This window comes from Eublepharis macularius, unplaced genomic scaffold (genome assembly GCF_028583425.1).
Source record: "Eublepharis macularius isolate TG4126 unplaced genomic scaffold, MPM_Emac_v1.0 Eublepharis_32, whole genome shotgun sequence".
NCBI lineage: Eukaryota > Metazoa > Chordata > Lepidosauria > Squamata > Eublepharidae > Eublepharis > Eublepharis macularius.
In genome coordinates, this window is record NW_026559734.1 from 1 (window position 1) to 125,000 (window position 125,000).

General features: G+C 43.2%; 2 protein-coding genes across 3 annotated transcripts; one reads left to right on the forward strand and one right to left on the reverse strand.

Annotated features, from left to right (window-relative positions):
• Positions 1 to 8,764: 8,764 nt before the first annotated feature.
• Positions 8,765 to 17,232, forward strand: LOC129346926 (ATP-dependent RNA helicase DDX39A-like). Its single transcript, XM_055004001.1, has 11 exons — positions 8,765 to 8,914; positions 10,850 to 11,063; positions 11,718 to 11,845; positions 12,573 to 12,665; positions 13,180 to 13,363; positions 13,639 to 13,757; positions 15,072 to 15,203; positions 15,331 to 15,440; positions 15,686 to 15,830; positions 15,954 to 16,101; positions 16,940 to 17,232. The coding sequence occupies exons 2-11, from the start codon at positions 10,856 to 10,858 to the stop codon at positions 16,954 to 16,956; spliced, it is 1,284 nt and encodes a 427-aa protein (XP_054859976.1). The 5' UTR covers positions 8,765 to 8,914; positions 10,850 to 10,855; the 3' UTR covers positions 16,957 to 17,232.
• An 849-nt stretch (positions 17,233 to 18,081) lies between these two features.
• LOC129346927 (adhesion G protein-coupled receptor E5-like) lies at positions 18,082 to 87,805 on the reverse strand. 2 transcript variants are annotated; one of them, XM_055004002.1, is made up of 20 exons: positions 87,716 to 87,805; positions 61,640 to 61,696; positions 55,459 to 55,545; positions 52,417 to 52,572; positions 48,006 to 48,140; positions 45,719 to 45,853; positions 41,788 to 41,931; positions 36,896 to 36,942; positions 35,027 to 35,119; positions 31,565 to 31,739; positions 31,164 to 31,277; positions 29,510 to 29,709; positions 28,989 to 29,180; positions 27,020 to 27,211; positions 25,690 to 25,910; positions 25,185 to 25,251; positions 24,332 to 24,423; positions 23,271 to 23,439; positions 22,854 to 22,961; positions 18,082 to 21,780 (listed from the first exon to the last, which is right to left on the reverse strand). In XM_055004002.1, exons 1-20 carry the CDS (start codon positions 87,747 to 87,749, stop codon positions 21,748 to 21,750), a joined length of 2,451 nt encoding a protein of 816 aa, XP_054859977.1. In that variant the 5' UTR covers positions 87,750 to 87,805; the 3' UTR covers positions 18,082 to 21,747. The 2 variants fall into 2 exon arrangements, with proteins under 2 accessions (XP_054859977.1, XP_054859978.1); XM_055004003.1 differs by lacking the exons at positions 45,719 to 45,853; positions 48,006 to 48,140.
• Between the last annotated feature and the right edge of the window lie 37,195 nt (positions 87,806 to 125,000).

Here is a 125,000-nt window from a genome sequence, read left to right on the forward strand (position 1 = left end):
TCTTATGCACTCTTCCAATGTCTGGGATGGTGCAAATATAAACAACATAAAAACCATCTGGATGAGCCTTTAAAATCAATAGTTAAACAGTTAAAAGCTGTAACTCATGCCTCATTGAACATACAGCACAAATCAAAGGCATCAAGTTCTATCTCCAAATGCCTGGTAAAATACATGTGCCTTAACAATATCTCCAGAAAGCCAATAAAGATGGGCATTTACATTGGAGGGTGCTCTAAAGCCTTGAAGTGACCATGGAAACAATCATATCACGCCTTGCTACTACTCCCTGCATCAATGGGGTCTTTAGTAGTAGATTTTAATGGGCTAAGTGTATGTTTCATAGGAGAAGTGGTGCAGGCAGCTTTATTTATTTTTAAAAAATATTTCCAAATTTCATCTCGGAGTTCTCAGATAGCTAAGAGCAAATAATAAAATACAAAACACCCATCAACATAAATAAACAATAGAAAAAGTCATCATCAGACTTCAAGGGACAATTTCAGAATGTTAATTTGGATCTGGAAACCCCCAGCTTTAATAACTGAAGTTTGTCCCACAAAAGTTTTCGAACTTCATGCAGGAAACACCAGAATGCCTAACAGCATACAAAATCATTGTAGCTAATACAACAGCATGAGGAACAACAGGTAGTGTATGTAACAGCCTTTCAAAGCTGCTAGATAGAGGGATGACCAAGCTATATGCATTATATGTATTGCAACCACTAATATCCAGTTTTGACATCCCCCATGTAAAAATAGCATCAAAAATTAGGGAGAGCTGTAAGAATCATAAATGCACATACAGGTAAACAGAAACAGAGAAGCCATTTTATTTAATGGGGTGTATCTTAGATTCAAATTTAACATTGTTTACCCAAGAACTTGGGTTGTCAATAGAGATGGGCACGATCCGCATTACGAATGAAAAACCCCCACGATAATTGCGATCACGCGATCGTGACCCGGCGGATCATGATCGTCCACGGCCAACAATCCAGTGGTCGGGAGAGGCCTGGATCGGGGCGATCGGGCTTGGTTTGGGGATCCAGACACTCAGGCGCCAGAAATCTATTCCCCTGGCAACGGAGCCAGGGGAATGCCTGAGCTCTGTTTGCCCTCCTTCTGTCGCCCTGGAAACCCGAATGGAAGCCCAGCTTTCCTTGATCAGCAGGGCTTCCTTCCAACCACAGAGGAGCAAAGCAGTCACAAGTTGGGAGAGGACATCCAGGGGAGGGAGGGGGAAGGGGGTGTTCTGTAGCCATGGGCACTCCAATCTCATTCCTGCAAACCCTGATAGGCAGCTCTGCCGGCCGCCGCCACCACCCACCTTCCCACATAGCTGGGAATACCAGCGTGCCCTGCTTTGGCCTCCATGATCCACAGCTCGGGAACGGGAGATGCTCGGTGCGGGTCGTTAATTCGGGATCGTCGCTGGCGCCGATCCACGATCAGCTGGATCGTTAATTTTTTTTGGATCGTGCCCATCTCTAGGCATGACCCTGATTATGAACCAAAAAACCCCCACAAACCAGCCTGGTTCGTGGCTTGTGAACCAGTGGTTCGTGGAAGCTCAGTTCCACAAACTGGTCTATTGGTTTGTTTGGTTCATTTTAAAGGGCAATGCCCCTTTCTGTGCCGCTGCAAAGCAGCAGGGAAAGGGGCAGTTTAAATGGCCATTTAAACTTTTCCTGCCGCTTGCAAGCAGCAGGTCCCTTTAAACGGCCCAAAGGCCAAAACCCCCAGCCCCCCTTACCTTGGCTCTGCTGCTGGGATGGCGGAGGCTGAGGCCCAGCAGCAGCGGTTCTAGCCTTCTCCGCTGCCCTGTGGGCCCGTGACCTCCTCCCCCTACTACAGCGAGGGGTGAGGGCATTTTTGGCCTCCTTCGCTGCTGCACAGGCCCGCAAGGTGGTGGAGGTGCCTGAAAACACCCTTCCCACCCCTCGCTAGAGGATGGGGAGGAGGCCACAGGCCCGCAGGACAGCGGAGAAGGCTGGAGCTGCTGGGCCGCAGCCTCCACCACCCTAGCAGCAGAGCCAAGGTAAGTGGGGGGCTGGGGCTTGTGGGCTTTGGGCAGTTGAAAGGGCACTGCCACTTGCATGCAGCAGGAAAGGGCCATTTAAACTATCAAATGCCCCTTTCCCTGCTGCTGCTAAGCAGCTGGAAAGGGGCATTTAAACCCCATGAACCATGAACTGGTTCATGAACTTGCTCCAGTTTGTGGGGGTCTGTGGTTCCCAGTTCATGAAAATGCCACGAACCATTAACCTCATGGTTCGTTTTTTTTGTAGTTCATGCCCATGTCTAGTTGTCAACCAGCCAGGAAAAAACATCACAGCCATTTAATAGAAGCATAAAAGGATGCTATTTACCTCCATGCTATGAAATACTTCAGCTGCCTAATTTCCATACATTAAACCTCTACTGAAGGGACAGGATTTTTTTCTCCAGGCCTGTTGGAAAACCTTCCAGTAATTAAGAAGATAATAATGACATACTTTGTAAACTGCTCTGAGTGTTAAGTTGTTCTGAAGGGTGGTATATAAATCGAATGTTATTATTGTTACTGTTATGTACCAATAAGGTACAAGCAAATGTAAATGAATGTGAAAATAAGAGGCCTTGAGTATATATTTAGAAATGATACACATACCAATCACGGCAAAGATATGTAATACTGAAAATGCTAGAACTCTAAACCTGTGGAATTGCTACAACCTACAATGTAAGCAACAGATCAAGGTGGAATTGAGTGGTTAAACACTGAATTCAGACTGGGGAGACAATCAACCAAGACTTCACTATGAAGCAAACTGGGAGATTATAAGCCAGTCATTCCCCTCAATCCAACCTGCCTCACTGGCTGTTGCAAGGAGGGAAAACAGGATTATCCTACTCAAGTATACGACCCTGAACTCCTTGGAGAAAAGGAAGAATAATAAATGTGGTCTGAATCTCTATTGCTTTGTCTCTTTCAAGCATTAACAGCAAGGTCAAAGCTTGCTCTTGGCAATGTGCACTAACACAGTAGAAAGTCCTCTAGCAAGTGAAGAGATTTGCTGTTCTGAAAATATACAGCTATTAAAAAATTAAAATCCCAGGCTCCTGAAACCACTGAGGATCCAGTTCAAAAATCACTATAATCTGTATAATCAAATGCAGGTTTCTGTTGTTGTTTTGCTGTAGGGTCTCAGAAGGCAGACTCACATGAGCCTGGTATAATTAAATGTAGGTTAACATAGTGAGCGGCAAGGTAGTTCTATCATGTCACCTTGCAACCTATTTTACCATTTACCCACATCTCAACTGCTATTGGAATGTTCCTAGCAAATTTTTCCAAAAGCTCATCTGCAGTGACATATAGTAAGATGAAGATATAGCTAAGCAAGTACATGGCTTTACCAACGGAGACCTACATTCAGTTATGAACTGTCAAGACTTCAATACATTTTCAGGGTCCATATGAATTGACTCCAAGATAGCAAATGATTCTGAAATGTGAATTTAGTAAAACTAAAGATTTGCAAATATAATCAGCTATGTTAAGTAAGAATATAAAAGGCTGAACAGGAAAAAAACCCAAACCTATATGAATGATGACTACAATGATTCCACTATAATTTCACTTGCATTTTCAGTGTGTCCTCATCTAGCACTATATAGATAGCTCATGGGACCTAGTCTTCTTATGGGAACCTTAGAGAAGGATACACAGGAAAAGGTCACATGGATTCCACTTTCAAACGTGTTTGCTTAGCACTGGAACCTGAGTTTGGTATTCCACATTCCCACCCAAACAATGTGTTAGTAAACAGAGAAAATACATTTATCTAACCTCTTAAATCAGAAAGCATCATCCTAAAGGCCCATATTGGACTTCCAACACCATTTTACAAAATGATCAAAGTGATTTAACTCCTCTGAGAGAGAACACACCATATTATAAGCCATAAAGCTGTCTAAATCTGAGCTTAGCAGAAGCCATGCCTGAGAGCCAATCAGGAATCATATAAGGCACAACAGCTGGATTCTGAGGAAAGGTTACGTAGTACCTTGAAGTACCTGAAAGAAGTCTCTTACAAATCATATGCCAATGCCTGCTGGAATAGAAGACCATAGCTCCTCTATACAACATCAGAGGATCACCTGGAGGGCAGTACAGAACAGTGTGGACTTCAGTGCTTTCAGGTAGGAAGGTAGAGAATCATACCATGCACTATTCAGCCTCGAACAAACTTGCGACAAAGTGCGGATTTATTGTGCTATATGAGAACTACATTATCTGAAATCTATTTTTTGTAGGACCTTTGCCTTTTCACATTAAACACAGTTTCATATAATCCAGCTAGCACAGTGCAGTGCTTATTGGACTAGGACCTGGGAGACCCAGGTTTGAACCCCCACTCTGCCATGGAAGCTTGCTGAGTGACCTTGCCCAGGCACAAACTCTCAGCATAAATTACCTTAAGCAGGTTGATGTGAGGATAAAATGGAGGAAACAAGAACAAAATAACCTGCTTTGTATCCCCGCTGGGGAGAAAAGTGGTATATAAATGAAGTAATAAATGATCATTTTCATTCTTTGTAAAATTGTTATTAATTGGTTAAGGAAAGGAGATAAACAGGAGCCCTACAACACCATTTAGTAGCTTACAATTTAAGAAATATTAGGTTGAGGCACTGTATCAAATTTTTGACCCGTGACTTAACTGCAGTGATCCAGGCAACAGTCACCTCTAGATTGGATTACTGTAACTCGCTCTATGCAGGGCTTCCCTTGAGTCGGGTATGGAGGTTACAGCTTGTTCAAAATGCGCATGTTATTGCAGAAGCACCAAGTGGGGCATACACAACACCTATATTGCGCCAGCTGCATTGGTTGCCAGTGGAGTATTGGATCAGGTTCAAAGTTTTGGTATTAAACTATAAAGCCCTAAGCAAACTGGGACCAGCGTATCTGGGGGACTGCCTCTCCCTATATATACCTCAGAGGATGCGTTGATCAGCAGAAAGAGTTATTTGTGGCCCCTAGCCCCAGGGAGGCCTGCCTGGCCTCAACCAAAGCCAGGTCCTTTTCAGTCCTGGCTCCAACCTGGTGGAACTCTCTATCCATTGAAACTAGGGCCTGGCAGGATTTGCTATCTTTCTGCCGGATCTGAAAGACAGAGATGTTCCGCTGGGCATATAGTTGAGGCTAGGCCAAGGCCAGGCCTCTGCTAGCCTTGTAGGAGGAGGTGAATGATTTAAACCTCTCCATCAGATCTGCCCTTTAATTGGCTAAGCAGTGATTGCCACCATCTGGGAAACTAATTATTATATTTTTTGTATTATAATTGACTGTGATTTTATGTTTTTAATAATTTTTATGTTTTTAATGATTTTATGTAATAATGTTACTGTGTTTTTAAATGATGAGATCTGCCCTGAGCCCTCTTGCGGGAAGAGCAGAATAGAAATCCAGGAAAATAAATACATAAAAATAGAACCTAGACTCTTTTGTTCTAGTTAATTTCCCTTTGAAGGGAGAGAACAAGGGGTGATCTCATAGCAAGGGAAACTCTTATTCACTGATTTTAGCATATGCAAGAAATATGAATCTTATAGTTATTTTCAATTCAGCTTCCTTGAGAATGACCGATAACATTAGTGGATAGTAAAGTATGGATGGATTTGAAAGCAAGAGTTGGTTCCAGTAGCACCTTAGAGACCATTAAGATCTAAGATATCCAGTAGAATTTTGACTCTTGAAAACTTATATCTTGGAAATGTAGTTGGTCTCTAGGGTGCTACTGGACCAGAATACTGCTGTTCTACTATAGACTAACAAGTCTACCCCACCTGGAACTGAATTTGAAAAGGCACGCCTCAAAATAGTAAACAAAAGGTTCGAGTTGGCTGCCTATATGTACAATGCATTCTGCTGACTCATTAAAGGATATTTTGCTTGCACTGGAAAGTAAGGACCCCACAAAGTGGCTTTCAAAGAAAGTATTTTCAGTTTAAGACAATCTGCTCTTACAAGGTGGGAAATTAATTCTAATTAAAAAATACAAACAAAGCACACCACCATCCTCAACTCAAAGCAAGCTGCTTCTAGAAAGCAAACAATAATTTCCAGTTTGTGACAAATTAATTCTGTTGCAAGGAAAGGGATTGTTGAAATGGATACAGTCTCAGATCCTGGAGCTGACTGAAAAAGCATTGGGTACTTACTATCTCTTACATTCATCATAGAAATGAAAGCTGAAAAATGGATGGATTACAGCTGGACATATTCCAATGAAAAATATGACACAGATTTATCAGTAAAATGGATTGGCCACTGGGAGGATGAAAGCTTTTAATGAAATAGTACATAAGTTACTTGATGTTTGCAAGCCAACACTAAAGACCTTAATATAACATGTATTACAAAGCACAGCAAGTATCCACCTCCCATTGACTGAGAGGAGCAGAGCACAGAAAAGGGTAACCAAGCTGATTTACCAGTTGAAGCACCTTTCATTAAGGAAAGGCTGAAGAGTCTGGGACTTTTCACTTTAGAAAACAGACAACTAAATGGGGACATAATAGAAGTTGATAAATGTATGCATGGAGCAGACAGCAATAACTTTTTCTCCATCTCCCGAAATACTAGAACTCAAGAGCATCCAATAAAGCTGATGAGCAGTGAAGCAGTGGACACAAAAGGAAATTGTTACACAAGTAATTAAGATGTGGAATTCACAGCCATTGGATGTAGTAATGGTCACAGGCACAGATGACTTAAAAGGGAAATTAGATTCATGGAGGATAGATTCAGCAGTTACTAGCCATGGTCACTAAAGGCAACCCCACATTCAGATGCAGTAAACTGCTGAATACTAGTCCCAGGAGGCAACATCAGGGGAAGACACTGGCCTCTATGCCCTGCTGTTGACCCTCCAGAGTAGCTGGTTGGTCAGGATGCTGGACCAGATGGACCTCTGGTCTGATCCAGCAGGGCTCTTATATTCACAACTCCACATTGTGATGTCTGACAGCGGCTACCTCCGTTTCTCTGAGATACCTTTCTACCTGAAACTCTCACTATATCCTGGAGATACTAGTGCAGGAGCCTAGGACCTCCAACTACATGCAAAACATATGCTTCGTGCAGGAGGATGGTGAAAAGAGGAAACCGCATAAATCTGAAGAAACACAAAAGAAAACGTATTTGAGGGCCTAACTTCACATTAAACCATACTACACTGAAGTTGAGCAGACGTGCTGTGAGTTCCCAGCTGAAATTTAGATTCTCAACACATGGCACCTGATTTGGACAAGAACCATGTGGTGTGCAAGGACTGTAGGCTTAAGCGTTACAGGAGAACTTCAGGCACGCTATTATGTTCCCTGTAGTAATCTTTACTTTTTCTAACAAGCCAGGTGATATGAAATTTAAATGAAGCGTTTTTTCGCTAGCACATGCCAGCAGGGTCCTCCGTTCCAGTATGAACCAAAGAAGAGATAGAGACACGACTACTGGTCTTGTAGTAATGGTCACAGGCACAGATGACTTAAAAGGGAAATTAGATTCATGGAGGATAGATTCAGCAGTTACTAGCCATGGTCACTAAAGGCAACCCCACATTCAGATGCAGTAAACTGCTGAATACTAGTCCCAGGAGGCAACATCAGGGGAAGACACTGGCCTCTATGCCCTGCTGTTGACCCTCCAGAGTAGCTGGTTGGTCAGGATGCTGGACCAGATGGACCTCTGGTCTGATCCAGCAGGGCTCTTATATTCACAACTCCACATTGTGATGTCTGACAGCGGCTACCTCCGTTTCTCTGAGATACCTTTCTACCTGAAACTCTCACTATATCCTGGAGATACTAGTGCAGGAGCCTAGGACCCTCCAACTACATGCAAAACATATGCTTCGTGCAGGAGGATGGTGAAAAGAGGAAACCGCATAAATCTGAAGAAACACAAAAGAAAACGTATTTGAGGGCCTAACTTCACATTAAACCATACTACACTGAAGTTGAGCAGACGTGCTGTGAGTTCCCAGCTGAAATTTAGATTCTCAACACATGGCACCTGATTTGGACAAGAACCATGTGGTGTGCAAGGACTGTAGGCTTAAGCGTTACAGGAGAACTTCAGGCACGCTATTATGTTCCCTGTAGTAATCTTTACTTTTTCTAACAAGCCAGGTGATATGAAATTTAAATGAAGCGTTTTTTTCGCTAGCACATGCCAGCAGGGTCCTCCGTTCCAGTATGAACCAAAGAAGAGATAGAGACACGACTACTGGTCTTGTAAGGCAGAAAGAGTAAGAAAGCCTTCAACGAATTCAAAGAGGCGCCCTTTCCATCTAATTTGCCACTTGAAGAACCTTCTTCGGTCAGCGCAGTCCCAAACGCGTCTCTTTAGAAGCGTTCCAGCCAGTTCCACTCGACCTACCTCACGAACAAGCATACTGAATGCTACAACCTTCGTTATTTTTAACCAAGTCAGCACTCGCGACAATACCGCTTTGCACGCTGTTCCTCTCACTGGTCCCACTACTGTGGGGGGGAGGGGCTGGTATACATCCCCTTTCTGGCACCCAAAATGGCGATTAGTCCCTCCCACCATTTCGTTGCCGCCCTTTTTGAAACCACCAAAGGGGAAAAATCACGCCCAGACGGCCATTTTGCTCTCCGTGTAAGATCTTAATCGCGAGACGGAAGAGCGTGACTCTGAATCCAATCACCAACCGGGTCGTTTTGATTGACGGCTCTTTCCCTGCCCCTTCTTCGTAGAGAGGCGGAACTGGGCCAAACAGCGGCCGATGCGAAGGGAAAGCGCTTCCTCTATGCCGCCACGCTGTTCCCTTCGGCGTGCGGGTGGAACTTTGTGAGCGTGGAAGCAGCGGGAGCGCTTGAAGGCCGGGTCCGATCAGGTAACTGCGTGGGTCCCAGGGGCGAAGGCAGGGGCAAGGCGCGGAGGAGCGCCAGGGAGGCCTCGGAGCGTGGATTCCTTGGAGTGAAGGGCGGCCGCGAGGCTTTCCTTGGGCGCCGCTCCGTCGCTTCCAGTGGAGCCCTCCCCTTTGTGGAGGGTCCCGTCAAACCAGATTGGCGACCATTTTAGTTCCCGCGTCCGGAGGCGGCCTCCGGCAAATTGCTCCTGCGGGTTAGGCACGATGGCCAGGCGGTGCTTGGATGCTCTGCGTCGCTCCCCATATCTCTGTAAAGGGAGCCGGTGGGGTAGTAGAAGGCTCTCGGGTCCAACAACCTGACGGGCCTGCCTGGGATTGTGGACGCCGAAGACTTCCGCGCATTGTGCTTTATCCAGAGCCCAGACGCGGGAGGGGAGCGGGGGAACGGGCCGCAGGGACCCCAGTCGCACGGGACGGCCTCTGTTTTTTCAGCAGCAGAGCAAGATGCGTGAGCTTGGAGGGCAGTCACTGAATGAGACAGCGCCAACCTCCTGATTCGGCTTCTGCGCTCCGGCTGGCCCCGGGACTTTGGCCTTTGCTGCGCTTCTGGCGCTCCCCTTGCAGCCGATGTATGAAAGAAAAGGGCCTGTATCCCTTTCTGTCTCAGCCTTCTCTCCCCGCTATTGTTTATGAGCCCCCTCTTTACTTTTCAGATATCTGATCAGTAGACGGTGGTTTAAAAATAAATAACTTTTTAAAAGCAGTTATTGGAATCTCTGCCTTAAAAGTACTCTGCCTTTTTTGAAGTCTTACTGTAATTGGATGTATATTATGGATGATAACCATAAGCCGTTTCAAAAGTCTTTCAATCAAAATTGACTGTCGTTTCTGAGGCTTTGAAAGCTTTCCTACGGGGCAGTTACCATGTTAGAATACCTGCTTGGCAAGCAAAAATGATGGTAGTTTAGATAAAGCTAGATTGCTAACAAGCCTTCTAAGTTAAGGACGGGAGTCACCAAGGCTAAGGAGAAATAAGCACAAGTTTGCAGTATCTTCGTTTTGTATTCAGGTAGATCTTAAGTGAGAGCAAGTAATGGTGATACTAGGTGAGGTAAGGCCTTACATATTTTTGTTTAAAAGTGAAAAGGAGGTGTAGCAGGGGTGTATGGGATTTACTGGAGGAATTAACCCTTTCCATTTATGAGCTGCTGTCCTGATTTCAATCTTCCTCCACCTGAGGTTGCCCTGTTGGGTAAAGCATGGATAAATGCCCCACAGCATTCTTTCAAGATCCATGAGCAAAAGTCGGGGGGGGGGGTACCTTCAGACTTTCACCTCTTGGCAAGATCAAAAGAAATTTATTAAATTGGTATCATTTTGGAATCCAAGGCAGCGTACATACAATTCTCCGGAGGCATTCCATCTAGACCTGTACCTGTTTAGCTTCAGCAAGTTGGCTGCATCATGTACCTCCCAACCATGTCCTGGGGCCACAGATCATTCTGGACTTGCCTTTGTCACACATTACTTCTGGCATTTTAAGGTGAAGATTAGTATTGGTAGAAAAGGCCATGTCTGTGCGGTAACACGTGCCTTGCCTGCATGCATTTCTACAATAGCAATTGTACAATAGCACAATTTCTACAATAGCAATTAGGCTTGAAAAGTGTGAAAAAAGCCTAAGCAGTGCGCTTCATACTTTTAAGAACATAGCTTTAGAGCCCTTAGAAAACAGTATTGCCTTCTTTAGCCATTAGCAGGAGTTTCTTATTGGGGTTGCTAATTGGAAGATGACAGATACGGAGAATTTCAAGCTGCTGTTCCTGAATTGCTGGCAGTAGTTACAGCTGCATTTCTACCTCACCCACATTTCAGTTCCCCCAGTTCTCTTATTTACCAGACTTTCTATAACACTCTTTAAATGTCCTTTAATCCTGCCCTGGGCTTTCTGTCTTCCAGTGAGATATGGCTGAGCAGGATGTGGAGAATGAGTTGCTGGACTATGAGGAAGACGAAGAGCCTCAAGCAGTGACTGACGTAGCCCCCATTCCTGCCAAAAAGGATGTGAAGGGCTCCTATGTTTCCATCCACAGTTCTGGTTTCCGAGATTTCCTACTGAAGCCAGAGCTACTTCGTGCCATTGTGGACTGCGGCTTTGAGCATCCATCAGAAGGTAGGAGCTGAGCCAAGGCCCTTGGCCCCCTCATCAGCCAGCCCAGCCCACCCACCGGAGAGCAACTGCCAGTGGTGCCACGCGGTGCAGGGTGAGAGCTGGGGGCTGCAGGGAGCAGGGGTGGGAGGATGTCATTGCTCTGGGAAGGTGTTCTTTGTTGTCACTGTTGAGGTTATTGTCTTTTGGGGAACACTACCTGATGGTGTTAAGATTCCATATTGGAGATGTCAGGCTAACTTTTATCAGCTGAGTTCTTTTTAGGCTCAGAAATCTTATTTATTTATTTATTTGAGCAGGGAAGACTCATTAGCCACATGACTTTACATTATGCAATATTTGAGGAGAATTCAAGCTTGCTTCTTCTGTAGGTTAACAATCCTCCATATCCTGCTCACTTTAACTTGTAAATCAGAGTGATAAACCTAGAAAGCTCCAGTACATTTGCTGGAAGTGAGGCTGTTTGTAGTAAGTGTACAGTGAGGTTGATCTCATGGAAGGGAGTGATATGGAATCTCAAGACTCGAAATGGTGGAAGGTGGCTGGGATACAGGCCTCCTGGGTTTCGTGCTATTTATTTATTCTGGGTTCTCCCACATTTTGGGGCTGCTTCCCCCCCCCCCCTTTGTATGACAACTTCTTCTCTTGCCCTCTCAGTGCAGCATGAATGCATTCCACAGGCTATCCTGGGCATGGATGTGTTATGCCAAGCCAAATCAGGCATGGGCAAAACTGCTGTCTTCGTATTGGCCACTCTGCAGCAGATTGAACCGTCAGATGGCCAGGTATGTAACAAGGAATATGGTTCTGCCATAGTCATGACTATCAGGCTCCAGTTCAGAAGACATAGAGCTAATAGAAAACTGGATGTCCTAAGGCATCAGATAAAGTGCTGTCCAAACTGAGGACAAGAAGAAAGAGTGGGAATTTGATAAACCCTACTGTGGAAACTCTCTGGGAATAATGTTGGGCATGCTTTCCAGATAAATCTATTCTGGAATAGATATTAAGAGGGCATTTTTGGTGCTCAGTTTGTCACTGGAGAGAACCTTGTGATAGCTTGCTGCCTTATGCTGCTGAAGTAATGGATGAGAGATCTGGATTAGTTTCTAGACTTGAACGACTGTTGCTAGGTTTGGGGATCTCATATTCCAATGAGGCAAGCACTGAACTGTCTGAAAAGTTGTAGTTCTAAACGTCTCCAAATATGCTACTAAGCCCAAGCTGTAGAAAATCCAGCCAGAAAAGTACTAGTAGCTGTTTATTTTTCTAAGCTGGAGCACATTACCTCATCTCTAGCTTCCCCAGAATTCCCCGTGATGGTGATGTAGCTTGCTGCTGGCCGGTGATGCATAGTTGTGCGTAGAGAAGAACTATGCAGTGTGATGGAGTTCTGAATGACGCTACATATTATACTGGAAACTGATTCTCAAGGTTAAGAAGATTAATGTTTCAGATGGTGGGGAGACACCCTTTATGCTGCCCTTGAAATCACATCTTTCTTTCTGGCAGGTGTCAGTGTTGGTGATGTGTCATACCCGGGAGCTGGCCTTTCAGATAAGCAAGGAATATGAGCGCTTTTCCAAGTATATGTCTTCTGTCAAGGTGAGAAGCAATCTGCTGCAGTTAGGCCCAAGATATATAAAATCCCAGGAGGACTTATGATGGAAAGGGGGTGTTAATTAGGGAATAATACATTATTTGAGAAGGAATATGTAGTGAAAATGGTGCCCTTACTGATTTTAGAAATGCCCATCTCACTTAACAAGCTTGTAGCACTTCAGCATGAACATCAGTGAATGGAATGGAATGGAAGGTCCTGTTGGATTGTGGATTGTGTAGTCTAATGCTAATATTACTAAATCTGGCCCATCTCACATTGTGTGACATCTTTGCACCACCAAAAGGGCCTTGAATGTTGGTTCTGGATAAGAGTGGGTCTCGTGGGCTGGGGAAAGTTAGTTGAGACAGGCAGGTGCTGTTCACAACTTATTGCAGTCCTTTCTTTCTCTATGTACTTCATCATTGTGGAAGCGTTCTTAAAATATGTGAAAAGTCCTATCGGTTAAGTCACTGGGTTTCTCAATGTGGACGACAGTAATTCCTATTGGTTCTGCAGGTATCTGTTTTCTTTGGGGGCCTTTCCATCAAGAAGGATGAAGAGGTGTTGAAGAAAAACTGCCCACATATTGTGGTGGGGACCCCAGGCCGTATTCTAGCTCTGGTACGCAACAAGACCCTCAACCTGCGCAATGTCAAGCATTTTGTATTGGATGAGTGTGACAAGATGCTGGAGCAGCTGGGTAAGAGGAAGGAAGGGGTGGGGTGGGGTGTCCTAGGCTGTGAGTTTTCTTGGTTGGAGAATATTGATCCATTTTGGTGTGAGCACCAAGGTTCTAAATCAAACGAACATCGGGCTAGTGGGAAAGGCAATGCTATTGAAAACATTTTGAGGAAATTTAGCTGTCCTCTGAATTGCAGGAGGGGACTTGGATTGGTATAGCTGTCAGTTCAGAATGTAGTATTGGTTGAAGTATTGGGAAACCTCAACTCCTCCACCCTCTTTTTTTTTTTGTAGACATGCGTCGTGATGTGCAGGAGATCTTTCGACTGACTCCCCACGAGAAGCAATGCATGATGTTCAGTGCCACCTTGAGCAAGGAGATCCGACCAGTCTGCCGGAAATTCATGCAGGATGTATGTGTGATAGATTCAGGAAAATGCCTTTCATTGCTTGACATAGAGACTAAAGGAATCTCTTTGAGGCAGTTTGCCTTTTCCAGCTTCACTTCAAAGAAAGGGCTTCTTGACAACTAAGTTACTCCAGCCTGTGTAAAGCACTGGCTTGTTCAAACCTCCGACTTTGCAGCTTGTTTACAGGTGGAGTTTGGATAAAAGGTAGTGATTGACACCCTGAACGTGTGTATTTCTTGCATGTTAACAAGGTCACCAGAAAATGGGATTGTTAGTCCCTAGGGTTGCCAATCTCCATGTCGGGCCTGGAGAGCTCCCAGAACTGCATCTCCAGAATACAGAGATCAGTTCCTCTGGAGGAGGTGGTTGCTTTGGAAGGGTGACTGTAAGACATTATACCCCGCTGAGATCTCCCCCCCTCCCCAAGAAAGTCTTGCCATGCCCTCCCTAGGGTCCACCTCCGAAATCTTCAGGCTGGCAACCCCATGCGAAGTCATGACTGAATGAACAACAGTCGTAGGGGAAAGACATGCTCAGCCAGTCAAGTTAAATTTCTGATACAGAGTTGAATGTACAGAGTGGCTATTCTTAAATGGCAGTGACTTTCCAGGATATTCGATCTTTTAAATTGTAGGTGCCAGGGTCTGATCTTGGGGCCTTTTGCATGCAAAGTATGCTCTGCCACTGACCTACATCCTTGTTTGGGTGAGAAGGATTAGCATATTCTGTGTCCCACAGCTTTGACCAGTGTGCTGCAGCATCCAGAGGGAAAATTACTTGGGGTACCACTAACACTTCTATAACTTCAAACAAAACAGTGCTGCTTCTGAGAGCTGTTATTGCATGTTCTGCTTTATAGAGGAGAGTAGTCTAGATATCCCAAGAGGCTGGACCATCTCACCTATTTCTGAGTCTTTCCATTGTTGCCACAGTGGATCAGTGACTGTTTAACTCAGAGCTTTGATGAAATGTACAACAAACATGTATCAACTTAGTTCTCTCTTCTGCCAGGCACTTAAACAAATGTGGATAATTAATAGTTGTGGGAATTCTCTCTGCAGTCTTAAGCGTGTGGGGTGGGGGTTGGACACACCCAAGATTCCATCTACAATTCTGCAGATGAAACAGTTCTTTTTCCGGCCCCAGCCTCCTACACAGACACTACTGTGATCAAAGTAATGCTGGTTGCTATGGGAGTTTGATATTTCTACATTTCTCAACTAAAGTTTGGGGTTTAAGACACCATAGATAACATTTGGAGGAGTTTGCCAGCATTATCTGCCAAAGGTTACTTGTGTTTTTTGTTCTTTCTTGCAGCCCATGGAGGTGTTTGTGGATGATGAGACCAAGCTGACTCTGCATGGCTTGCAGCAGTATTATGTGAAGCTGAAGGACACGGAGAAAAACCGCAAACTCTTTGACCTGTTGGATGTGCTGGAGTTCAACCAGGTTGTGTGCCGGAGGGCTAGCTAGCAACCAACACCCCTAAATGCTATTCCCAGCTCTAGGCATGAACAAAGTCGCCAAGCCCTCTGGGACTTCCTGGTTAATCCTCTTCTCTTCCCACCTCTTGCAGGTTGTGATATTTGTGAAGTCAGTGCAACGCTGCATGGCATTAGCTCAGCTCCTGGTTGAGCAGAACTTCCCTGCAATTGCTATTCACAGGGGCATGTCTCAGGAAGAGAGGTGAGTGCAGGGAGACAGATGGATCAGGGGAGGGTATGAACGCGAGTAGAGTGCTAGCCTCTTCAGATGTGATGTAGCTGGTCATTAAATCAGTTCTGCGTATGTAGCAGGGAGGAAATCTAGAAAGTTTTATGCCCTTTGCTTGTGTGTACAGTGGGAACAATGAGCTATACATTGCATTTTGTGAGGGGAAAGGGTGTGCAGTGGTTCAGTGAGGGTCTGTCACTGCTTTTGTTTTCCCCCAGGCTCTCTCGGTACCAGCAATTCAAGGACTTCCAGCGTCGGATCCTGGTGGCCACTAATCTTTTTGGCCGTGGGATGGACATTGAGCGGGTCAACATTGTCTTCAATTATGACATGCCTGAGGATTCTGACACCTACCTGCACAGAGTAAGCTCTTAACTAATGTGATATTTGTGACCTGGTGGTTGACATGCCCCCCAGGTTACCTCCTGGCATAGCAGATTCAGGATGCCCAGAGGAATGTCCCCAAATGTAACCTTTTCTCTTCAGGTGGCCCGAGCTGGGCGCTTTGGCACAAAAGGCTTGGCTGTTACCTTTGTATCTGATGAAGGTGATGCCAAAATCCTCAATGAAGTGCAGGATCGCTTTGAGGTAAATGTGGCTGAGCTCCCTGAAGAGATAGACATCTCCTCATATAGTAAGTATGGGTACCTTTTAGTAGGCTTGTCTTCCTGCTCATGTATTTTCTGTACGTTTTTCAAAATTAGGGTTGGTTATTACAGAGTGAACATTGTCTTATCTGCTCATCTGTCTGGGAAGCCAGTAGAAAAGGAAGGCTGCCAGTGCAGTTGTGTTTCTTGAGTGACAGACCAAATCCCCGCTCTTGCAACCTAACCTACCTAGAGTGGTGGTCACAAGGTTAAAATGGAGGTTACAATGGAAGAAGGTAGAATGCTGCTGTTAAGCCACTTGGGTTTCCACTAGGGAGAGAAGTGGGGGTGTAAATACCTAAAGTAAGTAAAAATCTCACGTTTAGTGAATTCTGGTCTGCATGTGAATTGCTAGTATGAGTTTGCTGGGCTGTAAATTTTTTTGTGTTTGGAAGCTTGAGAGTCCTAATTGGAAATCCCTAAACCGATAAGAGGTCAGATTAAAGAGTTGAAGAGCAAATAAAAATCTTTTATTCTGGGGTATGGGTTTGGCAGAAGTAATGCAGAAGTAGCAATTGCTGTACCAATAAGGAAGGGGCTGCCTAGGGTGGGATGATGGCAGGCGAGGCTCACAGTTAAAGGTGCAGCTGTGGCTCATTCAGGAGGAAGATAATGCAGAGCAGCAACTTTCCCAGTGCCTGCTCTGCTGTTGTGGTGGGCTGTCCTTGACCTCCCATTAGGCTAGCTGTAGCCTAATAGAACTGGAAAGGGGGTGTAATGTAAGGCATGGCTAAGGCCATTCCATGACAGGCACAACTACAAGCGATTTGCTTTAACTTTTGGCCTTGCTGCAGTGGTATTGACCTGCTGTCTTCTCTTTTGCAGTTGAGCAAAGCCGGTAGCGTCTCAAGGATCCTCCTTGTCTCATGCACCATGGAAGCTGAGCCCAGCACCTCCACAATTCTAGCTCTTTGTTGGAGCAAGACAGAATGTTTTTTTTTAAAAAGATATATATATATATGCTTTTGAACCTTTAGGGGTTGTGGTCTTAAATGAACGTCTTACAAATTGTGCTGGTGATATTTTGACTCATCTCAAGTCTGGGGGCTTTTTAATTAGATGTTTCTATTTTCTGTACATTAAGTCCCAGTGGCTGCGTTACCTAATAAATGATTTTTAAAAAATATCATTTTCATGGCTGCTGTTGATATTATGGATACTGAAGTTCTATCAAAGATTGAAGTTTCCCAGCTGTATTACTTGGTACTCTCCATCCTTGCTTGTATCTCTCTATTTCCTGTTTTATCCTCCCCCTTTGCCTGTTTTTAGCATTTGTGCTGCTTAAAGTAGCTGTAACATATAATAATAATATTTGATTTATATACCACCCTTCAGGATGACTTAACACCCACTCAGCGGTTTACAAAGTATGTCATTATCATCCCCACAACAAAACACCCTGTGAGGTGGGTGGGGCTGAGAGAGCTCCTAGAAGCTGTGACTGACCCAAGGTCACCCAGCTAGCTTCCAAGTGGAGGAGTGAGGAATCAAACCCAGTTCTCCAGATTCGAGCCCTGCGCTCTTAACCACTACACCAAACTGGTTCTGTCCTTGCGCCATTAAGTGATGATCTTTGGATGTCTTTTTTAATCGTGTGATTCTTCAGGAGACCAGCCTCTTTACCTTTGGCCTGGCTTCTGACTAAACTTTGTTCTTTTCTGTTCGGCATGCATCTATTGCGTTCCATTTCACATAAGGGAGATGCTAGGTCCTTTCTGTAAGAAGCTTCAGTTTTGTCTGAGAATGGTACAGGAGAAAACATGTTGGCAATTTATTGCTATGCCTGATCCACTGTATTTTGAGAAAGCACTTTTTTCTTTTAAAGGAGTATCAGTAGAATATAAATTGGAAACCAAAGACTGTGAAGTTCTGAACATTATACCAGACATTGCAGGTTCAATGTTTCTTTAACACATCTGTCCAAACAACTTCCTACATAATCCTGAATCCCAAAATGTTTTATTATGCATGCTATAACAAAGTGGTTGACACAAATGCTTTGAATAAGGGGTGGATATCTACAGGGGAGTGAAGACACTTTGACAAACTACATTTGCTCGCCTAAAGGCACTGAAAGTGAACTCAGCAGTACTGAACATGGTATTAGAAATCTGACACTCTGTATTTTGAATTCATAAGATTACTTTTCTGGTATGCAATTCATCTATCCCAAAACTACAACAACTATCAGGTGCAAGGCTAGATTTGAGGGTCAAATTCTTCTACCCAGTTTAAAGCTGGATTTGATTTTCATACAAAAGATTCATATTTGCTGGATAAGCTGCCAAATCAACATTTATAAAGGCAATTTTGACTTAAGATTTTTTCTAACTCTTAGTGTTTCTGGCTTCCTATGTGGGTTAACTAGTGCTAGTTCTTTAGGAGTAAAGTGCACCTGCCTCTGCTGTATGCACAGCCAAGTTCCACGGCAAGGAACTAAAAAATGGGAAATTGCCCCAAATAAATTGGTCAAAATAGGAAGGTTTGTAATCGCCAGCATTTCATGTGAACCACCACTGTCTGTCTGTCTCCATTAGCTTCAATGGCAACCTTGAGTGCTGCTTCCCATTCCTTCTGCTACTTTACACAAGCTGCTGCTGTTCTGTCCTTGCGCCAAAGCCTCTCTCCTGTGTGGTTGATTGGTTTTGCTGTTTAAGATTACATCACTTGCTGTGTTTTCTATCTCTCTCTTTGTCTCCCCATTCTGCTGCTGCTGCGTGGAACTCCTGGGGAACAGGAGGTAAAGAAAAGTGCACAGCTGTGAATGTGCAGCTTTTAAGAGGAAATGAAGCATCAGGAGTTCGTTTCTGGATCAGGTGAAGTAAAAAACAGGTTCCTTGGTGACTATTCTGTATGAGTTAAGAAAAAGTACATTGGTGCTGAGCCAAAAAGTAAAATCCAAAACCCAAGAACACTCCACATAGTCCCTTTAATTAGGACCAACCAAAGACATGTCACATTATGGCATGTACCTGATTTATTGCCTCTTGGTGAGCAAAAGTCTAGTTGGAACTTGAAATCAACACCATCTTAATCTGCTCTTCAGTACAAAGTGCAGGATTTAACATGTCCAAAGATGCAGTCCCTTCACCACCAAAAAAACCCCTTACACTTTTTAAATTTTTGTAACATTAGCCTGATTAAACCACCTGGAGAATTTAGGCTTTCACACAGTAGGCTGGATCCAGAGTACATTTTCTACTGCAAGGCGAAAAACAGATTGGTCTTGCCTCCCCTATACTTTGCAGCCCACTGATCTCCCCAAAATTGTAGACTGGATCCTGCAGAACAGCGTAAAAGGAAAATTGGGTCTGTGGAGGGGCCCCAAGCTGTAAGGGAATTGGTGGAAAATTTACTCCAGATCACCATTACATGGCATTTGATTGGTCCTAATAAAAAGTATTGTGTGGACTGTTGGTGTTAGGGAAACTGGTGTTTACCTCTCGTAGCCTTACAATGAGAATGCTAAGATGTTTATAGGTACAGTTCAAGGGCAGAATATGCAACATGTAGACAACCACATTACCAGCATATGACTGCTGTCTGCAACAGTTGCTGCTGCATGTCAGAGGGCAAGTGAAGAGTTACCTGTACCCCACTTGACGCCATTTAATTTGGGCCTGGGTATGTGGCACAAAACACAGGATGCATTTGTGTATTGTATCTGTTTTAACTAATTTCACATGACTAGCATTCATATAAACACCATTCAGAATGCTGACACTCATCTGTTTCCTGTCTCTGTATTAAGTGATAGCAGTTTGCTTCCAACGTACAGCAACCATATTAATGACCTCCAAAACATCCTATCATTAACAGCTTTGCTCAGGTCTTGCAGACTGACACCTATTTCATCCTTGAACCCAAATAAGACATGTTGGCTGTGAAACAGCTTGGAGTTTCTCTTACGTTGTGCATCATCACCTTCCTAAATTTAATCTGGAGACATGCAAATCGAATTAAAGCTTAAATTGTTAGTTAACTGAAGCTGTTCAGTCTTGTCTTGCTGTATTTTCTGAAAGGCCTAGTTCTGGCTGTGGTGGTAAGCATAGGGCAGGGTGGTACTACAGACAGTATCTAGAGCACTGGGACTGTACCGGGAAAGCCACATGTGGCTCTGCTGACCACTCTCCACTGTTTCAATAAAGCAAGCAGGGCTTTTGGTTGGCGCATGGCTCCCACCTTGAAACAGCCACCACCTAAGAAATGGGTGAGCTTGAAAGCCTCATGCCAGGGAAAGTAAATGAGGCTCTTTAGGTTGATAGTAACTGCAAATGTGTGTACCACTGATTTAGAGGCTTATGATTCAGATAGATGGTTCAATGTCACAGAACACTTCTCCCAAACATCTTGTTTTCTACTGGCTTTTCAATTAATAGCTCTTCATACAATCATAGTTCCTGCTCTGAAATAATACAGCCCAGACATGGATTTTCTACTTTGGGTTGTGAATGTATAGGGAGAAAGTATTAAATGCTATGTGCGTTTAACATAACTAACATAACATAACAAAACTAGATGTTTGCCAGAAGTATTCAGCGCAGAAGATAATTGCTGAATTATGTAACACAGCTCCCAGAGTGGTTTTCCACCTCCATGAAGCCTCCGTTTTGGCTGACCTTTAGCCAGTGAGGGAATCATACTAAAAAAAAAGTTGGTCAATTAGGTTCAGGGCTACTAGCAACAATCCAGTGAAGCTGTGTGCCAAAGCTGTGATATGGTAGGGGCACACCTCCCATTTCTGGTCAATGTTTGTCCTTCCACACAGGGACGTGCTGTATGTAGAATATATTTCTCCTTAACTAGACTGCTTGGTGCTGCACTGAACAATTGTGGATTCATGCTTAAGAGCAAATGCGTGAGATTTAGAATGTAGAGAAGCTGACAGAAGTATCGCATCACAAGCTTTGGGGAATTAGTGCCTAGTACATCAGCAGTATGAAGTGTGTTTTGCACCTAACGTTACATATATGCACACGGGCATAAGGAGTAAAAGCCAAAAGTATACCAGAGGTACAGATTTTCAAGTACTGAAAGTTTCCTTGCTGCAACTGGATAATTACCACTCTAGAAACTCAGTTGGAAAAGAATTTATAGTAGTTGGTTATGGTACAGAAGCCTGTGGAGCAGTCTCTGAAGAGCATGGAGTGACTAGGGAGATAAACTCTACTTGCTCTACAATTCCAGTGGCTGTGTGTGCCATCTATGCAAAATTCAAATTTCTGATCAGCCAATACCAGCATGTGATGCACAGGGTCCGTGTACCCAACTGGCACCAAATGCTCTCTCTTGAAAGGGTCTCTGAAAGTGTCATGTGCACAAGTACCCTTGTTTTTATAGACTTGCTTCAGCTGGGAGACGAGTCTCTTTGTACCAGCACAGAGAAGAAAGAAGTTTTCTGCAGAGGCAGCATCTGTCCGGTAGCAACATCAGCTTAATACTATTGGTCCAGTTCTTGAACCCGCCTTTGTAGGATCCTACACAGGCTCTTGGCAGCCTCCATGCAGTTTTATCGTCCTTGCTGCAGCGGGCCTGTAGCAGTGTAGCTCCACCAGCAAAAAGGCTACTGGAATGATGGGATGTATTTCTCATGTGCAAAGCTGCAATTTTGGAACATGTTTCAGGAGCAATTGCTATATTCCAGATTCTTGAGAAGACTTCTGTGGCTGCAGGGAACAAAGAGTATGGAATAATCCAATATCTTATTATATTACTGTGCCATCAATGTATTTTTTATTCTCCATCTCCTGTCTCTCCACCCCAAATCTTGATCTCCCAGGGATTCTCCCTCACAAAGGAACCTCAAAAATATCTATATTGGGGACTGTGAAATCCCTTTCTTTTTAGGGAAACCACCCAGCACTGAAGGATCACCTCTCTTCGTACAGACTTGTGTGCAGGCTTAAGAGTAGCCCGTCAGTCTCTTTGTGGGAGGGGGTAGCTGAGGCTTGAAATCTGCCCCTCTCTGTGGCTATATCCCTTTTTACGGAATAGTCCCAGGGAGGCTATCTGCGAGACCCTGTTCCTTTCAGCCTTCAGAAAAGCCAGTAAAACCTGGCTGTTTCAGAGGGCCTTTCGCAGATGCTTATTGGACGAATGTTTCTGGACACTCAGCTGCGGTTAATTATCACACCTGATAAAATTGTAATTATGGAAGTCGTGTGTGTGGGGGGATGTTTCTAGTTTTATTATGGAGTTTCAGTTTATTCGTTTTTTTTAAAAAATCGTAGATATAGAGCAGAACCACAAGTGACAAAAGGCACAGATTGGACACTTGTCAGCTTCCCTCAAGTTTTGATGGGAAATGTAGGCGTCCTGGTCTTGCAGCTTGGCTCTCCGACTGCTGTCCAATGGACTTTTCAACTGTCACTTGTCCAACATTCCGCCAAGCTGCCTACATTTCCCATCAAAACTTGAGGGAAGCTGACAAGTGTCCAATCTGTGCCTTTTGTCACTTGTGGCTGTGCTCTCAGTTTAATAAGTGATACTGTTGGAAGGATGGGATATACACGACTTTAAAATTTTCTATAAATAAAATGAATAGTTAAAAACGGCCTGAGTAATTTTTAGGAGAGGGCAGTGCTACCAAATAAAAAGCCCTGGCCAGGCTGAAAAACATGTTGGGAGAGTTCCAGAATTGCAGGATTCTCCGGCAAGGGCCAGTGAGGATCTGTGGAGACTCCCCAAGGTTCAGTGAGTGAGTGAGGCGGGAAGGAAGCTGTTCACCGTTTTCTCTTACCCGCAATGTGTTGAAAGTTGCTGTAGAATTGAACTCTGAATACTTGTCACTACTCTGGGGCTTGCCACTTCCGCGCTGGCAAAACAGTCGGCAGTAGTCATCACGCACCTGGACACAGAATAAAATTCAGACTGACGTGCTTGTGCCATCGTAATTACCTTCAGGGTTTCTGGGTGTCTGAATAAAAGCTCTCTAGAGCCAGACAACTGCATCCCTCAAGAACTCCCAAATGCTTTCGTAAATAATTAAATCTTACAGCCTTGCCTGAAAAGAAGTTGGAAAAGAATTTATAGTAGTTGGTTAGGGTACAGAAGCCTGTGGAGCAGTTTCTGAAGAGCATGGAGTGACTAGGGAGCCTTGTCCCCAAATGACGAACTCTGCAGTCTTGCCTTGCCCCCTTCCCCATGCTGCAGTTACCTGTTTCTTGAGCAGGCAATGCAGGACGAAGATGAAGAGTCCCTGTAAGCTGTTGAGGATGGTGTAGATGTAGGACATGACAAGACTGTGATCACTGAACTGAAACATGCCGAAGATCCAGGTGGTGCCCAAAATACAGAGCTGAGCAATGGCTGTGATCACAAGCACCCTGAAGGCAGAAAGGAACGGAGCACCAATTACACTGATGGCCAGAATCCCTGCCTTTGCAGGGGGCAGTCAGGTGACCACATCAGCTAATTCTTAGCCTATTTCTCTACAAGATATAACCAGGGTGGGGGGTTTAAATTAGGTGGTGATGTCATATGAGCAGAAACTACTTCAGTCCCATCATTACGTGAACAGGTCACTACAACCTGCAAAATGATGCCTAGTCCCACAAACTCTCATGGTGGTACGTTTATTTATTAATACAAAAAAAGGAATCAAAAAAAGATTTGTTATAGTCATAGCAAAAAAAATGGAGAACATACAGCAATTATTCTAGGGTTTGGCTATCTGGTTGAGCGCTTAGGCAGATTTCAGACTTGAAAGGAGATAGGAGAGAATAAAATGATGGGGACTGAAAAATACACTTTGCAAGGGAGGAGATTGTGTAAGCACGAATTTTAATTACCCATTAAACATAAGTCTTAAATCTGCCAGAAATTTAGCAGGTAAGATTCTTTGACAGAAGAGTATAGTTCTTTAAGATTTCGTCAGATCTGTAAAAAAAATAGTAGACGCATTTCCCACTGAAACCAACAGGAAATACTGTGATTACCCAAGACTGTGCAGTTTTTCCCTGCAACTGCACAGTCAAGAAAAAGAGGGTATACTGTTAAATTCACAAAAAAATTACAGGTACGGACAATTTTAAAAAGGTGTTTTCTATAACGTGCGGGCAGAAGGGTTGTCTTACATTCAGAGTCATCTTCCTTTCAGGGAAATAAAGGTAAAAATAAATGAGCAGCGGCTTATTAAACAAAAAGAAAGCAATGAAACATTAAACGAAAGGGGAAAATACACAACATGAGAGGACCACCTTCTCTGTGGATGCTTACTTTTGCTTTTTCAGTTGATTCATGTCAGGATTGATGTCAGCAAATTTCTTAGTAAGCTTCCAGATAGTAACCACAAAGACAATGGAATTGATCTGTTTAGAAAAGAGAGAAAGGTGGTGTTAGGAAAAGATAAGGCTTGGGCTTAGTACCGCTTCATACATCACGTTTTTCAGCTTTCCCCCAAAGATTTCAGCTTTTCCCATATTGGTTTGCATATTTTTTTCCTACGTGCATATACACTAGTAGGAATAAAGTCATGTGTGAAACTGCAGCTAACCTGGATGGTTAGCTGCATCGATGGGCTTGTTTGCCAAAAACATGCTGCATATAACAGGACACAATGTTCCTAGCCCATTTGGAAATTCTTTTGCATTGGACAGTATGTTTTCTTGTCCCAGACTGACGGAATGTGCCTTGGAAGCCAGTGGGAAACAGTCAGGGCAGTTTTACTTGCATGAAATAACTTCCAGATGCATAGAGACCCAGTGCTGCTTCACTGCTTGAAGAAAGTTCCTTTAGATCCATAGTGCGGGAGGTATTTGTGTGGCACTGGGCAAAATACAGAAGGTGATGCCTCCATTGGAAAAGGGTGAAATAGGAAATCTCAAGCAAAGTGCAAGTAGACAGCTAGGGAATTGCTAAAGGGACTCAGAAATAGCTGACTCAGATCACTGCACCCAAAGATGAATTACAGTGAAATTTTAGGATTTCATTGTAAGTCACCAGGGAGTTGAAGACTGCACAAGGTTTGGATTGTACATTAAGAAATGAAAACAGTGGACATGTTGGGATGGAGGGACGAGCGGCATCCAGGTGGGAGAGAGGGTGTCTTTGGGAATTCACTGGGCTTTACCAGGATGATGAGACAGACAGGTGCCAAGAAGCTCCATAGAAAACCATGTTCCATTGAGAGCCAGCAGCTGCAGAGGAAAAGCAGAAAGTGAGGCTTTGGGGATGCACTAGTATTTATAGCAGTTTTCTACCCATTGGGAAATCTTTACTTAAAATTATATGTCTATGTTTTCGCTCAAAAGGGACTCAGGTGGTTTAAAACAACCTTGCGCTGTCCTTCCTATGTGAGTTCACAAATGGTAACTTCACTGTCAATGGTGCAGGAATAGCAGCTACACCTAACAGTAGACTGCTTAGCGCTTGATGGGTGCTGCTACTTTGCTCGCTTCTTATCCAAGAGCAAATCCAGCCTTGGCCTTTCTCTCAACAACACTATCCCACCCTTTAAATGACGCAAGCACCAACATACTATGTAGAGGTTACACAGGTGTGGACACTGGTTCTGGTGGTCAAATTTCAGATGCACATGCACCCATATGGGTACATGCTGTAACCCCGGGACTCACTGTTTTTCTGTGCCGTAGCCCTGGTGGTTGATGGCCGCTGCGATGCCCACCATGACCGCTGGGACACCATATCCCACGAGCATATGGTGCCAGTGCTTGAGACTGGGGGTTCTGAAGACCTGAACAACCATCAGGTACAGCTCCACACCTTCCAGTAACATCCAGCAGAAGGCAGACAGGAAAAAGTAGTGCAGCAGCCCAGCCACTATTGCACATGCTGTCTGGAAGAGGAGACAAGACCAAAGGAAGACTGTGAAAAGGCTACTCAGTGAGGACTTTTGCACAAAGATCTAGGTCTGTAGTGGCCAAAGCCTTCACTAGAAATTGAAATGTTCTAATTGGAGATCAGCTATCTAACCAAGTAATCCTTCACTCTTCTCTCTAGTGAAACGGGGACTGCAGGATGCCTCGGCAAAACGCTCTGCCTTCCTAGAAAAAGCTGCTGATTCTGAGAGGCTTCAACATCTGGCCTGCTGCTGTGAGCAGGTCTGGACGTGGTAAAAGTTGCAAAAGGAAGCAAGAGTTTCCATTATGGAAGATGCAAAAGATCTATTTCGATAAAGCGGGACCCCTGGAGGCAACTGTGCTACCTGGCCCCTTAGCATCACTGCAGTGCCCTCTGTGCCTTCCTCAGACATAATGCTGCACTCCTGCCTCATGCAATCTGCAGAAGGTGCCAGTTCTTATCTGTTTTACTACATACTGCTCCTCTTTGAAGGAGCAGGCACAAGTCCTTGTAATGCTTGTTGGGATTTTAGCAAGTGCCTTATACTCAGTCATGAAAGAGTTAAACTGTTGTTTTGTTTGTTTAGTCAGATATTTAGCATAGCATCACTTAGCTGACAGCCACAGAAAGGGGAGTCTTTAGTCTTAATGAAGGAGTCTAGGATTATCTATAGGATGAACCAGTTTATTGGGCAGGGGGTGGGGGGAATTAGCTAGCAACATATACTAAGATTTTATTGCTCTTTGTCTCCTCTCTCTGACCATCAAGATGTAGCCAGATAGTTGGCTATTCTTTATTTTCTAACCAATGTACCCTTTTCCTGATATGTAGCAAAAGTATTTTTCTAGAGCTAAACCAGAGAAGTCTGTCTATTTCCAATGCGCTAACTCTTTAAATCTCCAACAGCTACACAGAATGGATACTCGTTAATCGGCGCAAGAATCCCATGCTCCCAAGGAGAAACTGGGAGCCTCCCACATTCAGAGGAATCCCACAGAAGGGCCCTCTGCTCTCACCCTCCCTCCCTCCCAGCCATTTCCCTTGAATGCCTCTCATCAGATACCTGCACAGAGTGCATCTTAATTGCCGGGCCTGGTCAGTTACCTTATTGACAGTGTTCCCAGCACCCACCAGGAAGATGACATGGGCAGCAAAGAGTGTCAGGCAGAGGTGGAGGTGGATGGTGGTGCGGATGCCTCGGATGGAGCGACAAAACAGGAAGGTGAGGATGGACAGGAACAAGCAGATCAGGGAGAAAATCAGCCCAATCTTGGTGATGACCTCCAGTCCCGGGTCCTGCCATGAAGACAAATGGTTAAGGTAGAGCAGTGCAAGCCAGCAGAAAAGGAGCCATAATCTACAATTGGGCCAATCTGCGCAGAACAGAACCCCCTCCTGGTGGACTCAAGTAAACCAGAGCTGACGAAGAGAACAGTAATTCCAGTTTGTGCCATCTAGGAGAGAACACTTTGATATTATGACAGAGGACAGCATGGATAGCTGGTTTCTGGCTCCTGGAAATGCTGCCAGAAAGAGGGTTTGAAAATGGGAGTAAAGCTTTTGAAAGCTAACCCACTCCCACTGTGTAATCTGAAGATGGAGAAGTCACTCCTCTTTGGGCAGCCTGCTTCAGCCAAGCTATGTTCCTTGAGCCAGGCTGCCCATTAAAACTGCAAGTCAGTAAACATTTTTAGCAAACACACTACTCGCTGCCTCCATGCTTTCTCCAGGAAGGTACCATTCAAAAGCAGCCGGTCTCTATGCTGTTGTGGGCTTTGGGGCACCAGAGTACCCATGGGACCCTTTCTCCTCATTCATCTGGTACCCATGTTGGAAATTCACTCCCTTGTCTCTCCTGTAGGCAGGGGGCTTGGCTACAGCCTCATGCTATGCTAGGCAGTGAAGTAAACTCAACCACAGCCAGGCGCTAAAGAGCCTCCCCCTCTGCTCTGCCCCCAGCTGCTGTCTCTGCCCCCTCCTTTCCCAGTGCTGTCCTGCTCCGGGGCTTCTGCCCCTCTGCTCTGCTTACTTGATGGGCCCTGAGGGAGTGAGGGGGCTGGAGGCCAAGCTGGCAGCAACGAGGAGGGGGCTGCTGTGGAAGCTGGGCTGGCTGAAGGAAGCAGCATATGCTAATCACACTAAAAAGCCATCACACCACTTCCTCTTTGCTCCTTGTCGGTTGCCATCTGGAGTTCACGTCAGAGCTAAACCAAGATGGTGGTGTCATTGCCAGTCCTTGAGCTCCATGGCCATGCCAGTTGTTGACTGCTGTGAAGTCAGCTCTGGTCTGTACATCCACTGTTAGGAGGTTACACCAGGCATACAAAGAAGAAATTCACACAGGCTCCGCCCCCTCCCTCCAGTGAACTCCTTCAGGTGCTTTCAAATGTTCCCCCGCTTCAGTGAAAGCACAACAGACTCATGCATCGTTTTCATGCTTGTGGCATTACATTCTAGAAGAGCCACGTGGAGGGATGCGTGGCTAGCAGATGTGTGTAGAGTGCATTACTCCCACTACAGTGGAAGACGTGCAAGTTTCCTCTTTAGGTGTTACACTGGGAGCACAACTAGCAGGTGTCATCCTCCTCATAACCATATAACCTTCCCCATGTCTGAAGCTCTTTCCCATCTCCTTCTCTCTCCCAAGCTCACTTCAAGCCCTGCAATCATTGGCATGGATCCTAACATTCCACCGAGCAGTTTGAAATCTACCGTCTGCTTCCTCCAAATCAGTACACAAGAAGAAAAACTGCTAATATCAAGGGAAGCATTGTTTTTTATTCTGTAATCTGCCTTGAATCTCTGCAAGAAAGATGGGCTATAAATCAAGTAAACCGAAAAGAATCAAGACTTCTATTCACATGGAATTGCCATATACTGAGTCAGACCATTGCTCTATCAAGGTCTGTATCGTCTTCTCTGAGTAACTGGGTCTCAAGGGTCTCAAGCAGAGAGAGCTCTTTCACATCACTGACACACAGGATCCTTTTTAACTACAGAGGCTGGGGAACTGAACCTAGAATAGTCTGCACACAAAGTACAGGCTCTACCTCTGAGCCATGCCCCCACTCACCTCCACCTCATAGAAGGCCATAAGCACAGCAAAGCTGGTCAGATGGTCGCACTTGCAGCGGGTGCTGTTGCCATTTGTTTCCATGAGTTCACAGCCTTCTGTAGACCAGCTCTGATTGACAGGCTCCCAGAAGGCACAAATCAACCTCTGTTCAAGTTTTCTGCTGGAGGAGGAACTGAAGTTGGCAGGTACCTTATAAGCAAGAGGAATGAGATTCATGCTCAGTGGCTTGAGGACATACATTCTAAGGATCTGTATGTGAATGCTGAATGTCAGAAAGCACTGACAGGCTGGAATTTATTTCACCGCATGTGGAGGGAGAAGATGTAAACAGGAAGATTTGGGAGTGAGCCAACCAGAAGAGCACCTAGGACAAATTCCTTCTCCTCTGGCATGTAAAGGGGAATTTCCCTGTGTAAAAGGGAAATGGCAGTTATTGCGCAAAGCCAGGAAAGGAAACATGATCATCTATTGTGAACAGGCAGGAAGGGTAAAGAGGAAGGGGAGAATGAACTACTCACAGCTTCTGTATGGTTGAAAGTAAAATTCACGGAGATGTTCAAGGACATGGTGTTTTCATGGCCTATAAAAGCTGCTGCCACCTTGGACAGTATTATTTCATAGCTGGGTTGGCGTGCCTCCCGTTCGCTCCCCTCAATACGAGCTCCAGTCAGAAGAGGCCCGAGGCTCTGATATGTGAGCAGGCCTATCAGACTGAAGGCTGAAAGCACAGAGGTGGCGATTCAGATAGAAAGCACTGGCTCCCACAGAACAGAGGGCTCAGCAGCTGCTGCCTGTGATGCCACATTAAGAGAAAGTCACACCTGACAAACCCCCTCTGATGTCCCTCAAGAGCATGTCCTTCTCGATCAGACCAAGGGTCCACCTAGTCCAGTGTTTTGTTGCCAATAGAGGCAGGCAGATCTCTCATGGAAGCCCAGAAGGAGTACCTGAAGGCAACATGTCTCCCTACTGTTTACTCTCAACATTATGGCTAATAGCCACTGATGAACATATTTATCCAATCCATCTTGAAGTCACCTGAGCAATCAACCATCACAAATCTTGTGATAATGAGTTCCATAACTCAATTATATACTGTCTAAAGTATTTGTTGTTTTTGTCCTGAAGCTACTGCCAATGAATTTCACTAGGAATCCTCTAGTATTATAAGGGAGGGCGAAAATATCCCCTTTTCCTATACCACCTCCAATGTCATAAACAACTATCAGATTGTGCAACAGTTGCCTTTTTCTAAACTCAAGTAGGGAAGGTACTTCAACTTCTTAATAATTTTGGATCTCATTTTCTGCACCCTTTCCTATTCTACATTACCCTTTTGAGATGGGGTGACCAGAATTGTACACGATGCTCTGAATGTAACTACACCACAGATTTATATAAGGGCACTAAAATATGTGTAGCTATATATTGAATGCCTTTTGTAATAATCCCTACAATGGAATTTACCTTTTTCACAGCAGCAGCACACAGAACATACATTTTCATTAAGCTGGCCATCATAACCCCACAATCTTTTTCCGAGTCAGTCACTGCTAACTCAGAGCTAAGCTACAAGAGACAAATTACACGAGGAGGGGCATGTGAAGGGAGTCACAATGTTAGCCAGAAGCTCTGTTTTAAAAGAGATTGGAAGGCTTTGTCAATTTCCCCTCTCTACAGAGCCAGGGAGATGGCTGCTCAGGTTTGTTTATTCCTCTTTGCCTCCTAGAAGGGGAGGTGAAACTGACAGAGCCTTAGGCAAAGAGGAAATTAACAAACCCTCTGAGCAGGGATCTCCCCTGGCTCTGTAGAGAGGGGAAATTGACAAAGCCTTCCAATCTCTTTTAAAACTCAGCTTCCTCAGCTAACATTGGGACTCCCTTCACCTGCTCCTCCTTGTGTAATTCATCTCTTGTAGCTTAGCTCTCAGAGTCAGACCCCATCAGGGTAATGCCGGGCACTGCAACTGTGCCACAAGGTGAGTTGCTCCTCTTCTCCATTTAAGTTCTCCAGCTTTTTTTAGTAATAGAAGGCACTGTACTGCGGCTACAGCTGTATCGGTACTCCATGCAACTGTAGCCACAGTGCAGTGACTTCTGTTACTACAAAAAGCTGGAGAACTTAAATGGAGAAGAGGCCCAGTTGTTCTTGAGGCACGGGGAAGCTACCTACCTTTGTCTTCTCTGTTTGAAACATTCCAGCTTAACTCCATTTGTGTTTCGTTCTGCAGCAGTGACACGGAGCTTTGTCTGAGGTTTCCAGCTGTTCTGATCTCCATGTCCAGCTCTGGAATGACAAGAACCAAGTCAAGGTGAACACTTAGTAGAAAAGGACAGGGGTAGCAATCATTGAACAAAACAGCACTTTCTTCCAGATATCCCAGTTGCTCTAACAGAGGTTAGATCTTGTATTAAGCTGAGTGGAACTGAAAAGGAACGACACTTCTATTGTCATCCTCTACCCCCTTAACACACATACCTGGAAGTACTACAGAGTATAGAAAGGAAAGAGGGGGATCCTGGTCTCTGTCATTAGGGAAGCCGAAGACTACCCAAAACATCCTGCACACGAACCTGTGCCTTTGCTGGACTCAATGCTTATGGACGTGTTGGCCAGGGTGGCTGAAAAATGCCGGAGCCAGGACTCTACCTCTCTCATCAGTTCAGTGACTTTGTGGTGTCTTTCCTCCTTGCTTTCACTCTTCAGTGCAGATGAGCTCACTTGTTCATCCAGCAGATGCAGCATATCCTAAAATTGGAGATATTTACATCACTGGCTCTCAAGGGCAAGGCTGGTCTCATACCCTTCAAGCTCTCACACTCACTGGGAGCATGATCAATATCAATACAGGTTAATTCAGCCATTTTTAGTACTTTTTAAGTATGAAGACTTGCAATAAATTTCAGTGGTATGTTGGTTCTTAAACACATAGCAGGAACTAGGAAGGTAATTATATGAATTTACTTGCAGATTCTGAAACACTGATTGCCTTGAATCACAAGCCAATGCACCTAAGTGTAGTAGATCTTGCTGTAATTAGGACTGGGAGTGTGTCCGGTGCCAAGATTCAATTTGGGGAGAGAAACAGAAAAGTTTCTCTGCATAAAGACTGCAGAGGGCATTTCATTCCCCCCTCACTATTTCTTCTTTTCCTTTCCTGAAAGCTCCCATACCCTCTCACCTTTTCCCGCTTCCTTCCCACTCAACAGCTGACCTACTTTTATCTCGCCCCGTGTCTTCAGTTTTCTCCTATACCCCTGGCAGTCTCTCCCTGGCCGAATTGCATAGTGACAGCCATTGGGCAAGGCCCAGTTACATGGCAGGAAGCCAAAAGGACTTGTGAGGGGCAAGTTCCCCCAAATCCCTTTCCCCACACGATTGCCTTTCCCCCTCCTCCTAGCAACCCCCATATTATCACCTTTCTCTGCTTGCTTCTGATTTCCAGCCACCAATCAACCTACATTTTATTTGCCACCCATATTCAGCTATATTTATATTTATTTAGTACATTTATACACCACCTTTCTCCACAATGTGGGCCTAAAGGAGCTTACACCATTCCCTTCACAACTTTATAAGGTAAGTTAGGCTGAGGGAGCATGACTGGCCCACGATCACCTAGCAAGATTCCATGACAGAGTAGGGATTTTAACTTGGATCTCGCAGATCCTAGTCTGCAACTCTATCCACTACGCTCCACTGGCTTTCATGGAGTGGCTTCTGTTGAACAGCAGCGGGCAGCTGGACCTGGATGAGTCATGGATGTTGCATGGTATCAAGTTGCCATGGTTGCTTCCAAGCCTCCCTCAAAGGCCAAAACAGTGTAGACAAGGGCTCTGTCCCCTCCTCCTGCCTTTTACTGACAGAAACCAAGGCTGACAATACTGTTGTAGCTGCCCAGCAATGGCCACAGAGAACATTTGTTTCTTAAAGCTACAGGCACTTCTTCTATTATTTGTGTGCAGGGGGTAACCTCTCCCCCTGAGTGTATCTTTTTTCACATTTCACTTTTTTCTGCAAACCTGGGGCTTTTCTCAGGTTTGAAAAAGATCTGTCTTGTCTGTTCATGGCTCCAGTCTTGGGATTTATGTATCCACAGATTTGGCAACAATGAGAATTAGGTATATTGATGATTAGAAGGCATTAAAGCCTCCATTTCTTTTCCTAAATACTCTGCTTGTCTAGCCCCTTCAGATAGCCTATTAACATTATACTAGATCCATTGGAATAACACTGCCCATAACTAGATTTATACAGTCTAAGGTCCTTTGCCAAAATAATAATCTTCAAATACATCCTATATGTAAAAAGTGCCTTTTTTACATATATCTGCACATATAATCTTTAACATTCAAAGCAGGAAATGTCTGCTTCAAGTTCCAGGCCTATTATACCACAGAAAGACCACTTTGTCTCAGCTATTGTGATAAATTGGCAACAAAATGGGGAGCTGGTATTGCTGTTATGATGCTTAAGTATAACTGAGAAGACTTGAGTTCTAATTCCCGTTCAGCCACCGAGCTCAATGAACCAGCCACCTTCTGTCAGAGTAACCTACCTTTCACAGGACTGTTGGGAGGGTAACCATGTGCACTGCTCTGAGCAACTTAGAGGTAGGCAGGGATCTTGAATGAATGATTGATCATTCATTCATTTAGTTTTAACAGAGAATCCAGATAAGGCTTTTGGCAAGCTACTGCTTTCCAGAGTTTTCCCTACTGCCCTATCTTTTTTCAGACCTGATTTGTGACCACTTTAAAAAAATGAAATGCAATTACAGATCTACCTTGTCCAGTGCGGATGGTCTGTTAGTGAGGTTTCTCAAGGCTACTGTCCCTTTACAGTTTTGTTTTTTTCTAGCTTAATTATTTTTAGTTCTCTCCAGCTGACTCACCACAGCATTTATTAATCAATTATCAATTTGGGGGTTGAGGAGATAAATTAAGTACTACTTTTCACTTTACAAGCAAAGTAACTCATTTTTACTACAGTTTTATAATAGTTATATTGCTATTACAAAATTACAATCATAAAAAATTTAAAGTGTATAATGGATTTGAAAATGAAACACTGTACTTAAGCCCCCTTTCCCACCCCTGCTCTGTTAATTAATCGGTGATTCAGGAATGCTGCAGCCACAGGAAATAACTAGTTATGGTTTAAACAAAGCAATAAAAAGGAAAGCTGCCAGGGAGAAGAGGAACTTTGCTGAATACGTTTGCTTCTAAATAAACACACAGTAGGATCTTGCCCATGCTAAATTTTTAATGGGGAATACCGTGCTATATTAAGTGCAATTCACTTGCAGCTGAGTGTGCAAACGGAATAACTGAGCAGCCCAAAAAAGTGTCCTGTAGTGCAATCCTAGCTGTTAGGTAAGTCTGTATAGGATTACACTGCTAGTGCACAAGCAACCCTTGTTTCATTTTGTTATCATGAGGTCATCTAAACAGGATAATGTTCCTTTTCCTTTCTTATGCTCCAAATTGTTTCTCAGACCTGTCATGAAATGCTTCCATTTAGGAAAATTAAATTCTTCATTTGAAAACACTGAAAAGGTTGCGGTCAGTAATCCAGTTGAAATAATTATGTAAATATTGGCTACATTTCACTTTTAAAAGACATTCATATGGCATTTTATTATGTACCCAATTGGGACTTTCCTCTCTTCTTTCAGATGTTCCTTGGCCAACATAAATTAATGCAGTTGTCTTGTTTAATTCAGCTCTGAAATGGATCTGCTGTTCTCGGTTCTCTGCCACTATTGGAGAGAGGTGATGAGGGTTCCATAGGGGAGGGACACATGTTCTCACAATGTAATTTAGGAACTATGAATATGTAATATGTGAGTACCACTTATTTAAAGGGTGTATATACATAAACAGGGGAAATTGGCTGGACAGCACTACTTGCTAGCCTCTGCCCCCAAAATCCAGTTTACTAACTAATATATTTAATAAATACAAAAAAATTTAAAAATTTAAAAATATTGGAAAGGAGAGGTGGCAGAGCAGAAGGAAATTCAAAAAACATACCTTCAGGAGTATCTCTTTATCTCTATGGTTCTGTGCACTCCATGATGAATTGCAGATGCTATCCAATTGTCCTGTAAAGTTGCAGATGAATGTCTGCAAAACAATCCCCCCCAAACTCCAGCGTACGGAGATGGAAGGGAACTAGGGTGAGAAGAGGAGGCTGAACCACAGTTTAAGGCAAAGCATGAATGGTTATGGCTATGGGTTATGCTGCTGAGTTACAGGTGGAACAAGAAAGAGGTCATGGGAACCATCAGGAGCGGGATTTGGGGAAAAAATATAAATGGCTGGAATTCACTACATTTACATATATACAAGATGTACTTAAAGGACAAGCCCACAGCAAGTATTATATTCTGATGCATTTAATAGTGAACTTCAGGGCTTTTTTTCTGCTGGAACGCTCCAGAACAGCATTCTGGCAGTTCTCTAAACTGCCCCCCCCTGCTCCTAGCTGTTTCAGGCCCCAAATGGGCCCAAAACAGCCAGAAAAACTACCCCGCCTGGCAGCAGCCTGCTCCTGGCCGTTTCGGGCCCAAATTAGGCCCAAGATGGATGAAATGGGCCAGAAATGGCCAGGACTGGGCCCAAAATAGCCAGGATCAGGCCTCTGCCAGGCAGGGGAACACTCCCCTGCCCGGCAGCAGCCCAATCCTGGCCATTTCGGGCCCAAATTGGGTCAAAACGGGCCCCAAAAGGCCAAAATGGGCCTGAAATAGCAAGCATCGGTCCCAAAACAGCCAGAATCAGGCCACTGCCAGGCAAGGGACACTCCCTCATCTGGCAGTGGCCCAATCCTGGCTGCTTCAGGCCCAAAGCAGCCGAAACGCGCCCAAAATGGCCAGGATCGGGCCCGAATTGGCCTGGGGTAGGAAGGCGAGCAGACTTGAATTGCAGGAGCACTCCTGGGGGTGGCCACACTCTGCACGAATACATCATTTCCCAGAAATGATGTCATCGCGCAGTTCTGAAAGCGCACACACGCATATGGTACCATGAGTTCCACCACCTCTTTTCTCAGGAAAAAAGCCCTGCTGAACTTCAAAACAGATGGTTCCAATAACAAAAACATTCCCATTTTCAGTAAATGGAGGTTTTGAAATCTCTGTTTCCACAGAGGTATACTTTATAGATACTTTGATTTTGTTGCTTCAAAACTGCAGGGATTCACAGAAACGCTTTAGAGAAGACAGGAAGTATGTAGCTGATAGGTGGTGTACAATACATAAAGGGAAGAAAATTGTCCACCAGTGGGAACTTTCAGGGGGAAACTTTTGCAACTTTGAGTCTTTAAAGCATATAACTATTTAATTCCCACTCCCCGTCCCTGATGAACGACTCTCTCAAAGGACAAAATAACCAAGACTATACGCTCCAAAACTGCATAGCACAAATGAAGATATTCTACTCGACTCAAAATTTAGCATCTAGAATATCTCAGTTTAGGTTTATTGTCTTTTAGGCAATAGTGTGAGGACATGCTCAAGTACCTTTACATAATGGTCAGAGAGACTCTTAGGAGACAGTGCAGAAGATCAGCATAATCTCCATGTTTTAGGAGGTGGGGCTTCAGTGCCATGCACAGCTGTTTGCTTGCTTCCATGGGTAGTGTAAACTATCCAAAATAAGCAACTACTTGCAAACATGCAAACTAAGTATAACTTATACCAGCTGTGTCAGATTTCCTTCTTCTAGCAGAATTTTAATTCTGTGTTGCCTTTGTGCAGAATTCTGATTTTTTATTTTAAGACTCAGACATGCACAGCACTAGATGTTATGCCCATTGCCTAAATCAGTAAAAAAAAATAAATAGCCTGCACAATGAGTCAGTTTCGTCCTGACTTTCACAATTCTACATTTGGGGCTCACCTGTCCATCTGAACAATTATTGCTTGAAGATGCAGAACAGGAGAATGCTGGGGACAGAACAGACAAAATATTGCGACATATGGCTTTTTCTTAAAGTCCTTCAAGTTCTGTTCGCCTTTTGAGAGCTACACTATATTACATTAATTTTTATATTAAGTGGCCCACAATAGCATTAACAGTGTCAGTTCAATATAGCTTGGTTTTGAGGACATATATTAAAAGGTAGTAAAAAAACTCTGGACACCAATTAATAATTAATACCCCCTTCCAAGATAGCCTTAATATTCTCATTCTACACTTACTCCTAGATGTTAACTTACCTAGACACTTCTAGGGATGTCACAGACTGCACAGCAAACAAGGTTGACAAGTGAACATATGGTTTCAACAGCTGGAATCACTTGTGAGCTGAACCTCTGATCTCCTTGCCTCACCACTGTCTAACTCACATCTCAGCTGCTCTGTAGCTTTAGTGGTGGTGTGACATTTTCTTCTGGCTTGTGGGCACTTTTCAATATTCTCAATAGGTGAATCTGAATCTCCTCCAGGGTCATGGGCAGTTGGATCAAGTAATTAAATGATTCTGGGCAGTGGGAACTATGACTCCCATAAAACTGTGCAAAAATGTACATTTGCAAAATAACCTCAACGACACAAACTTATATAAGCATCAAACAGTAAGACTTTAAGAAAAAACATGATACAGTGTTTATAATCATAGACACACTGATATATTTATTTAAATGGTTGTCCAGCGGAGTGCAGTGACAACAGGTTGGGGAGAAATTAGGACTCCCATTGCATTGCGTGAAAAAGCACATGCAAGAAATACTGTCAATTACAATGTACTGTACTGTCTCAGTACATGGGAAGTAACTTGCCTAACAGGCTAGAGCTGTTCAAAAACAGCTGAACTGCTCAACCAAAAAAATCAGCTCTCTGCTTGCAAACAGAATATGACCTGAACTTGCAGGTGTTTGAGCACCCTTACAGCACAATCCTGAGGCCCACTGACAAATCACTGCATCATAAAGATGTGAGGAGAATGCAGGGTGGGACCCCAAGAGCCATGCTCCTGTCCCAGAATGATGTTCCCCAGAGTGGAATGATGGCCTGTGGAACCAGAGAAACTGCTCCAGGGGCTGTCATCTCATCTCTTGCACCAGATTCCTGAAGTCCATCCCTGCCTCTGCAAACAACAAAAGGGAGGGTGGTCTGGCCTCACAGGGGAGGAGCCCAGAGATCCCAGGATGTTGCTCCAGATTCCCATCCTGGCATCAACCTCACTCCCTGCATGCAATGGTCTTCTGCCTGCCTTCTTAAATGCCGGCAGCGCTGTCAGAGAATGAGAGTCCTCTGTGGCGCCCACCCCCCAGACACACATGGGCAACACTCAGTCTTGTCCTTCTGCAGTGAATCAGAGGGGGGATAGGGGGCGGGAAGCTGGCTGCGACTGGAACCTCCAAGGTGCTCCACAGAAAGGCATGGAGCCACCTGGAGCCTCTTCAGGGCCACCTCATCTGTCCCAGCCCAGAGCCAGAGACCATTTGCTAGGAACTGTGAAAGGGCAGCCCTATGGGGAAGTGTGGGGAGGGGGGAGCTGCTGTCAGGCTCAGGCATGTAAACAGGCAGACAGGGAGTTGTTTTTCGACACAGACTTCATTGAACTGCCAAAAATGAAGAGGATATCTGGATATGTGTTGGCAACTTCCCTCAGTTGGGTAGGGAGCTGTCCCTCTTTGTGAAACAGAGCTAGGAGAGGCATTCCTCATGTTACTTTCTCAGGAGCAGGGCTGACTCGCTGGCTGCCCAGGGAACCACTCCTGTGGCTGGCTCAGATGGCAGTCAAGGGGGATTACTGGGGACTGCAACATCTGTACTTCTTGGTCTCCTTGACAGGTCATGACCAGCCTGAAAGGAAAACACACACACATGTGGCGAGGGTCCTGGTCTCATGCAGGCCACGGCTGAGTCTGCCATGTCCTGGGAGGGTGTCTGTGGCCAGGGGCAGCAATGGCAGCTACATCATCACAGATGCTGCAAGCAACCAAACAAGGGATGCCTATTGGGCAAGAAAGTGCTCCTTGTCCATATCTGGCTGTTCCATTCCTGTGAGAGGCTGTCCTGATCCTGTGAGGGAGACAGTCACCCACCATCATGGGGGAGTTAGGAAAGCAAGCACCCAGTCACCCTGACCTGCAGCTGCACTCTCTCCTCTGCCTGGGGGGAGTCTGGCCAAGGGAGTCTGAATGGAGCTCTGATGTGGGCTGCTGGAAGCCCCCCCCCACAGCTGTGTTGAGCATAGCTCCCTGGGTGCCCACCTCTGTGGCAGACATGGGCCGTGCTGGGGTCATGGGCAGGGGCCACACCCTCCCAGCGAGCCTCAAACACAGAGGCTGGTGTTTGTGGGGCATGGGCAAGGGGAAAGGGGAGGCTGATGTGACTGAGCAAGCTGGGGCAGCCACCTCCTAGCTCCTTCTTTCTTGTCAGTGCACCCTCGGCCCTCCCCAAGCCAGGACTCATGAGTCGGGTAAACCTGCAAGGGAACTTTGGATGTAGTTGTTAGTCAGACATTCTGGACTTAGCTCTCTTCCCTTGTGTGAATGCAAAGTACTTCCCAAATGCTAAGTTCTCCCAACACACTCTTGCCCCACCACTACAAGCACCTTCTCCCGCCTCATGTTCTAAGCCCCCACAACAGGGGACTCTCAGGCAGAGTCTCCGGCCACCTCCCTACTTACCTGGGGTAATGGCTGCACCAGCCAGAGGTTATGTAGGGTGCCCAAAGAGCAGATTGGCTGCATGGGAGGGGGATCAGCCACCGCACAGGCACAAGCAGATTGGTTCCCATGGTAGTCAGCATCCTATGCTCTGCCAGGCCATTTGGGCAGGGCTGGGTATGAGGGGAATGAGTTTTCCTGTACAATGGCTGCCTACGGGCTATGCTGCCATTTTTCACAGGATAATTTTTTGCCACTGCTGGGGGTGTGGCCATGCCTGAAATGGCTTAGGGAGCCAACTTACATCCTGCCTGCCTGGGCGCCAGTGCAGGGACTTACACCCCACTTACACCTGTGCTCAGCCACTGCAGTTGGGCATTGGTGAAGGGCTGGTGTGGAGGGGTAGGGCAGAGCAGCGCTGCAACCAGGCACCATTTGGGGGGGGGGAGTTACGCTGGTGTAAGTTGTAGTCGGCTCCTTGAGCGCTTTTGGCACCCCCCCCCCCCACTCAGGATTGAGTTGCTTATCATCTAAGGTTTGTGAAGTCCTTCTGTTGCAATACATAATTTAGAGATCTGCCTCAAATATCCAAAGGTGCCCAAAGGTGAGGACAAATCTTGTTAAATGTGTGGAGCACAGCCTATTCATTATTATATATCATTGTTCTACCTGTAAACTGCAGCCATGCTATATGCCAAAACAGGCCAAGAGACTGGGCTGGAAGGGGTACCTGCAAACAATAAGTAAGGCCTGTGCATGGCAGGTAGAAAGCGGTACCCTTTACTGGGGATGGGGAGAGGGGGACAGAGCAAGAGAGGCAAGGCCATGACCGTGACACAATATATGTATGTCATTTCAGAAACAAAGTAGACATTTTTATTTCCTGACTCGTAAGATTGCATGTTTAGGATTGGATAGTCAGCATGTTGGAGCCTGAATTACAAGTTGATATCAAGTGCAGAGAAACCATGTTTGGATGCTAGCAAGAGGAGACCCAAGGTTTTCCGTAAAAATCTGTTTTGTTTGTTTTAAAAAGAACTGTGCCTCTTCCTCCAACAACACAAGAGTTTGCAATATATGCTTTTCTTCACGATGCCAGCAAAAGTTAGCAGCAGAGAACAGAATACAGGTACAAGCCCACAGCTGACAGCAGCTGGCAGATGCACTTTACAGAAGTCCGTAGCTTGTCATGGTCTCAAAGGGGAGCAAAGAAGGAAGGGCCTTCTTTCTCCTTGGTTGCTGTTTGCCAGTGCAGCCTCTTCCTACCCATCATACCCCCTCCCCATCAGTCTCTGAAAACTGGTCTCCAAGCCTACTTCCATCCTCAATAAGATCCTTTAAACTGTGAGTTCCAGGTACTTGGGGTTCAGTAAGACGCACATCAAATGCATATCTAAGTTCAAATACAATCTATCTGTAATGCATTGCTATGAAATTTTGGATGAACATCAAAAATGCTAATTCCCAAATACATCAGGTTTTGTATTCGGCTAGATGCAACTTCAAGTGTGCATTCTATTGAAAGCATACAGCTTACAACTGGAATACACAAAGTATCATGTCAAAAAGCATCTTTCCCCCGTAACACACAGTGAATGTAAGAAGCCAGCCTGCACAGCTCATACTAGTTCCTCACTAACCCAATAGAAGCCAGTGCAGGCTGGAAAGTGTTTGGACTCCAGGTAATGGTAATGCCAAAACATTATTGCTGATCCCAAAACAGTCTAAAACGAGCCCTGAGAACGGAGGGTGGCTGACTGTTGTCAATCACCCAGGCTAGAAGAGGAAGTTGCCAACTCAGCATCCCAGGGGATTGTAAACTAGTTACCCCGGTGGAGATGAGCAATTTGTGAAGGTTATAAAAAAATAATGCGCCTGGGTAGCCTAGTTAGATGTTGTCTGAGCAGAAAATGATTGCTGTCAACACATCTGGAATCAAGCTGTCTTTGCATGCGGAGAGTCACAGAAACAAGCTAAGCAAGGAATGTCAGCTTTGTTTGCTAAAGTAGTCAATGAACCTTTTCTGGGTTTTCATTTCTCACATGAAGATTTTTGAACAAAATACCACTAATGTATATTTTTTTAAAGACTTCTAGGCTCCAGATCAATTTATATTATGCAACATGGCCCTGGCCTCATCTCCTTCCCCCAGCTCCATACATCAGAACTCACGCTTGCAACTGCTCTTTGGTTTACTCCCAGGGATAGCTTCAGTGTAGCTGATATATCCAGGCAGACATTGACACCAGAATCCCCCTGGATAGTTCTTGCAACTGGCACCTTCACTGCAAGGCTTAGTGGCACACTCATCAATATCTGCAAAAGAAAAAAAGAACAAAAACTATCATAAGAGCAGGAAATTTGAAAAGAGCAAGGGACAACAAAACATCTCTGAGGATACAAAGTTTTGCTTTGAAGAATGGATGACTGTGAGGATGAGGTAAGAAGATATAAATAAAGCCGCGTGGATGAATTATATCCGATTTTCTTCAAGACATTTTGTATAATGTGACATTTTGATGCTGCTGCCATTAATTGATGTCATGTACTCAACATGGATTGCAACCAGACAAACTGCTTATACTAAATCACCCTTCACATGTGTGTGTGTGAGAGAGTATGAGAGACAGAGAGATGTTTCTCCAACAGGGAGGGCTTAAAATGATAGAGTCAGCATTATGTGGTATGTTATCAGTAACTTAGACAAAATAATGAAATATATAGTAGTATATGACACACAGGTGATGATGCAAGTGACAAGTCAGAGTTTTCCAGTCTCATCTAGCAGGGGAAATGTCACATGCATGCACAAGGATTTCTTACTGCATGCACGTAAGATAACAGTTTGTATCCTAAGTTGCCATTCTGCAGCACAGCAGTAGGTCCTCTAACGGAAGGGCTTTTCCTTCCACTGAGGAGGACAGAGATTTTTTGCCAATTCCCACCTCCTGCTGCAGACTCCCAGTTTACCCCCGTACACTATTTCTTCAGGTCCACTAATGCACCACGGGAGGCTGGGCAGAAGGCTGCAGTGAGAAGGGAAGAGGCAGGGAAATTCTCCTTGCATAACTCTGCTGGTGCTGCTTAGAATCCAGACCACAAGTGTTTGCAAAGCCCTGTATGTGCAAGCTTTCATACACACAGCAGAGCCTCCCTATGCCCAGAAGAGCCACTGGATGGGGCCCTTGACTTTGGACTGGAATTTAACAGAGTAGGAGCCATAAGGAGCACCATTAGGATTTAATTTGAACCTAAATTGCACATCTAAGCCTTTACCGGAACTCAGATTAATTTCAGAGACGACTTTTAAATATTATACAATTAACTTGTAAAGATAACGACAACTTAATAATGCTTAACAGATTATGAATTAATAACTGCAATAAATCCTATATTTAATCATACAGTAATCTGGAACAACATGGGGTTGAAAGGCAACATCCACACAGAGATCTGCAATTTCTTCTCTTTCTCGCTGGCCCACTTCCCAGAATTTTAGCATGCTGCGAAAGGAAGGCTCAAGGGTGTGGCTAAGCAAGCTCTTTGCCTTCTGAAAGGAACGCACAAGTAGGAAGCTTCAACAGGCTGTGACACTGACCCCAAGATGTCCTGCTGTCATATGACTAGCTGGAGAAGCTGACTGAAAGGCAGTTTGCTTCATCACTTCGGCAACTTCCTGAAATTGGTTGCTAATCTGTACATTTGGCAAATGACAAAATTCACTCTGTGATTTCCTCAGATGCCTTTCCTTTTCCTCGCATGTAAAGAACAACCTGTCCTGCAATGTCAGTTCACCCAGAGCCAGCTCTTTACCAAAACAGTCACAGAATGCCTCTGCCAGCCAAGCTACAGATGGCTGCTTTCAGGTGCTCCGTGAAGGTCTGCTTTCTGAGCAAATGACTTACTCTTTCAGCACACCATGAGTGGACAACAAAGATGTGTATCTAAAGTCTTCCGCTGCCGTTTCCTCTAAAGAGTGTCTTTAGAAATGGAAATGCTCATAGGTTCATGGCTATATTAACCTCTAAAAGTTATTTAAATCTGAATTTAAACTACTAGCAAAATCTCTTGGCTCCTCAAAAAGCAAGTTCTTTGCCTCTACAACTTCCATCTACAACAAACAGCAACTCACATGCACACTTCTGTTCTAACAGCAGCATTGTCATCTCCACGGCCAGTCTACTAGCAACCTCACTTTTGCCAGCCAGTATATGCATGGGGATCTGTTCAATTCATCATAGCATGGCTCTCTTCCATTACAAATTCCAAAGCAATGCCATCCACAATACAGCTAGGGGGACCCATCAAGCGATTGCTTCCAGCATTGTATCTAGTCCCTGATGAATCTTTGCCCAAATATTTCGATGAAGAATCAACTAATTACTGTGTTACTAGAGTAGGTTGATACCGGTGAACGTAAACGGGAAAGAACTCTGGTATTCTTGTCACTCAAAAGAAAATAGAGCTTGGATCTAAGAAGTAAGGTGGATGACTGTAAAGATGGAGCAGGAGGCTGGGACATTCAGAAGCAATACTGTATGTAATCATGCAGCCGCATGCAAGCCTGCACAGTCTGTGACTCTTCAGTTCAGGCACAACTCACCAGCCCTCCTCTTGGGACTAATGAGGGTGCTGAAGTCCAGTTTTGTTTCAGTGACAGACTAGTGGACATTTTTTGTTGCCTTCCAGGGGCTGTAAACATGATCAATTGCCTAGTAGGCCAGTATCCCTGGCCTTCATTTGGTTGAGTTGATCACAAGCTGTGCAGGCCTACTTTATGTGAACCCAGAAATAATCAAAAGCTATCAGATGATCACTTATCTGCATCTGCCTGAAGAATGATAATTGCACAGTCACATGTGGATGCCAGGATGAAAGACAGATCCAGAGGAGTTAGCCATGTTAGTCTGTAGCAGCAAAACAGAAAAGAGTCCAGTGGCACCTTTAAGACTAACCAACTTTACTGTAGCATACGGTAGCAGTTCTCTTTGTCAGAAGAGAACTGTGATTCTGGAAAGCTTATGCTGCAGTAAAGTTGGTTAGTCTTAAAGGTGCCACTGGACTCTTTTCTAGGATGAAAGACAGAAATGGTTGGACAAAGAGGGGAAGATGGTGCAGGAGAGGACAGCCCCTAAGAGAAATATGGGCCCTGGAAAACCAGGGCCCATTAAGGTTTACATAAAGACCATGTTCTTTGCAAGAAGTGAATGCAACTGGATTATTCTGTCATGTGCGAACCTTTTACCTCCACAAAATATGCAACGGTGTATATAAATATATACAAACAATTGATATGAAAACAAGTTGATGATTACACGTGTGTGTGTGTGTTATGTGCTGTCAAGTCACCTCTGACCTATGGCGACCTCCAAAATGTCCTATCATTAACAGACTTGCTCAGATCCTGCAAAGTGGAGGACGTGGCTTCCTTTATTGAGTCAAGCCGTCTCGTTTTAGGTCTTCCTCCTTCCCTGCTGCCTTCCACTTTTCCTAGCATTATTGACTTTTCCAGAGAATCTTGTTTCTCATGATGTGACCAAGGTACGATAGCCTTAGTCTTGCCATTTCCACTTCTAGGGAGAATTCAGGCTTGATTTGATCTAGTACCCACGTATTTGTCTTTTTGGCTGTCCATGGTATCCTCAAAACTCTCCTCCAGCACCACATATAAAATCAAAATAAATAGGGTTCTTGTATCTCATAGATTCATGCACAAATTCATTACAGTTATATGTGACCTAGGCTTTAACTCAAATACACTGATCCTCTATGTAAAATCATGTTTAGAATCAGTATTATATTCCATATGAGTACTGATTAAGTTGATTCACTGAATTTATAAATACTTACCTTGCCCTTTGTTCAGAAATCTCAGATAAGCTTTATAGGGGAATCCAGGAAATCTTATGATTAGGTACTGACTATATGTATTGCTTGAAAAATATACTCTCATCATGTGCTCTCAAATCATTTGCTGGTCACAAAAAAATAAGTTCCCTTTGCAACACTAGAAAACTGCAGTACTGACATAATTGAAGAGATTTCATTATCCATGCACTGTTTTGACTGATTAAGAAAGAAACGTGTTCCCATTGGGCTGTACCTTTGCATATCTTTCTATCGTCCTTTGAGCTCTTCCCAAATCCCGGCTTGCATTTACACAGGTAATCCCCTATTGTGTTGATGCAACTTCCATTGGGTTCACAGATGGAGGCATTTTGCTGGCACTCGTCAATGTCTGTAATGATAAAGTTGCTTCCAGCCCCCAGATGACACAAGAGAACCTACTCCAACCTAGGGCATCCCTTATTACAACAAAGAAAAAATGTGCTAGCAGCCGTGAGAAGATAAGCCATTCCAATTCCAAGAATGAAAAAAATCTACAATTGAGTCATGCAAAGAAGCGTGCTGTGAAGCATTCCCACGAGGTGGCTAGAGGCGACAAGAAGACAATCCATCCAGTTAAAAGGCTAGAATGAACAGCACATGCTGAAAACAACAGATTTTGCTGGTGGTTCCCATTTGGAACAAGTGGAGGACTCCGCAACTTAGAAGTAAAAACAGGCAAGAGAAAAAGCACCAAGTCTTAGTTTTTCAGTGAACTGTTCAGCTTCAGCCAGAGCAGCTACAAGTACATGAACTGAAGGCAAAGCTGGAGCAGTTCACCACCACTGGATGGTTGCAAGCTAACCATGAGAGGGCTCTGACAGAGAAATTGCCCAGCGATAGTGACATGTCCGCCCTCTCTGAATGATAATTGCTGCTTTTGGTACCGCCTTGTGCAAAAGCAGAAAGAACGGATGGCAACAAACTCCAGGGCATCGGAAGGAACCCTTAGAGGGCAACATGGGTGTCGTGACTGCAGTGACTGACCAGGGCATCTTGCTCTCGTGTATGCAAGCTTACCTCTGCAACACAGAGAGCCAGAATGTTACTGTTCTTTAATGAAAGATGTAATCGCAGTTAATCCAAAGGAGGCTTCATCGCGGGCTATTTTCCTTACTATCCATTATTTTAATTCTTTGGATTCTACCGTGCAGAGTAATACTTCATCCCCTTTTTGAATCTCATTACTGGCTTGGAGAATTTCATAAGAGCAGCACGGAGTTTTCAAAGGCCTACAATAACTATTTATACCCCACTTCTCCTCCCCATTGGGGACCCAAAGCAGCTCAAAGCATTTTCCTCTCCTCCATCTCATGCTTTCAGCTTTTCATCCAGGGAGTTACACGTTAGGCTCAGGATATGGGACTGGCCCAGAGTCACCCTGCAAGCTTCGATGGCGGCAGGGTGGCACAGTCCCAGCGACTGAGAGGTGCCTGGACGGAAGTGCAAACAGACATAAAGAACGGGCAGCAGATGGGATACTGCTGATCTTCTGTATCGTTTTTAAAAAGGTGAAATGGCTTTGCTTATGGGGGAAAGGTTGGGGGGAAATCCAGAAAGGTTAAGTAAAACAGTGTTTTACAGATTTTTATTTTCAAAAACAAGGACCTAGGAATGCTCCAATGCTTACACTGTACACAGCAATTTTTTAAAATAAAATAAAATTTCAAAATAGAATTCACAGTATCCAGTACTTGATTCTGAAAGTATGATAGAAATATGTGTTTTTAAAAAAATGTGAACTCTGCACAACAAATCAGAATCAAATACACGTCTGTTGTGCTAACAATGGATCAGGCCTATACAACAAAGGAATCTGGAGGAAGTTTTCACCACCAAAAATATTCCACTGCTCTGAAATGTGAACCCAGGAAACACACAGCAAACCCTGACACTATAAACAAAAAGTGAAGAAAACAATGCAGAAAGGAAACAGTGAGACTGATCCCAGGGGATGCAGTCAGAGGATTTTTGTTTCAGTGTTCGAAATGTAAAAGAACAATTCTGATTTCATCTACTGACTGCTCTAGCTTGTTAGTGAAGACTCGCTTTACACTCTGTTTCACAGCAATTTATATGACGGGTGGTGGAGACAGCTTCGTATTTTCAATATTGTTTCACACAATAGCACTACAAACTGAAGGCAGTCTGTGGAATTAAAATGCAATGGTTTACAAATTATTTTCATCCTAATATTGTCCTGTGTAACTTCTTTGCCACTGGTAGCAGAGATGGTCAATAGCTTACATTCCACTTCATGCAGCTGTTTTGGAAACTGAAGATTCACCACCTAGTTTGTGAGATGACCAAGCCTCCGTGTAGAAAGTTACCTTCCTCCACTTGCAATCCATCCTGCCTGAAAAGAGTTGGGAAATCCCCGTCTGTGCTATAGTAAGTATTGCCAGACTGGAGAGAACTGTAGCAGAGGCACAAGTATTCATGCAGTGCCATGCCTGGAGTGAGCATGCAATGCCTCAAGCAAAACAAGGACCCAGAATTCTTACCATTGCATATGACCACACTGGCATTCTTGAAGTCTTTCTGGAATCCTGCTTTGCAATGGCAGGTGTAGCTCCCAGGGGTGTTCACACACTCAGTGTTATTTCCACATTTGTTACGCTCTTGGCACTCATCAATATCTGCAATATACGATAATCCACTTTGCAATCTGGCTGTTAATGCCTCTTGCATAACTGAACAATGGAATCTCAGGAACTAAGGATCTGAGAAAGAGCTCATGAAAATTCTGATTCTGCATCTCCACTGGGACAATGAACTCTCTGAACGGACTTCTCAAACACAGAGGGGTTTCTAGTGTGGCATATGGCACACCTCTTATTGCATGGCATACAAAGTATTGAGACATATCCACAGTTTGGAAAGAGATGCCCGTGGGGGGTGGGTGGGAATCACCTTTAGCCTCCCCTCCTCCTCAGCAAACTCCCAGTATAACAACGACGACGACAACATTCGATTTATATACCGCCCTTCAGGACAACTTAATGCCCACTCAGAGTGGTTTACAAAGCATGTCATTATTATCCCCACAACAAACACCCTGTGAGGTGAGTAGGGCTGAGAGAGCTCCAAAGAGCTGTGACTAGCCCAAGGTCACCCAGCTGGCTTCAAGTGGAGGAGGGGGGAATAAAACCCGGCTCTCCAGCTTAGAGTCTCGCGCTCTTAACCTCTACACCAAACTGATTCAAAAGTAGTTTCCAGCACCCAAGAGTGCAGTTGTAACTTTTCTTGGTGTTAGACTGCAGGCCTCCGTGTGAGAAACAGGGAGGATCTTCTTTGCATGCAGAAGGCCCCAGGTTCAATTCCTGACATTTCCAGCTACAAAGATTAGGAAGTTGGTGATGTGAAAGTGTTCTGCCTGAGACCGTGAGGAGCAGCTGCCAGTCAGAAACGAAAATACTTACACTGACAGATCAAGGGTCTGACGTAGTACAAGATACCTGTATGTACAGCCTCCTGCCATGTGTTACAATTCCTTCTGCCGTTAGACTAACGGTCTCTTGATGTTTTGCGTCTAACTTCCTTTGCTGCTATATTGGTCTTTCCCCAGTAGGGAGTTCCCAGGTTCCTCTTCCCATTGGGCTGTTTTGTTCCTCTCTATAAGGAATTCATAGCTTGTTGCCTTGTGTTTGCAGCCTTCCTTGCATGCTTGTTTTTCGAAGGTTTTTTATTGGTCACTATTGTTTCTTCTTCTGTAAAATAGCCTATCTTTGTTTGCATAGCAGATGAATTGATTTTTCAGAAGTTTGAAACAAATATTGCAAATCAAAATGACTGCCTACTAGATGGTCTTCAAAGCATTTTCTCCAAGTTGTGGTCCGCAGCAGGTGCTCTATGCTCAATTCACTCTTCTGGTTTATCGCCATTTCCCACCTCTCCTTCTCTTACTGTTCTTAAGCTTTTGAAGCTGTGGAATTACTTAGAGCACAAGTAGACAAGGTGAAGATCATGAGTCTTAGCCTAACTATAAGACGCAAATTAAGTGCTCAAGTAGTCTCATTTTGCCTGTAGTCTATGCAAACAAAGCAAAGAGGGTTTCTTCCTTTAGCCTCTATCAGTTTTGCTATTTGAGACTACTTCTTTGTTCTACATTTTAAAAGGAACATGTTTTTTAAAAATGCAAAGAGCAGAGTGAGACAGCCAGATCTGATTGTGAAAAACGAGTGGACTTCAAGGGTTAAATCCCCCCTTCTCCGCACAGCCCTGAGGCAGAACAAGGCTGCATATACCTGCAGTTTGCATTCTATAAATGGATCAAGGTACATGTTCTTAAGTGTCATATGTTCAAGCCTCAAACTGTTACACATAATATAGGCCCAATGTCTGCTTCTTTTGAGAACTTTAGATAAATCCTTGACAATGGACTAATTTTTAAACTTCTGGATATAGAAGGTATGTATGTCCTGTTGGGAGCAATCCTAAACTGGTGTGCTTGGGAGTGACTCCTTTTTTTCCTTTTTCTTTTTTTACAAGGGAGCTTATTCCCAGGAGTCTATTCTTATGGTTGTTGCTGTTGTTATCTATCAGCCCAGCAGGAAAGGTAACTATTGGAACAGTAATAACTTGACTCTTTTTTCAGGGTTTTGAATAAATGTGCTGCTGTATTTGTAATATTATTAGAAGTGAAATGGATGTAGTATGCTAATACGCATATCTGGGAAAAGTATAAACAGCTACCCTACAAAACATATGAGCATTAACACAGAAGCTTTGCAGCTGGTTGACACCTGAAGATATTTCAGTCCAGTGGTAAATCATTGAATAGAAAGTACCAGGGCTTTTTTTCAGCAGGAACGTGGTGGAACAGAGTTCCGGAACCTCTTGAAAATGGTCACATGGCCGGTGGCCCCACCCCCTGATCTCCAGACAGAGGGCAGTTTAGATTGCCCTCTGCGCCGCCGAGCAGCGCGGAGTGCAATCTAAACTGCTCTCTGTCTGGAGATCAGGGGGCGGGGCCACTGGCCATGTGACCATTTTCTCCGAGGTCAACCCACTGAGTTACACCACCTCTTTTCCCAGAAAAAAAGCCCTGGAAAGTACCATTTGACATGTACTCCAGAACTGATTGGAATCACAGCTAATAGTCAGATAAACCAGCAATACAGGTAGATTACAGCCCCATACAAGTTGAACTTTTTAAAAGAACAAAATGTAACTTTGGACAATTGAGATTAAACTATTTCATGTTGCTAAATTATACCATTATGAAACTTGTAGGTCTCATTGAAGGTTCATAACAAATGTAATAAAAATGATATTCCAGAATCAGGGAAGGTGCTTGACTCCTGGTGGGATGCAAAAATAGTTGTGATTCCCAAGAAGGGAAATTCCTATCTCTATAGGCCTGTTTTGCCTCTGAATAAACAAGCCCTTTACCATTATTCTGGATGACAGATTTAAAAAGCTTTTGCATAAGCATACACATCATGATCAAATAAGATTTTTGAACAATAGGTAAAGGATATTTTTCAGAATTGCATTTTATAAAAAACAAAGCTTCTGGCTCAAAAAAAGTTATTATTATTCTTAGACAGTAAAAAAAAGCAATTGACAATGTAAGGTTAGAATTTTTCTGGAGGTCTTAATGATATTTAATGGGGTGGGGGATCAGTTTGTCCACTAATGACATATTGCTGACTGTAGCAGAACCTGTAAAATCTCTGAAAAGAGGTCATTGAGACTACATGCATATTTAGCTGGATATAAAGTAAATTAGGAAAAAACAGAGATTCTGGGCTTTTCTGCATGCTCAGCTTATTCCTAGTTTTCTTAGCAGTCGATTCACAAGCATTGAAATCAGTTTGGGCCTGGTTCTACATGTCTGCCCTCTTTCTGCATTTTTACAGTTCTGGAGTTGGTTTATTTTCTTCCTCACGTGGTTTTAAAAAATTAAGATTTTCAACTGAGGGTGCTGTTGTCACTGGGAGTGTTCACAGCACTCCCTTTTTTGTTATGTTGCACATGCAAATTATTGCTATAAGGGCTGGATTTTAAAAAACAAAAGCATAAATGAACACACTGCCTGTATTTGCATGGGGAAGCCTAAAAGAGAGCAGCACCACTGCCCATTTCTAATCCCCCTTTGGTCCAAACTGGAGTGCCCTACACAAGCTGGCCAACCAAGAGCAAGGAGGCAGAGGCTGGTACCAGTGAGGAAAACAGACTTCTGTGGGGACAAAGCACGGAGCAGTAGCGGCTATGGGCCTTTTAAACGCCACTGCTTTTTGTGGCATTGAAAGAGCCCCTTCCCTGCATGTTTTAAATATTGGCACTACGTGATCACTACCATTTTAATTAGTATTTATAGCAGGTTCTCTGAATTTCCAGCTTTCATTTTTTAAAAAGAGTATCTAGTTTTTTAAAAGACTGAAAATGAAACTGGGGGTGGGGGAGGAAGGTGGGGCTGGAGTGGTTTGTTAATGACAAATGTTCACTCATCAAAAAGTGGGCTGGAGGTGAGTGGATGTGGGAAGGACAAACAAAATCAAAAGTGGATTTTGCACAAGGAATAAAGGTGATTCAGAATTGCTTTCAAAAAAAGATTGGGTAAAGTGGTTGCAAAAGAACCAGAAAAAAATCTTGGATTCTCTGATCTGTCTTAGCTGGATCAGAGAAATACTTAGGGATTGACAATCAACTGCTAAGAAAATCAGGAACAAATCGAGCGTGTGGAAAAGCCCTGAAGAGTCACCGTATAGTTTGTGCGATGTTCACCCTTCCATTTAGAACATTATCTTGCCCCATCTGCAACCTTTCAATCCATTTTCTGTATGCGCAAAGGTAAGTATGCCGTTCTGATGCCCCTTCTGCAGGCTTTGAATATGCATGCAGTGCAGTGCCAAGACTGGAACAGGCATACAATGCCTCAAGGAAGAGAAGACCCTAGAAAGCCCTTACCACTGCATGTGGCCTCAGTGGCATTCATGAAGAATTTCTTCCCCGTGCTGGAGTAGAATCCGTCTATGCAGCTGCAGTAGTAATTCCCATTAGTGTTAGTGCACGTGGTATGTCTTCCACATTCCACTTTGTTAGGCCCACTGCACTCATTGATATCTGCAATATACAATAACACACTTTACAATCTAGCTGTTATTTGTCTCTTACACACACTGAACAATGAAATCTTGGGAACTGAGGATCTGAGAAGTAGCTCATAAAGATGTCTCCGCTAAGAAAGTTTCAAGTGGGTAGCTGTGTTGGTCTGCAGTCAAAGAGCAAGATCTGGGTCAATAAGATCTTAAAGATCAACTAGATTTCCAAGGTATGAGCTTTTGAGGGAGCTTTAATTCTCTCAAATGCAAAGCCTGGGAGCTTTCACTTTTGGGGTCTCCAGTATGGTCTATAAGCACCTCTCTGATTGCACAACAAACAAATTATTAAGATATATTCATGGCTTCAAAGCTGGTGCTCTAACTAGGACAACAGGAATATTTGGGCTGAATTTTTTTGGACTTGAAGGGAGAGAAAAAAGATAGGCATTTCCCAGGCAGGAGACTTTGATGGAAACATGTAGGAATGAGGTTCATAATGCCAAGTTTTCATATTGAACTGTATTGATCAAACTGACATGCTCGAAATGTTTAAGATCAGGAAAATCAGAAAATTTCTGATTTTTCAAAATATCCAATAAAGGGGAAATTGATGTTTTTGTTTCACGTTCAGGTGGGATCGGCAGCCTTCAGTGGACAGATTTTAAAAGTAGGCCCTGTGGGCATTTGCTGTGTGGGACATCCAACCCATATGAGTCTGGCACACTTTCTTTATTGCACTGCCTACTGACTAGCAAAAAAAATGGCCTGACCTTGTGGGGGAGGGGCAGATGCCAGTAGAGCAGGTAACAAAGTCAATGAATGTTTAACTGACTAGTTTTTTTATTTGAAATTTGAAATGTTTTAAATATTTATTCAGATACTTGCATAAATGTAGGGAGGGGGTCTCAGATGCTTTGCTAATGAGTTAGAGACCATAGACTTCACCACTATGTTGCTTTGCATATTATCTGTTGCTCTGAATATGTACTGCTATATACTACCTGTGCTTCATGTTGTCTAATGTCAGTCCTAGAATTGATTATGTTCTGTTCCAGCAATTCTTCAACTCTGTATTGGACCCTTGCTAATGCTATGTCTTTGTAAAATCCTGACATTGTTTATGGAAATGTCCTTGACACTGTATGGAAATGTCCTTGATACTAATTGTACTAATCTCACACTATGTAATCCGCCTTGAGTCTCAGTGATAAAGGTGGACTATAAATGACATAAATAAATAAATGTTCTGTGCAGTTGAAGCGTAACTGAACAAATCACATGCTGTTGACTTTCCCAGCTTACGCAGTGATGGAATAATGTAGCATTCAGGTAAGGTTGCCAACTGGCCTGGAGAAAAATGACCTGGCCCTTTAATAGAGGTTTAATGTATAGAAATGGGCAACTGAAGCTTTTTGTGGCATGGAGGTAAATAACATCACTTTGTATTTGCTGTAGATCAAACTGAAATTAAACGGATAGCTAGAGGGACTAGTTTAAAAGCTGGCAATACTACTTTCAGGCAGATTTATTTTTGAGTTCTCTTCTCTAAAGACCTTCCTCCAAACTTCCCACTGCAAGTATTCAATTTGCCGTACATTGGAAACTCGTGGGTATGGATCTGCTCTAGCATAAGCACAGTAGCGCTCACAGAAGTGAACCTCCTTATCTCCGCCTCTCCCTACAGATGCCTTCCATAATAATGTCCCTGGGAGGATCACTGGACACCCAGAACAGCATGGGGCAAATTGGAGGATCAGTGGTGGAAGAAGAGGATTTGTTAAATTCACCACCACCTCCTTCCAGAAGATTCCTCTGCCAAGAGAAAGCATGGTTTGAATCCACTTGCAGCTGGCCATCCCATGCTTTGCTTGCAATGTGTGGGTCTGCCCTCAGTGTACACTGTGTATTCTGTTTCAGGAGAAGCACTTTTTGAACAGTGCAGGAAGGTGATTAATTTAATAATAAATAATAATAACAACATTCAATTTATATACCGCCCTTCAGGACATCTTAATACCCACTCAGAGTGGTTTACAAAGTATGTTATTATTATCCCCACAATAATCACCCTGGGAGGTGGGTGGGGCTGAGAGAGCCCCAGAGAGCTGTGACTAGCCCAAGGTCACCCAGCTGGCTTTTAAGTGGAGGAGTCAAGGATCAAACCCGGCTCTCCAGATTAGAGTCCCGTGCTCTTAACCACAACACCAAACTGGCTCTCAGAATTTCCAGGGTGCAACTTAGCAATATTCCCCCTGCCAGTGGCACCTTAAAAACTAAACACATACTTTTGTTTTATTTTTCTACAGTAGATCAACACAGCTACCACTCTGCAATTTTCTATGGTCAATCTGGAATATTTAATAATTAACCTGTGAATAGCAGTTTTTGTTTTATGAGATCATGTCCTTTTTAAATAAACATTTTAATTTTTTTTTTTACTATTTGGTTTGTTTGGAATCATGCTGCATCCTACTGATAAATGCAGCAAATTAATGATTTTGGCTTTTAAGATGCATCATTATTGTTATTATCTTGCATATGAAGAACTCTGGTAGAGAGTTCTTAACAGAGAGTAACCATCCACTTATCCAGGAGAACTGTTGTTAGTGCCATCTCACCCCGTAATTAACAACTGTGTCCAGGCTGGCTGTAGGAATGACTGTGAAATTTTCTATTGTCCACAGAGGAATGATCCTCAAGCCTGGGAGTTAAGAAAAAGTGTTCCTCTGGGCAACCTGCTAGGCTCTTCACCTCGAAGTGAGGAAATTTCAGGAGATACCACTGGGAGGTAGTGGTGCAGCTAGTTCAGCCTGTGATGCTGGCATCAAGCCAACATACCCCCAGACTCAACATCAGCTCACTGCCCTCAGGCACCAAAATTACACAGAAAGCCAGACAGCAATATTACCACAGCATTTCTTATCATCCTCGTCATAGCTATCGCAGTAGTGAAGTCCTTGTAGACAAGAGAAGGATTCATTATGGTTGATGGGCTCTGGTTAAAGAGAAAGAAACATTAGCAACAGGTTAGAATCTGGTGATGCTACAAACCAAGATCACATTCTTCTCATCACACTCCCCCACTAAGGGGAAACAGTACTTTGGCCTAGTTCCCCTAAATCTTACCCAACACACCAAATTCATTCACATTCTCAAAAGAAGTCTCAAGACATCCCATTTTCCAAGTACAGCATGGGAATCAAAATTCCCCCTTCACTGCAGAAACTCTTTTTCTTACATCTACTTTATTCTAATATCTTGTATCTTTCTTAATCAACATTTGTTGTTTTTACATAACTAGGTTTTTTTTGGAACATTTCTATGGCACTTCTCCAGGGAAATCTGCTTGATGCGGGCTGAAGTTGTTCCCTTCACTGAGATACAAAAATTGAAGTGAATAATTTATTTTTACTTCCTGGGAGCCAATGAATCCTAACACTTCTCAAAAGTCTGTGGGGAGGACTACAGGTTACATTTAGTTTTGTGAATGTTTTCCCCCAAATGTTTTCCCCCAAATGCTGCAGGTGGGGTGGCTTTTTCAAGGGGGAGAATAGTGCAAGGGGGGAGTGGTTCTTTTTCTCTCCATCTAGTTTCCCATTGAAAACAACACCCATAAGCCACTTTGACCTCCACTGGGGAAAACCTATGGGCAGGGCTTTTTTTCTGGGAAAAGAGGTAGTGGAACTCAAGACTGCACAATGACGTCACTTTGGGTCAGCTGGAACAAGGGGGGAGTTTTTTAAAGTTTAAATTGCCCTCGGTGACAATGGTCACATGGTGGCCCCGCCCCCTGATCTCCAGACAGAGGGGAGTTTAGACTGCCCTCTGTGCCACTTGGCAGCACGGAGGGCAATCTAAACTCCCCTCTATCTGGAGATCAGGGGGCGGGGCCACCGGCCATGTGACCATTTTTAAGAGGTGCCAGAACTCTGTTCCACCACGTTCCTGCTGAAAAAAAGCCCTGCCTATGGGTATCTTTATGGTAAAACTTATGGGGACAAGTGTTTCACAGATAACATTTTTCAGGAAGAAAACAAGATGGGAGAGAAGGGTTAAAGAGCCTTTCTCTGCCCATACCCTTTAAAAGAAGTCTTGGCAGCTGCATTTAGAATTTTTGAAAAAATGTTCAGAGTTAAACGCAACATGTAGTTTCATCTTGCAGCTAACAGTATGCATCTGGGGAAAGTGCCACCAGCTTGCGATGTCTAAAAATACATAGTAGTTAAAATGTGGGCATTCTAATCCAGATTGGTCTATGACCACTGAAGTCTAAGGCACAGAAAATCACTGCATAACTGTTTCAAAAGGCATTATTTCTAGACCTCATAAATCCAAAGGCATATTCAAACTCTTGACAACAAATTTCCAGCAAGTCTTCATTGCATTAAGTTTGAAATAACTTTCATGTAACCTTATTAAAACATGTGTACTAATGCTTCTATCAATCTACATTGACTTATGACACCACCTGTACCTTTAGACTCTATCTTACAGAGTTTCAAGCTATGGGTCTATGCCCTTTTTGCAAGGAAACTGGTCTATGAGATGTGGAATATGATCAGGATGGCAAGGATTTCTCTCTGGAGTCACACTGTGTACAAACAGGAAAACTTCAGAGCTCCTTCCATGTGGAAGCAATTCTTCTTGTAGCTCTCACTGCTACTGTGAATGCAGAGGCATCAGTAGTGGCAATGGAGTATTCACACTGAAGTTTTTTCTGATCTTTCCTGCCTCCCTCATGGCTGCTATTTTTCCTTTGCCACTGGAGGGCTTTTTTTAAAAAAAGGGTAATAGATCAGAGTAGCATTATCATTTTATAGAGATGGGTTGCCATGATCTAATAGTTCCCAGCTTTCATTTTTTAAAAAAAGTCTCTAGCTGTTTTTGCTGTGGAGCTTTAAGAGGAAATGAGCAGCCTACACCTATTCCCTTATCACAGCAACCAAAAGGGCTAGAGACTTGCTTTAAAATACAGACACTGGGAATGAGTACATTTGTTATAGCATTATAACCATCTAGTGCAACAATCTAGCTATTATCAAGCTCAGTGTTTCCCAACTTTTTTTACCGTGGAGGAACCCCTAAGTTAATTTTTCGAATTCCAAGAAATCCCTATCTATGAAAATGTTTGCAGGCCAGAAAAAGTTGATGGTGGGGAGTGCAATTCAATTACTGTCAAGACTATATGTAAAGAGCTACTCTCTGTGTGTGAGCTTACATTGTAAGAAAAAAGTAGAGCATTTTATTGTCTTTTTTTGTATTATCTAATCTTTTTTCCAAAGGTTAAAATATTAGATCAAAATAAAAATTTACTTAAACATCAAAATAAAGTTCACATCCTAAGTAAATACATGGTTTACTTTCAGTATAATATTTGGGCTTGTATATTTTGTTGTTTTTAATGGTACTTCATCATTTTTGTTTATTCATTCCACAATTTCTCGCTGAACTCCTGACCATGTCCTGTAGAAACCCAGTGTTCTGTTTTACTCTTGGCTGAGAAACACTGATCTAGCCAGCACCAATTTTTTTAAAAATGCCCTCTAGTGGTGGTATGGAGAATGGCAGCCATGCAGATAGAAGTAAAGAAAATGGCACTGATGTTGGAGATGCAAAAATGTGCATCTCCCCTTCCAAAGGCATTAACATTCTCAAAAGATCGTACAAAACCAGGTGAGGGAAAGACTGAAGTACCTATATTGAAACAGCATAAGACATCTGTAATCTGCCTAAAGGATCTCAGCAGAGTTCATTAATGCCTATAAATCAGACTCCATTCATTTTTAATTTTAGATTTCCCTTCATTGAAGATTTGGTGTCTCCATGCAAGATGTGGCTGCAGTTTGGCTAGACAGTAAGGGACTTCTGCCAAGGGGCTACTGTTCTGTGCTCAGCTCTACTAGCTTCATCTAAGCCAGCATTCCATTCTTGAGCAGGGGGGCTGCAACAGAACTTCAAGCAGTCTTGGAGAACTCAGATTATCTATAGCCATCTCAGTCTGGATGCAGGCCTGGGCTTGGGACAGCAATGGCCTTGATCACCTTGACTGGTGATCTTTGGCAGAAGAGTGACAAGGGGGGTGTATCCCTGTTGATTCTTCTGGATCTGATACCTTTTGATATTATCAACAACGCTATCCTTCTGAAGATGCTGGCTGAACTGAGAGTGGGGGAGGCATCATGGTTCAGTGGTTCCATTCTTATCTGGTCAGCTGGGTCTGGAAGGTGATGTCGGTGACTGCTGCTTGGCCCTGTGGCATTTGTGCTATGTGGTCCCACGGGAATCCATTTGTCTACCATGCTATTTAGCATGAAATCACTGGGAGAGATCATCTGGAAATGTGGACAAAGCGTCACCAATATGCAGGTGACACCCAGCTCTACATTTTCCTAATAGCTGAGCCAGGTCCTGAATAATTGCTCGGAGAAGGTAATGGGATGGATCAAGGCCAGTAAACTGAAGCTCATTCCAGACAAGATGGTGCTGTTGGTCACTGACAAAGATGCTTGATGACTGAAGAGCCAGCCTGTTCTGGATAGGGTTGTACTCCCCATTAAGGAGCAGGTTCCTAATGTGGGACTGCTGCGAGATCGTGGCCTGCTGTGAGATCTTTGCCTGATGCTGGAATCTCAGGTCCCCCCTGGGGCACACAGTGTGATATATCTACTTCAGTTGAGAGGCCAGCTGTAGCTGTTCCTTGAAAAATGTGGTTTGGCTACAGTGATCTATACTCTGATCACATGCAGATTCCTGAAGTGTGCTCTAAGCAGAACTGGGTTTGAAAGCTGTCTGGAACATTCAAGGGAAAAAGGAGGAGCTGGGTAACCACTGGCCTGTCAGCTTGACATCTATACCTGGAAAAGTTTTAGAACAAATCATCAGTCAGTCCTTGAGCATTTAGAAAGGATGGCTGTGCTTACTAAGAGCCAGCATGGGTTTCTCAAGAACAAGTCATGTCAGACTAATGTTGGCCGTTTACACACTGCTTACCGGCCATGGAACATCGCGCCAAGTTCCTGGAATGTTGGCGTCTTCCTGGTGCGAATCGCACCAGGCACTGTCGTTCCGGGAGCTTGGTGTGATGTTCCGTGGCCGGTAAGCAGTGTGAAAATGACCCTTATCTCTTTTTTTGAGAAAGTTACTACCTTGCTAGATCAGAGGAATGCTGTAGACATTGTTTATCTCAATTTCAGTAAGGCTTTTGGTAAGGTTCCACATAATATCCTTGTTGACAAGTTGGTAAAATGTGGATTGGATCCTCTTACTGTTAGGTGGATCTGTAACTGTTGACAGATCGCACTGAAAGAGTGCTTGTTAATGGTCCCTCATCCTCTTGGAGAAGAGCGACAAGTGAAGTTCCTCAGGGATTGGTCCTGGGACCTGTTCTGTTCAACATTTTTATAAATGATTTGGTTGAAGGAATAGAGGGAATGCTTATTAAATTTGCAGATCATACTAAATTGGGAGGGGTAGCAAATACGGTCGAAGACAGAGACAGGATACAGGATGATCTTGACAGGCTGGAAAACTGGACTAAAACAAAATGAATTTCAACAGAGAAATGCAAAGTTCTGCATTTAGGCAGGAAAAATGAAACGTATAATTATAGGACGGGGGAGACTTGTCTTAGCGGTAGTGTGTGTGAAAAGGATCTAGGAGTCTTAGTAGACCATACACTGAACATGAGTCAGCAGTGTGATGTGGCAGCTAAAAAGGCAAATGTGATTTTGGACTGTATCAACAGAAGCATAGTATCCAGATCTTTTGAAGTGATGGTATCGCTTTACTCTGCTCTAGATAGACCTCACCTAGAGTACTGTGTTCAGTTTTGGGCACCACAATTTAAGAAGGATATAGACAAGCTGGAACATGTTCAGAGGAGGGCGATGAAGATGATGAGGGGTCTGGAGACCAAGGCCTATGAGGAAAGGTTGAAGGAGTTCGGTATGTTTAGCCTGGAAAGGAGACAACTGAGAGGTGATATGATAAACATCTTCAAGTGCTTGAAGGGTTGTCATATAGAGGATGGCACAGAGTTGTTTCCTGCTGCCCCAGAAGGTTGGAACAGAACCATCAGGTTGAAATTAAATCAAAAGAGTTTTTGGCTAAACATTAGCAAGAATTTCCTGAGCAGTCCCTCTGTGGAACAGGCTTCCTCAGGAGGTGGTGGGCGCTCCTTCTTTGGAGTTTTAAAGCAAAGGCTAGATGGCCATCTGACAGCAATGCTGATTCTCTGAACTTAGGCAGATCATGAGAGGGAGGGCAGGAAGGGTTACATCAGTGCTTAGTTCTTGTGGCCCTTCTTACATGCCTAGGGTAATGCCAATCACCACCTTGGGGTCAGGTAGCAACTTTCCCCAGGCCTGTTTGGCTAGGGATCCCGACGGTGTTTTGCCATCTTCTGGACATGGAGCAAGGGTCACTGGGTGTGTGTGTGGGGACAGGAGGGAGGTATTTGTGAATTTCTCGCAAGTGCTGGTGTACTAAGCCCTGAACATTTTGAGATGGGGTACTTGAAGGACCACCCCATCCTCTATGGATTAACCTGCCAGCTAAGATCTTCCTCTGAATCTGTGTTCCTACCTGCAGAGCTTTCTCAGTAGCAGTGCCTCATATTTGTAATTCCCACCCAAAGGCTCACCTGGCAGCTACTCTACTGTGTCGGGCCAAAACATTTCTACCCAGGCTTTTATTTCAATGTTTATCATCCTTTTTTTAGCTGATTGCTTTATGGTGTGCATATTGCTTTTTATCATTGTAACAATTTTGTTACAACTGCTTTTAATTTCTGTTTATGCAGCCAATGACCCTTCCTGGAGTTTTTAAAATCATTGTATGGCTGTTTTTCATTCATGATTTTTAGAATTTTATGCTATATGTTTTTAGTTGCTTTTACTTTGTTAGCTGGGATGCTCTCTCTACTCTCTGTGACATCTCCCTCTTGGAAAGAAAAGAGATTCTTTCATAGCTGTACCTAGCTATGTATTTAACACTACAGCTCTTTCTACTAGTTTTCTCAAAACAAGCAAAATCAATAAGTGGTCCTTCTAAAGCAGCTTTAAAATCTTAATGTCTTGGGAGAAACTTACCCGAGGCTATGCTGTTCAAGACAGCAGCGCTAGACAGATCAAGGATAATGTAGAATCCTGAAAGATAAACAGAAATCAGATTTATCCACATATATCACTTGTATAATACAATACAAGTAGCCAGCATGGGCCAGTGTAGAGAAGTGGACAGAAGACTGAACTAGGCTCTGGGAGTTAATGGACCCAAATCCAAACTCTGCAGTGAAGATTGCTGGATAACCTCGGACCATTCACTCTTTACCGCATAGGCCAACTTCCCCCACAGGGCTGCTGTGAGGATAAAATGAGAAAGGAAGGAGCATGTACGCTATTCTGAGCTCCTTAGAGGCAGGGTGGGATAACAGTGTACCGAACCGACAGTCTTTCCCAGAATTCATACACAGAGGCTTCCCTCCCAGGACCAAGCCATTCTATCTTGTTAGAAAGAGAAGCTGTGTATTGCACAGGGGACTCCTGAATACTTTTGTAGGCATTTCAAACATTGCCCCTTCACACATAGCCTTACTTGTTGCTCAGAGATAGCCCTGAGCTGATTTGAATGGCCGGATTTCTTCCCAGACACTCAGCACTGACAGCATGGAAAAAACCACAGGCACTGTCTTATGGAACTTTTATTTTAACATTTTAGTTCAATGGAAAAAGAAATGTATTCTCAGAGAAACCAAGGGCTTCTCCTGAGCCCTAGGGAAGCTGAAAATGATAACCAAGACCTGTAACATTTTTCAGACAGCATATTACTAGAAGATAAAAATGGGGAAATAATGGCCATAGATAATGTGGCAGAACAGCCTCAGTGACCTGTGAGCCCTGCCCCTTCTTGCCCTTGGCAGTGTCTGGGGATTAACCGGTGGCAGTCCAAGTCTCCTCCTGGCACTTGCCACCCACCCACTTCCTTCAAACCCTCAGAGGGGCTTTTACTTTTTCTCCCTAGTACTGGCTGCCACTACTTGGCCTTTGTAGGAATTGCTGTAGGAGGACCAGGACTCCCTGCTCCCCTATGTAGGCTTGCTGCTCTGAGGCCTTGCCTCACACCTGGTTTCCTGCTATCCCAGCACGTAGTTCCCACAGAGACTGCTTTCTGCACTTGGGCACCACTGGAGGATCAGCAATTTGCTAACCTCCTTCCTGTGGCACCCATCTGGACCCTGTGGTACAGAGTTCATCTACTAGCATTTATTTTTAAAAAGAAAAAATGTTCATTTGCATACTCTTAAGCACAGCAGCAAATCTGAGTAAGAGATCCCAAAAGAAATATGTAAAAACACAATTCCTCTGTCCCTCACCCTGTACAAGCACCAGTTAGATCTTCTGCTAAGGCAGGCTCACTAAATTACAAAGTTGCAGCTTATGGAGAAGTTCCCGTACCTTGCAGTCCTGGTTCAGTCCTCCAGCCTCCGCATAGCCAATAGCCACCTGCAAGAGCCAGATGTCTGAGCTCCTTCAGCCTCCCTATGTAATCTGCCAAAGAGTGACCCTCCTCCCTGTACTGCCCTGTGACTGGGCCGGTCAAAGGAGCATGTTAGAGAGGCTTTTCCTGAAGCCTCTAGGAAGTTATCCTCTCTAGCGTTTTAGTTCCCCAAATCTCTGTCCCCACCTCAGAAGGATCAGCTTTTAGCAGAGAGTCTGGAGAGCCTGATCTCGTCAGATCTCAGTAGTTAAGCAGGGTCAGCCTTGGTTAGTAATTGGATGGGAGACCTCCAACAAAGACCAGGGTTGCAAAGGCAGGCAATGGCAAACCTCCTTGGTTAGTCTCTTGCCATGAAAACCCCACCAGGGGTTGCTATGAGTCAACTCTGACTTGAGGGCTGGATTTCATTTCATTTTCTTAACCGGCCAACCCTTTGCTGGGGCATCTGCATGACTGAAGTTCCAGGCTGGGTGCAGCTTGGAAAACATTTGGCTTCCCCCCTCCCCACATCTGTTTTTAGCAAAGAGACGCTTTTTAAACAAGGGGTGAAGATTTTGACACAGTCCAGACCTACAAATAAAAAGTATTTCTCACAGACAGCACAGGATTTTTTTTTAAGTGCCAGGGTTAAGGATGTAGTTCCTCATATTATTCTTTAAGAATGCAGTCCATGAATTGAGATGCCATATTTTGTGGCTGACTTTGAATGAAGAGGGAGGTGATTTCCTTCCCCAGCTATTTAGCCCTTCCTTCCTTTGCCAATTTGCACATCAGCCATAGCTTCTCAGGCACTAAAGGCAAGGCAGCCCTGTGTCACGAGAATCAAGTGATGATTTACACATCTGCTAACATGGGAATGGCTTCCACCTTGGCAGCTAACATACAACAGCTGAGCCAGAGGCCCTCCAGACTGAAAGGCACAAGTCATATTAGCTTCAAGCAAAGGAACCCGGAAGCATGACTTTCATGTTAATGAAACACAATTATTCTGATCATGTCACTGAATATTTCTAACATAACTTTTGCCTTTTATAAAATCTTGAGCAAAAACTGTAAAAAATGACCATGTATTAATAAAGGAATAAGCAAACAAGCAGATTGGAACCTGGCAACACTGCAAAGGCCACTCCAGTTAATACCAATGTTTTCTGTCCAATGAGACCTGCAAGTAGAGTGGAGGCTGCAGAAAAGCACTTTCCCACCTTCCCTTCTTACTGTAGCTTCTAAGCTCCCCCTGAAATGCTCTCTCCCAGGAACAGCACTGTACGCTATGTGAGGAGTTTGCTGTGAAAGGAAGAGAGGAACTGATTGGCATCCTCCGTCCCAAAAGAAACATTGTTCTACCAGAGGAAAATATCCATGAAATATAAGCCACTGTCTTCATTTAATACTTTTTACTTCACATGGGGTTTAGGGCATTTCCTCTCATCAGCATATTTAAGATCATAGGCTGGGATCCAAAGAACTACTTTAGACACACTCAAGGATATGAGCATTCTCTACGGGATTATTAACTTTTTCCTTTTGAGTGACAGGCTGCAAAGCAGTATCTCCTCCATTTTAACAGTAGGTTGTTTTGTGTCATAGGGAGCTGATGTTTAACCAGCACAACCTATGACTGCCTTGGGCAGGTGGAAATGGCACACAGTCTGTACCACATTATGAAGCCAACAGTTACATGAAGGATGGCAGCTCAAATTCCAAAGAAGAAATTTCCACTGTGGGATTTTGTTGATGTGGGAGTGTGTTAATGTTTAAGGACATATTTCTTTACATTAATACAGAGTAAGGAAAGATGTTAACAGATGGTTGTGATTTTAGTTTTTTTGGGCAGATGCCTGTTGCATTTTGTGACTTGCCATATTACACTTCCTAACATTTGCAAACATTGTGCTAAAAAGATGTTTTTCTCTACCTCAGTGTGCCATATTTTGTTTGTTGCATTACAGTTCAATAAATGAGACATCTGTATACACAACAGCTCATTAATCTGTGCACATTAAACTTTTTCTCAGCTAGAGCCACTATGTAGTTTTGACAGCCTGCTGCACATGCAGTTGTGGCTATCAGATAAACCAATATGAGCAGTGGTTAATTTCTGAGAAATTATTTCCGAGCTCAGCATAGTTGAAAGTCATGAACTTTGGTTCAGAAGTCGTCCTCTTAATGCAAGATATGCATAAATGGGCTGTATATGAAATGCAGCCAGCAAATGCTCACTGGGGCTTCCTTTACTTTCTTCATGTGTCCTGGCTCACATTAAGCCCTAAACAGGCATCTATAAAATGTTAAGCATTGTGCAGACATTTGCTTAGGAGAGCTTCAGAGTCCAGAGCTTAATGGCAGAAACCCCTTCACACCAACGTAAAAAGCCTAGTGCGCTTACTGCAGCCGAAAGGAGGCATGTTGGCTGCTTAGTCCCTGCAAGCCTGACCTTGGCAACTCGATAAGATCTACAGCAAAGGGCTTAACATTTGCCATCTTCTCTCTAACTCCCTCCTGCTAAAGAAGTATCTAGGACAGTACAGAGAAAAATGGCAAGAGACCATCATATCACATTCCCAAGGAGTCCAAGAAATGCTTTGCTTCCACAACTGTTTTTAAACCATCTCTCTCTTATTAAAAACAATATTGATTCTAAATGGTAACTCTGAATAATCAAACCATTTCTTTCCCAATAAGAAAAAAATTGTACATACTGGCAAATATTTCCTCTTGTATTATTTCCTGCCTAGAACAGCAGAGCATCACAAACTCTAGCACTCCCGTTTACTACTGCCAGACATATGGGCAGTGCTAGGTGGAGCCCCCCTGGCCGGTTGATGAGGGATTGGGCCCTCCCCACCACCAATACCTCCATTTTAAAATAACACTCTTGAATGCAGAGATGCTCTGAAGTTGTTTTAAATTTGATCAGTGGAGTTCTGTGCCGCTATGTTGATATATATAATTGTATTTTAACTGTGTAAATTGGATATTTTTAGAATTGTTAATTATAACAACTGTTTTATATATTTTAACATTTATGTATTTTGTAATCCACCCCGAACCTGCTGGAAATGTGGGGAGGGCGGAATAAAAATCAAAAATAAATAAATAAATTATCCTGAGGTTTAGTAAAGGGGTTTGTTGTTGTTTTCAAATAATCTATCCTGAATTTGTCTGTAACCATTAATAATTTTGCATATTCCATTTTACTTTCATTCATTCTGATTTATAATAATTTTCTTTTTTTTCAAATCTCTTACAGTCTGGACACAGACTGTAAGAGATTTCAATTTATTGATTTCAATTTATTTCAGACATGAAACGTCTGAAATAAGGCTCCTACACTGACAATAATGGGACCGTAACATGCTTGAACATTGGCTGTGCCCATATTTTGTGGCTTAAATGCCGGGCCAATCACATTAGTTTGGATGCAATAGATCATTTCTGTTGCAGCAGGAGGGGGAAAGAAAGGAAATAACACTTTGTTGGAGCCAGGCCACTATTTACATAGATTTGGATGATATCTTTTCATACTTACCGCCCTTTCCCCTCCTCATCTTTTAAATTACATTTCAAAAACTTTTTATCGTGGTATATTGTTTAACCACAGGGAACTATCTTATTTATTTTTCTACATCAGGGTAAGTAATCTTTTGACCCCAGGGACCAAAAAATGGTTTTGTGTGTGTGTGTGTGTGTGTGTGTGTGTGTGTGTGTGTGTGTGTGTGTGTGTGTGTGTGTGTGTGTGTGTGTGTTAAAAGTAGTGCAAGCACCAAATCATTACTGACCCATGGGGGGACGGCGCATCACGATGTTTTCTTGGTGGACTTTTTATGGGATGGTTTGCTATTGCCTTCCCCAGTCATCTACACTTTACCCGCAGAAAACTGGATACTCATTTTACCAACCTCGGAAGAATGGAAGGCTGATCCAACCTTGAGCCAGCTACCTGAACCTGGCTTCCGGCAGGATCGAACTCAGGTTTCTTTGTTCACTTGTTTCATTCTTTTGCAGATTGTTTTCTAAATAGTGATGTTTATCATCAATCTATGGCTATTCTTCTGTAACTGAAGCCCTGTTCAAGTAACGATCGCAGCACAATGAACATGTGTAAGTGGGGATTACACCAGCAGGTCCTGCCCCCAATGCTCAAACATGCACTGGGAGGTGTAAACACAGTAAGACACACAGAACTAAACATGTGCAGAATATACTCAAAGAAGAGCCCATGCACATACAATTGCTGATATGTACAGCATGTGCAGAATATACACTAAACATGTGCAGAATATACTCAAAGAAGAGCCCATGCACATACAATTGCTGATATGTACAGCATGTGCAGAATATACACTAAACGTGCAGAATATACTCAAAGAAGAGCCCATGCACATACAATTGCTGATATGTACAGTTCAGCTAAACATCTGGATACCAAGGGTTGGGATGTGAACTCTAATAAACACAAGCTAAAAATAAAACCAGAAATTAGCTGTTTTGGGTCAACTCAGGGATTTCTGAAATGACCCTAAACTCTCCCCAATTCTAGAAGAAACAAATATTTATCTCCCAGAATTTCAGGGTGTTTCAGGGTGTTGAGGACCTGGAGTCAAGAGGGGGAGAGAGGAAGCTGGTCTGCCAACCAACTGTTTGACATTGTCTCTCTTCCTTCAGATTTTAAAAGGCTGTTATTTTCAGTTGGGGTATACTTGGCTGGCCTCCAATTTAAAGGGAGGGGGATGTTGCCAAACAGTTGTTTGGCAAGACCAGCTTCCTGTCTTTCTCCCCCAGCTCCTGCTGCTTCTGGGGGGCAGGGGCATGGGAGGCAATTGCTAAAATAGCCCCAAATGTTCAGGACCTGAGAAAAATCCCCAAAAGCTCTAAAATTTGGGATAATGAAAACCATGCCCACCAGATCTGAAATTAATCTGAAAATTTTTGATATGCACAGCCCTAGTCAAAGGCTGGATCTGTATTCACAATCCCATTCCCTTTCCCCACTGAATGGGGAATCAACACGAGAGGTGGATAGAAAGAGCCTCCCCTTCTACTTGAAGGCATCACCTTCTATCCTGCCGGAGGAATCAGCCTCTGTGGTTCATTCAGAGTTTGTAGGCTAAAGGTGGCAATTGTGCCAATGTTTTCAGAGATATCAGATCCAGCTTGTGAGGCAGCAGTTTTGCTATACCAGCTAGCGAAAGGGAGGGCACCATGCTCTGAATAAAATCTAGGCAGGCAAATAGATTTCATAAGATCCATCCTCCTTTTCTTCCCATCTGGAATATCCTTGGCCATCTTCAAGGACAAGCTATAAATTCCTTGTAGGAGCTGCATATGTCAAATAACCAAACAGGCGTGTACAATCATCATATCACAAATTCTACTTCATCATACATTTAAAGCCCTCCAATGTCGTCTGTCCCAACTACAGAACACACTATTCCGGGGTCCATACCCAGGTCTGCTCTATCTCCTGTCAAGCAGGCATGCAATGCAAGCTCCTTGTTGACACACAGGACTCTCAGGCTCATGGGGGACCAATTCAGATTGGGACTGTGGCACTTGCAGAGAGATGGTTTAAGACCTTTTCTTTGCTCTGTTTTCCTAACCTGAAAAAGCTCTGGCGAACTACTATTTGCCCTGTTGCAAAAACTTTTGTGTAGCCCACAGCTGCTTTGAATAAATTTTTTAAAAAACTTGTGGAAAACATTCATGCAGTGGAATGTCACATGTAGTTTGACTTTTATACACTATGGAATAGTTTGGACACTCTAAAACCATCCAAACTGAGTGTCCCCATGAACACGGGCTCACAAAGGAAGCAGAATCTGAAATGTCATGAGTGTGCTGACAGAAGCCTGTTTCGGGCAGTGGTTCATACGAGAATAACCGTCAATCTTTCTCATCCTACACTTGAGTGGATCAATGTCAGAAAGCTGCCATTCATGGATTATGGACTTTCTGAACTAACAATGACAGGCTGATAGGTCATACATCCGCACTGTCTCTGTAGCTCCAAAACCACAACATTCTTTCTCCAAAAATAGCTTCCTTGTTCTCCATGGTACTTCCTGCATCAAATGAAGCAGGGGAGAGCAATTCACACCACAAGCACCCCAACTCTATTACCTATGGTGTGGGCATAAACTGATAAAAGAGAGACAGTGGCTAGCAAGGAGATGGCAGCAGCACCCATGCCTGGAATACTCACTAAATGAGGAAGAGGCAACAGATGTGAGAAGAGGGATCCAGATACATTAGCTGCCACCACCTTGTCATCTGTTTGTGAGAACAAGAAGGGGAAATGACTGCTGTGCTCACATCTGGATCACAGTCTTTGTAAGAAAAAGGAAGCTGCTATAGCCTCTTCCTCCAACAGTGAACACAATACCTTGTGGACTCCTCATCACTACTTACTGGGGAGGTGGGAGGTCTCTTACTGCTGCCCTTGCACACCCTTTGCAATGAGGAAGTGGCAGTCACAAGGAGTGCAGAGAGCCCACTAGCACCTCTTTGCCTCTGTAGCTGCTGCCTCAGCACCTTCTTGCTTAGTTTCCACAACTGGCTAGGTGAGATTACAAAGCTGGGTCAGAAATGACATCGGCCTTTTCCCAGAGCAATTGTAACTTCCTATTTTGCCCCTGCTACAGTAAACTGTGCTTAGTGACTGCAATATTCCCTCCCAACACAGAGGATGCCACCCAGAATCTCTGCTCCCAAGACCAGCAGAAATACATGTTCTGCTTTGCCTTTGTAAGAAAGAAGGAGACCGTTACGGGGCTACTACACCTCTCTTTTAAGTTTCCTAGGGCAAGGAGCTAGGAAACTTGTTTATTCAGGCTGTGCTACTTTTTTCGTGTTATCTGTTTTTGCATTCTCCCATGTGTATATCAGAAACAGAAAAAGACCAGCATCACAATAAATTCAGGTTCCTCAGACCTTACTAATTTAAAAATGTAACATATAATTTGGCCCTTGAACAATTAGCATTCCTAGGGCTGAGCTACCAACCACACTGTTTTCTGGCTAATGTTTGGAGGTGATCTAGGTGCTAGTGTAGCTGATGCTTGCAGTTGCCCATGAGCTACCACACTTCAGAAGAAGTGGAAGCTGATTCTGTCTCCTTCCTTGAGGCAGGAAGTCCTTAACTCCATTCCTAGAAAACAGAGAGGGCCCCCATCTTCCTGTTAGCTGGAGGGATACAAGAAGGGATTACTTACTGTACTTACAAAGCCCTCGTGTACCCTTATGGACTCCAGTTTGAAGGACACTGCTATATTACAAAGATTAGGAGCCTCTTTACCAAGGGGGACAAGAGACCATTTTATTATTTATTTATGTCATCTATAGTCCACCTTTCTCACTGAGACTCAAGGCAGATTACACAGTGTAAAACCAGTACAGTCAATTTCAAGGATATTTCCATAAACAGTGCCATAGGGTAAATAAACACAAGTTTACAAATACATAGCATTAATAAGAATCCAATACAGAGTTGAAGAAATGCTGAAACAGAACATGAGCGATTCTAGGGTTGACATTAGACCACATGAAGCACAGGTAGCTCATAGTAGTACGTATTTAAGACACCAGATAGTATGTAAGGCAACATAGTGGTGAAGTCTATGGTCCTTAACTCATTAGTGACACATCTGAGAGCCTCTCCCTACAATACAAAAGTATTTTTTAATAATTCAGTTTTGCATCGTTTCCAGAAAGCTAGGAGAGTGGGGGTGCTCCTAACCTCCTCAGACAGGCCATTCCACAGGGTAGGGGCCACCACAGAGAAAGCCCATGTTCGGGCTGCTGTTGATCTCGCCCATGTGCAGGGTGGCACCTTGAGTAATGAAAAGTGGCAGACTCTCAACAGCTGGTTAACACTATGCACCGTGTGTGTGTGTGTGTGTGTGTGTGTGTGTGTGTGTGTGTGTGTGTGTGTGTGTGTGTGTGTGTGTGTGTGTGTGTGTGTGGAAATCTCGTGGCCCAGTAGCGCCAGATGCAAAGTGGTCAATGTGTGAAACATCAGTATCACTGACAGAAGTCTCAGAAGACATGCTTGGACTGAATTAGTCATACAGTTTGTAACCAAGAACCTACACAGTCAAGCCACATTAGATAAGGCTCTGTGGTCCTTGATATCTATTTGGAGAGAAACTTGTATATAGTAGCTAAGGAATTATCAACATCTCTTTGTACCAAGAACCTTTTATCTCCCCTGAAATTCTCTGAAATACTAGACTCAAGCAGTATTAGTGTTGAAAACAAAATCCTTTGTTGGCTGAAGTTGCAGAAAGGTGTCCGGAGGGCAAAATTAGGCAAAGAGTTTTTGCAGCACCTCCTACAATTACTGGGTACTAGCAAGTGAATAAGCAAAACCGAGAGGTCAATATCAGCCGAAATAGGGACTGCTGCTATTACTACTCCTTTTCCATGTGCATGTTTCAGGTTTACCCTTTTGTAAGGGCTATAGAATTTATTTTCTTCCTTTATTTATACCATATTTTCTCTCTAATAGGGGCCTAAAGCAGCTTACATCATTCCTATGTCTTCCATTTTATCCTAACAACCCACCTGGTAAGGTAGATTAGGCTGCAAGTGTGGCTGGCCCAAGGTCACCCAGCAACCTTCAGTGGTAGAGGTTTGAACCCAAGTCTCCCAGATACTAATTCAACATTCTAATCACTATACCACACTGGCTGCAGTTGCTAGGCAGCTAAACTTCTCTCCCCACCCATTTCAGTTCTAACAAAATGAGAGGTGAGAAACAATGTATGTGAGGCATGTAAAGGAACAACAGGGATGTGTACCTCAATGGGCAGTAGGAAATTCTGAGCAACAGGATAAAACAAAAACAGGTCTCAAGAGTTCGCCAGTGTCCAGAGTCAGCTCAGCAAGGAACTTCAACACCAGTGCCTCATGTGCAGTGCCAAGGCTGAATTATAATTAATGATTCTGGCCCTAACAAATCCTCCCCGTTGGAGGCTACTTACAACCATGGGTGAGACCAGTGCTCATTTCGAGGGGGAATGCACAGGAACGCAGTTCCGGCAGTTCCCCAAAGAGGTCACATATCAGGTGGCCCCGTCCACCTGACTCTTGGCCATTTTGGGCCCGTTTCAGCCTGGATTGGGGCCAAAACGGCCCAAATTGGGCCTCTGACAGGTGGTGGATCACTCTCCAACTCAGCAGCAGCCCGATCCTGACCATTTTGGGCCCAATTTTGGCCCTGAATGGCCAGGATTGGGTCCAAAACAGCCAGGATAGGTGATGTCAGGGGGTGTGGCATATGCAAATCAGTCATGCTAATGACACACTTCTGATGATGTCAAGGGGCATGGCATATGCTAATGAGTTATGCTAAAGAGTTGTGCTAATGAGTTCCTCCAGCTCTTTTTCTATGAAATGACCCCTGGGTGAGAATAACTGAAAACATTCACATGCTAAGGAAAAATTCAAATTATGTTGAAGGACACATGGCACTAATTCCATACACAGCCCTATAAGCTCTAGGTCTGTGCACACCAGAAATGAACACTGGAATGTAAACCAGAATAATCCCGCTGGTTTCAGCTGCCAAACTGAGTTTGGTTCCACATTCGCCTTTTAATCTAGAATGCCATGATTGGTTCTTTGTTTTTATGGCTTATCCAAATGACATATGTTCTGTGTCTTTTTCCAGACTCTATTTGTAGCACATGTTAAAAACTTAATGCAAACTATTTTATTTACTTCATTTATAACTTGATTGTTCATATCATTCATGATGTGACTCAAAGTAGATTACAAAGGACTAAAACTGGAGGAACAACGCAAACAAAACAAGCAAAACTTGTCTACTTCACAACATACCATAATGCAGAAAGTAGGTTATAAAGACAGAAAACAATGCAGTAAAAGCAGGGTGATACATACATTTAAACATTGCAATACGCTCATAAAAGTAACCTCCTGAGCTGTTCCATTATACTACAATTCAACGTCCCTTATAAAAAATGCCCTCTTGAACATTACAGTTTTGTATATTGTGCAGAATGACAGAAGCCTTCCTGACCTCCTGATGAGTTCTTTCCGCAAGGTGGGTGCCACCACAAAGAATATATGAGAATGGGCAATTGTCAATCTTCCCCATTTGCAGGGTGGCATCTGTTTTGCTCAGAGAACTCCTGTTTCATCTGACAGTGCTACCAACACTTCCCAGGCCTACTGCCCCTTTAAAATTTAATCTCTTTCTTTTTCAGAACCTCTTCAGAACCCTTGAAATGGTGCACTGAGGGGGGAGTTAAGCACCTGAAATTCAGAAGAAAACCCAGAAAGGCATGAGGTCAAAAGCAGCAAAAATCACCCACGTAAAAAAGGCCTTCAGTACCTATCAGGCCACTACTGATTCGGTTGAAAACAATCAGCTCTTGTTGGAAGGGGCTTAAATAGATTTTTGTATTTTGTAATCAGCTAAAGCCACTGCTCGTTTTTAAAACAATTGTTTTATTAGCAACATTTTAAGAAGTGAGCACTGAATTTGGCCAGCTACAAAGTAAACAGAAATACATAAACACCTTTCCCCTGCCTCCCCAAGATAAAGGAAACTTGTAGTTAACCAATGGTTCTTCAGTCCCCTGAGAAAACCAGCTACTTCGGAGAGAACAGAAGTAATTAATTATGCTAAAGACAAACAAAGGAAAGCTGCAGGAAGAAATGGGACCTTTGCTGGAGGGCACTTACTCTGAGAAGACATATTGTAAGAATTTTCCCTCTGAGATGGATTTCTAAAGGGAATACAGTACTGTACGGAGTCCCCATCTCAATTCTGGTTGCGGCTGAATACAGAAAGGGATCATGCAGCAACACAAAGAGATTGTAGTATGGAACCACCTTGTGTTCATTGTGCCTCTCTAGGCATATCTACATTATTCCTTCTTCCTGTGGGAGTCTGAAAACTAGAATTCTGTGAAGGGACAGTTAGATACTATGTAGAACTAGCAGAATATTCTCAGTATCATCACCAAATAATGCTTGCCAGTATTTTTAGGGAACACCATCAGTTACCAGTATAAAACTTGCTGATTTTGCAAACTGTAGGGAGAAAAGCTGCTGGGGGTTAATTTAGAATGGAGAATTAGGACTAGGTTAAGGGTTAAGCACTAGAGATGGGCACGAACCAGAAACGTGCGGTTTGTGGTTTGTCACATTTCACGATCCACAAACTTTCATGAACCTGCTCCAGTTCACAAACTGGTTGATTTAATTCTTGAAAACGTCATATCCAGGTCAGCAAATCGTCACTTCTGGGCTAGCAGAAGGCCACTTCTGGTCAGTAAAAGATCTGCAGGAAGTCCATCCCCTGTGGCCTAGGAAACTGATTGATCGGCACCAGGGTGTCTGCAGTGACGAACCAAAAAACTAACCAAACGAATGAGCCTAACGTTCGTAGTGGTTTGTCAGAAATGGGCTCTGACGAACCACCAGTTTGTGAACCACAAACCAGCCCGGTTCATGCTGAACTTTGGTTCGTATTTCAGTTCATGCCCATCTCTATTAAGCACTCCCTCTCCCACTATTTCTCTAGTCCCAATCACCCCCTCCCAAAGCAGCTCCTCCTATAAGGTGTACCAACACATGTTTTTCTAAAACATGTTTTTAGGCCTAAAATCTGTAATATAAAAAGCCCTCCAGGCAGCTTCTGTGGCTGGAGCCTGTTGCTGAGCCCTTATCTCTGCTAGCCAAACTTCGTACTGGAACTGCTCAGGCCAGGTCCAGCTCTACATATTTTGCTGCCCCAAGAAGCAAGAGTGTCATGAGAGCAGCACAAGCGAAGGGGCTTCTCTCATTGTTCCCACCAGCTCCAGACAGTAAAAACGGGGAGGGGGAAGCAAGTCTCCCCCTTCCCCACTCATGTTACCCAACTCCTACCAGCTGCTGATGCAGCACATCAGAACCTGTTGATAGTGACATGACAGAGAAGGGAGTATAGGCTCCCTTCCAACACATGCCACCCAGCTCCTCTCTGCAGCTGGTTGGAGCCGGGCAGCAGCAGCACAAACAGGCAGGGAGCACATTCCTGGTGCATCAGGAAAGGTCTTTAAGTGAATTAGAAACTATGAAATCACAGCTGTAGCTATTTAATAAATACAAGCTTATTTTGTCATTACACAAGCTAAGTACCAAAGGTGTATTTAGTACTGGACAATATATATGCTGCTTTGATAAATGGCATGGTCTCGCCATCTTGCTTGCATATGCCAGCTTATGAATACTGCAGACTTTGAAAACATTTGTACATTACACCAGATAATCTACAGACTTGAGACATCTAAACATAAAAATGCATTATCTATATATAGATACAGAACACAGTTTTCCCCTGTTAAACACTGCACTAGATAATGTACCTGTGAAAAGTACCCACAGCAGCCACAAAGACTAAGCCGAAGCATGACACCACCACTGTTTATTGCTAAAACTGGATTCGTTTAGCTGCTCTAGCACAATGAGTCTCAATTGGCTGAGCTTTCCTAATGCTACAGACTGCAACTGTTGCCACAGGGATACTCGTATTGTAATGAGGTAAGAGATTTTTAAAAAAACCTGAACTAGCAGGGCTATATAATGGCAAAGCAATGTTGCCAAACTGAATAGAACCCATCAAAGTGGATTAATGTTAAACCTGTATTGAGAGTACTCCACCAACTCAACAGGAGCCTTAAACAAAACAGTTTATGAAGTTACAACTTTCTGATCAGCTTGGCTTAGGGATGCCAGCTTTTTTCCCCCTGGTAGGACCCAATACTTGTGTGAAAATCAGAAATCGAACAGATGAATCTTTCCATGTCACCCTCTAAAGAAGCATTGAGAGTCTCTTGTCCAGACTCCAGAGACCCACAACAAATCTGGACCAGATTCAGGTTTGCCATTCTGTGACCATTTGCTGTTATGTTTTTTAAATTAGTTCCTTGTCTGAGAGGCTCACTAAACCCAGTGCTGGACCCCAGTCTACCCCCTCCACCACTCACTCAATAGTGGATGCAACACAAACAGCATGATCTTTTTCACATTCAGCATTAGCTTGGCTCACTCTCATTCTTTTGTATTGTTATAAAGTGTGATCGGGACATACATCCATTGATTGCTTGAATATGGCTTTAAATTGTTCTGAACAATTTACTTATGGCTGCATAAGTCAAGACAACAGTCACTTAGAATGAAAATGCATGTCATTCAGTATTCTATATAGATATTCAGTAATTTGCAGAGACTCGGTACACCTTTAAATAGGCTGGGGGTGGCAACCCAGGAAAGACCCTTCTCAGTCATGGCACCAAAACTTTGAAACTCACTCCCCAGGGGGATTCGCCTGTCCCCCTCTATCTTTGTCTTCCACCCATAAGTGAAAACATTTTGATTTTGTTTGGCATATCCCCAGTAAATTCTTATTGGCCTTCCTCCCTGATTGTGTGTGCGTGTTTGCTTATATGTCTATATGTTTATTGTATTTATATATACATTTAAAATGTTATTTTAATATTTTAAATGTTTTAAAATATTAGTAAAATGTTTTAATATCTGTTGTTCATTGCCTTGGGGTCCTTTTTAAAAAAATAAATGAAATAAATAAAAGTGAAAACAATTATTTGTGCTTTTCCTGCAATTAACAAAACTTTACCTTTCAGCACTTTCTATCACTGTGAACCTACCTAAATCAAAAGGGAATGTGTTGAGCCAGGTGAATCCAGAGGAAGCGCTATCAGGAAGGCAAATGCCTGACAATCAGGAATCCTGCATTTCACTAATACTGTGGTTAAGGACAGTCAGGGCTCATTTTGAGGGGGAACGCGCAGGAACGCAGTTCTGGCAGTTCCCCAAAGAGGTCACATGTCAGGTGGCCCTGCTCACCTCTCGGCCATTTTGGGCCCGTTTCAGCCTGGATTGCGGCCGAAATGGCCCGGATCAGGCCTCTGATGGGTGGTGGATCACTCTCCCACTCAGCAGCGGCCCGATCCTGAACATTTTGGGCCCCTTTTTGGCCATTTTCAGCCCCTTTTTGCCATTTTGGGCCCAATTTTGGCCCTGAATGGCCAGGATTGGGTCCAAAACAGCCAGGATAGGTGATGTCAGGGGGTGTGGCATATGCAAATCAGTTATGCTAATGACACACTTCTGGTGATGGCAAGGGGCGTGGCATATGCTAATGGGTTATGCTAATGAGTTCCTTCAACTTTTTTTCTATGAAATGACCCCTGAGGAGAGTGTTGACGTTATTCATATTTTTGTATTATGTGAAAAACATCAACTAATTTTAGCTAGCAAATAGAAAATCTTCATGCACTCTTCTGATTCCCAACCATCCCATGTTTATTCAGTCCAAAAGTTACAGTTTCACTGTTATTTTTTCTTATGTAAAAATGGCTCTCCATTTAAAAAATGCTGTGTAGGAATAAGCTCCAAGTGATGGGCTGTTTAAAAACAAATCTGCATTCCAGGGCATTAAGGGGACGTTCCATGTCTAGTCTGGGTCACATATTTGTCTGCACCGCCAGGCAGACATTAAGAACCACCCTTCTGGAACAGACTAGCAGACTAGCAAAGAAGTCCCCTGACCAGCAGTTCCAGAATATCCCGTTTTCATATATTGCATCCATGCACACATCCTAAAAATGAGGTACAGCAGGGCAAACATTTTCCAAAATAGATGTCATATATATAATATATACACATTTGTACATACATATGTTTATTCATGTGATGTCCAAAAATTTTAAAAAAGAGTCCAGAATCCTGTCCCATACAATGGCCAACCTGTTGCTCTGGAGGGCCAACAAGCACAGCACAGAGGCCAAGGCCTTTCATAAGGTTGCCTCCTAGTGCTGGTGTTCAGAAGTTTACTGCCTCTGAATATGAAGGTTCCCTTTAATCATTATAGCTAATACCCATGGATGTGGTAATAGGAATCCTCCATGAATCCATCTAACTCCCTTTTAAAGCCATCCATGCCAATCTCTACATCCACCAGCAATGAACTCCACACTTTAATTATTTGCAGAATAAAAAAGTACTTACCTTTGCCCTGAATCTATTGTCCATCAGCTTTATTGGATGTCTTATACTATGGGATAGGTATTACTATTACAACCATAAAAGTACCCCCCCCCCCTCAAAAAACGGCCTAATTTTTTTCCTGGCTAGGATGTACCCTTAACACCTACACAACAGATACCTGGTAAAACTTTTCTCATCACTGAATATCCACTATAGGAAAACCAAAACCCTGCTCATTGCTACCTGAAGGTTTGGTACCTTTTAAACTGGTTCTTCTTTTGGGCCTTTAACAGCAGCATAATAGTTAATAGTATGGGAAAATACACAAATGAGTGGGAAACAGGAGGAATGAAAGGGACCGTGCCACTTCCTCACCTACTGCTTCTCTGTCAAAATTGTCCCCATCTAAAAAGTTTTATTAAAAATGGCTATTAGAGCATAGTTATATGTATTTTCAAGTAACATAGGTTAGGGATCTCTTGTCATCCGGCAAGCTCTGTTATCTTATGGCACTTGTGTCCCAAGACTTTGGAATAAGCGCCATTAATTTCAGTGGGACTTAAATATGAGTAAACATACCTAAGTTATTGTACATGTATATGTTAAAAGAGGCAGAAATCTTAAGAGTATTTAAGGGCTAGTTTATAGTATCATATAGTACTATCACTTTCAAATCTTCATCTATATAGTCATTGGTTTAAAGCAGAGTGATGATGACGCAAGAAAGGGCTCAGTATACAGCAAATCCCTGCTGGGAAAATTTAAGGCTGGTTGAGTGTCTTAAATGGGAAATTCTTTGCCTAATGCCTTGCTTGAACATGAGCCTAGATGCACTGTGTGGTTTATTTTAAACAGGCAGCAGTAGCAGAAGGAAGGGCAGAGTGTTAGGGCAGCTACGGAGCCTGTGGGTAACCAGATTAGCAAAGCTGATTCATTTCCTGATGTGAAAAACCAAAAAGAATTTCATGGCCAGAACAGTTTCCTGCAGTGGCCTGTTTTTAGCAGAGGGTTAGAGCCTACGTAACCTCTGAGCAAGAGCAATAACTATCGTATCAACAAAGCCCAGGAGGGAGACCTACTTCTGCATACTGGGACTGCACAATTGTGACGCACATTATAGGGCTATACAGACAAAGGCTGAGTCCAGCTATGCTGAGAGGCAGAGCAGGGTTAGGAAGAGGTCATCCCCTATAAAAGATCCTTCCCTCCAGGAAGAACATCTGACTTAAAACAGAAGTCACTAGACTGGGAATTGGACCAATTGAACAAGTACAAATTATACAAAAGCCACCTCCAGAACTGTTGTATCTACTGTTGGGCTAAGCAATTACTGAAGTTCATAAAACTCTGGGACACATACCTGACTCCTGGTGGAAAGACTCATCTAGAAAGTGTGACAGAGACAGCCTGAACTTTTCACAATAGCATGATTCAGACATCGTGAGAAGCCACTGCTTATTGTAACTGATTAATTTCTGAAACTAGAATCCAGTTTACAGACAAGTACATAATCCTAAACTGCCTTAACAAATCCAAATGTTAAAGCTTTGTCACTCATTCACTCCTTTCCTTAAAAATTATACAGCTGCTATCCCAGTCTGCATTGAGGCACCAGACTTCTCCACAAAGTACTTTCTATTGTTGGGTGTTACTACAGGACCACATAGAATCATAGAGCTGGAAGGGGTCTTACCAACCATCTAGTCCAACCCCCTGCCCAATGCAGGAGCAGCCTAAAAGCATCCCTGCCAAGTATTCATCCAGCTGCTACTTGAAGACTGCCAGTAAGGGGGAACCTGCCATATCCTTAGGCAGCCAATTCCACTGCTGAACTAACATGACATTTTTCCTAATATCCAGACAGTGCCTTCTCTCCTGTAGTTTAAAACCATTGTTTCGAGTCCTATACTCTGCTGCCAACAGAAACAGCCTCCTTCCCGCCTCTAAGTGAAAGCCTTTTAAAAACTTAAAGAGAGCAATCATGTCTTCCCTCAACCTCCTCTTCTTCAAACTGAACATTCCCAGGTCCCTTCAGGGCCAAGCTACAAGTGATGAATGACACTTGAACGGCAAGTGAACAGACTCACATGTATTCCTCCCTGTTCACTTGCATTCCACTTGATCCTCATAGGGCTTGACCTCCAGGCCCCTGATCTATAGATCCACACTCACTTTCCCAATCAAGTTGTCTGGGACTGACATAAACACTTTCTTCACACCAAATCAGAAGGCATACTGATTTAAGCTGAACATTGTGCGACCAAACTTCTGATGGTCCAACAGAACACATTCTCTCCCTCCCACCATCCCAAGTTTCATTCTTTCTTATTTCACATATTCTGCCACTGGACATTGCCTGGCACGTTGGTAGCAGCAAGGCAGGTCTAGTAGGCAACACACTTTCTGGACTTTGTCAATAGTACCTGGGGGGGCAACGTCACCCTTTCTAGACCTATGCCACTCCAGTTGAATCGGAGACTAACAGCCTTGGACTCTGCTACTGAAAGAACACGTAACAGACGCGCACCTCCCAGCCCTACTGTGCTATAGGCTAGGATAGCAATCCTTGCTATCTGGTGGGGAAGTAACCCACCTCCCAGAACTGCTCTATTACCACCCTGTTGGGATGGGAAACAAGCTCCCTTTAATGACACAAGAAAAGGAGAGTCCTTGCACCTTTAAGAGGGGAAAGATGAATGTGGGCAGAGAGATTGACAGCAAGAGTCGCAGAAAACCTAGAACAGTTTCCATTTTTAACAGCTCTTGCCAGGCATCTCTGTAGCCCAGGGAGTATAAAATGCAGCAAGCCAGGATCCCCCATTCATACATCATATGAAACCAAGAGTAACTGTGGTTGCATTTACACGGATGCATGAATACATGTCCTCCCTACAGTGGCAACAGCAAGCACAGCAGGAAAGAGAAGGGGGTCCCCACACTTGTTCTCATTCTGCTTCCTGCTGCTGCATCACCCTACCCCACCCTGCCTGTCCCCATTTCCCCCCATCATGCCTGTGCAGAAACACAGCACAATGAACATCATGCTGGGCCCTCTAACAGTACAAAAACACCCCTCTCTCTCCACTTTTCCTTTCCCAGCCCAGCCACATTGTAAGAGTACCATGTGGAGGGTCTGGGAAAGGGAACGTGCCCTCTAAAGCAGTAAGAGGGGGGCAGTGCATGACAACAAGCAGCCACATGTGTCATTTTGAAAGCAGAGCTTAGCTTCATCTCCTTCCCTGTAGTGACTGCTGAAGGAGCATCCACACAGACCCTGTAGTTTTCTCTTTGAAATGGTTCAAAGAAGGGGTTTAAAAAATCTGGTTTATTAAAGCAGAAAGCCCTGAGAAGTCCACAAATCCTCCAAAAAATTAGCAAACTACTGTGCAGATGGTCTTTTTAAATGTGAGGGCTTCCTGCTCTCAGTGCAGAGAAAGACCTCTATGTGGAAGCAACTTGGCATTAATAAACCAACTTCAGAATCTAGTCTAAAGAAGCTAAGTTAACTATAGTTAGTGAGAGGGCCAAGTTCTGACAACTGACAACTCACTAACGATAGGGCCAAGCTAGAAGTGACGAATCACACTTGAATGGCAAGTGAACACTCACATGTATTCCTCCCTGTTCACTTGCGCTCCACTTGCACTCCAGTGCCAGTGAAGCGCAAGTGAACAGGGAGGAATACATGTGAGTCTGTTCACTTGCCATTCAAGTGTGATTCGTCACTTCTAGCTTGGCCCATAGTTTCACTGAACAAGGCTTTGCATGACATCTGAAGTGAACCACAATGCACTGAAAACACCCACCAGCTCCCTCCTCCCCTTGCTGTGTGGGCAGCTAGCACTCTTTCCCAGCTTGTGCATTCCATGTGAGCAGGTGTAGCAGGCAGCTAAGAGACTGGAATTAGCATTCTGGTCCCCTCACATCAGACCCCTGGTGGGAACTCCCTACTCCTATAAATAGTAGGAAACATTCTGGATTCTTTCAGTTTCAGAACTACATTTGAATCCTAGGTTTACTAGTAACTAGGGTTACCATAAACTGGATTCCAACTCAAGTTGCTATACTCATTAGATCTCACACTAGTGTTGCCAGTTTTTCAACTGGCCATGGTAGCTGTGCCTTTCACAGCAGCTTCATCTGTGCCTATCTCCATGCCATGAAATGCTCCACCTGATTTCTGTGTATCAAACTGTTTTTAAAGGAGGGACATGCTGGGTTTTTCCTCCCTGGTTATTTGGCAACCTTACTCATATCCTGGGAAGGATAAGCAATGAGGACTAATCTTAATTTGCTTCCAATGACAGCAACAAAATTCAGTTCTGTCTCTCTCTTCCACTTCGTTAATAACCAAAGACAGTGGGGATTCCCTGGATTCCACTGTTCTCATCTATCTTTTTAACTCCTGCAAAATGGATCAAAATTCTGTACTCCTCATTTGGCATTAACACAAATACAAAAGTTCAGGAAGCTATGGCAAGAAGAAATTACAGTGTTTAGGGTGAGATAGTACATTATTTTTCTGAGAATAATGCTGCCAGTGAGATCTTATAACTAGGGATGCCAACTGCATGGAGAAAATTGTCCTGTCCCATTAAGAGAAGCTTATCTTGATGGTTTTTTTAACCAGGTGATGTTATTTACCTCCATGCCCTGAAAAGCTTCAACTTCTCATTTCCACACAGTAAGTTTCTACTGAAGTGACAGGACATTTTTCTCCAGGCCTGTTGGCAATCCTATTTTAACAGTCTGACATGGTGAGTTATGCATGGGAGACAAGTAGGATCAGACTGCCACACCCACACCCTATTTCACTCATTTTTTAAAAAAAAAAACACCTGTTTTCTAAAACCAAGACTCTTAAGATAGAAAGCATAAGGTCTACTCAGAATGAAATGCTAATGAGTTCAAAAGGATTTACCCCCAGGTAAGTGCGCATAGGATTGAAGACTAATATATTACTTTGCGGATATCACAATTTTTTACTGTATGTTTTAGAGAGGATCCAAGAGACAGAGATACACAGAGACTGAGAATCTATGGTAGAATTGGTCCTCAGATATAGTAAGGACCACACAGTACAGCATCTGGTCTGGGTCCAGCCAGTGCCTGGATGGGAAACTTCACTGTAATCTTATATAAGCAACCTTGAGCACCACAACAGCAAAAATGTGGGGTGTACACACAGTAAATAATGGGCTACTATGGCTCAGATTGAGGGCACCTAATGTTTGCATGATTCCATCCTTGTGTTGAGTTTGGAACTGCAGAAAGTTTAAAGGACACTGTTGTCCATCTGTTGTGATTTTTAAAAAATTGTAAACACAACTGCAACATTAGCTTGTGCTATGTGAACAGCTGAAACAATACTGAGGCTTCCCTGAACTATTACTCTATCAGTGTTCCTCTTTTCTTTCTCCTTCCTGCTTAATTAACAACTTCCTTTTCCTCTCACTGTCAATGTTCTTCTCCTACTATTTATTCATATATTGTAGATTATCAGTGTGGCGGAGCAGAGAGATCACTATTTTTCAGCTTTGCAGCTAACCAAAAAACCTGCTCATTTGTACTGTTATATCCTAACTGTACTTAATTGATGAACAATGAGCTTGGCTAGCTAGCAAGTAAAAAACAAAACAGTACTTAATCATTCTCACCAAATGATGATTCAATTCATTCATGAATGCTAAAAAAGCAACGAACCTGTCACAAAATAGTAAGTAATGAATTAGAATAAAAACCAAAAGGAAAAGCAAGAAGAAGATGAATCTGACTAAAGAGGATTTATTTCTGAGGAGAACTGTGGAATCTTGCCCACGGTGACATATTTTTGTGAGAATTATACTGCTATATTAAGCGGCACTAATTATGGATTCCGCCTTAGCTAGTTCTTTGTTCTTAACAAAAATAAACCTGGCTTTAGATGGTTCTGTTCTCAACAAAAACAACCACATCATTCAGAGCAGAATATGGAAGGAAGTTTCAACAAAAGCATAATCATAGCATTCAGGTCCATTTGATATACTTTGCTGTCAACACACGTGGCTTCTCCTATGGAAACGGACAGCAACCTGATGCATGTTTACTCAGAAGGAAGTCACATTAAATTTGCTGCGGCTTACTCTCAAGTAACTATGCATAAGACTGCATCCTGAGTCATTTGTTTGGGAGCAAGGACTAAATTTCAGACCCTAAGATGAGGCACTCAGGTTTGGAATTTTGGGCTCATGTCTTCTGTGAAGAAACACAATAATTTCTAGAACAAGGGTGATGTCACCCATACCACTCACCACCCCCTTGATGTCACATACATGGCAGAACCAACTAAGGCCAAAGAATGTGAAATTCCAGTAATGCCTCAATATGAGAAACAGTAAAAAATACTCTTTAAAGTGGAAAATAAATTTTTCTAGCCTGCGTCACTTGCCACCTCAACTGACCGGGCTGAATCCGAGACTATATACTTTTGGATGGAAGGATGGGTATTCTTTTCCAGGGCCTGAGGATCTGGTATAGGTAGAGGGAGATTCTGGGCTGCAAATCCATGATATGGTCTATTTATGTTCTTTATGAGACAGACATCTTTATTTAATTTCTTAAAAATTATGAGGAAGGAGGGGGAAGGGAAAATGCAACAAATCTATATAGATCCCAAAGAGATGACGTTCCAGTCCTAAAGCCAAGCCTTGACAGGGAACACTAGAGAGGAAGCTAGTGTGAGAAGCCAGGATTCTTGGCTTCCCTCTGTCTCTGGGAAGATACTGGTGTCTGGCTGAAGGGCAATTACAGATACAGCAGCCAACATTTTTCCTTACAGAGATCCTATATCTTGAAACAGCCATGACAAGAAACAAATGAATCTCTGAAGCTTTTCCCTGAATGAAAACACAATGCTAGGAAAATGTTTGCCTATAAATATTTTATTTACATCACAAAATTTAATACCCAGCCTTTCTGGTGTCATAATTGCCACTAAGGAGGCTAACAAATGTTTAAAAACCCACACATAATAAAACCACATCTTTAAAATAATTAAAGCCAACAAAGGTACATAATTAAAACAATTAAAACCAGAACTAAAATGCATACAAAACCAACAATTAAATCCTTGGACAGGGAGAGGGGATCCCTGGGGGAACGCCAAACAAAACAAAAAAGTCTTCACCTGCTGGTGGCAGATGGGGACAGAAGGGGACAGGCAAGTCTTCCTGGGGAGAGAGTTCCAGAGTTTTGGTGCCAATAGTGTTACTTGTTACAATGAATGTGCTGCAGTTTTTGACATGCAACATGGCACCCAGTCACATTAAAATTATAACATTAACAAAGGCATCTGCACATCTAGAAACACAAATTTAGAACGTGAGAAACAAGTAGCACTAACACAGCTGAGATAAAATTCTACACAGATAAAAATTAAAAAGCTGACTCCCTTAATAAGCCAGCATATTTTGAGCCTAGGTGCACCTCAGGAGACACAGTGTTCCTCAGCCTGGAGGCCACTATGGAGCAATTGTAGCCCCAACCATAAAGGCTGGGCCCCACAGCACCTCCACTGCATGCAGACCTGAGGGGCTGGGAAATTTCTACAAAAGAAAGAAGAGAAAGCAATGGAAAGCAAAAAATACTGAGAGAAGAGGGATGATTCATTCTTGGCATAAAATGACTAGCATAGTTACAAGAAAGCAAGCATGTGTGTTTTATTTTTCTGTTTCATTGCTGAATTCTCTTTCACATCTACCATATAATACCATTAGTTTGTGTCCCATGTTTTATATATGTTTCATGTAAAGATAACTTAGATAATTAATTCTGAAGATTTTTTTCCCTCATAAGATCTTTTATTTTTATTCATGATTTTATCTTTCAGTTAAGATACGTGAAAGGCCAAGTTGCCAAGAACAGTCTTAGTCTAGTCAGCATTGTTACAACCTGTTGTGCAATCTGATGTTTTCCATTATCATTTCTATCATGCTGTTTATGATTCCAGTTTTAAAAATTGTGTATAATTGATACAAGTATTGAATTATTCAAGATATATTTATTACACAGTACAGTTTTAACCAAGTCAAATGGTATTTCATCATAAATAACGAGAAGACTCATGAGGAAGGGAAAATCCCCCCCACCCACCTCCCATCAGTCTGAATGTCACCCCTTGGTCTAGTTTCACTTGCTCTCCCTTAGCCACCTACCAGTTTTTTTCATATCTGCTTTTTTCTCCCTCCCACCAGGCTGGTTCTATTTCGTGTCCCCCCCCCCATGCCCCCTCCTTCACAGAATCTTTCTTGCCCCTCACCTTCTACCTACTCTTGCTCCCCTCACTCATCTCTTCTTGTGTTATCCCCAGTTGTCAGTTGGCAACTGAAGTCTTGCCCAGACATCACTTATATTTTTGAAGGGCTTGACCCCCAAATTATTTGGGAGGAGGGTACATTTTTTAAAATTTCTGCAAACCTGGTGGGGTTTTTTGCATCATCACAGGATGGGGAATCCATAGTTATTAGATATACATTTTACTTGACATTAGGCATGTCTGATTGGTTCTATTGTTTTATACTTAATATTCAGGTTAAAATATGTCAATATTTTACAGTCATCCCGAGGAAGATTTTTCATTGAAAGAGGCTGTGTTTTTATAATTCTTCAGGAAGATGTTCTTTAAACAGCACCATTTTCAGACTCACCTTTCTCACTGTATTTTATATTATTAATATCACTTTTTGTGATATTAAACACCACACGTGAGTTGGACAGGCTGGTTTAAACACCAGCTGAAGAACTGTCTTAGGCTGGTGTAACACAGCGGCTAGGAAAAACAGCTGTCAACCTGAAGCTTAAATGTCACCTGAGCTATAAACTTACCAGGTGACCTTGGGCAAGCCACTCTGCTTCACCCCTGCAACATGGGAATAGTAATAATTGCCTATCTTAAAGGGTTATTCTAAGAATTACTGGTAATAGCATATGTGACGTGCTTTGAACACTGATGTGCTGTACAAATTCTATGTACTATTATTTGGTACATTTTAATTTCTCAGCCTCAGCCCTTTAGCTACTGAAATATTGGTCTACATCCTAGGGTTGTTGTTCAAAAACAGTAAGAAGATGCATGACTGATCGTTTCAGAAAAATCACTGTATTGAGTTTAAGCTTATTACAAAAATTTAATGTGACAAAAAGGAGCATGCCTAACCATGTCTGTTCAGAAGTCAGTCCCATTTATTCAATGGAGCTTAGGCTCAGGAAAATGTTTTTAGGATTGCAGCCCAACATCCGTCTGGTTTCTGTTACTATTACTTAGCATACAGTTATACGATTTTTATAATAAACTGCCAAGTATGAACAAAGCATCAACTGTATTTATGCACCAGGGCCATCATTAACAGTCATTATGCAAAAGTACTTGCGAAGTCTCTGCTGAGAAGTCTCACGGGAACGGAAGAAATCATACCCAGCGCACACCAGAACCGACTCTACAGCTTGGAAGGTGGCATCGTAGCGGATAAATCCGGGGGGATTCCCGGCTGGTTAAAAAGCCTCCCTGAATGCGGACCAGCCGTTCGCTCCGTTAGGCTCAAGCCTTCAAGCCCTTCGCGGAGTTTAAAACAGTCGGGACAGTTTAGAGCAAATCATCGCCGGGGACTTACCCAGGCTCAGTAGCGGTGCGGGACTGGACGCCATGCTCCTCGCCCAAAGGCCAGCGACGCCAACTTCAGAGCCGCACGAGGGCCGGAGAAAATGTGCGAGTGAGAGGGGAGGAGCAGGGCGTCGGCGACCACTACAGCTGGCACCCGCCCCGCCCCGGAAAGCAAGGGCTGGGCAGAAGAGAGCGGGTACCGCCACAGGCGCGCTTCAGCCCAAGGCACGCCCCCTCGCTGAGGCGCCTTTGGCTGGCTCGGATTTGAGCCCGAGCCGAGTGGCGCGCAGTTCGGGTTCACGAAATGACCATCGAAAAGAGCTCCGGGGCAGCTGGCGGGCACGCGCCATTCCTCATAGCCGGTCTCTGCACTTCGCACAGTGGAAAGGTCCTGGGAGTTTCTCTGGAGGAGATACGCTTGAGGAAATCCTGCAGCTTGTTTTCAAAAATGAAAGTTGAGGAGCAGGTGGCTAAAGAGTTACGGCCATGAAAGTAGGGGGCGAGCCTATTCAAGATAGCTGTGAGAAGTCGAAGGATGTAGGACTACGTTGGAAGTGGATAGGGGTGGGTTGGCATGTTTGGTATGTTGTTCTGTTGAGGGTTGCCAACTCCAGATCGGGAAATTCCTGGTGCTTGAGGAAAGCGGGGTTTGGGGAGGGCAAGGATCTCAGTGGGGTGTAATATCATAAAGTCCACCCTCCAAAGTAGCCCTTTTCTCCAGGGGAACAGATCTCTGTAAATCAGTTGTAATGTTGGGACTGGCATCACCAGGAGGTTGGCAACCGTATGTTCTGGAGTGCTATCAAAAGAAATCCTACCCCAAACCTTGGTTTGTTTCTCCTACTTTGCATGGGGCTATACCTCTCTGCCTTTACAGCATACAACATAGAATGCCGGAGTAGGGATTTTGGTGATGGGAGCTCTGGAGAAACAGCACTTTGCACAAACAACCAAGGTTGATCTGAAAATCAAACAATGGGCAGAAGAGCATATTGCTAACACTTATTTCCTCAGAGTTGGTGTCCTTACAGGCAATCCACATCAGGACATGGAACATTCAACAGAATCTCTCCTCTAGCTGGGAACACAAGGGCAATGTGCTCAATCCAAGCATGCAAGAAAAGGAGACTCCCAAGGTTTGACCGCTGCAATTGTATCTTGTGTACCCTCCAATATGTAGTTAAAAAACCTTCCGCCTCCAATGGTTGCTGTCTCCCATGTAGGGTAAGTATGCACAATGCAGAAAAGTCCCATCCCCAGGATATGCAAGAGGAGTATAATTAGGGAGCATCTACCTATTCTGCTTTGGGATTGCCAACTCTCTTGTTCTTGCAAGGCTCCTGTACCACTGTAAACCGATTAACATACAAACGTTTGGTCAGCAAAACCATACCCATTATGATCATGCAGAGATAGGAACAGCTCTATGTGGTGTTCTACTATCTATTACATAAGTTTTCAAAGTCACAGGAGTCTTGCTAGGCCAGGAAAGTTAGCAATTCCATATCATCTGAGAGCTAAACTACAAAGAGACGAATTACACAAGGATGCTCGAGGGAGTCTCAATGTTAGCTGAGAAGCCGAGTTTTAAAAGAGATCAGAAGGCTCTGTCAATTTCCCCTCTCTACAGAGCCTGCAAATATCCCTGCTCAGGAGGTTTGTTTATTTCCTCTTTGCCTCCTAGAAGGGGAGGTGAAACTGATAGAGCCTTTGAGAAGTTAAGAGGAAGTTAACAAACCCTCTGATGAGCAATCTTTACTGACTCTGCAGAGAGGGGAAATTGACAAAGCCTTCCTATCTTTTAAAACCCAGCTTCCTGGCTAACATTGTGACTCCCTTCATGTGCACAGCCTTGAGTAATTTGTCTGTTGTAGCTTAGCTCTGACTTGCATTCAGAACTCCATTCTTAATGCTGTCCTGTGAATGTTTGAATTGTTTCACAGTTGTGTTTCTGTGTTAATGGGGTAGGGCAGATGATGTGTCCCCATCACTTTGTTCTGAACCTCAGCAGTTTTGAAAACGGGACTCTGGGAGAGGTCCACTGTTGATCTGTCTGGATAGTTGTACTCAAGCAATGGAGAGAAGAGGTCAGCTTCTCAGGGCTCACGCTGCTACTAGCATGATAAATAGTGCCAGCAACAAACAGTTAAGCTAGAGTTCAGAAGAAGGAGGCAGGCACACTCCAATGCATAATTTTACAAACTTCTATCATGTCTCCTCTTAGCTGTCTTTTCTCTGTTCTGAAAAGTCCCAGGCTTGGCAGCCTTTCCTCACAGGAAAGATACTCCTACTCCTTAATTATCTTTGTTTCCCTCCTTTGTATTTTATTGAGCTCTACAATATCCTTTCTGAGATACAGTTAACAGAACTGCGCACAGTATTTTAAATGAGGCTGCACCATAGATCAATACAAGAGCATTACGATATCGACCATTTTCTTTTCAATCCTTTTACGTATAATTCCTAGCATGGAATTTGTGTTTTTCTCCACTATCACACACAGGGTTGATGTTTTCATTGAGCTTTCCACAATAAGCATATTAGATTTGTTTCAATATGCATCACCTTATACTTACCCACAATGAATTTCATTTGCCATGCTGTTGACATGTTTAAAGTTACCTAATCTGCATAGATTATTCATAGTATGCCATTTTTTATGCTACAGAAGATGGATTTTTATTTTTAAATTTTGGTGCAAAATTGTTACTTTGCCTCTTCATCAGTACACCATTACTAGCTCTTACAAGACAAAATCCAGATATAGAGCAAGATCTAGGGACAGAGGCCAGTGAGATAAGGAGGCATGGCCTTAGATGCTCTTTGTAAAGGTGCAGAGTCAAACAGTAAAGACTCTGTTCATCTAAGATATACAGCTCTGCTGTATATATACAGCATCTAAGATATACAGCTATTACAAGGTTTTTCCTGCCACCAAGCAATAACATTCATGCATTTGAACCCGCCAGAGATCACCGTAACATAATCCACAAGGCTTTCACAGACACAAAGCTAGAATTTGAAATGCAAAACTTAAGCAGGTAAGCCCAGCAACAAACTAAATAAAGATCGCACCAACAATTATTAAGGACTTAAACGCTTATAAGACATTCTAGAAAATTTAATTCTGTTTTACAGAGAGGGAAGATGGAGGTCCATATTTGTTTTTCAGATGTCTCCCTTGCTCATATGTGAAGCAGGGGGTATAGTTGGACTTTGTACAACCAACTGGTTCCTCGGGTCAGGGAAGGTAAACCACTCCCACCTTCCTCCATTACTGTAAGCTCTACTACTGTAAGCAGTTCTATTCCACTATCAGGGAAACAAAATGCCAGCCGTCTGTGTGTGAGCTGGGTGCCAGCCATGTATTCCCACACTTCCAGGCTCTCCCCTGCCGTGTATGCATGAATGTGCAGCATGTACATGTACATTTTTTTTTAGATTTTAAAAATACTGATTAAGGGGAAATCAGCTTTGCCCTCATCCAGTGGGGGGCAGACACCCCAAATCTGGCTGGAGCAATTAAATTACCACTAACTGCACTGGGCATATAGTTTAACAGGGCTTTTCTGCATGCTTGACTTACACCTAAATTTCTTAGCCGTTGATCCACAAGCACTGGAATCAGTTTGGGTATGGTTCTTCCTCATGTCTGCCCTCCTCTGCTTTTTTACAGTTGTAGAGGTGGTTTAAAGTCCGTCTCACATGCCTTAAATAGTCAACATTTACAAGTGAAGTTGCTGTTGTTATCAATGTGTTGTTGGTGATGTCACAGCAAGTCTCCATTTTTATTTGTTGTGTATGCCTATATTGACATAAGGGCTGAATTTTTTAAGCGATGATAAAAATGAACCCACTGCCTGTTTTTGCACAGGGAAACCTAGAGGGGAGCAGCTGTGCCACCTAGCCCTAAGGGCCCCCTCCATGGTCCAAACCAGAGTGCCCCACCTGGGCTGACCAAGAGCAAGGAAGTGGAGGTCAGCACAAGTGGGGCAGAATGACCTCTGTGGGCATGGAGTCCAGAGCAGCAGTGGCTATGTTCCTTTCAAACAGTGCTGCTTTCTTGGGTGCCCTGGGCCACCAGGGCTTTTTGTATATTTTTAAGAAGTCACTTTCATATTACTATATGAAAAATGCAATCCTGCTGTAGCATAGTGGTTAAGTGGTTGGGTTGTGAATCAGCACTCTGCTGGTTTGAATCCCACTACTGCCATGAGTTCAACAGGTGTCCTTGAGTAAATCACTCCTCTCAGCCCCAGCTCCCCAGGAGTATTGTGGGGATAATATTAACAGTATCTTTGTAATAATAGCACTGACTTTGTTCATCACTCTGAGTGGGGCACTAATCTGTCTAGAAGAGTGTTATATAAGCACAGTTATTATTATATTGATATACCATTGTAATACCAGATGCAGCAGGTTTTCTGAATTCCCAGCTTTCATTTTTAAAAAAGTAAGTTTCTAGCCCCTTCCATTGCAGAGATATGCCTTTTTCCTTATATCTGTATGTATTTGTCTATATCTATAAATGAAAACTGGTAATTCAGAGAACATGCTGCATCTATTATTACAACCATCTAGCGACATGAAAGTGAAGGTTTTTTTATGTTGAAAAAGAAACCAGGAGTTGGGGGGGGGGGTGGTGGTAAAGGAAGGCCGGGGAGGAAGTAGTGGTTTGACAATGATGAACATCCAGTCATCAAAAAGTGGGTTGTAACTGGGTGAGAGTGAGCAGGACAAACAAAACCAAAAGAAACATTATGGATGAGGAACATAGGCAACCCACAATTGGCTTTGAACTGTCTGGTAATTCCAGAAGATCTCTAGGCACCCACCGGGAGGCTGGCAAACCTAGCATGGAGAAAGCTTAAGTAGAACATATCTTTATGGGCTCATACGTTGGGCAAGATATCTCCATCTGACACAGGTCCCAGAACGCATTTTGTTTACTATCTATAGTATATTATGTGTATATATAATAGAAAATATAGAAAAAAATTGAATAGAATCTACATGTTACAGAGCTTTTACACCAGTGAATACCTACTGCCTCTGTTTCTTTGTGGTTCATCTGCATTACAATAAAGGATATCACACACCCCAAAAAGAAGGCCGATTCACCGTTTCTCCTTTCCACAGACTTCTGTAGTGCATAAGTTTATACAGGGCTGCCTGCTCCAGCTTGGAAATTCCTGGAGATATTAGGGGTGGACCCTGGAGAGTATGGAGCTGGAGAAGGGGACGGACCTCAGTGGGGTATAATGCCATGGAGTCCACCCTCCAAAACAGCCATTTTTTCCAGGGGAACTGACCACTGCGCCTGGAGATCAGTTGTAATTCTAGGAGATTTCTAGCCATTACCTGGACGTTGGCAACCTTAAGGCATAGTATGCTATTTCTTAAAATCTGCTCTCCAGTTTGCTACAATTTGCTACTGATGTTAATAGTGTAGTTACAAGTTTCCGTTTTTTGCTCTCAGCATGAATTTTGTTTGTTTCGCCTTTTAAAATGCAGGATAAAGAGAGGCTGGGTTTGGCATTGTGCTGGGGGTAACCTTGAATTCTTTCTGAGTACTCCATCTTTCCCACTCGATACCACAGAAGAGTTAATGGCAAAGGAGACAGAGGTTGCTGTATAACTCCAAGTCTGCTACTAGGGGAATTAACATAGAGAACAATCAATATAAATTAAGCCTTTTTGCCGATGACATGGTTGTATATATTACAAATCCCATAGATTCTCTATACCCACTCCAAAACAAACTACTGGAATTCGGCTCAATTTCGGGCCTTACAGTCAATCAATCCAAGTCACAGCTCTTTCCAATATTTCTCCACGCAAACACTGTTACACATATCAGACAATCTAGTCAGTACCACTGGAACCATAAGCAAATGTCATATTTAGGCATAACCATCCCTAATAACCTTAACCAATTGATGGAACTAAACCACATCAAAACAATCAACCAAATTAAAGCAGATCTACATAAATGGAGAAGGATTACACCCTCATGGTTAGAACGATACCACCTAATTAAGTCATTTGTACTTCCAAAATTACTCTTTTTTTTAAGGGCAATACCGTTAACAATTCCACAAAAGAAAATTAAATCATGGCAACAATTATTAAACCAATTCTTACGGGGGAAGAAACATCCAAGAATAGCCTTTAAAACTCTTAAGCTAAGAAAACAGCAAGGAGGCTTTAAATACCCTGATCTAGAACTCTATCAGACAGCCACCAGACTATTCAATACATTGCAAATTTTAATTACAGCAAATAAGACTGACTGGATCGCAATCTTGGAGTCAGAACTTAAACATTGCAATATACAAAATATGTTTTGGAACACAAAAAAAGATCGACCCCACAAAATAAATAACCCTTTTCTAGAATCAATAATCAATACCTGGGATCGTACAAGATTCAAACTTATACCACAATTCTCAAGATTCTCTTCTTTTATAGAACAGCATTGGTTCCCTCCAGGGCAAACTAAAGCCTTTAAAAATATATGGCTCCAAGCAAATATGATCCGCATAATTGATATAACAACAAAAAAGGGAATCATAAACAAAATAGAATTAGAACAAAAAACACAAGATTCACTGGTTTACCTATTTTCAACTCTCAAACATGCTACAACAAATAAAAATACAAGAATTACTTAAAAAGAACGCAACCGATTTTGAACTCCTACTTGATACCAAATCACTCAAACAAAAGGGATTAATTTCTAAACTATACAACATCCTTTTATCTCTCAACCAAATTAAAACTCTAAAATGCCAAACAAATTGGCACTTAGATTGCAACATAGAGCTAACACCTGAACAATGGAGAGAAATATGGACTGCAAACATTCTAAAACCTAAGACAGTTACCTCCCAAATCCAAAATTACAAAATCATTCACAGATGGCACATAACACCAAGAAAACTCTCACTAATAGCTAAAACAAATCCTCCGCTCTGCTGGAAAGAGTGTGGAAATATAGGAACGTTTAAACTTTGCTGGTGGGAATGCCCCCGAATAGAACCTTTTTGGAATGATATATTATGTTATATAAAAGAAATAACGGGCTACAAAATCCCCCTTGATCCAAAGATCATATTCTTGAATGTATGGGATACTTTCGAAATTCCACAAATAAGAAAAGATCTAATTAGCAACCTTTTGGTTGTAGCTAAGAACTTGCTAGCTTTACATTGGAAATCAAAGACGGTTCCCACAGCAGAAAAATGGTTAGAAAAAATATGGGACCACTATATACAAGAAAAAATACATGACGAATTATACCAGAGTGAACACTATTTGAAAGAAACTGATTTTATTGCAAAATGGTTACCATTCATTGAATTCATTTCCAATACAAATCACTCTCCACCTAAGCATTTACTTTTTGTTACTCAGATTTGAAGCAACAACTATCAAATAATTGAAAAAAAATGCTAGTTGTCTTTGTTTTAACTATATTGGCATGACGTTTATTATCTAATTTCCTTATTCCTGTATAAAAACTAAAGCATTTCACAAATTTCACATCTATGCATATAATTGTATATAGTTCACTAAGACTTTGTTGTTGTTCTATTTTACTTCTGTACATTGTTTTTGTTTGTTTGTTTGGTTGGTTTTTTAAAAAAAATAAAATAAATTGTTAAAAAAAAAAGTCTGCTACTAGGGATTAATTAATATTTATTTTCACAAGTCTGGGAAATGTGCTACAGGATTCCAATGAAGCCTTATAGAATTCTCAGAAATGGGAATGGAAAGCTTAGTGGAAACCTGACAGGAAGCAGAGTTGTAAATGGAAAGCCCCTTCATGTAGTCATTTCAAGAGTCAAGAGGAGGGTGTGTGAATAAGCTGTGTTATCTTTGTTTCTGAGTCTAATTTGTGCAGACAGGAATTATCATTGTGCTAATAAACTATCAAAGAAAAAAGAAAGGAAGCACAGAAAGTATGATGATGTGTTCTTCTTCCAAAAAATATGGAGACAAACGTGTATAAAGTGATGGCAGTTGCAGGCTGTTGCCACTGTGAAAAGGTTTTCTGATTTCTTTTCTCATGTCACCTCAAGGCTGGGTTGGCATGTGAGAAGCATATTGCTCTATTAGATCAGTGCCTGGAACTAGGAGCAATGAGGTTTGGATGCCATGCTGCACTGGCAACAAATGCATTCAAAGGCAGACATAAGTTTACAGATGAAACCAGAGTTCATTTCAACACACACTTGATTTGTTACCTTTCTAATTCAAATCCTTTAGAATTCTTCTGCAATGGTTAGAAGGCAAAAGTAGAATACCACTGATTTTTCTGAGTAGAAAATCTTCCTGGAGATCCCGGGAATCTACCATCAAGTGGTGGCACCGAACAGGCAATGTAAGGCTGATTAGCAACGAGCTTCCTATATGGACTAAAATGTTTGCAAGACATGACTCACTGGAAAAGACAATAATGCTAAGAAAAATTGAAGGCTGTAGGTAAAGAAGAAGACCCAGCTTGATGGCTTGATTCAATAAACGAAGCCTTTTGTAAGATATGAGCAAGAGTGTTAATGATACAACATCTTGGAGGTTATTAACTCATAGGGTTGCCGTAAGTCAGAAGCAACTCAATGGCACCTAACACAAAATGAAATAGTGGCTCTGAGCATCTGCAGTTCTCTTGAGGAGGAAACCACTTTGTTTAAAAAAATGGGTCCAAGGGACAAATGTCCAAATCATCATCTTTTAAAAGAGGACACAGAAAGTAAGACAATACACTGTACATAACTTAAGCTGTCCACCACATTTATATCCTTCCCAGCTCTGGTCCCCCTCCCCCCACTCCATTTTATCTTCACAGTAACCCTGTGAAGTGGGCAAGTCTGAAAATGTGTGACTTTGAGCCAGTCCTCCTATGAGCTTCATGACAAGAATTCCGCCTCTTAAAAAGCTTTACCAAACGGATACAGATGACTAAAGCTAGTACAATACTGATTGATGGGGGAAGCTGCACTTGAGGGAAATATTCCCAGTATGTGGAATAAGTAGGGCAGGCATCTGGATGAGGGGTTGAGCTGAGAGGAATGGGTGAGTAGATATGAAGTGAGAGTACAGGAAGAATGGCAGCAACATGAGTGGAAGAGTTGGGAATAAATTTCCTCAAAATTCTTTACCTTCTAGGCAGCTGCTGTGAAGCCAAGTGGCTAGAATCAAGGTTCTCTGTAGAAGGTATGAGACTTTTTGTAGTTTTGGCACTAGTATATGAGTAATCAGAATTACTCTGCAGCGAGCTAGATGTTCAGTGCAAACGCAAGTAATCATGCCCCAATGGGTCTTTTTTTACAAAATGCAAAGCAGCCCATGCAATTTCACCAGCCTTCAATTATTATGAATAATATTTCTGAAAATACTACTTATATCTTAATAAATATGGGAATGGTAAAATAAACACAAAATTATGTGATTATGCTAGTTCTTAACCCCCCTCCATGGTTAAATGCATTTTTAAAAATCTTTGTGTCTTTTCTTAAAATTACATCGATTACTGTCATGATGTTACATTTAATTTGCCTAAATGTTTGCCCTCGGCTGGGATATATTTTGAATTTTATAAAGATGGACTCTCTGCTTTGACTAGCTTCTTTTACTACAATATTTTAGTAATATCTGGTTTTTTAAAATCCTTTCCAGATTTTGTGTGTGGTGATGCTGGTATTCTTCAACGGTGCCCATGCATTCCTGAGGGACGTCTTTGTTTTATAACCTGCCCTTTTACATTGTCTTCTAATTAATACCTCATTTTTGCAATATTCCGTTGGAAAATTAACTGTCAGGCATGCTGGGACCCCTTCTCCCTGCCTTGAATGTCCTCTTATACAGCTGTTGGATTTTGACCACTATAGTAGCTGTTTTGTATAAATTCAGCTATATTTACGTTGTGATTCTCTTCTTGTGTCCCACTTAGGGAACAGTTAAAGGCTTACTTTCCAGACTGAGTTACTGTAGGAAGCAATAATTTATGACTTCTACAAAATGTATCTCTGTGACCACTCTGAGATGTGTAATTTCCGTATAAATTCAGTGAAAGTTTAAGCCATCAATTATCAATGTGATCAATGTTTGCTATTCCCTCCTAAATTCTTTCAATGAGAATCTTACAGTCCAGTCCAAAACATGTTTACTTAGAAATATAACCTTTACTTCCTACTAGTACTTCCTACTAGAAATAAAGTGATCTAGTGGTACCTTGCCCTGATCTGGATTGTCCAGGCAAGCCCTATCTTGTCAGATCTCAGAAGCTACAATTAGTAATTGTATGGGAGACCTACAATGAAGACCTGGGTTGCAGAGGCAGGCAATGGCAAACCACCTCTGTTAGTCTCTTGCCATGAAAACCCCATCAAGGGTCAAGTCAGCTATGACTTGGCAGTACTTTCCACCACCACCAGTGGTACCTTAAAGGCTAACAGAATTTTAATCTAGTATAAGCTTTCATGGAGTTCAGTTCACTTCTTCAGATGTAAAGAGTGGCTTCTCAAGACAGACCTTTTACATAGGAGTTGTATAAAGAAAGAAACAGCTGGGCCAAGCGGCCATGAAATGCAGGAAGCACAAGCTGAAGAGCAATGATGCAAAATTAAAATCTAATCAAGAAAAATGCAGAGACCGTTCAGTAGTTTTGCTAAGCTACTTAACATTTTTAGTTATTTTTATGTATTTGTATTCTGCTTTTCTCACTGAGTCACAGAGACTCAATTGGTTAGGACTCCCACATTTTTGCTATCTTAGCAAAACCTAAGACTGCTTACCTGTTGTTGTTTTCAGGTGTTAACTAGTGTCTCTACAACTATAGATTAATTTTAAATTTTGCATAATTCACCCTGTATTGCATTTCATGGCCCCTTTGCTGTGCCGTTTTATTTTGTTTACTTCCTACAAAAAGGTATGCAAAGTAAGAATCCACTCATTGCATATAATGAAGTGAGATCTAGTCCATGAAAGCTTAAGCCGGAATAAAATCTTTAAGGTGGCACTAGACTCCTGCTTATTTTTGCTGTAACAGACTAACAGTGAAGCATGAACTATTTTCAAGCATACAATAAAAATCATAGTGGAGGGATTATTCCTATGGAATACAGCAAATGGTGCGTGAGAGTATGAGTGAGGAACCTCAAACCCCAAAGCAGCAAAACCTGATTGATATCCCTGGACACCTTTAGCAAACTGTTCCCCATAAACTGGGGATGTCATGGATTTCCTGAGTGTGATGTTTGGATGCAGTATACATAATTCAGCTATATTTATAAGCACAGTGTGCGTTCCTGAGAACGTCAGTCCTGCAGCACCTGGGGTGATGTTGTGTTTGTAGCAGACTCTGCAGACCAATGCAACAAAAGGTTTAGTCCAAAGCAGCTTTAGACAGAACAATCCAAACTGCCTATTTGTGTGCCTCGGTCTCTTCAAAGAACAAATTTAGCGGTATATCTCTCTAAGCATAACAGCAAGATCCTCAGCATAACAGCAAGAATCAGAAACTCTGTTATATTGTCCCCTTGGAAACCAGTCTGCAAAATTGGGCAATTATATTTTATATTTCAGCATAAGGCTATATAATACAAGGACAATCATCAGGAAAAGCGCTAACCAAGAGATTGCTGTTTGTCAGAAGGATCTATTGAAGCAAATGCACGAGGAAGATAAGCACAGGGGACTTACCTATTCTGCAGCCTATCACAGTTGTAACAAATATTGTGTTGATTCACAGTCATATTTTCCCTCAGTTTTTAAACTCAATTGCTATTCTGCACAAAACAAACAAACAAAAATTGCCCCTGAGTTTTGCTGTATCATATTCTTTCTTTTACCTATGAGTAGGGATTTTTCTCAGTGTTAGTACTTACAGACCATCAGTGAGTACTAAAATAATTCTTTTCCTTACAGAGAATGCACGTAACACAACTTCTTAGGGTTTGTGTGTTTGCATGCAAAGAAATGCATGATTGCATAAAAAATTTGAACACACTCTTTGTTTAATATGGGATCCAATCATGTGACACTCTGGTCTCAGACTGGCTGGTTGTTATAAGTGTATATTTTGGAAAAGGTGTTTCAACTGTCCTGAGTGCCAAGGCACTTACTACGCTTTATTCAGTCACAATCAAAACATGCCTCAATTGGAGCCTTTAGGACATAAGACTTGCCCCACCTAATCTAGCATGCTGTTTCCTCTCAAAGCTTATGAGAAGGGGGTGCCCCCACACATTGTATGTCTTTGGTACCTAGAAGTTCCTAGCCTGTGATTACTAGCTAATGGTAGACATGTTCTCCATTAATTCATCCAGTCTTTTTTATTTAAATCAAAGCAAGTGGTCATCAGTACATTTTATGATAATGAATTCCGTAATCCCATTGTGAAGGAACAGACTCACAAGCCCCTCTTGCTCTTTCTGGTTGGCCCCTGGAAGGTCAGAAAACCCGATGGCCACCCCAAGTCTTTGCCTCATCCTCTCAGTGAGACTGATTGGGGTCTCAGATGCTTCGCTAATGAGTTAGGAACCATCATGAGTTAGGAACCATAGACTTCACTACTATGTTGCCTTACATACTATCTGTTGCTTTAAATTTGTGCTCCTTTGTACTACCTGTGCTTCATGTTGTTTAATGTCAGTCCTAGAATTTCTTATGTTCTGATTCAGCATTTCTTCAACTCTGTATTGGATTCTTGCTAATGCCATGTCTTGTAAACTTGTATTTATTTACCCTATGGCATTGTTTATGGAAATGTTCTTGATACCAACTGTACTAATCTCATACTGTGTAATCTGCCTTGAGTCTCAGTGAGAGGTGGACTATAAATGGCATGCATGCATGCATACATATATACATACATACATATATTAAAAAGCTGTTTGGACCCAACCCAGTGATATAATATCCAACCCACACATAATGTGGTATTAGGATACTTTTGCTGTAGTGGGCAGCCATAGTTAGATTTACCATCATCATCAAGAACAAGAAAAATGTCCATTACTGTACTGTAGAGTTTTAGTAGGATCCTTGAATTATGGCTTCTGGCAGCAGGACACCAAACTCCCACAGAGAGGCAGGGCATATAGCTGCAAAATAAGTTAATTTGAAAAGTTCACAAAATGATGAAATTATGTTCCTGTGGAAGGCAGTGCTGACGGATGTCATGTGTCTGCCAGAGCAGTTTGTGGTAGTAATAGCAGGACCGACTCTATGAGGCAACCTGAGTTGGCCACCTCAGGCAGCAGATTTTGTGGGAAGCAACCAACTGTTCTTCCTGTCATCTGCTAGTCTGATTGCTGGGCTGCCCCTACCTGGGAGCCAGAAGATGTAATCCTCTATACCTCCCTGTTCCTCCAGACCTCTTTAGAAAGAGTGTATCAAGCTGTGAGCACCGATTCAGCTACCATTTTTGTTTTTCTTAAATCCTGGCACATGTTTGGGGACCAGAGATATTACAGAGTGCGACCTAGCGATATCCCATTGAATAGCAATATCAGTGGTAGTACTTCCACACACACACCACGTATACTACCTGATATCTGTGGATGAGCGGCTTTGAAGAGATGGGAAATTTGCCACAATAAAAATGAACTTGGAAATAATTTGGAAATACATGATAAATGTAAAATGCTGTTAAGCTGTTAGTACCAGGTTATTACCTCCCATCTCGAATTGAGATATGAAGTAGTTATCACAAGTAACCATGCATAAAAGTTCTAGAAGAAGCCATCAAATACGGCAGCTGCTTGATGTCCCTGAGATTTCAACCTGCTACTCTGAGAATGTTTGCTTGTTTATTTAAAACATTTGTAAGCCACCTTTCTATCCAAAACAGGTCCCCAAGGTGGTAAACATTAAAACACTAACAATTCAAAACAACATTTTAAAACAATTTAAATTTAAAGCAACACTTAAAATATTTTAAAACAATTCAATAAACACAACACAAAGAACAGGGAGGAAGGCCAATAACATTGACACCTCTAGCCATCTTGCAGCTTTCCTTTCTCTTCATTCCTTTCTAGGCAATAAAAATGAAAACTGTACCTTTCCTCCTATATCTGTGCAAAGAAAAGGCCTAGAGACTTATTTTTTAAAAAATGAAAGCTGGGAATTCAAGAGGGAGCGCAGCATACATCCTGGGGGGCATTACCATCATGGTCTAAAAAAATATAGAATATTTAGTCTTCTGCAGGGCTTTTTTTCAGCTGGAACAGAGTGGAACGGAATTCCAGCACCTCTTGAAAATGGTCACATGGCCAGTGGCCCCGCCCCCTGATTTCCAGACAGAGGAAATACTCTGTCTGGAGATCAGGGGGCGGGGCCAGATTTCCAGACAGAGGAAATAGTCTGTCTGGAGATCAGGGGGCGGGGCCACCGGCCATGTGACCATTTTCAAGAGGTGCTGGAACTCCGTTCCACTCTGTTCCAGCTGAAAAAAAGCCCTGCAGAAGACTAAATATTCTATATTTTTTTTGCCAAGGGCGATCTAAACTTTAAAAAACTCCTCCCTTGTTCCAGCTGACCCAAAGTGATATCATTGTGCGGTCCTGAGTTCCACCACTGAGTTCTACCACCTCTTTTCCCAGAAAAAAAAGCCCTGGTCTTCTGTGTTCCGAAGTGTGGTGTTTGAAAATACTTGCACAAAGATTTCTGTAACGTGTGAGAGATTATTTGCAGATTTTCTACCAAGACTTTTCTGTTAGATGTACAGATTCCAATTTAGTGGGACAACTGCCATGCCCATGTTAGATAAGGATAAAAGCATCATCAGCTCCATTGGAAGTCTTGTGAGAGCTCCTGCAATGTGACTTCTCAGGTTCACCGAGGAGGAAAAAAATCTGAGTATCCCAGGAGTTTTTTTAAAAACCCTCATTAGGTGATACTATCTGTAATTTACTACACAACTACTCATGCTACCCATCAAATTGAAAAGAAAAACGTGTTACAGTCCAAACTATATCTCAGACAGCATGTTTTCTGACACTATTTCTTGTAGTTGCAAATGGATTGGTTGGGATAGGTACTGATTTGCATTCTGTGGAAAATTTCTGTCAATAGAAGTGTGTGTGTGATTTTCACCAATTTCCTCCTCTCACACCCCCATATGCTGTCCCAGGGGGTCCCCTGTCCTCCAGAAGAAACATTTCAGGGATGGTTTGGGGGGGGTGGGGGGCAAGGAAGCCCTGTTCCAATTATGGAAATCTCTTCCATCAGTGGACATTTATTGAGGGATCCAAGCTATTTTCAGCCTGCTGTGAATAATCAGGCAGGTGTGGCCACAGCTGACGTTCAGAAGTAGTCTAATAACAGTCCCGTTTCTGCCCAGCAGCATCCACTATTGTTTTCTGGGAAAGTAATTTTGCTGGGCCAGCTGCAGGCACTTATTGTTCTGAGTGATGGGAAGGCCCCTCAGAGCCTGTGTCTGTGTGGTAAAACAGTCCCAGCAGGGCTTGGAGAGACAATGGAACTGCAAAAACTGGAAAAGGATCGACGGAAGATGTTGAGCTAAAAAAAAAGCGTTGGTCTGATGCAGTATCCAGAGTCATGGGTTTGTCTCTGTGAGTATCAGATTCAGTGTCAGGTTCAACTCCCTACTCAGCTACGGAGCTCACTGTGTGGTCTTGGCAGCTGCTTTCTCTCATCTAGTTAGTCTCAGGATTGTTTCAAAGCTACAGCTTCACTTGGAGCGCCTTAGAAGAAGGGCAAGATGCAAAACGGATGGACTGAGAATGGGGTTGAGATGGTATGGACAAGAAACCTAACTGGACACTCTTTAGCTTATGAGTTTATATAAGTTCATTTGCCATGTGACATGGTTAACATTGTTAATGAAAAGCCCTGTTGTCTTAAATATGAGGAAATGCTGAACATACTTCTTTAAAATATCACCGCTTGTAAGTTATTTCCTTCCCTCTGGATCATGACAAATAACAGTTGCATATATGAGCCTGTGGAGAAAGGGAGAAAGAGAAAGTAGTGATAATTTTAGCCCCGGGCAGATATAAAATTGTATATATCCTGAGTACACATACAAGGGAGTCAGGTGATGCTAAGCTGGCCCGCTTGCAATCTCCAGGCATTCTGTGGAATATCTCCATGAATACCTTCATGCACATACAAGTGGACAGCTGTAGGCTTCTTTTTATGATCTGAACCCTGAACAAAACGGCATCCAGTCACAGAGCCATTACCTAGGCACTTGTACATGCTTAAGGTTCCATGCAGGTGCTCTCTTGCGTGAGCACATGCAATCTTCTGCGTGTGATTAGTGACATGTGTGACCAAGTGTCTGCATGGAGTTGTAGGCCCACATCACCTTGGGCTCATTCCAAGCATGACTCATGGCATTTCCAGGACATTCCTCTTTACTCTGGATTAAAACCAACCTGTTTTAATCTGTCTCAAAGGGGAATCTGCAGAGTGGCTGTTGGGAAGTGTCCCTGCGAACCCTCTCTCTGTCATCACTATGAGGAGAGAGCAGAGCTAAGCTTCTGAATTCAAAATGGCATGGGACAGCTCGCTGCGGCCTGCTGTTCTCCCTCTTTTTAGCCCTTTAAACATAGGAGGTCTTTTAGGCTTTTTCACCTTTCTCTGCCAGGTTACACTGCAGCATAATGTTGCTGCTCAGTAGGGAAAAGGAACGCGAAGGGAAAGGTAGGGCTGGGGTTAGCATCAGCATACCCTGAGGTGGAGCAGCTGCCAGGGCCCAGGGCTTCTGGCAGGACCCTTTGTCACAGGCCTGCCCCATCCATCACCTGTCCTTGTGTCCTTTCCTACCCATTGTTTGTGAGCATTCCTCCACTCTTGCTCCTAGTTTTTCAGTGTGGGTGGGGAAGTGCATGCAGGTGGTGCACAACAGTGGCACTCCTGGAGGCCACAACTACAGCAATACCAGCTGCATACAGCAGCCAGTGCTGTCAGGGAAAGGGCATAATGTGATACAAATGGCTGTGAGTGCGGGCAGCAGGAGGGTTTGTGAGAAGAGGAAGGATGCCCAGTCAAGTGGGGAACACATAAGTAGGTGGGTGGAGAGAGGCGGGGGGGGCTGCCCAGGGGGGCCAGAAGAGGGTGCCTGGCCACTGTTTTCCTAGGGCTCCCCAAACCCTGCAGCAGACATCAGGTAGGATACCAGGACACAGGTTTTCTGTGTCTGTACCTACCCCAGTTCAGGTTCCAAAGTTGCTTCATGGGAACATGCAACTTAATCCTTTTTAAAAATTACTTTTCTGACCGCTGCTTCCAAAGAGCCCTGCCATTTCTTGAATCTGATCTCATCCATACACTGAGAGTCTCTCTACCCAAGATCTGTTACATGAGTAGGATCAAGTGAAAGATCTTACACTTGTTCCCCCATTATGGATACACATGCACCGCTAGAGAGACAGCATACACTTGAAGACCACATAGAAAGTAAGTCACTTGAGCATCCCCATGTAACATGTCTTGTGTAGAGAGACTCTTAGAATCAGCAAGGACGAAATAGCAGGAATTGCCTTGTCTGATGATCATTGGTTGGAACAAGAGAAGAGGAAAGGAACAGGCCACTTTGATAGAGGTTGGATGTGTAGGATCCGCAAGTTCTCTTCCCATTCCTGGAAAGCCAGTTGGGCTTAGTGGGTTAGAAAAGGTTGGGATGGCTGTTTTGGATCACACACACTTCATATTAAGGATGACTTATCTAATTTCATCCTCCACACACTGAAAATACAACACACAATTCTACAAACCCTGCAGTATACAGGCGATATGGGCCTGAGCCAGGTGATGAGTATTTCTGCTCATCTACGGTAGCTGAGAGTGGTTAGCAGGAGAAAGTATCACACACCTGAAGGTTAGCTTATGACCCCTGTCTTCCAGTCAACATCAATGCTAATACTTCTCTGTGAATGTGTGCTAACTCTTCTCTGTGAATGTGTGCTAAATGACACTGATGCACAGTTGACTAGTGCTCTGTAGATGGGTGTGACTGCAAATTGTGATTGTGGCGTCAATTTTACTTTGTACCAGGAGCAAGGATGGCTTCAGATTGTCTCGCGTGGCACCATAATTGAGGACAAAGCCACCATCTGTGCGGTGACCTTTCCTCTCATTTCCTCTCCTGTTGGACAAAGAGGCCATAATGACTGGGAATTTCAGTGCTGTGTTTTAAAATGATAAAGGCTTAAAATATATTTTAAGAAACAAATCTACGCCATCTATTTATAGTTTCTCTTCCCCTGAAGAGGCTCCCTGGCTCCTGCTTCATGCTGGAGAGAGACCCAGAAGAGAGGTGGGGAGGTGTGTCTAGCCTGTGTACTTTGTGACTGTGTCTTTGTTTTCAAATAAAACAGGGTCTTAGGCAGGAAGCCATCATGAGACTGAAAGAAGCATTGTTGGCATGACAAGATTAAAGAGCCTACTTAATTTCATGACTGACTACTGCCAAGAAGATCTTCCGGCAGAAGTTCTGGAAGTAGGAGTTTTCAAGCCACTTACGACTGCTGGGATGGGGTGCCTGTTAACTAGTCTGTGGACAGGAGTGGGGGAACGTATATTTTTTCCTAGTCTTTTCATAATTGGTGGCTCTATTGTTGAATGCATTTCACACAGATCAAGCCCTTCTTATACATTTCCTCTGCCCTGCACACTCTCCACATGCTGTTTCCTTATTTAAGTTTGCAAGCAGTACTTTTCTCTGGGCTTATCTATAGACTACCAGCCTCTGCTTGTTTTATTACATTTACAGTCTATACAGGATGGAATTAGCTGAGATGTGACCTGTCCTGAAACCTGTTCTTTATATCAGGGCTGCATCCTGCGATATGTGATGTTATGTGATGTTATAAAGGTACCTTATGGAATGAGCTGCCTGAAGAGCTCTCATTCTCCTGATTTTCAGCAAACTATGCAATGCTGAATTATTCAGGAGGGTTTTTTAACACAGGCAACAGGGCTGTGTTCTAAGGAAATGGTTCAGAAAGATGCTCTAGTAAAGGGATTGGGACCGTAGATTATATTACTGTGTACCATCTGCTGCAAGTATGCTTTGCCTGGGTAGTCTCCGCATCAATTAACATGTCACGTCAAATTGCTTATATTTCGTGTCAACATTGTTTCAACTCTGTATTGGATTTCTGCTTGTTTAAAAATTTCTGCAATCCATACCCTATTACATTTTTATTGAATTTCCCAGCTATTGATCGTATTGATTTACACAGTGTAGTCCGCCTAGAATCTCTGTGAGAAAAGCAGGATATAAATAATGTAAATAAAAATAAATACAATTGAATTAAAATAGAATATGCTAAAGTAGTACCTCTGAGCATGTGCACAGTCCCTCTTTCCCCCACTGCAGATTGACCACAGCCTGTTCTTATATACTGCTTCAATTGGTATATTTTAGTGCAAGTAAGTCTCAAGTACAGAAGACATGCAAAGCCAAATCAGCTGCAAAGTGCAGGTGTGTGTAGTTTCACATATCCCTTTACAACAGCATGTCAGAGAACCTGATCCTTTTCTGATTGCCATTTGCACATATTTTAAAGGACTAAGAGCCAAAAAGTTGCATGCATGAGTCCCACATTTGGTAAAATGTGCATACATTTTGTACTGAAGTATTGTAGCTGAACAGAAAAATGAAGCAATCCTCATGAAATTCTCAGGTTGCTAGTTGGATTCTGCCCCAGATAATTTTCTGTCTGGTAGTTTTGCAGCTAAAGTATGCACTTACTGGACGGTGTGGCTGCAGAATCACACTTCCACATTATCATGTGTGTTCGGCTAGGTCTATAATGATGTGCTTGGGTTTTTTGTACTTGCGCATGTGTATGTGTCTATATTATATTGCATTATTATCCCTACTACCTAGACATGCTGCTCTTGCATTCTGAGTTGTTAAAGTTGCCTTCAAAGATTTCTTTGACAGTGATCCTAGGACACTCTGTGCAGATGCCCATGCATCACAGTGTACTTCTTCTTTCTTATGGCACCAGTAGGGGTGGGCCGTTGGCTAGAAAGGAGGAAGATGGGAAATAGAAGTATATATAAAGCAGACTGTTAAGGGAAGCAGCAAAGAACCACAAAGTCATTGCCAGCACCCCTCTTGGGCAGCAGCAGACGCTGGTAGCTCAGATTATGATGAACACATGATGAATACGCTATCATTTTCTGGGTAGGGCAAATGGCTCTGGGGTCTCTGTCCATGCCCAATAAATAACATACAATTTTACAAGTACATTATTGTGGTTGTCTAATTCACAACCCATATGTATATGCTCATAAATGGTAAAGTGAAGCTGAATGGTATTTGGATTGATGTGGTTTAACAGGGCCTCACCATAATTAAAAGCAGAGTCTGTGCCATTAATAGCCGTTAGTACTCCAAACTATTTCCTGTTTAATAATGTCAAGCTGAGTTTTGTCCCATGGATGAAATACGGAACAAAGGCAGGAAACACGACAATATGAGACTCATTTTGGAAGCTGCCCTCATCCTCCAAAACCTGTGTCACACTGTGGGTAGTACCCAGAAGCTGCTGCTCATTTTTGCAGTCTAGGCATAGTATTTGATTAGGCTGTACAGGTTCTTCTGCTAGCTGTGTTGCCTTTGGCACTGAGATGCAACTGCTTTAGAAGTGGACATCGATGCTTATATAGACCCACCTTCCATGGTTAAGATGATCCCACCTGCCAGATATAACAGGATTGCACTTACCTGTAAATGTTGTTCATTGAGTGGTCTCAATGTGCAGGCACACATGGGAACTGCACATGTTCAGGCCAGCCACAGATGTTCCAAAGCTCCTATAGGCATGAGAGGCTCACCTAGCTTTATCGCTCGCTTCCCCCTCTCCCCCCACCATTGTGGCTATAAAAGACTGAGTGGTTCCCTCCCTCAGTTCTCTAACCTGCCTATGCAGAAGGAAGGTAGGATGCTGGGGAAGGAGGGAGGGATGTGTGCTTGCACAGAAGACCACTCGATGAACAACAGTTATAGGTAAGTGCAACCCTGTTTGCATTGTCATGTCTTCTGTGCAGTCCTGCACGGGAGATTAGCAAGCTAACTTACCCAGGAGGTGGGCATGAAGCTCTTTAATGGAAAAGACTCTTCAGAACGGCCTTGCCAACAGCTCCTTCTGGAGTTTACATCAATGGCATAATGCTTCATAAATGTGGACAGCATAGACCAGGTGGCCACCTTACACTGTTCCACTAGAGGGATGCCCAGGGATGCCCAAGTTGAAGGCTGACGAGATAGATTGATCCTTTGTAGAATGTGCTCTTATGTGCAACAGGCATGGTTTTTAGACTGGTCATAAGAAGCCTTAATGAGCCACACTATCCAATTCAAAATAGTCTGTGCTGAGACTTTCTGTCCCTTTAAATGAGACAAAAAGGTTAGGGTCCTTTCAAAAAGGAGCTGTCCTGTCAAAGTAGAAGTGCAAACCACATTTAACATCAAAGTTGTACAAAAGTCTATCTGAGCCAGTTGTGGGTGTAGAGAAAAATATGGGTAAGACAATGTCCTTATTTAAGTGAAAAGCAGGGATGACCTTTGGCAGAAAGGGGATGCTTGGACGGAGGACAATCTTGTCTGTGAACATCTTAATGAAAGGATGATCATATCTCAGGACTTGCAATTCACTCACCCTCCTAGCTAAGGTTATAGCCCCCAGAATGGCAGTTTTGGCTGTCAGTACCTTAAGGGAGCAGGTAACTAGGGGATCAAAAGTGTTATGCATGACTGAAGTGAGAACCAAGGAGAGACTCCAGTGGGAAATCAGCCTGGATGCGGGAGGATATAGGTTTGTTAGACCTCTGAGGAAGGACATGCATTGTGGCTGGGGAAAAAGAGATTTCCCACTTATGTTGTCATGGCAGACTGAAAGGGCCACTAGGTGGACTTTAATGGAGGAATTAGCCAAACCTTTGTCTTTTAGCTGGACCAAATAGTGTAAAACAGATGGCAATGAAGCAGAGATAGGGTTCAAATTGTTGACTGTGGCCCAATGAGGAAATCTTTTCCATTTGGCTAAATACGATTTCCTGGTGAACGGCTTCCTAACCTCCAACAGGATCTTCTGGACTAGGGATGAAAAAACTAATCCAAGGGAGATACGAATCAGGCCATCAATGCCCAGGTTGTGGTGGAGAACCATGTTGTCCTGTAGCAGGTCTGGGGTTAGGGGAAAATGGTAGATTCTGCCCTGCGCTATTTGAAATAAGAGTGGCAAACTAGGCTTGCCTCAGCCAATAATGGGGTATTATGATTGCCGAGGAGCCTTCCCTCATCAGCTTGCTGTCAGCATCATAAGAGGTAGAGGGGGGAATGCACACAAGAGAATGCCTGACCAAGGGATGTGAAAAGCATCCCCTAGAGAGGCCTTCCTCTTCCCCACCCTTGGAGCAAAACCAAGTACGCTTCCTGTTGAGGTATGTGGTGAACAGATCTATGGTCTGATGCTCCCACTTTGCAAAAACAAGGAAGTCCCTGTGGATAGACCATTCATAGTTCTAAGGTTTGGACTGACTCAGGGCATCCGCCAGAATATTGTCCTTGCCTGCTATGTGTATGGCAGAGACTGACTTGATTCTGGATAGCCCATTCCCATATTAGTGAGGATTCCTGGGATATGGCCAGGGAGGCTGTGCCCCCCCCCCGTCTGTTTACGTAATGCATGGCAGTCATATTGTCCGTACATACCTGAATGTTCTTGCCTTCTTTTCGTCAAAGCAGAGCCTTCCGAGCATACCTTATTGCCCTGAGCTTGAGGAGATTGATGTGCACAGGCAATTCTTAAGGGGACCATGCTCCTTTTACCTGAGTGGCCCCAGAACAAGCCCCTCCCCCATCCTGACAGAGAGGCATCTGTCTAGATCGAAAGGTGCAGCCTTCCCTCCTGACCTGAAACTGTCCTGGGGAGCCCATGTACTATTTGCCCTGTTGGACTAACATATGTGTAGCCTGTCAGTGTGTGTCAAGGTTCCCCTGGGTGGGCAAATAGCAGCTCCCTGATGCTGTTTCAGATCAGAAAAATGGTGGCAAGGGAGAGGCTTAATCCCTCTCTCTTTCATGTGCCATGGTCCCAATCTGGATCAGGCCAGCAAATGCCTGGAATTCAATTCTGAGCACAGAACTGCAGGCATGAATCCGACTGGAAAGGTTCGTGGCTGCCTCAAGGCAAGCGACTCGGTCAGCATCTCTTTCCTTCTCCTCCCACTCTGAACACCAACTTTCCCAGGCACATGCTGTAGGGAAATGTTGTTGCTTTATTCAGCAATTTTCCTGGAAGGACTGCCATTTTAGTTACAACAGTTGACCACAGGTTTTTTTTTTTTTGGTACAAAATTAGCTGCTTGTAAGCCCTTTTTTGGGCCCCCAGCTCCTGTGTGATTTCTGACCCTTGGTTGTTGGTTGTTTTTTCAGAAAAATGACAGAGAGTTAGGAGGGCTTTTTTTTGCTGCTTGGCACTCACTGTCAAACCAGGGCTTAAATGTTGGTTAAACATTTTGAGACTGATCTTTAGCACAGAATAAGATGGTTCTCAATTCTTGGGTAAGATGGTTATAAATCAGAAGGGGCTCATTTCTTGCACTGGGTTCCTGACATGTTGATTTAAATGCTTCGATGTCTTTTGCAGACTAATTCTCTAAGCCTAGACTGTAACTGCAAGGACCACCTCACCCTACAAGCCTCTGGGGCAAGTAATGCCCATAATAAATCCATGGCGGCACAAGGAGAAAGAGCTGCCAATGCTATACTCAAATGCTTACATACAAAAGGGCTCATTTCATCCCAGCAGCTCCAGGTGAAAGTAATATTTCAAATGCTCTATGGTATCTTTCTGGGCCCCCTCCTCAAGTTTTTCTCCATTGGAGACGGTCTAGTCTGAATTTTTAAGAGCTGTCCTCCAAGTCCCAAGGGGGGGGGGTCCCAAATGCCCTGATTCGCTTGGAAACAGGCTCAATAATGGTTGAAGCTAGCATCACCCTCACTTCACTCAGATATTGGCTCAGCATTAATTTTAATTCTCATGGACTGACCCACTTGATTCTATTGGGCAGCTTCCAATCCAAATGGCTGAGAGCTGTCCATAATAAATTACATCTTCTTGGTTCCCCCCCCCCAAAAAAAAGCTATTTTGGCTATGCATTGGGACCAGGCTAAGGCTGTGCTGAAACAAAGACTGATATAGAGAAATAGGCTGATCTGGCTAGATACCCGACCTTTGTAGATCCTGATCAAATGAGTTTTCGCCTGGCTCCCCCTGCTTATCTAACCCATATTGATGACCATAACCTCAGGAGAGCTTTTACTCTAGCTAGGTTCTCAGCACTTCCTTCCACAGTGCTAGAGGGCTGGTATAAGGGGATCCCATTGGCGCAGAGGCTTTGCCAGTGTGGCACAGGGCAAGTTGAAACCATAGAGCACATGTTTTTAAGGTGCCCTTGGTACCAGATCACACATGCCAAATATATTTTACCTCTAGCAAAGGGATTGCCAGGCCGGTCAGAATCAAACCGTATCAACTATCTGTTATCTGATGAATCTCAGACTATTACAGTTAATGTAGCCAAATTCTGTGCCGCTTGCTACATTACCCGAAAAGATCATTGAAATTCCCTCATGTTGGCTAATGGATGAGGCCTGTTTGCAAGTCTCTTTTGGGTATTTTAACATGTCGGCATGCAGGGGTCATTTCATAGAAAAAGAGCTGGAGGAACTCATTAGCATAACTCATTAGCATATGCCACACCCCCTGACATCACCTATCCTGGCTGTTTTGGACCCAATCCTGGCCATTCAGGACTGAAATTGGGCCCAAAATGGCAAAAAGGGGCTGAAAATGGCCAAAAAGGGGCCCAAAATGGTCAGGATCATGCCGCTGCTGAGCAGGAGAGTGATCCACGACCTGTCAGAGGCCCGATCCGGGCTGTTTCGGCCCCAATCCAGGCTGAAACAGGCCCCAAATGGCCAAGAGTCAGGTGGGCAGGGCCACCTGACATATGACCTCTTTGGGGAACTGCCGGAACTGCGTTCCTCAAAATGAGCCCTATCTGCATGTATGTACCTACCCTACATTCTAACTATATATAGTTAGCTGTATACTTTTAATCTATTTTACTATTGCCTGTTGGCTTTTTAGATGTATGTTATACTGGCATGGTGCCGTAATAATAAACTTGAACTTGAACTAACCACAGTCTATAGCACTGTGTTTAGAAAGCTTAAATGTAGAATATATGGCTGATTTGTCATTTTTTGTGCCCAATTTACACACCAACTAAAGAACTGGCCTTCTTGCTGATTATCTTACTCTGCCTGCCAACTTAAGAGGTTGTGATTATAGTGGGAATTGGATGGCAGTCAGATCTCCCAGGATGGCTGGTCTGTAGAGTGTTTATTGCTTAGCTGAAACTTTCTGTAATGTTTAATGTCTTTGCCACTAAGAGAGCTAGCTATATTTAGTGGAATTTCTAACAGTTCCAGAAGACAACCACATGGGTAGAAGCAATAGTTTATATACAAATCCATTATCCGACTCCACAGTTGCAAAACCTACACTGTGGAGGCAACTCTTTAGAAAAGGTGTGTACAGAAAGGAAGATCTAGTGCATAGTGGGATAGCCAACAGTCAGCCTAATCTCCCTCATGGGGTAGTTGTGAAGATGAAAATAGGATGTGTGCACTGTCCTTGAACTTGAAGGCAAGGCATAGTACAGATGTGATAATAACAGTAGATCCAGAGCTGAGATAGAGGCATTTCTGTGGTGAGACGAGTCCTGATCCTCCCAGAGCGGGAGTGAATGAAGCAGCTGGTAAGAAATGCTCCTCTCCCACTTTGAATTCCCCACATAATCTTGTCAGAGAATGGTTGTTTATTGAAATATCTTTGAAATCAACTGTCCTCACTCACACTGCGTAATCTGCCTTGAGTCTCAGAGTTTCTCTACGCGAGACATCTTACATGGGGACGCTCAAGAACCTTCAGGGAGGTGAAGATGAAATTAACGAACTCTCTGAGGAGCCATCTCTGCCTGCTCTGTCTTTTAAAACTACCCTCCCCTAGAGAGATGAAATTGACAGAGCTTTTGGCTCTTAAGAAAACTGTTTCATGTCTAACATTACATCTCTCTACACTTGAGGGTCCCTGTGTAAGATGTCTTGTGTAGATAGACTCTCAGTGAGAAAGGCAGACTATAAATAATGTAAATAAATAAATAAGTATCAATAAACACAAACCAGGGTTAAACGGGGTCAGTGAGCTAAAGGAACTTTAAGTCCCCTCCAACCCTAGAATTATATGATTCCTTCATTCAGTTTCTGCTAGCATGTAAAATGAGTCATCATTCAGAAATCTTACAAATCTGCATAGTGAGGATTTACTGGATGAAGGTATCAATCTGTCAGAGTGATCCAATGCCTTTCCACAATTCTGGTACTTCTGTCTTTTGTTTTCCTAGGTCAGATCTTCGCAGAGACAATTTTGATAATGTTCAGACTGTAAAAGGAGAGCATCTGTAGTTCTGGGATATCTATTTTGGCACCATTCACCACACTTCCAGTCTCCAGGGTTACCCCTCACCAGAAAGCACATTTCCCAGTCTTTAGCATGGGGAGGGGGAATAATCAGGAATTCATCTCATTTGCCAGTGCTGCAGTTCATAATGTTCCCAAACCAACAACACAGCTTCATGTAAAATGGCCCACATTTACAAAACATAGTTTTGATTGCACAATTTAAAAATCACATTCTCTACCTCTATCCATTATCTAATAAATAAAGCAGCACCGGAGGTCACTTGGAAGTTGCTGCCACCTAGCAGGTGCCTTGTTGCAGTGCAAAGGCACTACTCTTGGCTAAGGTGCACGGTTGGTGTTTTGGGATTCTTCATCTCCTTAGAAAGAAATACAAGGCAACCTGAAAATACAGAAAAGTATTTGTTGAGAAAATACAGATAGGTTCTGGGGAGAAAGCTTTATCGAAGTTACAGAATGAGTCTCAAGGCTTTAAGTGTCTCAGTGTTCCAAGTTTCCCAGTTGTTTAAGGGCTTTGGTTCTTCACAAAGCTGAGTTCCCACATGCTCCGCCAACTAAAGAGCCAAAATTGACTAATTAAAAATAACTTCAAGCCACCATACTTTTCAAGACCATCTGTCATGATATTTAAATGCTTGGGTCCAACAGCATGACACATGCCACCTGTTTATTTTTAAAATACATGAAAAATTGTGGTGCTAATTTAAGAAAGGAAAAAAAAAACATCATTCCAGAAGCCAGGGAGGAAATGTGCTCAGTAAAACTGTTGTGTTTCTCATTTCATTTGACGTTTTATTGCTCATCATTTTACATTCTGGAAAGGGTAACTGATCTGTATCATAGAACCCAAAGACCATAAAGGAATTCAGCATGATTTTTGTAGAAGTCAGTTTCAGGGGGAAAGGCTGTTTCTAGAGAGAAAACATGCCACTTGTTAAATCCTGGTCATTGATTTAAAAAAAAAAAACTTTTGGAAGAGTAGATGCTCAAAAGCAGAAACAGCCCTAAAATTCTTTTTCATTCGCCCCACCCCCACTTCCATCTCTGACAATGTCCTTGTGAACAGAAGCCCTAATTTAATAAACAGTTGCTTTAGTTCCTGTGCAGGAGACAACAGACCTGTCTGGATTACTGGGAGTGGAAAGGGAGAGAATGAGATGGTAAAGACATTCAGTTAAGTTAGATTTACTAAAAACATGTGCTACCCAGGTTGAAAACAAAACTTGGAAGTTCTGGGTGTACAACCTTTGACCTATAGCTCCCTGTTCTAATTCAGAATTCTCTACTCCGTTCCCAGAGTTAAAACAAAATCCTAAACTCCTCTTCTGTTCTAAGTTTCCTCCTCCATCTGTGCATGTCATTCTATTCTACTGGCTAAATGTTGTATTTTTTAATGATTTTTCACACAATTCTCACACAGTTATTCTCTACTGGAGGACACCAGTTTGGTGTAGTGGTTAAGAGTACGGGATTCTAATCTGGAGAACTGGGTTTGAGTCCCCACTCCTCCACTTGAAGCCACTTGAAGTCACAGCTTCTAAGAGCTCTCTCAGCCCCACCCACCTCACAGGGTGATTATTGTTGTGTGGATAATAATGACATACTTTGTACACCGCTCTGAGTGGGTGTTAAGTTTGCCTGAAGGGCGGTATGTAAATCGAATGTTATTATTAGTATTATACTATACTAACTACGTATATACAGAACAGGGTCATACTTAAATTAGAGGGCTTGTCTTGGTTCAACTGTTTTGGATTTTCTTTGATGATAGTCACTTTGCTTCCAGCATTGGTGTCTTTAAAATTCTGTAAAGTCTGCCATGAAATTCCACCTCATGGGCTTTTCAAGGCAAGAGATGAGCAGCGGTGGTTTGCCATTGCCCTTCTCTGCTTAGCAGCTCCAGTCTTCCTTGGTGTTCTATCATCTAAGTACTGATCCTGCTTAACTTCCAAGTTCTAACCAGACCGGGCTGGGCTGGGCAGAAAATGGTAGCTGTTTCCTCATCATAAGACTAGGGGTGGGGGACAAGAGCAGAACAGTGGCTGTACAAAGATGTACAATACTGCAGCTTGACAAGTAATCTCTGTATTACATAAGGCTTAAGGAAGAGAAGAGCATAGGCAACACATCTAGGCAATATATTTCGTTATTTGGTTCGGTTGCAGCAAACCCACGCAGTTTAGTAGTTGGAGCAGAATTCTAGATGTTGAGAATCTTAGGTTTTTGGGTTTGTTTAAAGAAAGCATCTAGTCTTTATGAATGTGGTTGGAAACAGTGTGGACAACGTCGAGCAAAGTCACAGAATACAGGATGGATAGATCAGTGGAGAAGTAGGGTGAACAAGATTTATAGTGGTTAGAGGTAGAGATGGGCACGAACCGAAATACGAACCAAAGTTCATCACGAACCGGGCTGGTTTGTGGTTCGCAAACCAGTGGTTTGTCAGAGCCCATTTCTGACGAACCACTGTGAACTTTAGGCTGGTTCGTTTGGTTCGTTTTTTGGTTTGTCACTGCAGACAGCCTTGTGCCAGTCAATCAGTTTCCTAGGCAATAGAGGATGGACTTACTGCAGACCTTCTGCTGACCTGGAAATGGCCTTCTGGAGGCCAGGAAGTGACCTTCTACTGACCCGTAAGTGATGATTTGCTGACCTGGATGTGACGTTTTCATGAACCAAATGAACCGGTTCGCAAACCGGGGCAGGTTCGTGAAAGTTCGTGAAATGCGACAAACCACAAACCGCATGGTTCATTATTTTCCGGTTTGTGCCCATTTCAATTTAGAGGCGTGGCTTCAGAGTCTTTCCTTATCCAGCATGGCTAACAAAATATGCAGATAGAAACAAATATAATTTATACAGGTCACGGCACTCAGTGTCTTTTCATGCAGAATTTGGGGTGATGTTTTATTTTTCATTAGTCTGCAGAGTACACTCAGCTCTTTTCCCCAAATGCCAGGCAGCATTGGCCAGATGATTTGTGGTACACCAACTGCCTAAGGCATCACCCAAACATCTCCAGTGGCAATTCTGGCCTGAGAGAAACTAGCCTATTCTTTTTGTAGGACATTTGATTGGGAAACCAGAAAACATGCCTCTTAAATGAACTCTTTAGCATGCTGTCATCTGCAAGGCAAAATGAAACTCCTGTTGCTGTTAACCACATATGGTGGAGAATGGTGGAATCTCCTTGTGACAGTGCAACAAGAAGTCTCACTGTGTCTGCCTTGTGGCTCAGCCACCCTCCTCTCATGCCTTTATTTTGTATCACCCTAAGCCTTCCTAGAGTGTTTTATATTCAACATATTTTGTTGCTAAAATGAATTTATTTGAGGTAAAATGTTGATTACTCACCTCTCTGTTCCTGAATGTGGTCCTGTAACTCTCATAGGCTGATCCTTCTGTAGACAACAACAGCCTACCCACTTGATACAATGGTATAAAGTGTGTGTGTAGAGTGTGCGCGCACATGTGCGGGTGGTAGTGGTGGAATCTTCTGTACATACTCGAGCTTGGAGCCCCATAGCTCTTCAACCATGCCCATTTACCACCACTTCTTCTCATTAAAGACCATGCCCCTTACTAACCAATTTGAAATAATGTGTATGGGGAAAGAAACCGGTACTGAGGCTCACTGCACATTTCTATGTTTCAAATGCCAGAAAAGCATCCATTCGGAGACTCCTGAGTAGCAAATTTAAATAAATAAAAATTGCAGAGACTATACTTTACTAGTTTGAGAAAAGCACTACTAGGACCCTGCAGAATGCATAGCTGCCATTTCTAAGCAATGCAACCTGACCTTACATACAGAAAATTAAAACCAGAACCCCACAAAGGTCTGGTGCTTCTTTTTAGCTTTGCTCCCTCTCCTATTGCAGCATTCTAGGAACACTGGCTAAAAAAGGAGGAGTTTGGAGGGAGAAATGTTTAAAGTATACAGCTCATGGTGCTCTTTTTGGTCCCACTAATGCTTATGAAGGCATTCTGTTCCTAACTGTTATCTACTTATTTTTACCTTGGTCAAGGGTGACTGTACCTTCCGAGTTCTTTCTCTTTTTACAAGAACCAGTTCATTCACCTGGAATTCGCTCCAGTGTTCCAGTTTTCTTCAAGCTTTCAATGCACATGTAGGACAGAGCTGACTTTCAGTTGCCACTTGACTATGGTAACTGGCTTTTTTTGTTTCAGGCCTGTTACCAGGAAAGCAAGAGGTGAGGTTGTATTTTCCACTCTCTATTCCCCACCACCACTCAAGCTTTACACTGTAGTTGAATGGGAAGCTTTTTCTTTGGACTCATCAGAAGCCACTGGGCAACTTTCAAAGACCTGCCTCCAACAGGTGGGTTCTGCCCTGGGCTCCAGCTCCTCAGCCACCAGGCCCGGTGCCAGGTTTTCTGGCACCTGAGGCTGGGGCAGCTTCAGCGCTATTGCTGCCTGCGCACGCACCTGGATTGTGTGATGACGTCACATGGCAGGCAGCTGGGACGGCATGCGTGCGTCCTCCCAGCCATCCCGCTCAGTTGCTCTGCACGCTGCCCTGGCCGCCTGCTGCACCTGGCCTGCAGTTGCTGTGCCTAGCCGGGAGTGCGTGTTGGCGGCGGCAGCATGGGACAGCTGACTGGGAGGGCTGGGAGGTTGCAGCACCTGTGGGCCAGGCATGGCAGGTGTGCAGGGCAGTGCGCAGGTGTTCTGCGGCATGTGCCCCTGCCCCTGGCACCCCCTCCGGTGCCTCCGGGCTTGAGACAGCTGCCAGACCTGCCTCTATGGATGTGCCAGCCCTGTCAGCCACAAGCCTCTATGAGGTATCAGGGTTTTTTAATTTCAAAAACCCTAAAATGATTTCAGTGACACAAAGTCTAGCATAAGTGGTTGAGCACTCGCAGGGCACATATGTGTGGCATTCATTAATCTGAAACGCCCCAACTCTCTTCATGTTTTCTTCTTGCTCTGCCATCCTTCCGTTTGCTCTTTGTACACAAAGAAACATTCGCAACCATTCGGAATTCCAAGAAATCATATTTTCTTTATTGTTTTTTTTTGTAACTCAACAAGTTTCCATTTTTTAAATATTTTTAAAATTTTCATTATTATATTTTTTTCTGTTTAATGCACTCGACCCAAAATTGGTTTGGCATGTTGAAAGGAAGGGAACTGAAAGACAGAGAAATGCAAAAGCCAAAGTGGACAAAAGCAATGGTGTGGACATAGAAATGGATCAGCACCAACCTGTAGAAGGGGACATAGAGGGACCAAAGGAGAGAATGAAGCACAAACCTTCCCAGTAGGCCCTGTATTCTTGGGTACAGGCTTTCTCACTGCCATTCAAAAGGCACAGCTTCACTGGCAAACCTGGAGGGAAACGGAGCTCAGAATGACAATGGAGACCAGGGCAAGTGAGGGGGGGGGGACTTCAAAGATGCAGTAAGGACCAGGTAGGCAAACCAACCTGGGGCTCTACACTACTTGCTGCCATTTCTTACTCTGCCATCAACTTCCTCTTCTGGCATCCATGTTTCTATAGAGCCTCATGCAATGGGGCTCATACCTTTGCTGTAACTATCTAGTGATAAAAGAGTTGGCACTAAGACCCACCAATTGTTGCTAGGTAGTCGTCTAGCTAGATATTACCATCACCCCCCCCAGTGGCACCACTGTATCCAGAAGTGGGAGACACATCAAGGGCAGAGGGTGGGCACCAACAACCTGTAAAAAGTGAGGAGCTGCTGGTATAAGGAGCCCTACATGGCAGACTTGGCCAACAGGAAATGTTCCTCTGCTGAGTTATGGGGAAGGCTCCACTACTTGGAGCACACATCTTGAGCATGCTATGTAGGGAGGATAGATGGACCTCCACATTTGATAGCTGCTGGTTGCTGATTCAGGCTTTGTATTTGTCCTTTCACAGATTTTGCAAAAGATGTAACCTTTCTCCCCATACTGGAGGAGTTCAGAGCAGCCTGAGAATTTCTGGCAGAGAAGGGAATGTTTCACTCCCCACCATCTGCTCCAGATGCTTAAACTCGAAGTTGCTTTTAGAGCAGCAGATTCTGAGTTCTAATGTTGCCCTAGAGGTAGTGCTGTCCTGAACTAGCTTATGCATAAATGTCCCCCATTTTGGCTTGTAGAAAGCCAATTATAGAGAAGAAAGAGGCAGCTGGGGTGAGCAGACTGCAGTGTAGTTTGTGAGGCATGCAAGATATTATCCCAATCACCTTCAGAAGGCTAGGAAACAGAACGGCCATATCCTTGTTTTAGATGTTGCCCCATATGTTCCATGTTACTTTAGCCTCACAGCTAGAGAATAAATTTGGACTGATCTGCTGTCTGCCCAAATTGCACCAATGATAGCAAATGATTCTTGAGAAGCTGAAGGATATGCTTTTGCTAAAATGAGTTGATGGATTTGCATAAGTCTTTGATGAAAGAACAGCCTCTCTAGGAAAACGCAGAGAGCACTGTAGTTCAGATGCCACAGCTAACGGGCTGCAATAAAAGGGTGTGCTGGCTGGCCCAAAATGACAAAAGGTGTTAGCAACAGCAAGTGGGGATGACTGGGAAGCTTAGGCGGCTTTCAGATTGGGAAGTGTTCACTTCTTCCACCATAAAAATGGAGGAATGTTGACCTGTGGAGGTACACAAGGTAGGTACACAAGGAGGTACACAAGAAGTTACCTGTTGTTTGCTTGCTGACTATCCTCAAACATTTAATGTATTTCTTTCCTGTAATCCCCCCTCTCTGATTTCAGTGATACAAAATAAAATAGACAAGACTATAATGATGAAGTCTGTACAAAGATACAGTAGTACTCAATCTGCCTACACAGGTTTGAGACTAGACACCCAGTGCTGCCCTCTCATTCCTTCTGGGAATGACAGTGCCACATATATTGGAAACTATCTGTCTGGACCCAAGCACTTGACTATGCTTGCTGCTGGGCTGGGGTGGGAACATCTGCACTGTGAAGACCCAGGAGAAAAACAAGTAGAAACTAGTATCCTATCAGTTCATGGGGCATTTCATTCATCTGTGATTTCGAGGACTCCATTATACTGATGGATAGGAAGGAAAGTCATATTAAGCTACTGAAATTCAACCTTTGCTTAATGGCTAAAGAATTGTCTACGAATAAGATATTAGGGTGGAAGAAGAAAGTTCAATGATATCCCCTCAATTTAAAAAGAAACACACATTTAGTGTGAGAAAAAGGAATGAAAATAAAACCACAAGTATCACAATGCTGTTATATATATCTATGGTGCATCCACATTTAGAAAACAACATGCAGTTCTGGCTGCCCTCATCCTATGGATATTGTAAAAAAAGCGGTTTAAAAAAGGGCAGTTAAAATGACCAAGGGGTTGGAATGGCTTCCCTGCAACGCAAAATAAGATGGCAGGCTGTCAGATTAAGAGATTTGTAAGACTAGGAATGGTGTGGGGAATGAAAAGTGCAAGCAAATCCTCAAATAACTATGATCCAGAATAAGGGTGGTCATTCAACTAAATCTCTCTTTACCAGCTAAATCATCACCCAAATCCCCTTTACACTAAGCATACAGAGCTAGACATCTGTAGAGTCTAAAGGCTGCAACTAACAAGACACCTTCCCTAATTCAGATTGCTTTCCATTTCTTCTCTCCACTGCCCCAAAGCAAGCTGGGATAGGGTTGCCAACCAACCTCCATGTTAGGGCTGGAGTTCTTCCAGAATTACAATTGATCTCCAGAATAGAATCTGGGGGGAAATGGCTCTTTTGGAGGGTGGATTCTATGGCATCGTATCGCTCCCCTCTCTAGGCTCTGCCTCTAAATCTCCAGGAATTTCACAATTTGGAGTTGGCAACCCTAAGCTGGGAGCATTTGGCTTGGTCCCAAAGCCTGGATACTAAGCACCTGTTCTCACAGCTGTTATTTTTTTAAAAAAAGGCCAGACTTCCTCACACATTCTTTTATTGTCAGGACAGCAGAGGCAGTAACACTGATATTACCTCATCAATGTGTCGACTACTTCCTGCAAATTAATGCTAAAATCAAAACTGCAGTGTGGACTACTTACACCTACTACTAGACTGGAAAATGCCAGGCCTGAAGGTTAGGCTGCTATACTCTCAACCTCCTTAGCTTCTCTCCAAGAGGGCAAATATGTCTTTGGTTTTTGAGTGTGAGGTTTCCAGATGGAGGTACCTCTTGGTAATATTGCCAAGGAGGTTCCTGAACAGAGGGCCTTCCTTGGGCCAATGCAGCAAACTCAAGTTGGGTGAATAAGGCCATTTGGTATTGGGAAAGGTGTGAAAAGAACTGCAATATGTTGATGGAATAGCTGCTTGTTGGGACCTTGTCTTCACTGTGGTTAAGGTGTGCAACTACGAAAATAAATGAGTTTGTCCTGCACAAGGATCAAAAGAGTTTGGGTAAACAGATGTTGTAGGAGTCCCAAGGTAATTAATATTAAACCAATGAGCAATTTAACAAAAAATAAATAAAGCCCCCCAAACGTTTGTGTTGTTGGAAAAAAGGACCCGAGTATAGGAGCTTCACATCCCCACTCCTGCACAAAAAAGCCCGCCCACTGATGCTCCTGGGGACAATGGCCGCCTAGGAGCAGCATGAGGAGGTCTCTGCAATGGTAGGCGAGAATTGGTGAAAATTTCCCCCCTTCCATCAGTGGAAATCCTCTGCTGGATCCAACGCATAAAATAAAAGATGTCTGGACACTTTTAGAGGATGAGCACTCTTATTGTCTCTCAAAGCAGAAATCTGATTGTATTATGGGATGGATTTTTTTTAAAAAAATGTCTAAGTGGAAAGTCTGACTATCTCAACCACATGCTGTTTCTATTGACTCTAAAAATAACAAGATCAAGTTCTGTATTCTACTGCTGTTTTGGGTTATCTCCCTGACAGCCCCAAATGCATGTTCTTCTACCTCTAACCTCCATCTTGGCTCCTAGCAGGGAAGGAAGAGTCAATATGAGCATATGGCCAGGTCCTGTTTACCAAGCAAGGAAGGAAGGAAGCCGTGCAAACAGGCCAGGCCCAACGACAGCACAGGGGCAACATTTTATGCCCCCTCCAAATCCCAGTGGTTCAGGGGCAGAGTTGTCTCTTGATGTAGAGGAGGTGTGGCTTGCATTGTCACTGTCAGGGCAGTTTTAGGATTTGATTGGCTCTAAGCAGTGACAAAGGGGTAAGAAATACGAACAGATAATAAAGGATTTCTGATGGCTCTTCCTTCCCTCTACAAAGGCTCTGCCTAGTCCGAGGTGCTCCTCTCAAATGCTAACCCTCAATCTGGCTGTCTCCCAGAAATGCTACTACTAAAGGGAGGGGGGGATACAAACAGAACAAATGCAAGAAAACTAACACTTTGAGGCACCGAGTAGCAAAACCACACCCCAATTCCCTTGTCAGTGCAATGTGGCCAGGCCACTTCGAGCCTAAAGATTTCAATGAAATACAAATTATATGTATGTTGATTTGTTTTTAAATGAAATGGAAAAACATTCTGACCCCCTCCCCCCACAATTCCTAAACACAAAGGAGTTTCCTGGAACTTACAGCATTACAGAATTACAGCATCTTTGGGTCTTGCAGTAAAAATGATTTTTGAATTTTTTTCCACCCACAATTCCACAGTGGCAGTGAATGAGAAAATCATGTAGAGATGTATGAAAAAGATACCTCATCTGGCAGGAAAGGGGAAATGCTTCAAGGTCACAGAAATGATGCCATATATGTTATATATTACATAAAAATTGTGCCAAAATGTTTTTTTTTCCTTGATTGTAAAAATCTGCTCTTAGTGGGCTTTCCCCTCTTGTCTTTGTCACAGCAGGGATTTTCTTTTCCCTTTCATGCTCCTATACCACACATGGAGCTAGAGCAGAGCTGAGTGCCATATATCTATATATATTACATAAATATAGATATATTTAAAACCCAGACAGAAAAGTTCCTTGGTTTTCTTTCCTTTTTCAAGTGAGTAAAATCAATTCTCTTTTTTGTTGTTTTTCAGATTTCATATTTACAGCATTTCAATTGGTATCACATCCCCCTTCCCAACCCATTCTGACCCCGCCCACCGCCCGCCCCAGAGATATGATGCCTCTAGGTGAGACTGGTTGCTTCCCCAACTCTCTCGAGAAAAGAGTCGGTGAGAAAAGTCGGAGTTGTGCTTGAAGAGGGAGATTTGTTATTTCATTTTTCCTTTGGGGGGGAAAAAGTGCAGTCTGGGTTATTGTTTCTGTTGCTGTTTGTTTTTTCTTTATGTTATTTTGCTGAAGGACAATCCATCCAGTTTGAAAAAAAAAAAAGAGTTTATGTTTCAACACTCCAATGCCCCCCAAATCTGGTCCCGAATGGACGGCAGCTGTATTTGCATTGCAGGTACTCCTGGCTTTGCTTCTTTGTAGGCAGGAATGAAGTAGAAAGGAGGACAGAGAATTCTTCTTGCATCACCTCTAAATGCTGGAACAGGAATTCACTAGGCTGGGGTGGGGGGGGGCTGAGGGAACGGAATTAAACAGACGACACAGGAAGAAGTGCCCCCTTCTCTTCCCAAGCAACTCTATTCAGTGCAATTTTATTTCAAGCCTGGTTACCACACCAAAGCAATAATGAGGGGAATGGCTGCCCAATGCAGCCGCTAAAATCGAATCAGATCTAAAAATAGCCACCTCACTCCTGTTTCTTCCTTTCCCCAGAAACAGTGGTGCATGTCAAGCATTCCTATGAGGGTTCTTTTGAAA

Coding starts and splice junctions, on each gene's coding strand:
- LOC129346926 (XM_055004001.1), top strand. CDS start 10,856: ATGGCTGAGCAGGATGTGGAGAATGAGTTGCTGGACTATGAGGAAGAC. Junction 13,364..13,638: donor CAAGATGCTGGAGCAGCTGG/GTAAGAGGAAGG, acceptor TTTTTTTTGTAG/ACATGCGTCGTGATGTGCAG. Junction 15,204..15,330: donor ATGTGCTGGAGTTCAACCAG/GTTGTGTGCCGG, acceptor CACCTCTTGCAG/GTTGTGATATTTGTGAAGTC.
- LOC129346927 (XM_055004002.1), bottom strand. CDS start 87,749: ATGGCGTCCAGTCCCGCACCGCTACTGAGCCTGG. Junction 27,212..28,988: donor TGGCCTTCTATGAGGTGGAG/GTGAGTGGGGGC, acceptor TCTTCATGGCAG/GACCCGGGACTGGAGGTCAT. Junction 24,424..25,184: donor CTGTCTGTCTCATCATCCTG/GTAAAGCCCAGT, acceptor TTTTCTAAACAG/ATCAATTCCATTGTCTTTGT.